Source organism: Mesoplodon mirus (genome assembly GCF_964341445.2).
Source record: "Mesoplodon mirus genome assembly, chromosome: 11".
NCBI lineage: Eukaryota > Metazoa > Chordata > Mammalia > Artiodactyla > Ziphiidae > Mesoplodon > Mesoplodon mirus.
The window spans coordinates 55,090,273-55,233,217 of record NC_138987.1 but is presented as its reverse complement, the minus strand read 5'-3'; the positions used below and the strand labels follow the sequence as shown (position 1 = coordinate 55,233,217).

At 43.4% G+C, this 142,945-nt stretch overlaps 4 protein-coding genes across 17 annotated transcripts; 3 read left to right on the top strand and 1 right to left on the bottom strand.

Moving 5' to 3' along the window:
- Positions 1–1,474: 1,474 nt before the first annotated feature.
- ADCY6 (adenylate cyclase 6) lies at positions 1,475–21,971 on the top strand. 4 transcript variants are annotated; one of them, XM_082634650.1, is made up of 22 exons: positions 1,475–1,628; positions 5,949–6,810; positions 10,391–10,540; positions 10,933–11,054; positions 11,150–11,261; positions 11,424–11,551; positions 12,069–12,227; positions 12,302–12,443; positions 12,559–12,687; positions 12,959–12,984; positions 13,183–13,369; positions 13,573–13,670; positions 13,848–13,935; positions 14,090–14,206; positions 14,471–14,629; positions 14,926–15,104; positions 15,986–16,021; positions 16,104–16,233; positions 16,518–16,781; positions 17,932–18,136; positions 18,987–19,111; positions 20,146–21,971. In XM_082634650.1, the coding sequence occupies exons 2-22, from the start codon at positions 5,953–5,955 to the stop codon at positions 20,182–20,184; spliced, it is 3,453 nt and encodes a 1,150-aa protein (XP_082490776.1). In that variant the 5' UTR covers positions 1,475–1,628; positions 5,949–5,952; the 3' UTR covers positions 20,185–21,971. The 4 variants fall into 4 exon arrangements, with proteins under 4 accessions (XP_082490776.1, XP_082490775.1, XP_082490774.1 ...); XM_082634649.1 differs by having other exon boundaries at positions 13,222–13,369; positions 19,337–21,970; XM_082634648.1 differs by having other exon boundaries at positions 19,337–21,970.
- Positions 21,972–22,282: 311 nt separating this feature from the next.
- Positions 22,283–48,991, bottom strand: SPMIP11 (sperm microtubule inner protein 11; the record flags this gene model as incomplete). Its single annotated transcript, XM_082634652.1, has 4 exons — positions 22,283–22,587; positions 23,016–23,160; positions 25,525–25,647; positions 48,913–48,991. The coding sequence occupies 4 exons, from the start codon at positions 48,989–48,991 to the stop codon at positions 22,539–22,541; spliced, it is 396 nt and encodes a 131-aa protein (XP_082490778.1). The 3' UTR covers positions 22,283–22,538.
- Positions 48,992–55,130: 6,139 nt separating this feature from the next.
- Positions 55,131–85,140, top strand: CCNT1 (cyclin T1). Its single transcript, XM_082635030.1, has 9 exons — positions 55,131–55,550; positions 59,312–59,393; positions 66,088–66,216; positions 68,370–68,430; positions 70,043–70,105; positions 71,908–71,953; positions 73,109–73,272; positions 73,437–73,507; positions 83,226–85,140. The coding sequence occupies exons 1-9, from the start codon at positions 55,390–55,392 to the stop codon at positions 84,630–84,632; spliced, it is 2,184 nt and encodes a 727-aa protein (XP_082491156.1). The 5' UTR covers positions 55,131–55,389; the 3' UTR covers positions 84,633–85,140.
- Positions 85,141–94,103: 8,963 nt separating this feature from the next.
- KANSL2 (KAT8 regulatory NSL complex subunit 2) lies at positions 94,104–114,325 on the top strand. Of its 11 annotated transcripts, XM_082634517.1 has the most exons (11): positions 94,104–94,183; positions 94,743–94,812; positions 95,255–95,287; positions 95,802–95,980; positions 96,489–96,603; positions 101,376–101,539; positions 101,751–101,917; positions 103,039–103,135; positions 107,095–107,348; positions 112,813–112,932; positions 113,613–114,325. In XM_082634517.1, the coding sequence occupies exons 2-11, from the start codon at positions 94,751–94,753 to the stop codon at positions 113,742–113,744; spliced, it is 1,323 nt and encodes a 440-aa protein (XP_082490643.1). In that variant the 5' UTR covers positions 94,104–94,183; positions 94,743–94,750; the 3' UTR covers positions 113,745–114,325. The 11 variants fall into 11 exon arrangements, with proteins under 11 accessions (XP_082490643.1, XP_082490644.1, XP_082490641.1 ...); XM_082634518.1 differs by lacking the exon at positions 95,255–95,287; XM_082634515.1 differs by lacking the exon at positions 95,255–95,287 and having other exon boundaries at positions 94,743–95,001; positions 107,095–107,246.
- The last annotated feature ends 28,620 nt before the right edge of the window (positions 114,326–142,945 follow it).

Genomic DNA, 142,945 nt, shown 5'->3' with positions numbered 1-142,945 from the left:
GGCTCCAAGGGAGTGAGTGATGATTTAGCCAAGGTGGATAGTTTGCAATCATATATGCCTGATAAGGGATTGAAATGGATTTTCTTAATTCTTCCCCTCTCTTCCCTGCCTCAAGCTCTGGCCTGGGCTTAGGAATCCCAGTAGGGGCTTGGCGTGGACCAGAGTTGGGCCTTGAAGGACTAGAATACCGGGAAGGCTGGGTTTGAGGGAGCAGCTTCAGCTATCTAGGCTGTGGGACCTTGGGTGGGGAAGGGGCTGCCAAAGGAAGGAGGAGCTACAGGTCTGGATGAGGCAACAGGGAGCCCGCCTCCAAGGGAAGCCAGATAAGCTGCCCTCTTTCCAGCTCTGAAGGACTGGCATCCCCTCTAAAGTCAGAATCACTTGCATCCCGGGTGAGTTTATTAACCTTCTTCTCCTTTCTGGCTACACCATCTTTCTAACCCTCAAAGGGTTAAAGCAGCTTCCACGAGATTTTCCCATCACCCAGGTAACTGGGGCCGCAGCTCCGTGCTTGAAAACGTGGGAAGTAAAAGCCCCAAACAAATTTCTCAGTACCCTAGCAATGCACCCTCTCTCCACCCTCCACACTCCTCAGGGAAGCACAACCCTTTGGGTAAAAGGTGCGGGGGTGGGGGGGTAGACAGGGAGGGACTCTCCACGTGGGCAGGTGCTGGAGGAGCTCCCCAGAGAGAGAGGGGCCGGTGGGCAGCGTGGAGAGTGCCCCTTCTCTCAGGCCCCCTTCTGGGCTCAGGGTGTAGGAGGTTTGCTTGGGGCCAGCGCCCCGGAGGGTTGGGGGAGGAGGGAAAAAGCGGTGTGTGGGGAAGCAGGCCGCACACACCTGACGCCTTGTGGAATGAAATCTTAATTAATTATTAAACTGAGTTCCCTGGGGGTGGGGGAGCAGGGCCGTGGCAGGCGGGGCGGGAATGGCAGGGTGGGGGCTGGGGGAGGGAGGAGGGGAGATGGGGGTGAGGAGTGGGTGCTGGGCACCGGTTCAGCTTAGGGGACCCCGCCAGGAAGGAAGCCGACCCTCGGTGTGCTGGGCGGGAGGGGGGTTGGTAATCGCTGCTAGAGGGTGGGTTTGCCCGGCGCCTTTGGGGACCCCTGGGGTGAGGGTGGGAAGAGAATGCTGGAGGACGCAGCCCGGGGGTGGAGGGAAGAGGGAGCGGGCTGGACGGCCCGCTCCTTCCCGGGGTCTTGATCCCAGAACAGTAGCCGCTTGTTTTCCCAAGACTGGGGGAGGGAGCGGCCGGAGGAGAGGAGGGGGCGCGCGGAGGGAGGGGTTCCATTCTTCGGTCTCCCCCACCCCTACCCCGTTCCTTCGAAGGGGAACCGGCTACCCTGCCCGGCGTCCGGGGAGGGGGAGGGGGTGTCCAGACAAAAGGAGCTTGTGCCTTTAAGGCGGGTAGTCCGGGAGCCCGCGGGGAGGGGACTTCTGGATCCGGGGTAGAGGGCGGCTGCGCTGGACAACAAGGGAGGGGGCGAGGGCCCGGCGGACTGCGGACGGCGGGAGGGGCGGCCGGGACGCGCGGGCACGGAGCAGGACCGCGGGACGGCCGGCCGGCCGGCCGGAGCCCGCGGCGGCGGCGGGGCGGAGGCCCCGGGGAGGCGCCGACCCCAGCCGGCAGGTGAGACCGCGCGGAGGAGCGTCTGAGGAGGCGGCGGCGCCCGGCGCTCGGCGCTCGGGTCTCCGTGCGGCTGGCAGACTCCCGTGCGGCTCCCGGGAGTTTTGTGGTCCCGGCGGGGAAGCCGGCGCGGGGGGAGCCCGAGGCCGTCGAGGCTGGCGGGGGGAAGTCCGGGAGGAGATGGGGGATCGAGGAGTCCTGGGTCCGGGGCTCAAGGCTCCCACCCTCACTCCCTTCCCTGTGCTTCCCTTCCTCCACCCGGGGCGAGTTCCCGGCTTGCTGGGAAGAGGGGGAGAGGCATGTACTGGGGGAGGGGCTGTCCTGAGGTTTTTGTAGCAGGGCTGTGGGTGAGCCTCCGAATTTGAGGTAGAGTGTGATTGTGCTTCGGGGAAGGGGAGGCAGCCTGGGCGGAGGGAGGGATGCCCTCTGTCTGCAGGAGTCCCCCTCCCCTCACCCCAGACCTTGGGAATGAAAGGGCTGGTGTCCAGGCCCGCTGCAGGGTGGGCAGACTTTATTCAGAACAGGCTCTGGGGCCTGACTGAAAAGCTAGAGGTGGAATCAGGCGGTGGACTGTTTTCCTATACCCTCTGCTTACTGGAGTACCCCTGTGACTGGAGGACCCTGGTGGAGTTTGTATGGTTGGGTGGAGGTGGGACCTCAGTGCAGTCTTTAGGGAGACCAAGGGCTGGGAAAGGGAGGAGAAGGGTTGCTGGACCTCCAGATACAGGCCCTGGGGAGGTGTCTCTACATCTGGACAGGCCTGGAATTGAGGCCCACATCCCAGCCTGGTGGGCGGTGCTGGCACTGAAGTGCCCTGCCTGGGCAGTGCCTTCTTCCATGAACTTTCTGAAGTCCTTTTAAATCCCCTGGAGCCTCCTTTTGCCACCTCCTGGGAACAGGAGGTGACCAGGAAGAGGGTTTGGGCAAAGCAGCGTGCAGAGCCATCCTTGGGGCTGGGCCCTGGCCTGCTTCAGACTCTGGGTCTCAGGCTGGAGGATCCAGGTTCGGGAGGGACCTGGGGTCTAGGAGACACTGGGCCTCAGTCTGCCAGGCTGAATGGACATGGCTCCATCCTTGGGAGCCGGTGGTGCCTGGAGTAGCAGATCTGTGAGAGAGAGCAAAGAAACCAGGACCCAGGGAAGGAGGGGGTCGGAGGCACAAGCTCAGGAGCCTATCTCTGGGGAGGAAGGAGGTGGTCTGTGGCTCATAGTGATGGGTTCCTGGACAAGGAGGGTTGGGGCCCCATGTAGGGAAGTTTTGTGGCTTTGAACAGTGCCCTGCCCTGTTCCCTGCCGTACCAGCCTGGCGTGGGGTGCCAGGAGTAAGTTCTCCAAGATGGGCAGTGCCTGGAATGGAGCCCAGGGTGGGATGGTTGCAGTTGGTTGGACAATTACAGATCTCTGAAGCTATCCACTTGTGGGGTCAGAGTGTTCTTGGGAGGGTCATGCATTCCCCTGGACAGTGTACGTGCCTTCCTCTGTGGGTACAAGCCACATGCTAGGCTGTGCTTCCAGGGGGATGGGAGCATGGCCAGAAACAGGTACTTTGGGAACAGAGGTCTGGCCAGTGGGGTGGGGGGTGGTGAGGACAGGTCAGGGGACTGGCGAGGGGCAGGAGGCTGGAGCAGAGTGTCATGGGGGGCAGTGGGAAACCTGCTTGCTCTGGGCTCTGTCTCACGCAGCTCTCGGGACTGACAGCCGAGGACACAGGGACTGATAGGGCCAGGCGTCTGACTGGCTGGGGAGGTGTGGGTTTTTGCTCACAATTTTCCTGTCTTTCCATCTCTTGGACGCTGGAAGGGTTTTGGGTTCAAAGTGGTGTAGGGTGAGGAGAAGAGCTAATGTTTATTGAGTGTGTACTATATGCCTGACGGGTGCTGTTACATTCTTTCCTCGCAACTCTTATTGTTCCCATTTTACAGGCGAAGAAAGTGACATAGAGAGGTGAAGTAACTTGTCCAAGGCTGCGAGGCTAGCAAAGAATCACAATAAGGTTTGAAACGTGGTCTCACTCCAAAGATCTTGTTTCTAATGAAGTGTTTCGAGAGCCAGGCTTTCTTTGGTGACCTTTGCCAAATGTCAGCCTGACCAAAAGTCTTGGATTTTTGATCTGTCCCTCCAGATGGTGCCATTGGTGATGTTAAGGGGCTGAAGGGCCTGCTGCTCCGTGGGATATAGGAGAAGGGATGCCAAGAGAACTTGGTGGAGGGTGTACCAGAGATGGGGGTTTCCCATGTGCAGAGAGGTCCCCAGTCCGCCTTCTGCTTTGTGGGCCCCTGGGTGTCTGCTTGGAGCACTGCTTCTGTGGCTTGAGCGTCTGGTCCTGTGGCCACCTGGGGCAAGCTCTGGATATCCTCCGCCTTGTCCCCTAGTGAGTACGAACGTCAGTGCTGCTAGCTCTGCAGGTTTAAGTACGAGGAGCCCCTCAGGGTGCCCTGTGGGCGTGGAGGAGGGTGGCCCTGGTGGGGACACAGGCATCCATGGGTGGCAGTGCTCTCACCCTCACCTCCTCCTGAGCTGGGCTCAGCTGGGAGACACATTGAGGGTGTTGTCATGGAGTCCTCCCCTTCCCCCAGGTCAAGCCACTTCCCTCCTGGAGACGTGAGATTTGGGGCTGACTTGATTACTTGTGATCTCTAGAACTTGGGCCAGCTGTAGAAAACTACCGTGGACCTCAGTTCTTCTTTTTTTTTTTTTTTTTTTGGCTGTCAAATCTGTCCTGTGCCCCAGATGGCCACAGGACCAGCCTCACAGGGTTTTGGTGAAGATCAGATGGACTTAGGTATGTGAAAGGACCTCGAAAAGTTTCAAGCAGAGGGAAAGTGCGTGGGAGTGTTATCCATCCATCCACCCACCTACCCACCTATCTACTCAACGAACATTTATTTAGACCCCACCAGGTGTTGCAGATGTAGCAGTGAGCAAAGCAGGCCCAAATCCTTGCCCTCGTGAAGTTGACATTCCAGTTAGGAGAGACAGACAATGAACAAATAAGAAAAATATATAGAATGGCAGCTGCTGATAAGAGCTGTGGAGAAAAATAAAGCATAAAGCTCGGAAGAGAGATAGGGAGCTCCAGGAAAGGGGGTTGCTATTTTAATAGAGTGGTCAGGGAAAGCTCGCTGATAAGGGGACATTTGAGCTGTGACCTGGAGGAGCTCTTATTCTAGGCAGAGGGAACAGCAAGCACCAAGGTCCCAGGCTGTCCTGTGCACGGTGTGTTGGGGAACAGCAAAGAGGTTAAGAGGACCGGAGTGCCGTGAGAAAGATGAAGAATCATATCGTTATTATTATTTCACGTTAGCTTCTCTATACCAATGCTCTTGAGCTTGGTTTCTTTCTCTCTTTTCAACTTATAAATTGGTTGAGTTCCTACTATGAGCCAGGCTCAGTATTTGGGGTACCTGGGGTGGGGATAAAGTGCTGAGCAAAATAGATATCATCTCTTCCCTCCTAACATTTATAGTCAGAGGGGCAGAGTCACACATTAAACAAGGGATTATTTAATGATAATGGTGATCAGTACCATGGAGGAAATGTATGGAGAGTGAACAGGGGGCCAAACTTAGTCTGGGTGGGGGAGCTGGGACATCTTCCTGAGGAAGTTTTGTTGAAGCTGTAACCGGAGGGAGGAGTTGAATTTAACTCTGTGAAGTGTGCACAGTGTGTGAGTGTGATGGGGACGGATGTGGAAAGAGATTCCCTGTGGTACAGAGGTCACCGATTGGCAGCTCACAGGCTGAATTCATTCCGTAGATGTGATTTATTTGGCTTGCAGTGTTGAAAAATGTGAATTACTTGCCAACGTTTAAAAGTCACGAGATGTCATGCTAAAGCCTCCATTTTAAAAAATTCAGCTTCTGTTGAAAAATCAGAGGATCAGGTTCCACTGGGACACCAGTGGCAACAGTCTGCCGGTGCGGGGTGGTGCTTGCCCCTGCTTGGGCTGTGCCCTCTCTCTCCTGAACTGAGAGGCTTTTCTCATTGACAGGCACTCGAGTGGGTCTGTAACCACCAAGAAATCAATGCCTTTTAGGGAAGAGGTGAATGTTTAAATGAATTGCTTTGGAGTCACATAGATCTGGGTTAGAATTTTGGTTCTCACACTTGTGTGGCTGCTTGATCTCGGGCAAGTGACTTCACCTCCCTCTGTCTCAGTTTCCTCACCTGGTGGCTGGGGATACCCTGGTCTTCCTCAGAGTCATTTCAGGAGGAGGATATGTCTGAGTTGCTCAGCTTGGTAACGGGAAGCGCTCGGTTAATGAAAGCTGCTGGTGGCGGCAGTAACGGTGGTATTAACACCACCTCATTCCTTTCCTCCCAGCAGGATGTCATGGTTTAGTGGCCTCCTGGTCCCCAAAGTGGATGAACGGAAAACAGCCTGGGGCGAGCGCAATGGGCAGAAGCGTCCACACCGCGGGACTCGCTCCAGCGGCTTCTGCACACCCCGTTATATGAGCTGCTTTCAGGGTGCGCAGCCACCCAGCCCGACCCCCACAGCCGCACCTCGGTGCCCCTGGCAGGATGAGGCCTTCATCCGGAGGGGTGGCCCAGGCAAGGGCCCGGAGCTGGGGCTGCGGGCCATGGCCCTGGGCTTCGAGGACCCTGAGGTGACCGTGGCAGTCGGGGCCGCTGAAGGGGCCCCCGACGTGGCTGCCAGGAGCAGGCGAGCTTGCTGGCGCCGGCTGGTGCAGGTGTTCCAGTCGAAGCAGTTCCGCTCGGCCAAGCTGGAGCGCTTGTACCAGAGGTACTTTTTCCAGATGAACCAGAGCAGCCTGACACTGCTGATGGCTGTGCTCGTGCTGCTCACGGCCGTGCTGCTGGCCTTCCACGCGGCGCCTGCCCACCCTCAGCCTGCCTACGTGGCCCTGCTGGCCTGCGCCGCCGTCCTCTTCGTGGCGCTCATGGTGGTGTGCAACCGACACAGCTTCCGCCAGGACTCCATGTGGCTGGTGAGCTACGTGGTGCTGGGCATCCTGGCAGCCGTGCAGGTTGGCGGCGCCCTGGCAGCCAGCCCCCGCAGCCCTTCTGTAGGCCTCTGGTGCCCCGTGTTCTTCGTCTACATCACCTACACGCTTCTCCCCATCCGCATGCGGGCCGCTGTCTTCAGTGGCCTGGGCCTCTCCACCCTGCACTTGATCTTGGCCTGGCAACTCAACCGTGGTGATGCCTTCCTCTGGAAGCAGGTGGGTGGTCGGGGAGGTAGGCATGGGGGCACCAGTCCGGGAATGAGAAGGGGTCTGCTAATCGAGGGTGGGAGAGTCACGGGTGGACACGGGAGACAGACGTCTGGCTGTATCTGGGAGGAAGGGTGGGTCTCCATTTGGGATCTGGGGCAGAAGGCACTGCTAAGGGAAGGGAAGGCTCCAGAACCTAAAGCCTGTGCTCCGTCCCCGTGGGCCACAGTCTACAGCCCTTTAGCCTGAGGCCCTTGCAATAGCATAATCTGTAGAGACCCAACGTGAGGCTGGAGGTGGGCAGGCGACATCCAGACTTTGGCATCTCCGGCCCCAAGTTGACACTTGAGACTCAGGGCCTGGTGCCTTCCCTGCAGGGCAGCTCTAGGTGGCGATCTGGAGTGATCGAGTAGGTTTTGGATGCAGTTAGCAAGGGAGGAGTTGCCTCTCTCCTGGACTGAGGCCAGCTCCGGAAGGACAGGGAAGGTGATGAGTGGGTCAGTTCTGTCCTGGACCGGGAGTAGTTTGGGGCTGGACTGTTGACAAGAGGGGCTTTAGGCTCTGACCGCACCCCGCCCTCTTCCCACTGGGCACCAGGGCTCTGGCAGCCTGCCTTGAGGCTCTCTGCCCCTGTGGGCTCCCACTTCTGGCTTCAGAGTGCTGTGTGAGGTGAGGCTGTCGCAGAGGCTTGGCTGCAGGCAGCCCCGGTTGTCCAGTGGGCTGCATTCTTCTCTGTGAGATCGTAGACAGCTAACCTTGCCTCTCCCAGCCTTCGTTTCCCAGTCTGTAAAACTGGGATAAAAATAGTATCTACCTCATGATGTTGCTCTCAGGGCCCCACCCTCTCTTGAGTGGAGTAAAACCGGACAGGGTAGCGCTCTCACCTGGAGGCAGGGAGCTGCGGGGATGCTGCAGGGGATGGCTCCCAGTGAAGGGACTTCTGGATGTCCCTTGCAGAGAGATGTGAGCCGGTGGTGTTGGCTGTCTCGTGTCATCCCCCGGACCAGGGACAGGGGCTCTTGCTCCTTTAGGGGCGGCTGTAGGCACAGCCCCCCAGCCAGCACACCTCGAGAGCCCTCCACTGACACCCTGATTTAGATGGTGCTGTCCTCGGTCTCGCTCAAGGTTTGAGGGAGCCAGCCTCTGCCTTGCCCAGGCCTTGTGGCCTGTAGCCCACCCTAGCCCCACCTACAAAGAGGAAGTTGCCTGGGGCTCCCAGGGTGCGAAGCTGGGTGCTCTGGCATGATGCCCTTCCCTGCCCAGCCTGTGGAACAGAATGTACCTTTTTAAGAGTAACCTTATAGCCAGTTTGTTTGTGGAGCACATACCCGCAGGGCACTGTCAGATCTCTTAAAGGGCCAGGATCCTTCTGCCACTGCTAGCCCCCAGTTGCCCTCCAGGGTAGCTGTCACACTGGGCTTTGGAGCTGGACTGCCCTCTTGGGGAATGAGGAGCTTGGGGGTGGTGCCTCCCTTCCCCCATCCTCTCTGGCTGGCTGGGGTAGGTGGGTGTCTCTTCCCTGCTCTCAGCTGGCATGGTGCCCAGAGCCAAGCCCAGGGCCTGACTGGGGACGCGCAGTCCCGTGGAGGCCAGGGCTATCCCGGTCTCCTGCCTCTGCGGGGCACCCTGCCTCACCCAGTGGGCGAGGGAAGAAAGCTGCCCCTGCCCTGTGTCAGTCCTTGGGGCCAGGGCGGCCCGTACCACCTCTCTGAGCTGAGAACATGCCTAGATACTACATGCAGTTGGCGTACAGGTTCCCTGCACCCAGCTGGCTTACAGGTTTCTGGGTAGGGTGGGGCTGTGGCCTCCTTTCTAGGCTCCTTGGTTAGCCCCTTCCCGGATCCAGCCCCTTCATCCTCCTATGACCTGCTCACTCAGACGCACTGAGCAGTTTCACCCAGTGCCCCAGCCCAGCCTGGAGCTTCCTATAGTGCCCCGATATCCATTTTTTCTCACAGTTGGATAGGGGTCTGTGTACAGATCTATTTCGGTCTCTTGTCCCCCTTCCCCTTCCCTCCACCATGACTCACATTTTCCTCTTGGGCTCCTGGGGCCAGGAAGGGAAGTTGCCTGGTTTGCCCCCCTTTCCTTCTCCCCCACTGGGGGCTATTCTTAGAAACCCCCGGGGGAGATAGTGTGCCCCCCTCTTCACCCCTGCTGCTGGGAGGGGGGGCCCTTGTGAGCTGGACTGAGAAGGGAAGCTGGGAGGCCAGTCCTAGAGGACGGGAGCTGGAGATGGCTGGGGGTTTGCCGGACCCCTCCATCTTACCCAAGGAAAATGAAACCAAGGTCCCAGAGATTGAGTGACATGCCCAAGTTTGCAGGACTAGTTCTGGTTCGGGGCAGAGCCCACAACTCCTGGCTTCCAGTTGGTGCTCTTGCCCTCCCTTCTCCCCAAACCAGAGCCCTGCCCCAGCCAACTCTGGGGTGGAGCCACAAGTTCCAGGTTAACCCCTGAACTTCCAGAAACACTGAGGTCGGCTTCCCTTAGATTTGCTCTGCAGTCAGTGCTGCTGCTGATGACTGAGGGCGGAACATCCTAGGATCGGGGTCCTAGGGCATGGGGCCTGGCTGGGCCGAGTGTTGGGGGTGGCCAGGCATGGTGGCACCCCATCCCAGTTCCGAAGGGTTCTTTGTGTCAGTAGAATTGATGATTCCCAAGCCTGAGTTCTGAGGCTGGGCCTCAAGAGCTTAGGTGAGTGGAGTGAGTAGGAATCCTGGGAACCTGGAATGTAGTTTACAGTAGGGTTAGGACACAGCTTTGGAGTCTGACTCTCCTGGACTCAAGCCCCATACTGGCTACTACCAGCTGTGTGATCTTGGGCAAGTTACATAGCTTCTCTGTGCCTGAGTCCCTCACCTTTCAAATGAGATAGTGCTACTGATTTCATAGAGTCGTAAGAAGTACCTTCGTTAACATACGGAGGACAGCTATAGAATCTAGGCACGTTTGTAGGCAGCCAACAAATTAGCTCCAGTAATGATAATAATAGAATTATTATTATATTAATTTATTTGAGGGCAGGGAGGGACCTTGGAGATCTTATTCTCCCTCTCCAGGTTCTAGATGAGCAAACAGGCCCCTAGAGATGAGGTGACTTGTCCTGGGCACTCACAGGAAGATGTGGAGCTCAGATCTCCTGGGTGTCGTCCTGTAAGGAGAACCACATGCAGGAGGAGCTCATTTGTCCTTTTTTTTTCATCATTTTGTCAGCACACACTGTGGTGTGCTGGGCCCAGGCCCTGTGACCTACCTGGCCCTGGTTGGTGCTTCTGTCTTTTTTTTTTTTCATTTGTCAGCACACACTATGGTGTGCTGGGCCCAGGCCCTGTGACCTACCTGGCCCTGGTTGGTGCTTCTTCTCCCAGGAGCTGTGAGAAGATCACATTTCTAGCCATGGAGTGATCCAGGCAGGGAGCTGGAGTCCTGTGGGGATGGGGAGGTATTGCAGGGGTGGGGACAGCTTGGGCAAGACAGGGCACAGGATCCTGGCTTCCTCGCCAAAGCAGTGCATCTACAGAGAGCCTAGCTAGTTGCACCTGTGTGTGTTGGGGGTGGTCACCATTTGCCTCTGCCACCCCTCTGCAGCTCGGTGCCAACATGCTGCTGTTCCTCTGCACCAATGTCATTGGCATCTGCACACACTACCCGGCTGAGGTGTCTCAGCGCCAGGCCTTTCAGGAGACCCGTGGTTACATCCAGGCCCGGCTGCACCTGCAGCATGAGAATCGGCAGCAGGTGGGGCTGCCCCCCCTGATCACGGCCTTCCCACATCTCACCTGCAAATAGCTTGCAGATTGGATCCACCACCTCATGCAACTCCATGGAATAGTGTGAATGGTTCCCCCTGATTGTGCATCACAGAGGCCCTTTGACACTGGGTTCCTGTCCTGTCTGGGGGTGGGAGGGAGTAGATGGAGTGCATCTGAGGGGTTGAGTGGGGTGTGGTCAGAGAAGGCTGGGATGTATGTCTGCTGAGGACTCTAATGGGGAGGGTCAGGCCGCGGTCCAGAAGGGAAGCTCAGGTCTCCAGAGAGGTCTGGGAGGGTTTTGGGGATGTGGAGGGACCAGGAAGGATTAAAATGTGAGGCCAAGAAGATAGTGGTCTTCTGTTGAAACCACTGGTCTAGGAGCGGCTGCTGCTGTCCGTGTTGCCCCAGCATGTTGCCATGGAGATGAAAGAAGACATCAACACAAAGAAAGAAGACATGATGTTTCACAGGATCTACATCCAGAAGCATGACAATGTCAGGTAGGGTGGGGGTGGGGAGGATGCCGGGAGAGGTGTGGGATCTGGGAGTCTTTGAGGGCCACATCGCCCTTCCCATCTTCTGCCGTCGTCCTCAGCATCCTGTTTGCAGACATTGAAGGCTTCACCAGCCTGGCATCCCAGTGCACGGCGCAGGAGCTGGTCATGACCCTGAATGAGCTCTTTGCCCGGTTTGACAAGCTGGCTGCGGTGAGGGTGCTAGGGCTTGGGGGTGGGGCCGACGGGGTGAGGGCAAGCCTCATTGGCAGCGGCCTTGGGGGATGGGGGCCGAGGGAATCTTCAGTGAGGGTAGGGGGCCAGGCAGGCTGGGCCAGAGTAAAGGTGACTCTCCCCCCACTCTTTCTCCTTTAGGAAAATCACTGCCTGAGGATCAAGATCTTAGGGGACTGTTACTATTGTGTGTCAGGGCTGCCGGAGGCCCGGGCAGACCATGCCCACTGCTGCGTGGAGATGGGGGTGGACATGATCGAGGCCATCTCGTGAGCACCGTCCCCTCCCAGGCTTCCTGGAACTGAGGGTGCCCCAACCTGCTCCTACCCTTTGATGTGTCCTTGGGACTTTTTCTCAGTCTTGGCTGTCTCCGTGTCTTGGAGATCCATCACTGGGGAGGGGAAAGGATCTTTCTTCAGCCTGTGTGGAGACCCATGTGCACCTTAGACTCCAGCCAGCTGGGATGGGGTAGGGGGAGCCAGGGTGAGGGGGAATTGGGCTGGAGAAGATACCAGCTGAGTAGGCCCAAAGGGAGGGTAGTGATTCCTCCTCTCCTAGCTCAGTCCCATCGGATGCTGCCGGGCCCCTGCTGGTGAACAGGGCTCCCAAACATTTGTCCTTGGGCCCCATGCAGCCTGTTGCCCGTGTCCTGCTGAGGGTGTGCCGTGTGCCCTGCGACTGGGTCTGTCCTTGCCCACTTGGCTCCAAGGCGAGCACAGGGCCTGGGCTCTGGGCTGGGAGTGGGGAGGACTGTGCCGGGAGCTAAGCCAGGCTGCCTCCTCCCAGGCTGGTGCGCGAGGTGACAGGTGTGAACGTGAACATGCGCGTGGGCATCCACAGCGGGCGCGTGCACTGTGGCGTCCTTGGCCTGCGGAAATGGCAGTTCGATGTGTGGTCCAATGACGTGACTCTGGCCAATCACATGGAGGCCGGGGGCCGGGCCGGGTGAGCGTGCGTCCAGGGGGCGAGGGACGGGAGCCCCTGGCAGAGCAGGGGTCTCACCCTCCTGTTCCGCGCAGCCGCATCCACATCACTCGGGCCACGCTGCAGTACCTGAACGGGGACTACGAGGTGGAGCCGGGCCGTGGCGGGGAGCGCAACGCCTACCTCAAGGAGCAGCACATTGAGACCTTCCTCATCCTGGGAGCCAGCCAGAAACGGGTCAGGGCCGGGGTGGGGCGGGGGTGGGCAGACGGGGAGAGGGGCAGATGGGGGCAGCTGGCAGAGGCCTTCTCCGGGCCACTCTTCCCAGCCTGTGCCCACGCTGCCCACACAGAAAGAGGAGAAGGCCATGCTGGCCAAGCTGCAGCGGGCGCGGGCCAACTCCATGGAGGGACTGATGCCACGCTGGGTGCCCGACCGCACCTTCTCCCGGACCAAGGACTCCAAGGCTTTCCGGCAGATGGTGAGGGGCCCACGGCGCTGGGACCTGGGGCCTCGCTTTCCTGTCTCCCTCAGCACTCTGTGTCCTCTTGCCTCTTCTGCCTTCCTCGTCATGGCCGCCGTCTCCGTAGTTTCTAGAATTGGGGATAGGAGGAATGATTTCACCCCAGGGGTCCCAATCCCCCCAGGGTCTATGGGGAGAGCCGTCAGCGCGGTGCTGAGGGTGGGGAAGGGCTTGTAGACGTGCAGGTCGCCTGCCCTTCACCTCACTCGCACACTCTCCCTTTCTCCAGGGCATTGATGATTCCAGCAAAGACAAGTAAGTCAGGTTGTGGAGTAGGGAAGAAGGGCTGGGCGAAGGCACTTGCACCCTGGGGCGGGGCTGCGGGGAGCCAAGACCCCCCTCTTCCTTGGACCTTAGATGTGTCTTATGGGAGCAGGTGCCACCTACCCCGCTCACACTCCTTCTTTGAGTGCTTCCTGTGCCCCTCCCTTCTCATCGCCTGTCACATGGCAGTGCTCAGGCACCTGGTGAAGCCATGTCCCCTGCCCTCAGCCGGGGTGCCCAGGACGCCCTGAACCCTGAGGATGAGGTAGACGAGTTCCTGGGCCGTGCCATCGATGCCCGCAGCATCGATCAGCTGCGCAAGGACCACGTGCGCCGGTTCCTGCTCACCTTCCAGAGAGAGGATCTTGAAAAGAAGGTTTGGGGGGTGCAAGGGCAGAAGGAGGAGGGCTGGGGGAGGAGGGGGGGTCCCGGCAGGGAAGTCTGAGCACAGGTGAGGTTTCTGGGGAGTGGGGAGGTGACCACGGGGCACAGTGGGGGTTCATATCAACTGGGCCAACTGGTAGTGCCCTACCTTCCCCAGGGCGGAGCCAGCGCCCAGCTCAGTCTCCTCTCCCTCAGTACTCGCGCAAGGTGGACCCCCGCTTCGGAGCCTACGTGGCCTGTGCCCTGTTGGTCTCCTGCTTCATCTGCTTCATCCAGCTCCTCGTCTTCCCACTGTGAGAGCCCTGTCCCTCCTCGCTTGGCTTCTCTTCCCGCTACCACTTCCCACAACCTTCCTAAGCATCCTCACAAGCACACAGTCCCTGGGGCCCACATCCTGCCTTCCCAGGGAGCGGGACGAGGATGTCCAGATCTCCCAGAGTAACATTTTCCCTGGCCCTCTTCCGCCCCAGCTCAGCCCTGATGCTTGGGATCTATGCCAGTATCTTCCTGCTGTTGCTGGTCACCGTGCTGACCTGCGCCGTGTACTCCTGTGGCTCCGTACGTGGGGGGCCTTCCAGGGCTGGTGGGGGAGGCCAGGCCAAGGGCGGGGAGGGAGGAGAAGGCCGAGCCTCTGCCACTGGGCCCCATCCCTGGGTGACCTTACCCGTTGGCTGACGTGGCCTCCGTCCCTCTGTCTCCCGCCTCCCGGCAGCTGTTCCCTCAGGCCCTGCGACGTCTGTCTCGCAGCATCGTCTGCTCGCGGGCACATAGCACTGCCGTTGGCATCTTTTCCGTCCTGCTTGTGTTCATCTCTGCCGTCGCCAACATGGTAAAGCTCCAGTGGGAATGTTTCTGCCCCTGGTCTGCTCCAAGCACTCTGGGTGCTGGGGGTACAGAGAGGAATGAGACACATTTCCTGCCCAAAGCAAGGGTGAGGTTAACCCCTGTCCTCTCTCCTTGCTCCCCCTACCTCTTGTCATCCCTCAGTGAGAAGTTGGGCCCCTGGGGTGTAGGGCCCTGGGGTTATAAGGCATGGCCCTTGTAACCCCTCCCCTCCCCGGTTACCCTGATATACCTCCCCCGACCTTTGCAGTTCACCTGTAACCACACCCCCATACGGACTTGCGCAGCCCGGATGCTGAATTTAACACCTGCTGACATCACCGCCTGCCACCTGCAGCAGCTCAATTACTCACTGGGCCTGGATGCTCCCCTGTGTGAGGGCACCGCACCCACTTGCAGCTTCCCTGAGGTGTCCAAGTGGTGCTCGGAAGGGGTGGGGGGGGTTCCTGATCAGTTCCGGTTATCGACTCTTCTGTGCCAGGCCTGGTGATGGGCCCTGGGGACCCAGGATCTCACCAGAGTCTCCAACTCCAGGAGCAGCCCGGGGCCCTGGTGTGCTTTAGGGGTGTGTGGAGGGTGAAGGAGGTTTGGGTTTGAGGTTGTGGAGGGGAGCTGGGGTCAGGTGGGGGCGTGCAGTGTTCTCCCTGCATGGGAGCGCCATGGCCTCTGCCTTCACCCAACACTGCCTCTGCCATTGCTCCCCAGTACTTCGTCGGGAACATGTTGCTGAGTCTCTTGGCCAGCTCTGTCTTCCTGCACATCAGTAGCATCGGGAAGTTGGCCATGATCTTTGTCCTGGGGCTCATCTATTTGGTGCTGCTTCTGCTGGGTCCCCCGGCCACCGTCTTTGACAACTATGACCTACTGCTTGGCGTCCATGGCTTGTGAGTTTATCCGCCGCCCCTTGAGTCCCCCAGGAGCCTCTTGACCCTGCTGGGTCACCGTGAGCCCCCTGTGCCCTTGGAATGCTACCACTCACCCATCACATGTGGGGGGAAAGGAGGCAGCACGTGACCCCCAACAGTCACCTCAGGGAAACCCCAGTCCTGGGAAGTCCCTTGGTCTTCAGGCTAGACATTAAAAAAAAATTCCCTCTTGCATTTGCATGTTGCTTTCATATCCACTCTTAACTACCTGTAGGTCACACAGCTGCTTGGTGGTAGAGCCCTGGCTAGGAAAGGAACCAAAACTCTGACTCCCGCTTGAGGGCTTTGCCTGGGACAACACACTGGGTTTTCCTCTGCAAAACCTCACCCCTCGGCGTATGTGGTAGAAATACATGGTGCGGTAGAAAAAGCCTCTGGAGTCTGCTGTTTGAATCCCTACTCTGCCACTTATTAGCTGTGTGTCTTTGGATCGTTGAATTAACTTCTCTGAGCCTCAATTTCCTCACCTGTAAAACGGCAATGCCATCTATATCACAAGGTAGTTGTAAAGATTATTATAAGTAACACTTATCGAAGGCTTGCTGATGCCAAGCGCTCTGCTAAGCCTTTTGCGTGCATTATTTAGATCTGATCCCTCGTTGATTGATGAGGAAGCCGAGGCTTAGAAAGTTAAGCAACTCGTTCCAGGTCACATAGCTGGTGAGTAGAGGAGCCAGGAGTGGAACCTCTGCTCTTAATGAGTTAACAGGAGCAAAAGCCTCGGCCTAGCGCCTGATTTATGGTGCTCAGTAAATGCAGTTCCTGCCTCCCCTTCCATGTGCCCCAACCTGGCAACCCAGGAAGAACCGATGACTTTGTCTCTTGTGTCTTCCTGCCAGGGCTTCTTCCAACGAGACCTTCAGTGGGCTGGACTGGTGAGTGAGGGCTCCAGGGCAGCAAAGGGTGGGGCTGCCAGATGCCTCCTTCAGACGCTGAGCTTGCCTCTGCTCCCCTCAGCTCAGCCGCAGGGAGGGTGGCTCTCAAATATATGACCCCCGTGATTCTGCTGCTGTTTGCACTGGCGCTGTACCTGCATGCCCAGCAGGTGGAATCAACCGCCCGCCTGGACTTCCTCTGGAAACTGCAGGTGACTGGGTGGGCCTCTGGGGTGGGGAAGATCCCAGGGGCAGAGCCTGGGCCATGCCAGGCATCTCTCAGGCTGGCCACCCTGGCTCCACGCCTCCCCTGTGCCCGTCCCCTATCCCCCGCCTCATCCTGTCCCTGCCCCCTCTACTTCTTTGCCTGTTCTTTAGGCCTGTCCATGCCTTTCTTCTTCCACGTGGTTCCCTCTGATGCCCATCTCCAGGTGTTGGCCGCTGCACCCACGCCTTGTGAATGTTGGGCAGTGGGTGATGGGTGTGGTGTCCACAGGCAACAGGGGAGAAGGAGGAGATGGAGGAGCTCCAGGCATACAACCGGCGGCTGCTACATAACATTCTGCCCAAGGACGTGGCCGCCCACTTCCTTGCCCGGGAGCGCCGGAATGATGAGCTCTACTATCAGTCATGTGAGTGCGTGGCCGTCATGTTTGCCTCCATTGCCAACTTCTCTGAGTTCTACGTGGAGCTGGAGGCAAACAATGAGGGTGTCGAGTGCCTGCGGCTGCTCAACGAGATCATCGCTGACTTCGATGAGGTACTTGTCCAGTCGGCTGGTGCTGGCAGAGGGTGGGGGGACTTGGGGACCGGAGGAGTGGGGAGAACTTTGGATAAGAAGGCCAGGATTGGAGGGCGTGGTTGGTACTGGGAGGAGGAAGGGAGATCTGATGGGACCCAGAGATGTCAGGGGTAGGAGTAAAGGTAGGTACAGTGGAGTCAGGGACAGGTGCTCACGAAGGTGTCACAGGCAGCAAGCTCAGCCCCCGTGGGGCAGGGTCATCATTGTTGGGGAGCACAGGAGGACGTGAGGATCTGTGGGGGGGCCAGGATAGGTAGCAGGTGGGGGTCATTGAAGAAGAAGCCGGTAATCTGTAGACGATGGCCCCATGGGGCCAAGTAAGCAAGATGATCCCCTGAATAGAGAAAATGGAAGCAAAATATGAAGAAGTGACCTGAACATCCAGGTCAGGAATGGGTTGTTCCCTATTCTGGAGGGAAGGCACTTCCTCAGCCTGGGACTCAGTTTCCCCAAAGGTGAGGGTTGGAATCACTGGTGCCTGGTATCCCTCCTGTGGTTCTGGGTTCTGTAGCAAGCTGTCGAAGTTGACCCGGAGCTGTGTGCTCACGTCCCGGCTTGGGTTTTTTTTTTTTTTTAAGAAGATGTTGGGGGTAGGAGTTTATTAATTTATTTCTTTATTTTGGCCGTGTTGAGTCTTCGTTTCTGTGCGAGGGCTTTCTCTAGTTGTGGCAAGCGGGGGGCCACTCTTCATCACGGTGCGTGGGCCTCTCACTATCGTGGCCTCTCTTGTTGTGGAGCACAGGCTCCAGACGCACAGGCTCAGCAGTTGTGGCTCACGGGCCCAGCCGCTCCGCGGCATGTGGGATCCTCCCAGACCAGGGCTCGAACCCGTGTCCCCTGCATTGGCAGGCAGACTCTCAACCACTGCGCCACCAGGGAAGCCCCCGGCTTGGGTTTTGACGGCTGCCCGGTGAGGGAGGCTGTTTTCCCGGCTCCTTAGTCCTGCACTGAGAGCAGCGGCTGGCAGCGGGGCTCACTTACCGAAAGGAGGGGAGTGTGGAGCCAGGGAAGTGGAGAAGGGGGCCAGGGCACGGCAAGGCTTGAGGCTTGAGGCAGGGCTGGGTTTGGCCTGTCTGCCTTGACAGCCAGCTCTCCCGGTGCTGCCCAGATCATCAGCGAGGAACGGTTCCGGCAGCTGGAGAAGATCAAGACGATCGGTAGCACCTACATGGCTGCCTCCGGGCTGAATGCCAGCACCTACGATCAGGTGGGCCGCTCCCACATCACTGCCCTTGCCGACTACGCCATGCGGCTCATGGAGCAGATGAAGCACATCAATGAGCACTCCTTCAACAATTTCCAGATGAAGATCGGTGAGAGGGCCCGGCCGACGGCAGGTTTTCCCGGGGCCGTTTCTGGGTGAAGCTGAGGCAGCAGACTGGGGATGGCGTCTCATATTCCCCGTCAGGCGTCCTGTGGGGCTTCCCTTTCCTCCCGCCTCCTATATTGTCTGATCGTAAGAACAGAGACCGTTTATTGAAGGCCTGCTCTGGGCTAAGCACTGTCCCAGGCTTTTTTTTTTTTTTTTTTAAACACATCTCAATCCTCACATTATTATCCCCTTTTACAGATAAAGAGATGGACTCTCAGAGTAAATAACTCAGCCAAGGTCATACAACTAGTAAATGGCTGAACGGGGATTCAAGACCAGGTTTAGCTATACTCCAGTACCCGTGTCCTTTTCTGTGGCCAGTCTGATAAGAGGCACTTCCTGTCAGATGAGCTGGTGGATGGGAATGGTTAATAGCATGGGTTCTGGAGTCAGACTGTCTGCTTTGAATTCTGGCTGTTCCACTTAACTGGGCTTATTTAGCAAGTTGTCTAACTTCTCTAAACTTCAGGTATCTTTTCTGTAAAGCGGGAATGATGATACCTACCTTTCGGGGCTGTTGAGAGGATGAGATAGTGTAAAACGCTTACAGAGTGGTTGGCGCAGAGCGCGCATCGGTAGATGAGCTGCTGTTCTAGCATAGCCGTCTTGACTCGGGGGAGCTCCTCAGCTGATATGCCCGCATCTTCCATTCTTTACGACTAGGAGGCTTGTCCCTTTTCCGGTTTCTTCTGTGGGTCCTTCTAAAGGTGCCAGGAGCTGGGTGCCTCCCCGGGCTGACGGTGGAACAGCCACTGCTCTCGCTTTCTTACTGCTGTCCCCACCTACCCCAGGGCTGAACATGGGCCCAGTTGTGGCAGGCGTCATTGGGGCTCGGAAGCCGCAGTATGACATCTGGGGGAACACGGTGAATGTCTCCAGCCGCATGGACAGCACGGGGGTCCCGGACCGAATCCAGGTGAGGGGGATGTGAGCAGAGGCTGGGAGGGGTGTGGGTCCAGAGGGCTTCCGCAGGACCCTCTCTGCGGTCAGCTAGGACAGGGGAGGGGTGGCGCTGTTCTCTGGTTGGTGGAGTCGGGGTTGGGGGAGGGGAGCTAGCATGAGCAGAGAACCCCTGGACTCCTGCAAATGCAGCAGGAAGGATCCTGGGCTAAGCAGGTTCCCCTCCCACCCCAACCCCCAGGTGACCACGGACCTGTACCAGGTTCTAGCGGCCAAGGGCTACCAGCTGGAGTGTCGAGGGGTGGTCAAGGTGAAGGGCAAGGGGGAGATGACCACCTACTTCCTCAATGGGGGCCCCAGCAGTTAGCAGGGCCCAGCTACAAATTCGGCTGAAAGGACCAAGGTGGGCATTTGAGTGGACTCTGTGCTCGCTGGGGGAGGCTGTGACAGGGGGTGCTGAGCCTCCAGACCCTGCTGACCACAAAAGGGAACACCCCAGCAGGCTGTACTTGGACCATGCTCGTCTGCCCTCAGGCTGGTGAATGAGGGGATACCAAGAGGATTATGCACGTGGCTTTCTTTCTTAACTGGGGTAGGGCTGTTTTCTCTCCTTTTTTCCAGCTTTTGGGAGCAGGGGAGGGGGCAGCAGCAGAGGCAGGGGGATGTCTCCTGCCTGAGAGATTAAAATGGCAGCTTGCCACGCCCGCCCTTTCCCTGTCTGTCTGGGCACTAGGCTCAGGGCTGGGCCCTTCCTTTCCCTCTTTTTCCTGGGAATATTTTTATAAAGACTGGGGCAGGCTTGAAGAGTGCCTATTCCATCCTTGCCTTCCTTTGCTATGCCTGCATCCCCAGCATGGGTCCTGGGCACTCCCTACCCCAGCCAGGTCTCCCTCACAGACACACGGCACGGGAGGGAGATGTTCTGGGGACCCAGCTCTGTCCATATTTCAGGGGAATGTTTCCATTTGCCAAATCCTAGTCCCATGATCTGTCCCCAAAGGGGAACAAAGGGACTTCTGCCAGCTCAGATTAGCCCCGTTTCCTGCACAGCTCCAGGGAAAGGGGCATCTGGTCTCATTGGTACTGTGAAAATGCCCAGCCGGAGAGCAAGCGTGTGCGTGGGGATGTCAGAAGATCAGGAGCTGGATGTTCGCCTGCAGGTGCCAAAGAGAGCAGGCCAGCCAGGGACAGGGGTGGTGCCAGACTCTGATCCGAAGGGCAGGATCAGGCCACTCTGCCCCAGCGCTCTCTTGCTGTCTGCTGCAAGGGGGCATGGAGCATCTCTACCCCTTCTGTTGCCAAATAGAAAAGGGCCAGGGCATGGAGGAAGATGGCCCTGATCCCAAACCTGTCCTCCCACGCCTCTGGCACTGGGGAGGGCCTGTGTGTGTGTGTAACCATGCCTGCATGGTGGTCTGCGCGTGTGTGTAACCGTGCGTGCATTGTGGTCTGCATGTGTGTAACCGTGCGTGCATGGTGGTCTGCGCGTGTGTGTAACCGTGCGTGCATGGTGGTCTGCGTGTCTGTGTAAGTGTGCGTGCATGGTGGTCTGTGTGTGTCTGTTTTCCCGGTCTGTGTGTCTCTGTGGTCCTGCTCCTTGGCTCTCCACCCTGGGTTGCCTCTTTCCTGTGGGCCTCTGTCTTCTGGGAATAAGGCAGGATTTCTGATTTCAAGGGCTGGAGAGAGATGCCCCTGTTGCACAGGAGTGGGATGGGGTGTGGTAGCAAGAGGGTGGCCCTGGGGAGAGGAGTCCTTTTTGTGCCAAATCCCTAAGTGCCATTTGGGGGCCACGTGTGCAGCATGACTGTCTCCCTGCCTGGGGCAGGGACCCAAGCGCCTGCTTGAGGCCCACAGTGCTCCTTGCACTTGAACTGTCTGGGGTTTGGTGGGCAGAGGCTCAGGAGTTTCCTGGGCTCCCCAGCTGGTGTCCTGGGATGTGGTATGCTTTGGGGCTGGGGTCGCATGGGATCCCTCTGAGGACCCAGATTCTGGTACTAAGGGCTCGGGGAGGGAACCTGGACCTCAGCCTTCCCCAGCCTTCAGCTTGAGCCTAGCGTGCTCCGGGCTCCCCAGTCCTCACGAAGCCTGCAAGAGCTGGCAGGAGGGTTAGGAGGGCTGGAGCCTAGATTCCCTTCCTATCCCTGCCTGCCTTTTACCCTCTTCCCTGCAACCTCCTTGCCTCTGGACTGAATTAGTTGGTGCCTTGGTTTCTCTGTCTGTACCTATTTAAGCCAGAGGCATTAGCCAGGATTTTGATTGAAGATGGCTTTGTCTTTGAGGCGTTAGAGAGGCGGAGGAGAGAGGGTCCCAGAGTTGCTGGGTTTGGGGATTGGAAGGGGCAGGTGGTAGTCTTGCCCTTTCTCATGTCCTTTCTGACTCTAGCTCCTTGCAGAAGCCTGGTTTCTGGCTCGTACTGCCTGCTTTGGGGGATCTTCATGCATCAGCCAAATGGGCCATCAGTCACATCCTTAGCCAAGGCAGGAAAAGGGGAAAAGACTAGTTGGTCCAGACAGAAAGTCACCTCCCCTTCCCTCAGCCACATCCCTGGACAGGAAGGTTCTGCGTGGGGTCCTGGGGTGGGGATGAGGCTGTAAGGAGACCAGAGTGGGAAGACTGCAGTCTTGGGTGACTTGACCCTGCTTCTTGCCAGGTGGGAGGGGCCTGTCCACACCCTGGCTCCCTGTACCGCAGTGCCAGCCGTGTGCTTCCCCCGGGCTGACGTTGCCCCCTTCCTCGCCAGTTGGGGTGGGGGAGTCAGTGGATGGGAGGCCCATGGACTTTGGTTTTATAATGTAACCAGTGTGTGTGTGTAGGGGGGGGAGGGTGTGTATACCATGTATTTCAGTGAAATATTTAATATATTTAAATATCAATAAAAATCAAACTCTTTGTAAAATTCCCTGTTCTCTGCAGCTGTTCTGGGCCCTGGGTTGGGTCAGAAGTGGCAGAGCCTGGGGTAGGAGGCAGGCCCCAGTCTGGGGGCTCCGTGGACCTCTCTCGTCTGTGGTCAGAGGGCTTCCTCTGGTTTTCTCCTTGCCGAGGTGAAACTGCAGCGTCTGCACAGAGCATGACTACTCCAAGGCCTGTCAGCATCATGAGGGGCAGGGTGTCTTCCGAGATTTGTTACTCTGACCCCTGCCATGCATGAGCTCGGGAACCCCTGTGGTGGTCTTTCCAGTGCCCTGGCCCCTCCCAAGCCAAACACCAAGTTCTGGCTCCTTCAGGAATCTCTCACAATCCTGATGTCCCAGGAATTTGGGTATTGGAATAATTTCCCTCCCCCTCACTTCCAGTGCACACAAGTGACTTCTAGTCCGATCTGTTTATTCCATGTTCTCAATCCCCTCCTCCCATTAGGCAGCCATTGGAACCAGGGCACCTCCCTCTTTCCCTCTTTGCCCTCCATCCAGAGTTGATCTTGTCCTTCTGCAAACACATCCTGCTCAATACAGACTGGAGTTTCTGTCATTGAGAATAGAGTGATCCATAAACCTGGAAAAGAGAGATAGGGTCTCAGATTCAGCCAGGTTAGGCTGATGGGGGCGGGGGGTGCTTAAACCTAGAATGGGCAGAGGTAGTGATGAAAAAGTGGGGCTACTGCCAATGGATGGTGGTTAGAGGGGTGCGAGGTGGCAAGGAAGGGAGCTGAAACACCCCAGACCTCCCACAGGAGTGCTGTAGATACCTGTGTCTATTCAGAAGTCATATCCATAAGGCAAAACGCAAAGACAGACCAATCTTTAGTTCCTTTGAATGCCACCACTGCCCAGATTCTGGGGCCGGTTGTCCCTGGTAAGACCAAAACTTCCTATTCCATTTCCCAACTCTTGACTAGAAATGAAAGAGGCTCCCAAGGATTTCAGTGAGGGGAAGGAGTAATACTTTCCTTGATCTCCCCACCCTCACGCTTCCAGCCTAACCTGGTCATTGGGCGTTTGATGAGGCAGTGGCAGGGGCCCCGGATCCATGGCATGGTTTCCTCTGGGCGCACTCCTGGACTGTGGGACCGCCAGAGGCTGAAGTTCTGAGCATCAGTCAGGGGGACTCTGAAGACCTGATTGGGAACTGAATGGTTGGGGGAAGGGCAGGTTATCCAGTTTCTTAGAGTTGTCTGCTCCCTTCTGTGCCTCAGGGCATCACAAGCCCAGCCTAGCAACTGGGCCTGACCAGGTGCTGAGAAGTCCTGGAAATGTGGTCACCACACTGAGTTCCACTTCTGGATTCCAGCATCTCTCCAGCGTCTCGCACCCTTCATGGTCAGTGGAATCAGTCTTGGTTCTTCCTGCTTCTACTATAAGCCCATCTCCAAGAGAGCTTTCCCCAAGTGCTAAGGTGGTAGAAAAACAAGCGGTCAACCCACTTGGTTTGTTTTCTTTCATTCTTTGGCCGTGCTACACGGCTTGTGGGGTCTTAGTTCCCCAACCAGGGATTGAACCCGGGCCCTCGGCAGTGAGAGCACAGAGTTCTAACCACCCAACACACTTGGAAAATGTGCAAGGTGAGTCTGCTGGTTCTTTTTTTTTCTCTCTTTGCTCATTTCAGGTAATTCTCTGAAATTTAGCAGTGATACTACCTCATGTTTGGATATTACTAATAGATATAATGTATCAAGTACCTGTTATGTTCTAAATGTTGTATTAGGTATTAAGTGTTTTTAAAATTTTGAAATATACCAGACTTACCTAGATTTTCTTTTTTGGGGATTTTCACTCTTTATTTATTTGAATAAATCTAATTATACCAGTGTATAAAATTTGTGTGTATACATATATATATATATATATATATATTTTTTTTTTTTTTTTTTTTTTTTTTTTTTCTGTATGCGGGCCTCTCACTGTTGTGGCCTCTCCCATTGCGGAGCACAGGCTCCGGACGCGCAGGCTCAGCAGCCATGGCTCACGGGCCCAGCTGCTCCGCGGCATGTGGGATCTTCCCGGGCCGGGGCACGAACCCGTGTCCCCTGCATCGGCAGGCGGACTCTCAACCACTGCACCACCAGGGAAGCCCATAAAATTTGTATGTTTTTAAAACATAAAATTATAGCCTAGTATTCTGGCTGTATAGTCTTTATAATCGTTATTTTTTTAAAAATCTCTAATATACTATTGAGTAGATGTTATATTTTTCACTTAGTTGTTTTCCTATTAATTGATAAAAAGCTTTTTAAAAGTTTTGCTAGTAGAAATAACAGATATTCCTTTTCATGCGAATCTTTTTTAATTTCTGAAAGTGTTTTTTTAAATTAAACTTTAATTTTGAGATAATGATATATTCACATACAGTTGTAAGAAGTGAAAGACAGAGATCTTGTGTACCCTTTAGCCATGTCCTCCCAGCCCCCACCGAGGTAACATCTTGTAAAATTATAGCACTTTATTACAACCAGGGTATTAACATATTGATACAGAACGGTTCTACCACCACAGAATCCTGGAGTTGCCCTTTTATAACCACATCCTCCTCCCTCCACCCCTTGGTAATCAATAATGTGCTCTTCAGTTCTATAATTTTGTCATTTTAAGAATGTTATATAAATGGCATCATACAGTATGGGATCTTTTTTGGGATTGGCTTTCTTTACATAGCAGAATTCCCTGGAGATTCCTCAGTATTTGCATGTATCAGTAGGTTGTCCTAGGTGCTTTGCTTTTTTTTTTTTTTTTTTTGCGGTACGCAGGCCTCTCACTGTTGTGACCTCTCCCATTGCGGAACACAGGCTCCGGACACGCAGGCTCAGCGGCCATGGCTCATGGGCCCAGCCAGGCTCCGGACGCGCAGGCTCAGTGGCCATGGCTCATGGGCCCAGCCGCTCCACGGCATGTGGGATCTTCCCGGGCTGGGGCACGAACCCGTGTCCCCTGCATCGGCAGGCGGACTCTCAACCACTGCGCCACCAGGGAAGCCCCTAGGTGCTTTTTTAACTGTACATTTTCTCTGACTTTCACAAAAAATGCTACAGTATAATTCCGATTTTCAGATGATCCAGAGAGATTAAGTGGTTGAAGGAATTTGCCCAAGGTCACACGGCTTGTTTGGAGTTTAAACTCGGTTCAAATTCCAAAGCTTTGATCCTCACAACAATTCTGTAAGATTGGTAGAGTAGACATTTTCTGTTTTTTTGTTTTGTTTTTTTAAATAAACGAGGAAGCAGGTTACAAAAGGATAAGTGATTGCCCAAGGTGAGACACTTAAAAGAGACAGAAATAGTACTCACACCTGGATCTTCCGCTTGCAGGTCTGATTCAGTTTTTATTTTATCTTGCTTACCCCACCATTCAAGTCTACTTTCTCCTTCTCAGTCTCTTCTTGGCTCTTTTTGCCCCCATCCCCTGCTCTATAACAATGCCCCACCATATCCCAGCCATTCTTTAGGAACTCAGACACATCTTTTCTGCCCCTAGCATGCGACAAATCCAAGATACTTACGTGTCTTTAACAACACCTTCAGTACAGCTTCCTGGTACCTTGTGTGGCTATTCTGGTGCACGGAATGATTCCCATCTTCTGAGATAATAGGGGGTAGCCTAGTGGGCTGTGGTTCTTTCTGGTCTGAAACGAGAGCAGACTTGCTCTGAGTACTTAGCAAATGGGGTTATTTGACTTTCTGAGTCTCTGGTCTCCATGCCAACCAGGCACAGGGCAGGGATCTCTCCAAGCCACTCACATCCGATTCTCAGGATCTCAGGAGTCAAATCAAAATGCCTGTGACAGAGGGGAGGGAGGGAGAACAGTGATCAGACCTTCCTCACTACTCTCTTGCTCCTCCCTGACTCCTGGGTTTTGAGTGGCCTCCTGCTAGAATCAGGATATTGACAAATACTTAAGGTTAGTGTAGGTGAAAAAGGCCCCTTGTCTGGATGGATATTCCTTTCCTGAGATTGGCATATTTGCAGAGCGTCAGTTGGTCTAAGAGGGGAAATTATGTTTAAGCTAAGTGCTGGAGGATAAGAAGGGATTCATGGGACATAGTAGTATCAGGAAGAGCATTTCGGGCAGCAAGATATCAAGTGCGTTAGAAGCGCTAGAGAGGTCTCAGCTTGCTGTTGACTTAGAGCCGGACTAATGCTGGGTAAAGTGGAGAGGGACAGGGCCGGCAGCTGGAAAGGCAGTGTAGAGTAAGGTAGTGTAGACTTAGCATTCTTATGGGGGTTTAGGAATCTCCTCTGAGGCAAAATCTGTATCTTACAGTGACTGAAAAAACCAGACCTTCCTTACCCAGTGCTATGGTCTGAATGTTCCCATCCCCCCCCAAATTCACATGTTGAAAACTTAATGCCCAAGGTAATGGTATTTGGAGGTGGGGCCTTTGGGATGTGATTCATGAGGGCAGAGCCCTCATGAATGGAATTAGTGCCCTTGTAAAAGAGACCTGAGAGAGCTTCCTTGCCCCTTCTGCCATGTGAGGAAACAATAAGAAGTCTGCAACCTGGAAGAGGGCCCTCACCTGGCATCCTGATCCTGGACTTCCAGCCTCCAGAAATGTGAGAAATAAATTTCTGTTGTTTATAAGCCACCCAGTCTATGGTATTTTGTTATAGCAGCCTGAATGGACTAAGATACGCAGCCTCTTGTGTAGAGAGGCCATGGGCAAAGAGTTTTGCTAGGCCAATCAACACATCTTCAGATTTTGAATCAAAGATTGGGGTTGCAAAGAAGCTGGGACCATGTAAAGGCTTTTTCTATTGATGGAAGTTGGGGCAGTGAAGCTGCATCTTGTTTTGAGCAGCAGTAACCGGGGCCCAGTGTCCTTGGTGCCAGCAGTGCCCACCACAGCATCAAATGCAGTGGTGTCTGTGCCCAGCCAGGTCTGCAGCATGGTTCTGAACATTGTTTCTGGTTACCTCCTGCCAAGCTTTGTTCTCTGTTCCTTCTACAATTTTTATGTGTTTTCCAATATTCCTTTTTTTTTTATAAACTACTTCATTGTATAACAGACATAGAAAAAGTTGTATATATTTAATATATACAACTTATTGAGTTTGGAGATAAGTCTACACCTGTGAAACCATCACGACAATCTATGCCACAAACATATACATCCCCTCCAAAAATCTCCTCCCACCTTCTTTGTTTATTGTTGTTATTATTTTTTTGACAAGAACATCTAACATAAGCTCTAACCTCTTAGCGAAGTTTTAAGTATATAACACAGTATTAACTATAGACTCTGTGCTGTACAGTAGATCTCTAGGACTTATTCATCTTGCATAACTGAAATTTTGTACCCTTTGATTACTACCTCCCTGTTTCTTCCTCCCCCCAGCCTCTGGCAACCACCATTTTATTCTCTGCTTCTATGAGTTTGATTATTTTAGATTCCTCATACAAGTGGTATCATGTAGTATTTGTCCTGTGTCTGGCTTATTTCACTTAGCATAATGTCTTCCAGATTCATCCATGTTGTTGCAAATGGCAGGATTTCCTTTTTTTTTTAAGGCTGAATAATATTCCATTATATGCATATACCATATTTAAAAAATTCAGGGACTTCCCTGATGGTCCAGTGGTTAAGATTCCACCCTCCCTGCAGGGGGCCAGGGTTCAATTATCTGGTCAGGGAACTAGATCCCTCATGCTGCAACTAAGAGCCTACGTGCCACAACTAAAAATGATCCCGCATGCTGCAATGAAGATCTCGCATATAGCAATGAAGACCCCGCATGCCGCAACTAAGACCTGGCGCAGCCAAATAAATAAATATTTTAAAAAATAATAAAAAACCCATTCATGCGTTGATGGACATTTATGTTGCTTCCATATCTGGGCTGTTGTGAATAATGCTGCAACGAATATGAGAGTGCAGATATCTCTTTGAGATCGTGGTTTCAATTCCTTTCAGGATATATATATCAGAAGTGGGATTGCTGGATCATATGGTAGTTCTATTAATTTCTTGAGAAATCACCTTACTGTTTTCTATACTGGCTGCACCCATTTGCATTCCCACCGCAGTGCACGTGGGTTCCCTTTTTCCCTCACCAATGCTGGTTATCTTTTGTGGGTTTTTTTGATTATAGCCACTTTAACAGGTGTGGGGTGACACTGCGGTTTTAATTTGCATTTCCCTCATGATTAGATGTTGAGCATCTTTTCATATACCTGTTGGCCATTTGTGTGTCTTCTTTGGAGAAATGTCTTTTCAGATCCTCTGCCCATTTTTTAGTTGGGTTTTCTTTTCTTTTTTTTTTTTTTTTTGCTATTGAGTTATAGGAATTCCTTATATATTTTGGATATTAACTCTTTATCAAATATATGGTTTGCAAGTATTTTCCCCCATACTATAGGTTGCCTTTTCATTTTGCTGATTGTTTCCTTTGCTGTGCAGAAGCTTTTTAGTTTGATGTAATTCCACCAATATTCTTTTAATAAATTCATGTTCTGCTTAGATAGGCTAGATTTGGCTTGCATCTCAGAATCCTGGGCTTGTCAGGAACTGGGTCAAAATTTGCCATTCTCTCTTGAAATTGTTAAGATAGCTGACTCATCTCTGGTGGATGGTGGGGATGCCCCCTCTGTTTTAATTAATTAATTAATTAATTAATTAATTTTTGGCTGCGTTGGGTCTTCGTTGCAGTGCGCGGGCTTCTCATTGCAGTGGCTTCTCTTGTTGTGGAGCAGAGGCTCTAGGCACGCGGGCTTCAGTAGTTGTGGTTCCTGGGCTCAGTAGTTGTGGCTCACGGGCTCAGTAGTTGTGGCTCGTGGGCTCAGTAGTTGTGGCTCGCAGGCTCTAGAGCGCAGGCTCAGTAGGTGTGGCGCACGGGCTTAGTTGCCCTGCGGCATGTGGGATCTTCCCGGACCAGGGCTCAAACCCATGTCCTCTGCATTGGCAGGCAGATTCTTAACCGCTGTGCCACCAGGGAAGCCCCCCCACCTCTGTTTTATAGTCCTTCCCCAGCTCCTGCTTTTCCCCTTCATCCTGCTTGGCCCCGCACATTCATCATCATTTGTCCCTCCACACTCCCTTTTGCACTCCAGTGGAAATCTCCTTTAACATTCTCTGAGACAATGACATTACCAGAGTGGGACACTGTTTGAATCCCCTCCCTTGACAGTTGAGGGCTTGGGCAGGTGGAAGCCTGGACTGAACCAGGGGCTGAATTTACTTCATCACAGGTCATAGCAATGAGGGGCCATTTCCTAGAAGCAGTGTCATTTGAGTTTGGTCATTTGACTTTGGGGTCGTTTGACTGTGGGCTAAGTGAGGGTGTCAGAATGTCTATGGCCAAGTAAGTGTAGACTGAGGAGAAAGAGCAAGAGCATATTCCTAGTAGGCAATGGGACCTGGACTACAAGTAATTATTGGTCTGGGTGCAGGTGACAGTGGGAGCTCTTTATCAGGTCCCGAGGCCTCAGACTGTTCTTTAGGGTACAGCCAGATGATGCTCTCTATTATCTCAGTTTCCAAGTAGTCGTCTTCCAGCTTCCTGTATGGGTTACTGTGTGCTTGGAGGTGTATTGGACAGTATCACCCACTTGGATGCCTTCCTCTTGAATCAAGCACCAGTTGGCATATTCCTCGGATCAGTATTTGGCAAGCTGGAAGATATTTTTGGTAACCCATAGCTTCTGCAAGCTGCCAAGTTTTGGAAGCCACCTGAGGTGAAGGGTGGTGAGGGGTAGATGAGAATCATGCCACAGCTACTTGTGAAAGGGCATGTTCTGGGTAGAGGGATGCAATGAACTCTTTATACCTCCACCATGGCAAGGTAGATGAATCCATCATTTTGTTGGTAGATGGTATAACACAGGTTCTTCACTCACCCAGTTAATACTATACTCCATATGTTTTTTTGTGATAAATAGATATGAAGGGCCCTGACACTTTCTTCTAGAGCCAGGCCATAAATTAGGAGTTGCCATAAGACCAGATTTAATGCTTTGAATGGACCATGAAGGACATACGGGGTAGTGCAAAAGTACTTGGGTGGATCTTCTACTTTTCCAAATTTATGTTGCACATTTCTCAATAGTATAAGCTTAAGCTTCCCAGGGCCACTGGGATGGTCACAAAATCTTAGTTTTCCACTGCTTTGCCTATTGCCTCTGTTAGCTGGAACTGGGGCTGATTGGCCACAATGTTTTCAGGCTGAAGAATTTTTAGAATGGGTCTACCTCAGTGGCTCCCAGAATTCTGACTTTCAGGTTAGGGTATTTGCCTGTCTGTTCCAGATTCTGAGTACATAGTGGTGATAATATCTAACAGACATTACTTGCAGTTGTCTTGAAGTTGGTGTCACTGCAAGCAGAGTAATACCACCCTGACCAGAAATTTATACAAGATCAGTTTGAGAGAAAATGTTGTGGTACTGTACGTAAAATATGACTCCTGTCTAAGAGGTCGTATCAGCTGTGGGGCATTAATCCCTCAAAGTTGAGTGGCGCGTTAACATGGATTGAAATTGGCTAAAGTATGTTTTGAAGGCTATCTTGCACTTATTGTCTTTCCTGAGATAAGAAAATAGTCAGTGCTTTGGGAGGAAGTGGACAAGAGCATAAACCCAGGGAACCAGACCAATTCCCAGGGCACATTTTACATATGGGGACAGTTCCTTTGCCTCCAAAAATATCTTCCTCAAAGTGGTGCACTTGTTCAGGATTCTGAACACAGGGGAGGTGGAGGGGGCACGAGATAACAGAGAGGCTTAGTGCTGGTTGCAGACTGCTGATGTAAAATGGACTACATGGATATTCTAGAGATAACAACAATAAAAAGGGGTAATAATTAGTGAATGTGCTCAGCACAACTATAAAAGGTAGGTACTGTTACTATCTTATTTTGTAAATGGAGAAACAGAGGCCCAGAGAAGTTCAGTGATTTGCCCAAGGTCACATAACTAGCATATGGCAGAGACATGAGTTTAACCCAAGCAGTTTGGCTCCAGAGCCCATGCTCTTAACCACCGCATTAAACTGGCTCTTGAAATCATCTCATCAGGCCTCCCAGAAAAGACCAAGGACTAGGGAAAAACATGAACTGATAGAACTAGCCTCTTAATGGGCTCCCCTGTGTACAGCTCAATGGGGGCCCTGTCAAGGGTGTCTGCTCAACTTAGAGAAGCCTTGAGTTGGGAGAGAGACATGATGATATTACCTTGTTCTAGAGGCAGATCCCTGCCTCCCTGAGAGTCACTGAATTGTGGAATATCATTTCCTATGGCCAGCATCGAGGGAGCAGAGAGGACTGGAACCTGGTGGGCCAGTCTTCAGTGGATTAGATCAGTCCCAGTGAGGAAAACCAGTGGGGAAATGCCAAGCCCCTGTGGAAAAAGTGGTCTATCTGCTGCAATACAGACACAGTCATCCACCTTGGAGGTGCCCACTCCCTAGGCTTTGGCAGATTGTAGCTGTGAGTAGCTTGAGTACCTTCTCCCTTCTGGTTTCAGGTGGATGGGGATGATGGTCTATAGCAGCTATGAGACATATGAGTGTTTCCAAAATACATTTCTGTAACTTCAGTATGTTTATCCATTTAGAAAGGCAGAGGGGCTCAGAGGTTTTGGCCAGTTCACTCTTGGCTGAATTGTGCCATTCATGCTCCTGTTTGAAAAGCCAGAACTACAGTGCCCTCTGCTCCTGTTTGAAAAGCCAGAACTACAGTGCCCTCTGCTGGAGTCTAAGTGGCATCTCCAGCTGTCTCCTAATAGCGGGTCACCAAACAGGCAGCTAGGAGAGGTCAAGAGAACTAGGAGACTGAGCAGAGGACATTCCAATCAGGGTGGGGAAAACCACCTATGGGATCCCTTTGACATGATCCAGAAAATGAGAATACAAGTGATAATATGCTCAGCTTTTACCAAAGATGTGAGATTTACTTTTTCATTGAAGAGATTCATTTGGAAGTAAGAGCAACTTGGAGGACTCAGTGAATTCCTCTGGGAGAAGGAATGGTAAAGGCAGCAGTGGAGGAAGATGGAGTGAGGCCCTTTGGATGTGTGGAGCTTGGAGGTCATCGTGTCTGTGGCTGGAGGGCAGTCACTAGAGAGTCTGGCAGGGAGAGGTCATTTGTTTCAAGCCAAGAATAAGGATAAGCACTCTTAACCACCCACCCCCATCGATTTGCCTCTGAGACACCTGTCAGTGGGCAATGCCCTGAGTGTAGATTTGTGTTAGGATGATGCCTAGCTTGACCACGGGTTTTCATATAACGAGGCAAGGGAGTTGTCTCAGCAAAGGGCTAGAAAAAAGGGAATTTTTCTGAAATTCTGACACTCCTGGACCAAGAGGAGTGTCCAGGTATGACGCTAAGAGTAGGGTTCAGGGCCTCCCTGGTGGCGCAGTGGTTGAGAGTCCGCCTGCCGATGCAGGGGATACGGGTTCGTGCCCCGGTCTGGGAGGATCCCATATGCCGCGGAGCGGCTGGGCCCGTGAGCCATGGCCGCTGGGCCTGCGCATCCGGAGCCTGTGCTCCGCAACGGGAGAGGCCACAACAGCGAGAGGCCCGCATACCGCAAAAAGAAAAAAAAAAAAAAAAAAAAGAGTAGGGTTCAAAGCAGGTGGTGAAATCGATTCAGCAAAGAAAAGGACAGATATGGCCATGCTCCCCTGGGCAGGACAGAGAAGGGAAAGCTTAGGCACTCAAGGTGAATGAACACAGGAAGCTGGGCTGAACCTGCAGAGGCAACTAGTAGTAGTATCAGGAAGGGTGAGTCTGGGAGGGGCAGGAATCTACTGATTAGTAAACAAGAGAGTTCTGTTCACTGCTCAGGGATGCTCTTCTGTGGGCGGCTGCAATTGACCAGGCTCTTTCAGGGCCTGGATGAGCTATCCTTTGAAGCCAGCTAGCATTTGTTGCTTCTCAAGGCATCTTATGGTTAAAAATATTGCTTTCCATGGGAATTCCCTGGCGATCCAGTGGTTAGGGTCGGCACTTTCACTGCCAAGGGCCCAGGTTCAATTCCAGGTTGGGGAACTAAGATCCCACAAGCTGTGCGGCCAAAAAAAAAATGTACGTATATATGTGTGTGTGTGTATATGTGTGTGTGTGTGTGTGTGTGTATTGCTTTTCAGGTACCCTATCCTGGCAAGTATGTTTTGAGTAGTAGGACAAAGATATTCCAGTCAGAGGAAAGGTATATATTCCATATGTAAATAATAACTTACTTATTATGGTTTATAACTTTTTTTCCAATCATCTGTTGTACAGTTTTATGTGCTAGGTCTTAGGTGTATTACATACATTATATAATTTAATCTCCACAACAAATCTATAAGGAAGGCGTTATTTACAAGTGAGGAAACAGACACTCTGAATTTGCTTAGCGAGTTAGCTCCATGAATCTGAACAACTTTGAGTACCTGATAAACATGAGTTTCTGAAGTCAAGGATAAACCAAAGTATGCTCTCCACACCCAGTTTTCCTCTTTGGTTTTTCTATTTTGGTTCTTTATCAGGAGGAAAGAAAGGAAGGAGGCAGAGACTGGCAGAATATTTAGTTACCTGTGTTGACTCATGTCTATGAGTTTTCATTATGACTATAATAAGGAAAGCTTGAGTGGGCCCTCACATCTACTAGAAGGGAAAAAAAAACTTTCTTCAAAGAAAAATTGTGAATGACTTAAAAATATCATTATAGGGCTTCCCTGGTGGCGCAGTGGTTAAGAGTCCGCCTGCCGATGCAGGGGACGCGGGTTCGTGCCCCGGTCCGGGAGGATCCCACATGCTGCGGAGCGGCTGGGCCTGTGAGCCATGGCCGCTGAGCCTATGCGTCCGGAGCCTGTGCTGCGCAACGGGAGAGGCCACAACAGTGAGAGGCCCGCGTAACGCAAAAAAAAAAAAAAAAAAAAAAAAATCATTATAGTATGTGTTAAGAATGAGAAGTGTTGGGCCTCCCTGGTGGCGCAGTGGTTGAGAGTCCGCCTGCCGATGCAGGGGATACGGGTTCGTGCCCCGGTCTGGGAGGATCCCATATGCCGCGGAGCGGCTGGGCCCGTGAGCCATGGCCGCTGGGCCTGCGCATCCGGAGCCTGTGCTCCGCAACGGGAGAGGCCACAACAGTGAGAGGCCCGCATACCGCAAAAAAAAAAAAAAAAAAAAAAAGAATGAGAAGTGTTAATAAGTTCATTTTAATGGTTGCTGTTAAAGCCCTCACTGAAGGGCCAAGTAAGAGTGTGGTTGATTTGAGCATGGAGAACAGGTTGAAGTGCTAGTACAGGGGGACAGAAAAAGGTCAAGCCACTTGAGTGAATGTATTAACAAGGTGAAATCAGCCAGAAAGAGAGCAGGGCCAGAGAATCATTCTGAAGACAAGTGTGAATGACAAATTAGAGTCCTGTAAGATCACATGGAACTAAGGGTGAGCACAGTCAGGAACTGTGTGTTCCTTGAATTAATGAATGTAGAAATTGGGATTAGAAAGACTTGGGTAAGCAAGGTGGATGGATGTTGTTTTCTAAGAGCCAGACAGAATGCTGTATTTTCTCCATACATACTTTCCCAAACCAGTTCTGAAGTACTAGAAAGGTATGAGCCAAGTTCCCTGTTACGGTGGTCCACATTCCCAAATCTCTGCCAGCTGACATAGTGCAAGCAACCTCAGCAGCACCAGGATTCAGAACCAGGTGAGCCCTGTTGCACTTTCCTGTTGATATGTTAAATAAGATGAGAGCTAAGAGCTTACCGTTTAATTTAGCAACATCACCATGGATATGAGCATTGGTGACTAGACACATAAGAAGTTTCAGTGGAGTGGTAGGGGCAAGAGCCTGATTGGCATGGGTTCAAGAGAGACTGGCAGGGCTTCCCTGGTGGCGCAGTGGTTGAGAGTCCGCCTGACGATACAGGGGACGCGGGTTTGTGCCCCGGTCCAGGAAGATCCCACATGCCGTGGAGCGGCTGGGCCCGTGAGCCATGGCCGCTGAGCCTGCGCGCCCGGAGCCTGTGCTCTGCAACGGGAGAGGCCACAACAGTGAGGGGCCCACGTACCGCAAAAAAAAAAAAAAAAAAAAAAAAAAAGAGAGAGAGACTGGCAGGATATTTAGAGACAGAAAGACCAGACAACTCTTTTGAAGAATTTTTCTGCATGGGGGGTGGGCAGGGAAATAGGATGTAGGGCTTTAAGATGGAAGAAATTATAGCATGAATGTATGTAGATAGGAATGGCCAGAGATAGAAAAACTGATGCAATAGAGTGTGAAGAACATTGGAGTAGTGTCCTTGAATAGTCAACAATATGAGATCTGATGCACAAGTGGAGGGGTTGGTCTTAACAAGTGTGTAGACCACTCACTCATTATAATAAGACATATACAGGCACAGATGCAGGTAGATGGATAGACATGATTTTGTGAGAGGTTATAGAAATTATCTTCCAGTTGCTTCTGTTTTCACTGTGAAATAGAAGGAAAGTCATTATGTGAGAGTGAGGATAGGAGATGAGGTGTTAGAGGTTTGAGGAAAGAGAAGGTACGAAGTGGCCTTCAGGAGAGTGAGAGAATGCATAGAACAAGGAAATGTAGTCTGACTTCTGGGCAGCCATAGAGGCCCACTTGAGTTTAGTGATCAGGAATTTAAAGTGAGGCCAGTCAGCATGGTTGTTTTTCTCTTGTTGATGAGTATAAACTACTTTTCCCAGGAGTTTTGGTATAATCAGGAGTGGGAAAGGGGAGAAGGTGGCGGAGAAAGAAATGGGGACAATAGCTTGAGGGGACCATTTGGTCAAGAGAGGATTCTTTTTTTTTTTTTTTTTTTGCGATACGCGGGCTTCTCACCGTTGCTGACTCTCCCGTTGCGGAGCACAGGCCCCGGACATGCAGGCTCAGCGGTCATGGCTCACGGGCCCAGCCACTCCGCGGCATGTGGGATCTTCCCGGACCGGGGCACGAACCCGCGTCCCCTGCATTGGCAGGCGGACTCTCAACCACTGCGCCACCAGGGAAGCCCCAAGAGAGGATTCTTTATTTTCCCCAGATGGAATGATTACAGCACATTTGTATACTTATGGAAATGATCTGGGAAGAGGGAAAAAATTGAGGGAGAGGGGGATAATTACAGGAGCAAAATCCTTGAGGAAAGTGTGGATGAGATCCAGTACACAAATGGAGTCAGTTCATTCATTGTACCAGAGAGAAGGTATAAATGCAGTGGAATGTTAGATGTGATGATGGAAAGTCTCTTTTGATTGCTTCTATTTTTAGTTAAATAAGGAGCAAGGAAGTTATTAGCTCAGAGTGAGGATCGAGAGGGGATTTTAGAGATTTGAGGAGAGAGGGGGAGTTGCCTTGAGGAGTGGGAGAGTGGCTAGGGAAATATAATAGGATTTTCAGGAAGTCCCAAGTGCTCACTTGAGATTTGTGGTTATGGTACTAATCATTCTAGGAAGACTAGATGTCCTAGGCGGAGGGCCAAATACACATAACTTTGTCTTCATAGGCTTCCCTGGAGCTCCATACTCCAACTCCCTGGAGTTTCATAGCCTTGTCCTGAGCTTCTAGAGTCATCCTATGTGCCCCGGAGCTTGGCCATGTGGTCCCAGACTTCAGCTCCTGGGCAGCTCAAGTGGCTTCAAGGGAATACTATGAATAGAACATAATTACTATTGAGTGGAATTTTCAGGTGGAAGTCTGAATAACATGGTTGAAGCCAAACTTGGCAGAGGGTAGCCAAGTTCCCTGAATGTCTTTGTGCATAGATATTTCAGGATGTGCACAATTAAAATGACTTGTCAAGAACCTACAATATGCTGCCACTTGAGGGCAAAAGACACACATAGATTGAAAGTGATGGGATGGAAAAAGATATTTCATGCAAATGGAAATAACAAGAAAGCAGGTGTAGCAATACTCACACCAGACAAAATAGACTCTAAAACAAAGTCCATAGAGAAAGACAAAGAAGAATACTATATAATGATAAAGGAATCATTATATTATGAGAAGGGGATATTACACTTGTTAACATATATGCACCCAATATAGGAGCACCTAAATACATAAAACAAATACTAACAGACAATAAAGGGAGAAATTGACAGGAATACAACAATAGTAGGAGACTTTAATACCTCACTGACATCAATGGACAGATCTTCCAGACAGAAAATCAATAATGCAACAGAGATCCTAAATGACACAATGAAACAGTTGGACTTAATTTATATCTACAAGACACTACATCCAAAACAAAACAAAAACAAACAAACAAAACCCAGAATACACATTCTTTTCAAGTCACATGGAACATTCTCTAGGATAGACCATATAAAGGACACAAGAGAAGTCTCAACAATTTAAGAGGATAGAAATTATTTGAAGCATCTTTTCTGACCATAACAGTATGAAACTAGAAATCAACCACAGAAGGAAAAATGAGAAAAAATGGCTTGTCAGAAATGGGAGATGAGTTACAGAGTTCTGGCTGGCATGCAGTGAAAGCAGTCTGTGATCAAAGTGGGAGTTGGAAGTGCTTTGTTATGGTTTTAGCCTTGAATTCCTTCTAGATTTTGAAATTTACTCTTATGAGGATGAAGCTCTTGCCTCAGCTCTACACATGGCTGGCTCATTCTCATTCTTCATGGTGTGGCTCAAACATTACCTCCTTGATTACTGTCTAAAGTGGGCCTCTCAGGCTTCCCTGGTGGCACAGTGGTTAAGGATCTACCTGCCAATGCAGGGGACACGGGTTCGAGCCCTGGTTCAGGAAGATCCCACATGCCCTGGATCAACTAAGCCCATGCACCACAACTGCTGAGCCTGCACTCTAGAGCCTGCGAGCCACAATTACTGAGACTGCGTGCCACAACTACTGAAGCCTGCGTGCCTAGAGCCCACGCTCTGCAACAACAGAAGCCACCACAGTGAGAAGCCTGTGCGCTGCAATGAAGAGTAGCCCGCGCTCGCCTCAACTAGAGAAAGCCCGCGCGCAGCAGTGAAGACCCAATGCAGCCAAAAAAATAATAATAATAATAATAACAATAACAATAATAATAATGATAATAATAATAAATAAATAAATAAAGTGGGCCTCTCCAAGTTACTCTCCATCATGGGATCTGCAAACTCAGTTGCCGATAAGAGTCAGGCAGATAATGTTTATGAATACAACAACTAAGAAACCTGTCCCATCTAAAGGGGCAGCTGCTTCTTTGCTCTGGCCATTTGTGGTCATGTGGGAATTTAGGGCCAGTGTGGCCAGTTCTAATTTTTAAGAGAAGTCAGAAATGTGGATTTTACATAAAATCTCCTGATTTTTAGATGTGGGTCCAAATTTTTTTAAGATATCACTCTGCAGGCTGAGTCCGGCCCTCTGGCCAACAGCTTATAACTTCTGACCCATTGCATCAACTCTCCCACCCTTATATCCTTCCCAGTACTTGTTATATTCTGTGAATATCTTGTTTGTTTATTTACCTGTTTATTGTCTGTGTTAGTCACTGTTGTATTCCTAGTGCCTAACACAGTGCCTGGCACAATCAGTTCCCAATAAATAATTATCTGATGTTGGATGAGAAGGGGAGTCTGGATTGGTGACTTACTTGGGAGGTTTCTATGTATTCTGAAATTATATATATAAATTATAAATATGAATATATGTATGTATGTGTGTGTTTATATAGAGGTGTGTGTATATATGTATATACGTAAATATATGTGTATATATATACACACACACACAAACACCTGTATATGGCAAATATTTTCTCTTCGTCTCTCTTTTATTTATTTATTTATTTTGGCCATGCCACACGGCTTGTGGGATCTTAGTTCCCAGACCAGGGATCAAACCCAGGTCCTTGGCAATGATAGCACAGAGTCCTAACCCTTGGACTGCCAGGAAATTCCCCTCTTAAGTCTGTTTCTTGCCTTTCAACTTTATGATGTCTTTTGATACAGAATTATAACTTTTATTTAGGAAAAATTGTCAATCTTTTCTCTTAGGCTTCTGGGGCTATGTCCTATGAGGAAAGTTTTCCAAATTAATTTACAAAGTGTTTTTTTTTTTAATTTTTAATTTTATTTTTGGTTGCATTGGGTCTTCATTGCTGTGTGCGGGCTTTCTCTAGTTGAGGCGAGCAGGTGCTACTGTTTGTTGAGGTGCGTGGGCTTCTCATTGCGTTGGCTTCTCTTGTTGCGGAGCATGGGCTCTAGGGTGCATGGGCTTCAACAGCTGTGGCACACGGGCTCGGCAGTTGTGGCACCCGGGCTTAGTTGCTCTGCAGCATGTGGGATCTTCCCGGACCAGGGATTGAACCCGTGTCCCCTGCATTGGCAGGAGGATTCTTAACCCCTGTGCCACAAGGGAAGTCCCTATACTTATTTATTTTAAATCTGCCTTGTAATCCAAACATTTACGAAAAAAACCTCTTTTCACTTACTTGATAGTGAACTTTGGAGCATAAAAGTTTTAAATTTTGATGAAATCCAATTTATCTGTCTTTCCTCCTGTCACTTATGCTTTTGTTTTCTTTTCTTAGAAACCACTGCCTAGTCCCAAGGTCATGAAGATTTTTCTTCTAAGAGTTCTAAAGTTTTAGCTCTTACATTTATGTCTATGGTCCATTTTGAGTAAATTTTTGTATATGGTGTGAGGTGGGGTCCAATTTCATTCTTTTGCATGTGATTATCCAGTTTTTGCCGCACAATTTGTTGAAACGACTATTTTCTCCCATTGAATTGTCTTGGCATTCTTGTTGAAAATCAACTGACCATAAATTAAGGGTTTATTTCTGGACTCTCAGTTCTATTTCACTGATCTATATGGCAATTCTTATGCCAATACAACACGGTCTTGATTATAGCAGCTTTGTAGAAGATATGAAATTGGGAAGTATGTCCTCCAACATTGTTATTCTTCAAGATTGCTTTGGTTATTCTGGGTCCCATATATTTCCATATGAATTTTAGGATATCTTGTCAATTTCTACCAGATATCATTATCTTTGGGAGGTATTTCTTTTTTAAAAAAAATTGAAATATAGTTTACATAAAATATTATGTTAGTTTCATTTGGGTGATATTTCACTACAAGGAATTCTAAGCATCTAAAATGTGTCTGGAAAGGGATCTCACATTTATTCCTCCCCTGCATCCTAACTCACATACTGAATTTGGCAAATATTCAGGAATCTCCAACTTAGTCCAGGACACTTATCTATGTTTTTATCAGTAATTCTTTAAGGTACCCTAGTTTCTTTTTGTTTTTTGTATTTTTTGGCTGTACTGTGCAGCATGCGGGATCCTAGTTCCCCCATCAGGGATCGAACCCATGCCCCCTGCGTTGGGAACGCAGAGTCTTAACCACTGGACCACCAGGGAAGTCCAAGGTGCCCTAGTTTCTTGATGTATTTTAGACTATTAAGTGTGAATAGCTCAATATTATATATATATAGTAGAAGCTCTTCTAAAGAAGCTCCACTGAGGGTACTTCCCTGGTGGTCCAGTGGGTAAGACTCTGGGCTCCCAATGCAGGGGGCCCAGGTTCAATCCCTGGTTGGGGAACTAGATCCCACATGCATGCTGCAACTAAGAGCTCGCATGCCTCAGTGAAGATCCCTCATGCCACAATGAAGATCCTGCATGTTGCAACTAAAGATCCTGCATGCCGCAAATAACATCCAGTGCAACCTAAATAAGTAAATAAATAATAAATATTAAAAAAAGAAACTCCATTGAATAGACTTGCTAGATTAATTAATGTTCTCCATTTCCTCTGAAAAACATATTTAAAAATGCCTGCAACACTCCAGTTGCAGCCAAGAGCTACTCTTGAGTATACCTGCACACTTATGCTTCCACCAGTTGAATTGTGTGCATACCAAGAGTCAGCTGTGGTTTTTCTCCCCAAACAATTTATGCCAGGTTTATTCTGTAATTGCAATATTGCAATTTAATGATATATTATTTCAACTAATGGAATATGTATTTTTTTAAAAAGAGCAGTGAGTGCCTCCATGAGATTTACCAGGGGCACCCAAAGCAAACAGTCTCAACCTTTCTACATAAAATGTATCAAGCAAGCATTAAATAAATTTATGAGATATTAAAAAAAAAGAGCAGTGGTTTGTATAAAAATGAAATTGAATGCTTTGGAAAAACTCAAACTTCAAAAAATTACACTTTGAATTAAAATGGATGGGATTTAGAAAATTACCATTTTGCAACGATCATAGAAATAATTGAACCATCACTATATACTAAAACTAGTAAGCGAAAGTTTGATGAAGAATAGGGTATTTACATTTTTTCAAAGTATCTTCCTGGAAATTATTACTAATTACAAAACAAAAATAGTAACTTGACAGTGGAGAAAACTGGAAAACACCACCTTAATCAAATGGTCAAAGTTAACATGACCAATAATGGGACAAAATGACATCACAAGCCTCCTGATGTGATGTATTGAAGACATAATATTGCTTAGTCCTGCCAAAAATATTTAAACCTAATCTAATCTTGAGAAACATCAGACAAACCCAAATTAAGAAAAATTCTATAAAATATCTTGCCTGTACTTTTAAAATTGTCAGTGTCATGAAACAAAGCATCAGAGGAATTGTTCCAGATTAAAGGAGACAATAAAGAGACATGCCAACTAAATGCAATCCTTATTTATTTGATTGATTGATGGATCAATAAGTAATTAACCAATTTAATTGGTTAATTAACCAATCAAATAATTGATTAAGCAATTATTTCTATTTCTGTGATCAGTCTTATCCTTAACTGTATCCTAGAAGGAAAAATTTTGTTCTAAAGGACATTAATGGGACAATTGGCAAAATTGGAATATAGACTATAGATAATTAAATAGTATTGTATCAGTGTTAAAATTGCTGAGTTTGATACCTATACTGTGGGTTGTTATCTAAGAAAATATTCTTATTCTTAGGAAATACAAACTGAAATACTTGAGAGTAAAGAATATAATATGAGCAGCTTATTCTCAACTAGCTGAGAAAAAAATACATGTTTATATATAAATATGTAAATATATAAATTATATATATATGGAGAGAGAGCAAGCAAATGTGGCCAAATATTAACAATTGACTAATTTGGGTAAAGGGTATAGAGAATTTCTTTTGTACCAGTCTTACAACTTTTCTATAATTTTTTAAAAATTAATTAATTTATTTTTGGCTGCGTTGGGTCTTTCTCTAGTTGCCATGGCTTCTCCTGTTGCAAAGCATGGGCTCTAGGTGCATGGGCTTCAATAGTTGTGGCGGGCAGGCTCTAGAGCACAGGCTCAGTAGTTGTGGTGCACAGGCTTTGTTGCTCCGTGGCATGGGGGATCTTCCCGGACCAGGGCTTGAACCTGTGTCCCCTGCATTGGCAGGCAGATTCTCAACCACTGCCCCACCAGGGAAGCCCTCTATGATTTTGAAATTATATCATGAAAATACATTATTTTTTTAAAAAATATTTATTTATTTTTGGCTGCGTTGGGTCTTCATTGCTGCACGCGGGTTTTGTCTAGTTGCGTTGAGCAGGGGCTACTCTTCATTGGGGTGTGCAGGCTTCTCATTGCAGTGGCTTCTCTTGTTGCGGATCACGGGCTTCAGGCGCGCGGGCTTCAGTAGTTGTGGCTCGCGGGCTCTAGAGCGCAGACTCAGCAGTTGTGGCACACAAGCTTAGTTGCTCCGCAGCTTGTGGGATCTTCCTGGACCAGGGCCCAAACCCGCGTCCTCCACATTAAAAGGCGGATTCTCAACTACTGCGCCATCAGGGAAGCCCTCTATAATTTTGAAATTATATCATGAAAATACATTTTAAAGATGGTTAATTAACCATAAAGTTTATTTCCTTTCCCTCCTAAATTTGCTAAAATCACATCAAAATAACAACAATAACAATAATGGCATTAACCTTCAAGGTCAAAGAGAGAGGAAGGATACAATGGCAAGATGATGTATTTCAGTGGAAATATCTTTTGAGAAATGGAAAGTAGAGAGAGGGGTAGTAACAAATTTATCAGAATAGGAAAAGTTTTAACTTAAGTTTCTGCGATGGAGGATACACGTAGAATCGAGCTAATTCATTTGGGAGGCTCAAACCTTAGAACGCAGCAGGTACCACAGAAGGTAGGAGTAAAGACTAGGTCCGAGAACAGGAAGGTGGTCACTGAAACTGTCTACAGAGCATGTGGCACAACCAGGCAAACCACCATGCCCCAACAAGGAGATAAAAGATTTCTCTGTCCAGCAATCCCACTTCTGGCTATATATCCAAAGGAAGTGAGAACAGGATCTTGAAGAGGTATCTTCACTCTCATGTTCATTGCAGCATTATTCACAATAGCCAAGTTATGGAAACCTAAGTGTCTGTCAATGGATGAATGGATAAAGAAGATGTGATGTATATATATATACATATATATATGTATATATATGTATATATATATATGCCATGAAATATTATTCAGTCATGAGAAAGAAGGAAATCCTGTCATTTGCAACAACATGGATGAACCTTGAGGGCATTATGCTAAGTAAGATAAGTCAGACAGAAGACGACAAATACTGTATGATCTCACTTAGACGTGCAATCTAAAAAAGTGGAACTCAGAAACACAGTAGAATGGTGGTTGGGAGGGGTGAGGGGATGAGAAGTTGGCCAAAGGGTATAAACTTCCAGTTATAAGATGAATAAGTTCTGGGGATCTAATGTACAGCATGGTGATTATAGGTAATTACACTGCATTATATACTTGAAAGGTACTGAGAGAGTAGATCTTGAATGTTCTTACCACAAAAAAGAAATGGCAATTACGTGACATGATGGAGGTATTAGAGCTAATACTATGGTAGTTATCATCTTGCAATATATTTTAAGCATATCAAATGAACATATTGTACACCTTAAACTTACACAATGTTATACATCAATTATATCTCAATAAAACTGGGGAAAAAAGAGAAAGATTTCTCTGGAGGAACTGAATCTTGGAGGCACTGCACTCCTGCACAAGATTTACTGTGAGGGACGGCATATGGTGCAAGACTAAAAATACGATGATTAAGTGAAAATCGAGATCCTCAAAGGTGAGACTCAGTGCCCCCTTCTCCTGTCTTGATCCCATTATGCTAGCAGACAAACATGTAACCAATCCCCAGAGAAGCAATTATAGTGTTCTTCCCTGGAGAAAATGTAGAGATCCAGAGGAAAGCTCCCAGTGAAGCCCACAGTGGATAACTACCCCTGCCCTCCAGGCTTCTAGTCAGCTTTTTAGTTCCTCACTCTTAACTTATAATGGAGAGCCAAGGATCACCAGTTATTTGACAATAGTTATCAATGAGGAAGATAGAGATCAAAATAAACTCATAGGAAAAAGGGCACAGAGGAAACAGAGCTAATGCAGAGAACAGAAGAGAATTTCAAATAAAGTATAATATCCCTAAAGAAAAAAGAAGATATGGAAAAGGAAAACCAGAGGACCAAAAACAGCCCTTGGAAATTAAAAATATAGTAACCAAAATAAAATGTTCTGATACAAAGGTATGGTGATTTTCCTGTAGGTCCACAGCTTCTTTATTACCCCTCCCCTTGAGTGTGGGCTAGATTTAGTAGTTCTATTCTAACAAACAGAATAAGGTGGAAGTCACAGTCACTTCTGAGACTGTCATCAAAAGGCATTGCGGGGCCTCCCTGGTGGCGCAGTGGTTGAGAGTCCGCCTGCCGATGCAGGGGATACGGGTTCGTGCCCCGGTCTGGGAGGATCCCATGTGCCGCGGAGCGGCTGGGCCCGTGGGCCATGGCCGCTGGGCCTGCGCATCCGGAGCCTGTGCTCCGCAACGGGAGAGGCCACAACGGTGAGAGGCCCGCATACCGCAAAAAGAAAAAAAAAAAAAAAAAAAGGCATTGCGGCTTCCTTCCTCCTTCCACTCTCTCTCTCTCTCTGATCACCTGCTCTGAGGAAAGTTAGCTGCCAAGTGAGAACACTCAGGCAGCTTATTGGAAGGCCCACGTGGTGAGAAACTGAGGTGTCTTGTCAATAGCCAGAGAAGAACTGAGGCCTCCAGCTATGAGATGACTGCAGCTCCTGCTGACATCCTGTCTGCAACCACAAGAGAAACCCTTAGCCACAACCAACTAGCTAAACTGCTTCTTGATGCCTGATTCACAGAAACTATAAGGTAATAAATGTTCGTTGTTTTAAGCCTCTACATTTTAGGGTAATTTGTTACACAGAAATAGATAATTAACACAGAAGGTTGGAAGATAAAATTGAGGAACCTCCCAAAGAGTAAATGTTTTAAAACCCAAAGGAAGCATAGAGAAAGATTAAAGTTACAGGATCAGTTCGGGAGGTTTTAGAGCTGACAAATGGAAGTTCCAAAAAGAGAGAAGAGAGAAAATAGAGAATAAATTAATAAAGAAATAATAAAGGAAAATTTGTCAGAAATGAAGTGCACATATTTCCAGATTGAAGAAGCTCAGGGAATGTCTATCACAGTGAATGAAAAAAGATCTACAGCAAATTCCAACATTATGAAATTTCAAAACACTAGGGAACAAAAAGAAAAGCAAAAGCTTCTGGAAAGAAATACATCATACACAAAAGAATCCAACTGGAAGTTAGAGGACAATAAAGGTATAACTTCAATATTCTCAGAAAATGATTTTTCGACCTAGAATTCCATATCTGGAAAAACTGACAATCAAGCGTGAGGGTAGGGCTTCCCTGGTGGCACGGTGGTTAAGAATCCTCCTGCCAATGCAGGGGACACGGGTTTGAGCCCTGGTGCAGGAAGATCCCACATGCCGCGGAGCAACTAAGCTCATGCGCCACAACTACTGAGCCTGTGCTCTAGAGCCCGCGTGCCACAACTACTGAAGCCTGTGTGCCTGAAGCCCGTGATCTGCAACAAGAGAAGCCACTGCAATGAGAAGCCCGCACACCGCAACTAGGGAAAGCCCACGCACAGCAACGGAGACCCAACGCAGCCAAAAATAAATAAATTCATTAAAAAATGTGTGAGGGTAGAATAAAATCATTCTTCACTCAAAAATATACCTCCTACACATTCTTAGAAAACTATTCAAGGATATATTCCAGGAAAGGGAGAGAGTAAACCAAGAAAGAAAACATGGGATCCAGGAAATAGGGAATAAAACTTTGGAGAGAGGCAAAAGCAAGTTTCAGGACAAGAGCTATGCGCCAGGAGTAGGAGAAGGCAGAGTATAGGAGTAGGAGAGAGGAAGTTTGGGAAAAAAGGAATTGGTAGTTTATTTCTTGTGTTTTGGTAGATTATTTGTTGTGTTTTGAGTGATTGGAAAAAATATCATTGGGCATTTAATAGAGCTGTTGAAGTAATTTGTGGAAAAAAGTAACAGTAGTTACCTGGAGAACTAAGCAAGTGAAAAAAATGGTGGCAATTCTTAACTCTAGGGATAAACAAAAAATTGAACAAAAAAGGAAAAGTTATTATAGTGACATTATTTGGCTTAGCAGTGAAAAATTTTTACATATTTGTAAGACTACAAGACTATAGATATAAACTTGTATGTTCTATTGCTACATCCCAAATCATCAAATTTAGTGGCTTAAAAACAACATCCACAGGCTTCCCTGGTGGCTCAGTGGTTAAGAATCTGCCTGCCAATGCAGGGGACTTGGGTTCAAGCCCTGGTCCAGGAAGATCCCATATGCCATGAAGCCGCTAAGCCTGTGTGCCACAACTACTGAGCCACAACTACTGAGCCCGCGAGCCACAACTACTGAAGCCCGCATGCCTAGAGCCCGTGCTCTGCAACAAGAGAAGCCACTGCAATGAGAAGCCTGCGCACCGCAACAAAGAGTAGCCCCCGCTCGCCGCAACTAGGAAAAGCCAGCGCACAGCAACGAAGTCCCAACGCAGCCAAAAATAGTAAAAAAAAAAAAAAAAAAGCCAAAAAACAAAGAAAACAACATCCACTTACTATCTCACAGTTCTGTAAGTCTGGTAGTCTCTGCTTAGTCTCACAAGGCTGAAATCAAGGTGTTGGCTAGGCTGGGGTCTTATGTGGAGGCTCTAGGGAAGAATCCATTTTTCAGGTTCATTCAGGTTATTGGCAGAATTCAGGCTTTTGTGGTTATAGGACTGATGCCTTGCTGACTGTCAGCTGGGACACTCTCAGCTCCTAACTGCCACCCACATTGGCATGGAGGCCCCTGCATCTTCAAAACTGCACATGCTTCCAATCTCTGAATTCCTCTTTTGCTGTTAACTGGAAAAAACCACTCTGCTTTTAAAGGGCTTGTGTGATTAGATGAGGCCCACTCACATAATCTCCTTTTTTCCATGTAAAGTAACAATCACCAGAGTGTTATCCATCATATTCTGAGGGTCCGCCCACATTCAAAGGGGAGGGGATTATATAAGGGCAAAGTTCACTGAGGGTCATTCTTAGAATTTTGCTTACCACAAACCTAAAACTGTGACATAACTATACTGGAAAAACTAGGATGAGAGAGGGGAAGCACACGGTAGAGTATAAGAAAGCTAAATTTTCAACTCTCGTAACAGGAGGGCAATATATAATAACCCACAATGGAACAAGGGAAATTTGTGGGTTGGGCCAAGTGTGTTTCTCTGAGAGAGGGTGAACAACTCCTAATCTGGAGACAATAGCAGCCCCGTGGCATAATGCCAGGACCCAGCTGGGTGGGGGCAAGCAGGGGAGGGCTGGTGTAGGGCTATTAAGGGATTCCTAGCGTCCATTAGTGGGAATGCGTGAAACAGAGCTGAATACGTGAAACAGAGCTTCTTTGATGGAATTAGAAAGAGAACAGAGAGTGCCCAGTGGAGGCCTGTACAAGATCAGTCCTTCTCAATCTTAACGTTGTACTTTACTTTTTCCCAGTTATCCCCTCCCTTTACCCCAATGCAACTTTTGCTTTAGTACCTGCCCACGCTTAGTTTCCTTCACATGGGTTCTCCATTCTGCCTGGAATACCCTTTCTCCTTCATTTCTGTGCTTTCAAGCAATTCATCTTCTAAGACCTTAATCTTGTCACATTTCCTGTAAACCCTCCCTTTAGAATTAGTTTCGTCACTCAGTATCACTTATTCATTCACTCACCCTACAAATATATTTATTAAACCTCTATTATGTGAGGTACTGCTAGGTATTGTGGATATAATACAGGTCTGATATATACTCACTGCCAACTAAAACTCCTTCAGTGGTTCCCTATAAAGTTAAAAGGTTTAGCATGGCTAACAGTATCCTCAGTTATCTGGCCCCTGCCTAGCTTTCAAGGCCTGCTTCTCACCTCCTGTCTATGCTTTATCTGTACCCAAGGACTTGGAGTTCACTTAATAAGGTTCTCTCAATTCTCTGTTCCTTTGTCTGTGCTGTATTCCCTTGTCATCTACTTGGTTAACTCCAATCATCCTTTAATACTCAGTCCTGGAAGCATTTCCTGTGTGAGGTCTTCTCTAAAGGATCCCCCTATTCTCATTTCAAATCCAGTAGCATCAGGTACTTCCTCTTTTGTGGTTCCATAGTATTCCATATTTAATTGAATCATACACCATATTGCAAATTATTTTGTTTGCGTGCTTATCTTCATCTGATGGTCAGCTACTTTATGGCAGAGAGAGGTCTAATCCTATCCATCTTTGTAATGCTAGTCACCAACATAAAGCCTGACACATAGTTGGTGCTTAATAAATGTTGACTAAATAAGCAAATGAATAAGAATACACTTATTCGGTTGAACACATTGGGTGTCTTAATAAGGATATTAAATGACAGGAGAGGGAATGGATATCTTCCATATTCCATAATTTTAACTAGTATAATTGTTAATCTTGGGGGATAAAACTCTAACCCAAAGTAGGAAAAGAAATGGCTAAGAAGTGGCCCTTCTAACCCTCTATTCTATGTTCCCCTTACATGTTTCTTCAGTTGTGTCCCTTTTCTTGTTCCGAAAGGAATTTTGATATCCTAATAGATATAAGTTGAAGAAGGCCATCCTGGGTCTCCCCTGTCCTCTTCTGGAATGTTCAGACAGGAGCACTGGAGTCTGTTAGTAACCATGGTAATGTCCTGAAGAATCACTATGACTGACACGCCCTTTGTCTAAGGAGGCACAGGATTTATGAGTTCACAGTGGGGCTGGAGTGGGCTGGAGTGGCACAGGAAACAAGTGCCAGTTACCCTTCTTCTTGCCCTAGTCTTATTTGCAGAAAGCAGTGAGTAGAAAGAGCAATGAACTGGGCTTAAATCTTAGTTTTGCCATACTCTAGGTGTCTGACTTTGAATTGATTAAGCTTCAGTTTTTTAATTAAAAAAAAGGGCTATGATATCTAGTTCATAGAGTTATGAGAATTAAATGAGATAATGTATGCAAATTTCCTCAGCATAGTGTTCTGCATATAATGGAAACTTATATATGTATGTAATGCATATAATAAATCTGAATATGGTACTTTCAAAGTTATTTCAAGCAGCAGTGTGCTGGGCCAGTTCATACTGACTTTTGAGAGCTTCTTGCTAAATTTTCAGGCATTTTGAGAGCTGGTTGTTAACCCATCATTATTATTATTATTATTACAGATAATTTGTCTAAACTTACAATTGAATAAAATATATTTATTAAAAATAAAGGTAGTGAATACTAAAGATTCATCTTTTCCTAATTATTTTATTACATTTTACTATTATCTGTGTTCACGAGGTTATTTACATCTTTGTATCTAGATATTCTGTTCTGCTGTTTTCATTATTTTTCCTCTTTGCTTTTCAGTTTGGGAAGTTTCTATTGCCATATCTTCAACCTCACTGATTCTTTCCTTCGTCATGTCCAGGTTACTGATAAGCCCGTCAGAGGCATTTTTCATTTCTGTTACAGTGTTTTTGATTTCTAGCCTTTCCTTTTGCTTCTTAGAGTTTTCATCTCTCTGCTTACATCACTCATTTATCCTTGCATGTTATCCACTTTTTCCATTTGAGTCCTTAGCATATTAATCATAGTTTAATTCCTAGTTTTATAATCCCAAAGTTTTCGCCATATGTGAGTCTGGTTCTAATGCTTGCTTTGTCTCTTTAGACTGTGTTTTTTGCCTTTTAGCATGGCTTCTAATTTTTTTATAGAAAGTGAGACATGATATATTGGGTAAAAGGAACTGAGGTTCTATGTTTATCTGGCTGGGAGTCAGGCTGTGTTTCCTGTTTGTTATAGCTGTAGGTGTCAGAGGCTAAAATTTCCTCTGATGTCCTTGTCTTTGTCTTCCCTGTTGTCTTTGGGTTTCCCTAGAAGCTCCTTCTTTTTTTAAAAAAAATTAATTATATTTTTGGCTGCATTGGGTCTTGGTCGCTGCACGTGGGCTCTCTCTCGTTGCATCAAGTGGAGGCCACTCTTCGTTGTGGTGTGCAGGCTTCTCACTGCGGTGGCTTTTCTTGTTGCCGAGCACGGGCTCTAGGTACGTGGGCTTCAGTAGTTGTGGCATGTGGGCCCTAGAGTGCAGGCTCAGTAGTTGTGGCGCATGGGCTTAGTTGCTCCACGTATGTGGGATCTTCCCGGACCAGGGCTCAAACCCATGTCCCTGCATTGGCAGGTGGATTCTCAACCACTGCACCACCAGGGAAGCCCTAGAAACTCTTTTTTTTTTTTTTGTCTCTCACCATTTTTATTCAACATTGTATGGGTGATTCTACTCAGGGAGATTAGGTAAGAAAGAGAAATAAAAGGATCCAGGCCAGAAGGAAAGAATCAAACCATTTAATTAGTGGTTGCTTAGGGTTGGGGAGTGGGGGTAGGAGGGTGATAGCTAAAGTAGAAACTCCTTCTTAAATAGGGTCTGAGTTTATAGTTCTTTCATATGTAGTCACCTGTTATGGGAGCCCAACTGATGTGTTGGTAAAGTGCAGGGGAGGGGAATTGTTCTATAATTCTATTAGGTCTCAGTCTTTTAGTGAACTTGTGTCCCTGGTCTGTGACCTTCACAGGTGCTTCTTGTCTTTTTTCCCTCTTAGATGAAACAAGACAGCTATAGGAAGCTGGAGTTGGTTATTTTCCTTCTCCCACATAGGTTAGGCTCTGTTAAATAGTTTCCCTTGAGGGAAGGTCTTGGTAAGGAGAATGGAATGCTCTGGTATATTTCAAAATGGCTACTTTTTCCCTCTCCCTGCTGGAAGGATGAAGGGATTTTTCTCCAATCTTCATAGTAAGACCTGTGGGGCTCCTAGAGGTAAAACTCATGAAAATATGGGCAACACCTTAGGCTGGGCCTCCAGGAGTTTTTAAAAAAAATCTTTCAATCTAGTTCAGTCTCCACCAATTAGTCAATTGCCCTTTAAGTATTCCTGTCAGTTGCTGGTTCCAGTAGTAGTTTTTGTTCCTAGTAAGCCATGATTCGGTGTTCTGCCTGTTCTGATCTTGCCTGTCTCTCTAGTTTTTGTGGTGGAGATTTGCCCTGTCACTTCAATTCTCTGATGGATCTAAGAAGGGTTATTGATTTTCAGTTTGTTCAGCTTTTTTGTTGTTGTGAGAACAGGAGTGATAATTTCCAAGCTCTTTACATGTCAGATAGGAAACCACAGAAGTCCCTGTCTATTGCACTTGTATGGAGGAAATACTATGTCATGGTATGTTCATCTCTTCCCAATTTCATGATCAGTGATGTCACATTGGTAGTTTGAAATTGACCACGGTGGGAGAGTTTACACTATAGAAATTGGCAAATACTACAAACAAGGTCTTTATTTGTTTTGTTGATTGTCAAGAAAGTGATCAAGAAAATGTTAATAATGTAGATTAAGTTTAAAAGTGTATCATATCTGTAGCCATTACATTGTCAAAAGCACAAAAAATTGAAATATTTTTGCAGTATTCAAAAACTATTATCCAGTTCAGCAAAGATGTTGCTCAAGTCACTGACAAATAAGTGAAGTTCCAACATAAGTCTCATTGTTTCACTTTCATCTTATTAATGCAAATGAAAATGTCAACCAGCAATCAAAGCTATACAGGCATCCCTCATTTTACTGCACTTTGCTTTACTGCACTTTGCAGATACTATGCTTTTTACAAATTGAAGGTTTGTGACTACACTGCATTGAGCAAGTCTACTGGCTCAGACTTTTTTCCAACAGCATTTGCTCACTTCGTGTTTCTGTGTCACATTTTGGTATTATTCCTTTTTCATTATTTCTTTTTCGCAATATTTCTTTTTCATTATTATTATATTTGTTATAGTGATCTGTGGTCAGTGATGCTACTGTTGCAAAAAGATTACAACTCACTGAAGGCTCAGGTGGTGGTTAGCATTTTTTAGCAACAAAGTATTTTTTAATTAAGGTATGTATATTGTTTTCTAGACATAATGCTATTGCACGCTTAATAGACTAGAGTAAACATAACTTCTTATGACTGGGAAACCAAAATATTCGTGTGACTCACTTTATTGCAATATTCGCTTTATTGTGGTGGTCTGGAACCGAACCCACAATATCTTCAAGGTATGCCTGTATTCATTTGTCAAATGCCATCATAGGTTGGTTCTTGATTCAAGAGTTTGGCAAAAGTCAATGAAAGCATTCTGTGAGAATCAGTTGGCTATGAGAAAATTATGATAAAGAATATTGTATATTTTAATTTTTGTAAATTGCATGCTATACATCCTTTCTATCAGTAAATTTTACAATAAACTTATGTAAATATACACATCACTGAACATGGAGTTGGGGATAGTTATGAATAGCACACCATCCTTTCATATTTTAGTTTGGAGACTATATGAATGTTGGGGAGAAATTGTTTTAAAAGTAGTAAATGGTAATGTGTGACATGACTGAAATATGACATTCACAAGCACAAAACAAAAAAGATCAAACCATGAAATATCATCCTGTACCCAGAATAAGTAGCCTTACAAGTGTGAGTTACAGGGAATGGAGTCCTATTTAAAATTTAAAAAAAGGACAGGAAAATTCCTCTGGTCTAAGATTTTGTCAATTGTTCTTTAAGGGCAATGTATCTGAAAGCTAACATCTTTGACAATTAGCATGTATTGAACACCTACCATATGTCAGATGGTGTTCTGTTCAGGATGACCCTTATGATCACACAGCTAGTTAATACAGTAACTGGGAATTTTTAGGACATTATACTAAGTGAAATAATCCAGTCACAGAAAGACAAATACTGTATGATTCCACTTATATGAAATATCTAAAGTAGTCAAACTCAAAGAAACAGAAAGCAGAATGGGAGTTGTCAGGGCTGGGGGTAGGCGGAAATGGGGAGTTGTTCAATGGGTAGAGAGTTTCAGTTTTGCAAAAAGAAAAAGTTGTAGATACCTGTTGCCTAACAATGTGAATATAGTTAACACTACTGAACCATACACTTAAAAGTGGTTGAGATAGTTTTAAAAAAAAAAGAATAGCTGGGCTTTGAAGCCAGGCCTGAATCAAAAACTCATGTTTAGCAATTATGTAATCACAGCTGCCTACTTTCAAATAATTTCATCTTCAGTCAAAGAATATTTCCTTTCTCTGATTTGCACAGGTCCCCCTCTTCTGTATGGCCGGTAGCAAGCCATTGGCTAGCAGCTGCATTGCCTGAAGCCTGTCAGATACCAGAACGTTTTCTTGGAAGATTGGTACACAGCCACCATCGCAAATTCAAAATGGAGTCATCAGTCCAAGAGATTTAGTGGAGAAACAAACACAGGTCAGAGAAATAGGCAAGAGGAGTCTGGGAGAAATAATTTTGGCTGTTTAAAAGACAAAATTCATGATGACATAACTGAGAACGTGCTTTTCTATTAAAAGAAGTCTGTCATGGAAGAGGTTTGAAATCATAATTTTTTAATGTTATAACTTGAAGTAAGTATTTTTTCCTGAATTCTTCCAGAGTAAAACAGAGCTAAAGCTAATTATAGGCAGTATATGGCAGAGGAGGGCCTGGAGTGGAAGAAAATGCTTCTGAGAATGAATTAGAATCAAACTGAGTGGGAGCAGCCATGTCTAGAAATGACAAAACTCAAAATATTTATTATAAAAGACAAAAGATTCTAATATTACCCAAATTTAATCAAGGTGAATTGGGTATTCCAGAAAAGCAAGAGTACAGCTTGCTAGAATGGAAAGAACAATGGAATCAGACTTGATTTTAAAATCTACACTGATAAGTTGTGTAGTGTAGGACAAACTACTTAATCTTCCCAAGCCTCAGTTTCACTATTGTAGGTTGTTGTGAGCATTTGTTTGACAAACACTTATTGACTACTAGGGCCAGGACTGACTGCGTAGGTGCTAGGGACACAAAAATGAAGATGGTATTGTTCTTGCCATCAACTTCAATATAATGTAATAAATATTATGAGAAAATCTACTGAATGTTTTCTACGTGCCCGGTACTAATATACATTCTTTAAACTCATTAAATCTTCATTTAAACCTTTTCAGAAACTAAACCATATGTACTACACCATTTACAAGAGGCACAGAAAAGTTAAGTATCTTGCCTAGGATCAAACAGCCCTCAAACTGCTGGGCTTCATCTTGACAGGTGGCAGGAATTTACAAATCTGTGCACGCGCAGGGTGGAAGTGGAAGCTTTCCACCCGGAAGGAGTTCACCCGTTCGCAAAATAGGGATTAAAATATCACTATCTCTTGGGGTTGTGTCAACTAAATGAGATAGTATATTTAAGAGTCAGCATTGTGGTAAGCACTAAATTATTACTATTAATTCCATTTTATTCCTTTAAGTTGGCTCATCGTGGCGAAGGAATGTTTTCAAGGCTTTAGCTACATATTGCAACGCGGCTTTTCAAATGGGTAATTTATACTGCTACCAACAGTGCGGGAGCTTTCCAGTTGCTTTATGTTACAATATACGGTAGGGCTACTCTCTTTGATTACTTTTCTCAGTTTTTGACAGTCTCACACGTTTTCTCTGTCAAGTTCGCCATCTGCCCCGTTTTATACCGTCACCTACGTCACAAGCGAAGTTCTCCGAGGAACCGCCCAGCGGCGCGTGAGCGGACGCCTCATTCAACTTTGCTCAGCGCGCGAAGGCAGAACCCAGTTCTCGCGAGAAGAGACGTGTTTTTTTTTGAACGAGAACTCCTAACCGCACCTTGCCTCTCAAGGGTCACATGACTGGCGCCTGGGTCCTCGACGCAAGGTGTTTCCTGATCGCCTGCTGCCTGTTAACTCGGCTACAGACTGACCCGAGGTCCGTTCCGGAAGTAGATTCTTTAATTTAGCAACCCGTCGGCGGAAGCGTGTCACAATCAAGCCGTTCTCCCCTAGCGGAAGTTTGGCACGTCGCAGTTGCCTCCGTACAGCGGATGTGTGTCGCCGCTTAGGTGACGCTGGGAAGTGCTTGCAGCCGCCGCCGCTGCCTTTTGGTTGAAGCACTATGGAGGGAGAGAGAAAGAACAACAATAAACGGTGGTATTTTACTCGAGAACAGCTGGAAAATAGCCCATCCCGTCGTTTTGGCCTGGACCCAGATAAAGAACTTTCTTATCGCCAGCAGGCGGCCAATCTGCTGCAGGACATGGGCCAACGTCTTAACGTGTATCCTTGCGGCCTAGGCCTTCGGCCTTGGAGTAGGTCCCGCCCTGTTCGGGCGTCCAGGCTTCAGGGTCTGTCAGACAGAAGGGAAGAGGGTGGGCAGGGACTGGATGTCTAGTTAGGAGAGCCTACGATGGGGCGAACTGAAGTTAAGCGTTCGCTGGAGGGAAGCGAGGCCGAGTTAATTTCCCACTCGCTCACCCGTGCCATCAGCCTTGCTGGGAACGCGTATCCTTTCCGCTTTGTGTTTTAACTCCTCTTACTAGTAGTCTGTTTTCGGTGTGTTCTGATCTCCGACTCTGGTGACTTCGAGATTCTGCTTTTCTACTATGCTCTAGGGATCTGGTGGAGCTTTCACTGTTGATGGCTGCCTCTTGAACTTAGTGTGTAAAGAGAGTTTTGAGAAATTTCGATACCTGAAGGTCTTATAAAGAGAGTGGTCTAGAATTAATGCCCCAGCTTTGGCTTAAAATCCGTTCCTTCCCCTTACTAGTTGTTTAAGAAACCTGTCGAATTCTTGGTTTTCTTGTATGTAAAATGGGGGTGATAACTCATGAATTTGATTTCTATGCCCAACACAATGCTTGGCACTCATATATTAAAGTAGCTACTGTTAAGAGTTTTATAGCATTTCAGAGGAAGGAAGGATGTCAGTGTAGATTTGTAGGGATGTAGACCTACAGACCTAATGTTCTAAAAAGCCTTTTATAAAATACTGGGTTTTAAAGTTACTCAGAGTGCTAATGTATATTCGTTTTCCTCATATTTCAAAGATTTAGTGACTTTTTTCCCTTTAAATGTTTTTGTTTGTCAGAAAACCTACTCATTTTGTAGCAGAGAAAGATATATAAAGTTCTTTCCACTCTGGAAGTGAAAATTTATTCTTGGGTGCAGCTTCCATTTAAATGTGTTGCTGGCTGTATGTTTGTGTCTTAAGGTTGTGCTCACTTCAAAAGAGGTGTCCTCTTTGGTGCCCGTATCCAGTTTGTTTCTTAAGCATCCAGTCAGTACTGAGTTAAACCTTTTTTTTTTTTTTTAATTCTGTTTCAGTGCATCGTAGCACTTTCCTTTTTACATGTGTGTCATTAAGGTTGTTGCCATCGTGATACTGTCTCATCTCTGTATATCCCACATTGTTTTCTGAGGTCTTTATAATAAGACATTCAAAAGTTTTTCTTTTCAAGGGAACCCTTGTACACTGTTGGTCGGAGTGTAGCTTGGTGCAGTCACTGTGGAAAACAGTATGGCGGTTTCTCAAAAAGCTAAAAATAGAACTGCTATTTGACCCAGCAATTCTACACCTGGGTATATATCTGAAAAACACAAAAACACATATTTGAAAATATACATGCACCCCAGTGTTCATAACAGCATTATTTATAATTGCCAAGATATGGAAGCAACCTGAATGTTCATTGAAGGATGAATGGATAAAGATGTGGTATATATACACAATGGAATACTACTCAGCCATAAAAAAGAATGAAATAATGCCATTTGCAGCAACATGGCTGGACCTAGAGATTATCATACTAAGTGAAGTAATCAGAGAAAGACAAATACCATGTGATATCATTTATAGGTGGAACCTAAGAAATACAACAAACTAGTGAAAACAAAAACGCATACTCACAGATACAGAGAACAGACTAGTGGTTACCAGTGGGGAGAGAAGGGAGGGGCAAACTACTGGCTGTAAGTTAGGCTATAAGGATTTATTGTACAACAAGGGGACTGTAGCCAATATTTTGTAATAACTGGAAATGGAGCTCTTTAAAAATTAAAATCAGAAAGAATGTTTTTCTTTTTAGTGAGTATCAAATAACTCACTGAATGAATATCAAATCATAGTGTTTCTGGTCCCAGGGATCACCTTATGAGTGCCAGAGAGAAGTAGAACTGAAAAGGTAATTGCTGGAGCTTAGAAGGTGAGGAGGTACGTGGAGACATACCTAGGGGCAGATCAGGGAGGGTGTTGTAAATCATGTGCAGAGAGATCCTGTGCAAGTGTATCGCCTTGGCAGGATTTTCAGTAAGCAAGTCACAGGTTTAGGTCTTATATAGTTTTGTTCATATTCCTTCTTGATCCACATGCTGAGAAGCTTTGCTTGTTTATTAATTCAGCAACTTTATAGTGAATGTCTGTTACATATAAGACAATGTGTTAAGTGTCAATTGGAGGTTAATTGATGAAAGAACAGATTTGCTTTTTTTTTTTTTTGCGGTATGCGGGCCTCTCACTGTTGTGGCCTCCCCCGTTGCGGAGCACAGGCTCCGGATGCGCAGGCCCAGCGGCCATGGCTCACGGGCCCAGCCGCTCCGCGGCATATGGGATCCTCCCAGACCGGGGCACGAACCCGTATCCCCTACATCAGCAGGCGGACTCTCAACCACTGCGCCACCAGGGAGGCCCCAGATTTGCTTTTTAATTCTTAGAGGAAAGTATGATTTTCTTTTTTTTTTTAAGTTGAAGTATAGTTGATGTACAACGTTGTGTTAGTTTCAGGTGTACAGCAAAGTGATTCAGTTATACATATATATACATAATCTTTTTTTTGTTTTTGCCACACCACACGGGTTGTGGGCTCTTAGATCCCCGACCAGTGATTGAACCCAGGCCCACGGCAGTGAAAGCGCTGAGTCCTAACCACTGGACTGCCAGGGAATTCCCTACATATTCTTTTTCATATTCTTTTCCATTATGGTTTATTACAGGATATTGAATATAGTTCCCTGTGCTATACAGTAGGACCTTGTTGTTTATTATATATATAGTCATTTGTATCTGCTAATCCCAAACTCCTAATTTATCCCTTTTCCCCCTTTGGTAACCATAAGTTTGTTTTTTGGGTCTGTGAATTTGTTTCTGTTTCATAAATGAGTTCATTTTTGTCATATTTTAGGTTCCACATTTAAGTGATATCATATGGTATTTGTCATTCTCTTTCTGACTGACTTAGTATGATAATCTCTAGGTCCATCCATGCTGCTGCAAATAACATTATTTCATTCTTTTTTATGGCTGAGTAGTATTCCATTCTGTATATATACACTACATCTTCTTTATCCATTCATCTGTTGATGGACATTTAGGTTGTTTCCATGCCTTGGCTATTGTAAAGAGTGCTGCTATGAACATTGGGGCGCATACACCTTTTCTTTCTTTTTTTAAAAAAAATTTATTTATTTTATTTATTTATTTTTGGCTGTGTTGGGTCTTCGTTGTTGCGTGCGGGCTTTCTCTTGTTGCAGTGAGCGGGGGCTATTCTTCGTTGAGGTGCACAGGCTTCTCATTGTGGTGGCTTCTCTTGTTGCGGAGCACGGGCTCTAGGTGCATGGGCTTCAGTAGTTGTGGTGCGTGGACTCAGTAGCTGTGTCTCGTGGGCTCTAGAGCGCAGGCTCAGTAGTTGTGGCACACGGGCTTAGTTGCTCCACGGCATGTGGGAATCTTCCCGGACCAGGGCTCGAACCAGTGTCCTCTGCTTTGGGAGGCGGATTCTTAACTACTGCTCCACCAGGGAAGTCCCTATTTTTAGTTTTTTAAGGAAGCTCCATACTATTTTTCACAGCGGCTGCATCAATTTGCATTTCCACTAAGAGTATAGGAGGTGTCTCTTTCTCCACACCCCTGAGAGGTAAGTATGATTTTCATTTAGGGGCATCCACTGTGCTTGGCTGCATGGTCCTTTTGGGAGGATATAGAGGTTGTATTTTTGGGAATTGTACTGCCTGTCTGTTTTGGGACCTTAACTTGAACATTTTAGCTCACAATTGACCATCAACACTGCTATAGTGTACATGCATCGATTCTACATGATTCAGTCCTTTACACAGTTCCATCGAAATGTAAGTATAATTTTTTTATATGGTGTAATCCTTTTATGATTAATCTCAACTTCATATTTCTTTTGTGGTTGATCTTTGCTGCTGAACTGGGATTTGAAGTTTAGAGTTTATGATTGATCACTTTCATTATGTGTCACACTGCTGTTCTGAATCCAGCCTTCCAGTTTTCCTGTGAAGTGTCTAGCTAGTTGTTTAGCTTTAGTGCATCCTTAGAGTAGGTGGATTCTCTAATAAAATAGATTATTGAACATTTAAACTTAACGTTTTTGGATTGGGAGAGTAGCATTAAAGGGGGTAGCATTACACTTAATTTAAGTGTAATTTTTGAAATGGTTAATAATAATATGGGCACAGGGAAACAAGTGAATGTTAAGTCATTTACATTTTCTAAAAACCTTTGATAAAATTCCCATCAGTGACCAGTTGGAAGGGGAAGGTACGTTATGTGATAACTGGGGGATGACTTTTAAGACAGAAAAAAGAAAATAATAGTAATAAAGGGATTTTTTTTTTTCTGGACAGAATTGTAAATAGTGCTATTTTCAGTTTTGCTACCTGAAATGGTCCTATTTAACATTATTGTAAATAACTTGGAAGCGAGTGCATAGTGATATCGCAGTTGCAGGTAAGCTTATATTTGTTTAATAAAATCACAAGGTAATAGGGCTAAACTTGAACACTTCATATGGATTTGTGAGTCAAATATTTCATTATTTTTTTAAGAAAAGGTTACGTTTTGAGGAAAGGTGTTTCAGACTTTTCCTTAGGATGATAGTTTTTTTTTTTTTAAATAAATTTATTTATTTTTGGCTGCATTGGGTCTTCATTGCTGCGCTCAGGCTTTCTCTAGTTGTGGCGAGCGGGGGCTACTCTTCGTTACGGTGTGTGGGCTTCTCGTTTCAATGGCTTCTCTTGTTGTGGAGCACGGGCTCTAGGTGCCCGGGCTTCAGTAGTTGTGGCTCGTGGGCTCTAGAGCACAGGCTCAATAGTTGTGCACGGGCTTAGTTGCTCCGCGGCATGTGGGATCTTCCTGGACCAGGGCTCAAACCCATGTCCCCTGCATTGGCAGGCAGATTCTAAACCACTGTGCCACCAGGGAAGTCCCAGGATGATAGGTTTTGAATTTTTATGCCATAGGAAGAGAAACTGGAAAGTTAGATATTGCTCTTGTAAGATATTGGTGGACTCAGTATTGGGAGTAATTGCACAGGAAACCCTTTAGAGTGTGGATTAACTATTCCCAATTTTTGCTGATTATTCAATCAATTGGGCTGTCTCCTACCCTTAACCTCCCTACCTCCTCTGATTGCAAGGAACACATTCTTAATAAGAGAGAGAGAAGCATTTAATGAGGCTGTCTGATAGCTCTAGAATAGAAAGTAGTGGATAAAGAACAGAATTTGAAGAGGAAGTCCATAGTTGTCTTGCCCATTATGAAAGTTTTCTACATTTCTTTTATTATGGTAAAGGTTTGAAATCTAGGGTGAACTACATCTCGAATCAATTTGTCTATGCATATGTATGTGTGTGTGTATGTATATTTCCCCTATTTTTACCTTTTAAATTATATCTTGTTTTATTTTCTATGCCTTTATCTTAGCAAGGACAGAGACTCACTTTTCTGTGTATCCTCTAAAGCACTTTTCAGTAAACTTGTTGAATGAATGAATGATCTGGTAAATTATCCAATATAAAGAGATTCTTCTGGAGTTTATGACCTTTTCCAAAATCCAATGATTCTTTTTTTTTTTTTTTTTGTGGTACACGGGCCTCTCACTGTTGTGGCCTCTCCCGTTGCGGAGCACAGGCTCCGGACGCGCAGGCTCAGCGGCCATGGCTCACAGGCCCAGCTGCTCCGCGGCATGTGGGATCTTCCCGGACCGGGGCACGAACCCGTGTCCCCTGCATCGGCAGGCGGACTCTCAACCACTGCGCCACCAGGGAAGCCCCAATGATTCTTTTAATTTGAGGTTATTGGTCCTCTTTAGAGAATTGATTTTAGGCACATTCTGGAATTAACAGATGAAAAATATCACCCCTTTAGTATGTTAATTCTAAGAGTTTAGCTGTGATGAGTCCAAATTCAAATTTGAGGGGACTTAATACATTGTTGTGGCATTGAAATGTAATATGTAGTGTGAAGTGCTCATACATTTTTCTTGTTATTTTTTCTTATTACAAAGGTAGTTAAGTGCTCATCGTAAAAATTAAAACAGTACAGAAATGTGTAAGGCAGAAAGTGAAAGCTCTTCTGCAATCCCATCCTCCAGAAGTAACCTTTGATAAACATTTTGGTAATAGTGTCTCAGACATTTTTCTGTGCATATGGTACCAGCATTTATGTATTTCTATAAAAATCACTTCTTACTGTACCACTCTTACACAATTGCCTTTATTGCTTAACAGTATGTATGTATTGGACATTTTCTTATTGGTTTCTCATTTTAAGTGGCCACATAGTATTTATTTGAGTAGTTACTATAATTTATTTTACCATCTCTCTATTGGTGGATATTTGGGTTGTTTATAGTTTATTGTATTATAAATAATGTTACATAAGTTAGTCTGGTACATATATCATGCACTTATGACTATTTTATAGATTCCTGTAGGTGGAATTGCTGTGTCCAAGGGTATGCATTTAAAAGTTTTTTTGTGTCAGTTTGCTCTACTGAAAGATTATATCAACACACATTGTTTCTAGCACTGTGGGGGAGGGTTCTTTCCTCTGCATCCTCACTAACAACAAATACTCATTACTTCAAGAAATATCAAGTTCTAACTACTTGTCAAGCACTAGGGATAGAGTGGTGAGCAAGATAGTGGAAGTCCTAAGTTATTTTCTTAATTTACATTTCTTCAGTTAGTGAAGTTGAACTTCTTATGCCTATTGGTCATTGTTCTTCTTGTGAAATTGAAGAATTGACTTAAAAATTGTCTCTTGTTTCTTTTTGCCCGTTTTATTTTTTTTGATTTTCTCATTTTTATGAGCTCTTTATATATCATGTGCCATATGTCATGTGCTGTGAATATTTTTCTCGTTTTGTTGTAACTCTTCGTTTATAGTGTTTTCAAATTCAAGCCTAGAGTTCTTGCCTTTTTAAAAAAATTTTAAAATTTTTGTTGAGATATAACATAAAGTAAAGCACAAAAGTCTGAGGTGTGCAGCATGATTACTTTTTGCATTATATATACATAACCACCACTCAGAACAAGATACAGTATATTTCCAGTACCTTGGAAGGTAGAGAAGTTGTCTTTTGATTGAAATAAATTTTATTTCTTTAGCAGACATGATTAAATGACTGGTTTATTTTCACTTAAATCCTGGCATTGCATTTACTTTTTTTTGAGAAGAAATTCAACCTCATTAATTGAATTTCTGTATGTACTGTCCTAAAAGTTTTCAAGTGGGGGAATGTAAAAGTAGTGGTGAGCAACTTGGTGTATGTGTATTTATTCTGTATTTTATAATATTTGATATACAGGTGTTGTCTTTTAATAGCTGACAAATTTGGGTGTATATTACTCTCATTAGCTGACTCTTAAAAGGTCAAGTTTAGTGGTTAAGATGATGGGCTCTGGAGTCAGACTTGTCTGGATGTGGATCCTTGCTGCACTGCCTACCAGCTATATGCCTTTGAGCAAGTTACCATACGCCTCAGTTTTCTCATCTCTTTGGGGTCAATAATAGTGCCTACCTCATAGAGTAGTTAGTAGGGTATAGGTGAATGAATTTACAAAGTGTCTGCATATAGCAAACAAGTAAGTATTCACTAGCATTATTATTGTTCTTTTAAAATGGAGAAAATCTGGGCTTCCCTGGTGGCGCAGTGGTTGAGAGTCCGCCTGCCGATGCAGGGGACACGGGTTCGTGCCCCGGTCCGGGAAGATCCCACATGCCGCGGACCGGCTGGGCCCGTGAGCCATGGCCGCTGAGCCTGCGCGTCCGGAGCCTGTGCTTCACAACGGGAGAGGCCACAACAGTGAGAGGCCTGCGTACCGCAAAAAAAAAAAAAAAAAAAAAAGAGAAAATCTTATACTCTTACCTGGAATTCCTCTGGGAAATTGCCTTTGATGGGAAAATAGTTTGATAAGCTAGCTTGTTATATGATTCCATGAGGAGCTATGAGTATTTATATGGTTGATTGGACAAAAAGGAGGTTGAAATTTATCTCCTGTGGTCTTTCACTTAACTGAGATATTATCTTGCCTTGTAAGCCATTGTTTGTGTACCATATTTTAGTTAGATTCTTTCAAATATATTTTTAGCCTCTTGAAAGCAAAGTTGTAGGCTTAAAATCTTAAGTGTTGTCTCTGAGTTGTCCTTCTCCTTTTCCCCTGTGTCCAATCAGTTATAAAGTCCTGTTAATTTTTATAGTGGTACTATTTTTTCTCCCCCTGTAAATATATATTGTCATCATAAAGTTAAAGGAGGACAGGGACTTCCCTGGTGGTGCAGTGGTTAAGAATCCACCTGCCAATGCAGGGGACATGGGTTCGATCCCTGGCCTGGAAGATCCCACATTGCCATGGAGCAACTAAGCCTGTGCGCCACAACTAGTGAGCCTGCACTGTAAAGCCCGCGAGCCACAACTACTGGCCCGTGCACCACAACTACTGAAGCCCGTGCACCTAGAGCCCGTGCTCCACAGCAAGAGAAGCCACCGCAATGAGAAGCCTGCGCACCACAGTGAAGAATAGCCCCTGCTCACCACAACTAGAGAAAAAAGCCCATGTGCAGCCACAAAGACCCAATGCAGCCAAAAAAAAAAAAAAAAAAATTGAAAGAGGACAGATGAAAGGAGAAAGTGATGGTTTCCCTATAACACAGTGTTCAGAGATAATCCTGTTAACGTTTTGGCGTATATTCCATTAGAATTTTTTTCTCTGTATGCAAATACATATATGTATATTTACTGAAAACCTATTTGTTTTCCAAGGTGAAAGCTGGGTTTCTTTTTTACTTTATTTCTACTGCTAGTGCCTACTCTAAACTTTATTTCCTAATGCCTGTGTTATCATTATTGTTGTTTTAATATTTATTTGTTTATTTTATTTATTTATTTGGTTGTGCCAGGCCTTAGTTGTGGCAGGCGGCCTCCTTAGCTGGGGCATCCATGTGGGATCTAGTTCCCTGACCAGGGACTGAACCTGGGCCCATTGCATTGGGAGCACGGAGTCTTAACTACTGTGCCACCAGGGATGTCCCTGCCTGTATTATTAAAATTTTCTCTTTAATAAAATTAACTTTTAATGTATCTATCCTTTCCTTTTAGTACCACCTACCACTGGATTAACCTTTCCAAATATTTCTTAAACTCTACATTTTTTTTTTCTAAAGTCTGTAGTGTCACTCTCTTCTTAAAAATCTTTTGTGTCCCACATCACTTTATTTATATCTTTTAACTAAACAACTCAGTTTAGTGTTCAAAATGTGCTTTATGCCCCGATTTCTCACACCTTTGTTCGTGCCCATTTTCCTCTGGTTTTTCTTTGTTTATCCTAAGGTCTAGTAGAATATATGTAGCAAGCTCCATATATAACTGCAACAAATATGAAGGAAGAGAATTGTTATTCTGAATTGAATTTGTGGAGAAAAATCTATTCTAGCAAAGTATAACATAACTGCAGGGATACAAATAAATGTTAGAATGCATGTCAGTTCTACTCAGGAAATAGATATTTCACTTTTATAAAATTATTTATTGCTTTCTTTAACTCCTGGTGAATTGTAGTTCATGCCATTGCCATCTTTGATTCATTGAAGTATTCTTGTTAAGGTTCTAGAGACGTTGTGCTTCCTGAGGTTTCCCAGATCACCAGGCTATGTCTATGTTCTATTGCTCTAATTTCTTGTTTAGTGTCTGAGTTTTCTGTCTGCTTGTGGATTGGCTTGACTTTTTTATTTTGGCTGTGCTTCGAGGCTTACAGTATCTTAGTTCCCCAACCAGGGATGGAACCCCTGTCCTGGCAGTGAGAGTGCCAAGTCCTAACCACTGGACGGCCAGGGAATTCCCTGGCTTGACTTTTTTTCCCCCCTCTAATTACCTTCTACTTATAACCTGTTGAATATAATACTATACTTTGAATTCTTTTTTTAAAGACTTGTGCTCCTCGCCATATGTAAGTATAATTGAGATAATTTTTGCATACAATAAAATTCCTCCTTTGGGTGTACAATTCACTGGTTCTTAGTATATTCAGAGTTGGGCAACCATCACCATGATCTAATTTCAGAGCATTTACATCACCCCAGAAAGAAACCCCTCATGCTTTAGCAGTCACTCCCATTCCTCTCTTCTCCCAGCCCCTGGCAACCACTAATCTACTTCTGTCTCCATGGATTTGCTGATTCTGGACATTTCAGTTTACTCCTTTAAAAAAAGTATATAGAGTGCTTTGATAAAACTTAATAATCTCATTTAAAATAGAAAGCTGTCTATTTACATCCAGTGGTTTCTTGAATAGGTAGCTTTTAATGAGAGTTTGTTGAAGGATTGGTTTTCAGAAGTGGACGTGGTTAATGGATAGGAGAGGAGAAGATATTTAAGTAGAGGAGGAGAAAGCATAAACAAGAGGTGACGAAGTTGAGGTAAGCAAAGAAGTTGGTTTAAGACTTAGTTCTTTTTTAGATCTACCTTACTCTAGAAATAAACAAATAATAAATGTGATTTATTTTCTCTTCATCCAGTCTGTGGCTCCAGCAGCCTTATTTTTAGCAGCCAAAGTAGAGGAGCAGCCCAAAAAATTGGAACACGTCATCAAGGTAGCACATGCTTGTCTCCATCCACAGGAATCACTTCCTGATACTAGGAGTGAGGTAGGGGATTAATTATACACATCTGTTTTTCTTAATTTATTTTGATCATAACTTAGTTTTTTAACTTTGATTTACTGACGTCTGAATTGGGGCTGTTAAAGGAACTTTTAGTGTTTGTTTTTTCCTTAACAAAAACATCACAGAAATTTATGGCAAAAGTTAATTGTATTCATTCTGATAAAATTGGAAAATGCAGAAAAAGAAGAAAATATATTACCTAGATGTAATTTGTACCACAGATATATAAATGAACCAGTATTTCCAGCTTCTTTTCTATGAGTAGCTACACATGTATATATTTTATACCTGCTTTTTTCACTTACTATATGCCAAATATTTTCCCATCAATTCTCTGCTTCCTTTAAATATTGATATAGTATTTCATCATATACATACATATATTTTAACCATTTTCTCTTAAGATAATTTCCAGCTTTTAACCACTATAATATCACTATGAAGAAAATTCTTTTAGATTTTTTAATGAATTTTTTTAAGTGAATCTTGTCACTGGTGCATGTGTGCTTAACTTTTTAAGAAATTACAAGTGTGCTCATAATAAAAGAACCCAAACACTAAAGAATCATTTAAAGTCAAAGGTTAAGCTCATCTCCCCTCCTTCTCCTAGGAGGATACTGCTGATTACAGTTCAGATATGTATTCTTCCACACCTTTATCCTATGTGTATACATATAGCTTTTTCCCCTTTCCATCCTTCCTTGACTTTCTAAAGAAGGGAAACTCCTGGCTTTAGAAATCAGTGATTGGGGAATGATGAGTTTGGAGAAAAATTATGGATTTCTGTTACTAGATTATTTGTCTGTTACAGTGGCTACATGAGTCATCCATTATCAAATTAAGTGGAATTGTGTGTTCTTCTGATCATATTGGGCAAAGTGGTTGTGGGGACGGTTTGTTTTGATAATAGCCCCTTATTATGTAACTTAAGTGTTTCGCATAGCAGTGTCTTGACTTACTTTGTTTTCTCTTTGGGCTGCACCAGTAGTTTTGTTGAAGAGCTGTTGGTCTGGACTTTTATTTATGTTAGAGACTATAACTGCCATTGGTCTACAGAATTGACCAAATAAATTTTTATTTTAACAAAATAAGACAAAAAATAAAATCCCTACTTTATTTTTTTTTCTTTCAAGTATATTTACATGACTTCTCACGTGAGTCTCTCTTATGAGGTGACTAGGAGAAGATACTTTCTTCACTATATGGAAAGGGGAACTAGCATAGTTTAAGTCCTTACGGGACTTATTCAAGATCATAAAGTTCAATGGAAAGTTAGCAGCAACATAAGTCTCTTAACTCCTGGCTCAAATCTCATTCTCCTAGAGCTCTAGACCAGTGCTGTCCAATAGAAATATAGGGGAAGTCACATACGTAATTAAATATTTTAAACTTTTCATTAAGCTTTATATAAAAATCTTTACTTAAAAAAATTAAGATTAATTTTAATATGTTATATTTTATATATTATTTTCTTTAACCCCCAAATATAGTCATTTCAGCATATAATCAAATTTTAAAACATTATTAATGAAGTGGTTTACATTATTATTTCTTAACTAAGTCTTCACAATTCAGTGTGTATTCTACATTCATAACACATTTCAAGTGCTTGATAGCCATGTGTGGATAGTGGCTACAGTAATGGCCAGTACAAATCTGAAAGAATTTTTTGTTTGTTCCCTTTTCCTTTGAACCCATTTATGAATTTTAAAAATCTAGCATTACTCCAAAAGGAAGGTTTAACAGGAGTCAAATGTTTGAGATTGCCTACAGTACCGTGAGAAGGCTCTGCCGTGTATTTTGATGATGTTGAAAAACAATATATTTTAAATTTTCTTCTGTCTATATCATATGAACTTTAGAACCTAAAATGTCAGTCTGAAAATGAACTAGATCTCTGGTGCTTTTTCTGTAGCCGTTTATAAATAAAGTGACATCTCTCACTATACCACTTTTTTTTTTTTAAAAGGAGAATCTGTTAGGGATAAGAGTTAATTTCAGTTCCTACTCTCCCTCATAACCCCACCCTTGCCTTTTGAGGCTTTGATTTCCCTTGGAGGTTGTTAGAATTTACCTACACTTTATATATTATATATTGTATCTTGTCGGGGAATAATTTGTCTTCTCACCTGCAGGCTTACCTGCAACAAGTTCAAGATCTGGTGATATTAGAAAGCATAATTCTGCAGACTTTAGGTAAGTTTATTTTCCTTTAAAACGTTAAAGAAATAAGTACATAATATAATGATTTTAAAATTTGCAAAATAGCAAATAGGAAGAGAATTTCTTGGGAAGGTTTTTGCACATTTTAGAGGTCATTTAACCCTGGCCTATACCACAGAGAAAATGCAGGTATGGCTGACCTTTGAAATAGCAGTTAGCGGGTTTTTTTTGTTTGTTTCTTTTATATTCCAGGATTCATGATTTGCTTGTTAAGATTTGGCAGTTTTTAACTTTCTGATAAATAATGGCAGAAACTATCTAAACAACTTTTTTCCTTCCATGGATTTTTATAGTCTGCTTGTCATTATAGTTAGATAACAGCATTTGTTTTTAAAACTGATAATCAGTGTTCAGACAGTGGAGGTGGAGGAATTCAAGCTATAGCAGTTGATGGGCTAAAGAACTGATGATGTTCTGCTATTATCTATTATTTTCATCAAAGAGACTGCCTTTAAAAGCTTAGCAAATATGGAAAATAAAGATTTTCTAGTTCTCTTGGGCTATCATTTTTCTCTTTAGGTAGGGGAGTATTTCATGAGTTATGTTGGAAAGTTACTGGTAGGGCTGTAGTTTTGCATGTACAAGCATACAGTGAATTCTTCAAAGTTTGTCTCTGAAGTTAGTTTCTGCTAATTTTTACTTTAAATTAGTTTTCTTCAAGGTAACCATATTTTAGGGGACAATGATATTTTTCTGGTGGAGTAAATTTTTATTAATATTTTAATGTGGAAACCAGTAAGATCTAATTTGCAAGAATCAATTATACTTTAGAATAATTTGCATCAAGTAAATTTCTCAATAGAATTTTTTTTTCTTTCTTTTTTGTTTTAAATCAGTCCCAGACTTTATTTTTATTTTTTAAATTTTTTGGCTGTGGCACGCAACTTGTGGGATTTTAGTTCCCCGACCAGGGATTGAACCCAGGCCCTCTGTAGTGAAAGTGCCAAGTCCTAACCACTGGACCGCCAGGGAATTCCCTAGAATTTCTTTACTTGTACTGGAAAATTTTATTTACATACTCAGAAAGAGAAATTTCATTGAAAATTTTTATTTATATACTCAAAAAGAGAAACTTCATTGAAAAATTTTGTAGACATACCGATCTTCCTTAAGTAATTTTGGTAAAGATCATTTAGAGTTAGATAAAATGATCAGTACTTACAGTAATTGAGATGATGAAAAGGGACAAAACTGAGGTAAGAGAGGAATAGGTTTCAAAATGTTTTCTCAAGGTTAAGCTTTTGAAGATAATCATTACATGAGTAACTGCTTCTTCCAACCATGTATTATATTCTGTTGTCCCTAAGAAAATGTTTTGTGTTTAGATGTTTTTGGTAGCTCAGGGATCTTGAGACTGCATTAGCTTTATTATCTGAGTGGTGCCTTCTAGCTCAAAATATAAGCACCTTTGAAGATAATCTTAAAGAAGAGTGTGCTACATACTTTGTCTGACTCTCTTAGCCTCTGAACAGGCAGTTTTGAGACCAGAAAATGAGGGAGGCCTTCAATGATGACTCAGATAAAAGAAATATAAAATATTTTGAGTATCTTTAGCTTTTTAACCAGTTACTTTTTTTTTTTTTAGGCTTTGAACTAACAATTGATCACCCACATACACATGTGGTAAAGTGCACTCAACTTGTTCGAGGTAAGGAATCCCAACTTGAGATGCTGTCTTAAATTGTTTTACCATTTAGAGGCTAAGATTTGCTCTGGACAAATACAGAACACAGCTGCTTTGGCCAAAATTTAAATTAAAAAACCTACCTGGCTTAAATCAAAATGAGTGGTTGGAGTTTTTCTTTTGGGTTCTTATAATGTTTTTAGGTGATCTCCAGATAAAGAGAGTTAGTTTCTTATGGATGTTTGTCAAAGCTGGGGGCAGATTTTGAAAAGTCACCAAATCGTAAGTATCTAACAGCAATTTTAAGGATGTCTTGGGTGTTAATTTGATTCTAGGGTTGATTGTCCTAGGCACTCTTAAAGGCCACCCAGAGGGTCATCTAGAATTTATTTGAACTTATTTTCATCTTTGTTAATTCCCTGGCAGGACTTGGTTTTGTTTTTGTTTTTGTTTTTGTTTTTTTTGCGGTACGCGGGCCTCTCACTATTGTGGCCTCTCCCGTTGCGGAGCACAGGCTCCGGACGCACAGGCTCAGCGGCCGTGGCTCACGGGCCCAGCCGGTCCGCGGCATGTGGGATCTTCCCGGACCGGGGCACAAACCCGTGTCCCCTGCATCGGCAGGCGGACTCTCAACCACTGCGCCACCAGGGAAATCCAGGACTTGGTTTTTATTCTGATTTAACTTTAGTAGCTGTAATTGCACGAAACCTAGTTCTTATTTATTTAAATAGTAGTATCAAGGATATCTAGACACCACTGTGCATTTAAATGCCATTTTTCATTTTGTAGACTTAACTGATAATTGGCCTTATTTGTGTGTTTCATCTGAAAACTCAGAGTTTTCCCTGAGTTCTTATATTTTGAAAGCATTAAAAGGTTTACACAAACAGAGATGGATAAATGCTAATATTTAATCTAAGGAAGGTTAAAATTTGCTTTGTTACCCAGAGCATTTTTTTTTTTGAAGGAGGAATTTTAATTTGTTTATTTATTTATTTTTAATTTATTTTATTTTTTTGTCTGCGTTGGGTCTTTGTTGCTGTGTGCGGGCTTTCTCTAGTTGCGGTGAGCGGGGGCTACTCTTCGTTGCAATGCATGGGCTTCTCATTGCGGTAGCTTCTCTTGTTGCAGAGCACGGGCTCTAGGTGCCCAGGCTTCAGGAGTTGTGGCTCACAGGCTCTGGACCGCAGGCTCAGTAGTTGTGGTGCGTGGGCTTAGTTGCTCCGCGGCATGTGGGATCTTCCCAGACCAGGCCTCGAACCCGTGTCCTCTGCATCAGTAGGCAAATCTTAACCACTGCACCACCAGGGAAGCCCAAAGGAGGAATTTTTTAAATTGTAATATATATGAGTAATTTATGTTATTTGCTCATTTTTTCCAGTTATAGCAAGGTCTTCTGGATTCTGATTTTGCCTCCAAATTAGTTCATCCCCTAGCTTAGAATTTCTCAGTGAACCCTTGTATCAGAATCTCTGAGTTACTAACAAGTAAAAATGTTTGTTACATTCTTCTCCAAATGTGTTGAGTCAAACTCTAGGGAGGATGCCCAGGAATTGCATTTTAAACATGTACCCCTTATACCTGGTGTGCAGAATAAAGCTTAGGTCCCTAAGTCGGGAAGCAGCATAATTATTAATATTATAATTAAAAATCACTCAAACTGTTTTCTTTGACAGTAGAATGTAAACATCAGGTGGTCAGGGACCCCATGCCTGCCTCATTTACCACTATATTCTCTGCCTTGCAAATATTAAATTGCTTACTAAATAATTGTTTAGAATGAATGAAACTAATAACCTCCCCCCAACCCCCTTTCTTTTTTTTAGCAAGCAAGGACTTAGCACAGACTTCTTACTTCATGGCAACCAACAGGTTTATATTTTAATATTTTTCTCTTCTGTTTTTGGGATAGTACTTTACTTACGTTAGAATTGTCACTTTTTGATGGGTATATGGAAAGATGAGGTCTTGCACTTAGTAAACTAGAAGCCAAAGATCTAGGTAAGGATCTCTGATACAGTGTGTTATAGACAATTCTATGGTAAAGGTTGATTTTTCTGCACAGTTTTCCTGTGTACCTTAAAATTTCCATGCTGCTTTTTTAATTTGTTAAAGTGATATATTTATTTATTGCTGATCATTTGATAGCCTACTTAATTCTGCATTTGTTACTTTGCTTTAAAATATCCAAGAGCATAATTCTGAAAGTTTGTTTAAACTTGGGGTTCATTGACAGTGACTAAAATCTAATTTGGAGGATTCTGCTGTTACTATATTTTAAAAGACTCTTTTTTTCTTCACCCATGCCCAGATAAATGGGCATGTATATGTGTAAAGAGTTGTGATACTTTTTCTTTCTCCTTCCTTTTTTAAAGAAAAAAATTAATACATAACTTGTATTACCAAATGACTTGCTTAGTCTCATCTCCAGTCTACTGGTTGTTCATGGAAACCAAAGACACTCCTAATGACTGTCAGGGCTAAGAAGTTCATTTTTATAGCCTGGTGGGAGAAATTTTAAAAGTAAACTGTCAAGTATATTCACACTTGAGAGAATGATTGTCTATTCATTATTTTAAAGAGACCAGACCTATGATTAGCATGAGACAAGATAATTTTTAGAATATTTCCTTAGGTATTTGACTTAGGGATTATACATATCAAAAATCTTATAATTTTCCTTAAGTTCTGAGCTTATTCTCAGGATAATTAATCCTTATTTTAAAATACTGAATACTCAGTCTTTTATTTTTGTTTTTATTTTTTCCAGTCCTTCATCAGTGTGTGGATTAAATGATGTGTAGTAAAAAAAATTAGAAAAGTTGTTACCTGAGCCGGTGGGTTAATGGAAAAAATCATGTTGGGTGCTGGATCAGAGCACTGGATATTTCTTGCCCTTCTTGCTCTCCAGTGGGTTTTTTTTTTTTTTTTTTAACTTTTTTTTTTTTTAAGTAATGGAGAGTTTTAACTTTGGGTTCAGAATTGAGAGCTCATGACACTCTCTTGTTTCCTTCCCTCCGATGTCAGCCTGCATTTGACCACATTTAGCCTGCAGTACACACCTCCTGTGGTGGCCTGTGTCTGCATTCATCTGGCTTGCAAGTGGTCCAACTGGGAGATCCCAGTCTCAACTGATGGGAAGCACTGGTGGGAGTATGTTGACGCCACTGTGACCTTGGAACTTTTAGATGGTAAGTTTTAGAGTAAGGGACCTTGAATAGCACTTGCTCTTGATCTGTCACATATCTGGCCAAAGGTGACTTGATTTCAGATGAATATAGTTAGTTGAGGTTATTCTTATTTCATTACTTCTGCCTCTCTGAGTTTTTCTTAAATGTTCTAATTTCATTTGTAGAACTGACACATGAATTTCTACAGATTCTGGAGAAAACCCCCAACAGGCTCAAACGAATTCGGAATTGGAGGGTAAGAATTATTGCTGTCAGTTTGTGGAACAAACCATTTTCTTTTTTTGACCACACCAGTGAAAATACCAGATATGGATATGTACCCTCGGTTTGGAATTTCCCTTTTTGTAGTTATGCAATAGTCATAATTTCAACTTCATAGCTTGGCTTCTGGCCCAGAAATCCATTGCTGTAGGCGACAGTGAGATTTATTTGGTGTTTTGCGACTCTTGTGATTTAGTCATTTGGTCAGCAACATTAGTTATTTTTTTGTATGGGGAGTGTTAAGGGGAAAAATTTGGCTTTTCTGAGTCATAGAATGTTGGCTTCTGGTATAGGAAAGATTCAGAGTTAGGAGATTAGAACTGGTATTATAATTTTGTCTTTGACATCACCTGCTTTTAAATGGATTTTAGAATTTTGTTTTTATATAGATTGCAGTCTAAAGTTGTATTTCAGATATTTTTCAAAGTCTTATATATGAATAGTGGAATTAGCACCATTTGTTGAGAAGACTGTCCCTTCCCCATTGAATGGTCTTGGCACCCTTGTCAAAAATCATTTGACCATGTATGTGAAGGTTTATTTCTGGGCTTTCTTTTCTGTTCCATTCATCTATATGTCTATATGTCAGTACCCCACTGTTTTGATTACTGTGGCTTTGTAGTAAGTTTTGGAATCAGGAAGTGTGAGTCTTTCTGTTTTGTTCTTCATTTTCAAGATTGTTTTGACTATTCAGGGTCCTTTGAGATCCCATATGAATTCTAGGATTTTTTTTTTTTTAATTTAATTTGGCTGCGCCGGGTCTTAGTTGCAGCACTCGGGATCTTTGTTGCGGCATGTAGGCTTCTTAGTTGCAGCATATGGACGCTTAGTTGCAGCATGCAGACTCTTAGTTGTGGCATGCATGCGGGATCTAGTTTCCTGACCAGGGATCGAACCCGGGCCCCTTGCATTGGGAGTGTGGAGTCTTAACCACTGGACCACCAGGGAAGTCCCCCCACATTTTAACAGTATTAATGTTTGAATTAATGTTTAGATCCAGAACATAGGTGAGTTTCTAGTTATGTTTTACTTAATTTTTTTCAGCAGTGTTTTGCAGTTTTCATTGTACAAGTCTTTTACTTCCTTGGTTAATTCCCAAGTATTTTATTCTTTTTGGTGCTGTTGTAAATGGAATTGTTTTCATAATTTCCTTTTTAGATTGTTTATTCATGTAGAGAAATGTAACTGAATTTTATTTGTTGACTTTGTATCCTGTTACTTTGCCCAATTCATTTATTAATTCTAATAAAATCAGAAAAATTATTTTTGGTTGAGTCTTTAGAGTTATCTACATATAAGCTCATGTCATCTGCAAACAGAGATAATTTTACTTCTTCTTTTCCAATTTGATGCTGTTTTTTTTTTCTTGCCTGATTGCTGTGGCTAGAACTTCCAGTACAGTGTTGAATGGAAGTGGTGAAAGTGAACATCTTTTCCTTATTCCTGATCTTAAGGAAAACTTTCAGTCTTTCGCCATTGAATATGATGTTCACTGTGGGTTTTTTATATGTGACTTTTATTATGTTGAGGTAGTTTCCTCTTTATGTTCCTAGTTGAGTGTTTTTATCATGAAAGTGTGTTGAATTTTGTCAAATGCTTTCTCTGCACAAATTGAGATGATCATGTGATTTGTTTCCTTCATTCTGTTTGTGTGACATATTACATCAATTGATTTCCATATGTTGAGCCCTCCTTATATTCCAGGAATAAATTCCACTTGGTCATGCATGATATGTAATTTTTTTTAAATGCCGCCAAATTCATCTTGCTAGTATTTTGTTGAGGATTTTTGCATCCGTGGTTATAAGGGATATTGGCCTGTAGTTTTCCTTTCTTGTAGTGTTTTTGTCTAGCTTTGGTATCAGGGTAATGCTTGTCTCATAGAATGAGTTGAGAAGTGTTCCCTCCTCTTCAGATTTTTGGAAAGCCTGAAAAGGAGTGGCATTACTTCGTTAAATGATTGGTAGGATTAACCAGTAAGGCACTTTTTCCTTTGGAGATTTTTGATTACTGATTCAATTTTATTTATTTATTTTTTAAAATTTATTTATTTATTTTTGGCTCTGTTGGGTCTTCATTGCTACACGCAGGCTTTCTCTAGTTGCAGGGAGCGGGGGCTACTCTTTGTTGTGGTGGGCAGGCTTCTCATTGCAGTGGCTTCTCTTGTTGCAGAGCATGGGCTCTAGGTGCACGTGGGCTCAGTAGTTGTGGCTCGCGGGTTCTAGAGTGCAGGCTCAGTAGTTGTGGCACATGGGCTTAGTTGCTCCGCAGCATGTGGGATCTTCCCAGACCAGGGCTCGAACCCGTGTCCCCTGCATTGGCAGGCAGATTCTTAACCACTGGGCCACCAGGGAAGTCCTGATTCAATTTTATTACTAGCTGTAAGTCTATTTAGATTTTCTGTTTCTTCATGATTTAGTCTTGATAGGTTTTGTGTTTCTAGGAATTTGTCCCTTTTGTCTGGGTTATTCAATTTGTTGATATACAGTTTGTTCTGTTAGAATGGTAGCAATGTCTCCACCTTTATTTCTGATTTTAGTAGTTTGAGTCTTCCCTCTTTTTTTCTTAGTCTGTCTAGCTAAAGATTTGTCAATTTTGTTGATGTTCTCAAGGAACCAATTTTTGTTTTGGTTTTTCTCTAGCTTATTTTATCTCTGCTCTAATCTTTATTTTATCTTTCCTTCTGGTAGCTTTGTGTTTAGTTCTTTTTCTAGTTCCTTAAGTTATAAAGTTAGTTTGTTATTTTGAGATGTTTCTTGGTTGTTGTTTTTTTTTTTTTTGGCCACACTGCACAGCCTGTGGGATTTTTAGTTCCCCGACCAGGGATTGAACCCAGGCCCCCCAGGCAGTGAGTGCACGGTGTCCTAACCACTGGACTGCTAGGGAATTCCCAGTTTCTTTTTTGTTTGTTTGTTTGTTTTAAGTACTGTTAAATTTTTATTTTTATTTTTTTGCCACTCTGTGTGGCATACTGGATCTTAGTTCCTCAACCAGGGACTGAACTCATAGTCCCTGCATTGGGAGTGTGGAGTCTTAACCATTGGACCGCCAGGGAAGTCCCTGGTTTTTTTTAATGTAGTGTTTATAGCTATAAATTTCTCCCTTAACACCACTTTTGCTGCCTACCTTAAGTTTGATATGTTGTGTTTTGTTTTTCTTGGTCTCTAAGTATTTTCTCATTTCCCTTTTGATTTCTTTGATCCATTGGTTTAATTTCTACAATTTTGTGATTTTTTTTTTCTCCCTGATTTTCTTTCTGATACTGATTTCTAACTTTATCTTGTTGTGGTCAGAAAAAATACATGGTGTGATATGTATCTTTTAAAATCTATTGACTAACTTTGCAGCCTAACATATGGTCTGTCCTGGATAATGTCCCATATGCACTTGAAGAATGTATGTGCTGCTGTTTTGGGGGAGAGTGTTCTGTGTATGTCTGTTAGATCTAGTTAGTTTATTTATTAAGTCCTACTTCCTTATCTTCTGCTTGATATATTATTGTGAGTGGGGTATTGAAGTCTCCAACTATTACTGTAAAGCTGTCTATTTCTCTTTAATTCTGTTAGGTTTTGGCCTCATATATTTTGATGGCCTGTCATTAGGTGTGTAAATGTTTATAATTGCTATGTCTAATTTCTGTAGCTAGCCTTTTAAAATATATAATGCTCTTTTTTGTCTCTTGAAATCTTTTTTGATTTCAAGTCTATTTTGTCTGCTATTAGTATAGCCATGCATGCTGTCTTTTGGTTACTGTTTGCATTGTATACCTTTTTCCATCCTTTCACTTTCAGCCTATTTGGGTCTTTGGATCTCAGCCTCTTGTAGATAGCATATAGTTGGATCATATGTTTTTATCCATTCTACAAATCTCTGTCTTTTCCTTAAGAGTTTAATCCATTTACAATTAAAGTAATTACAGATAAGGAGAGATTTACTTCTGTCACTTAATGCTATTTGTTTTTTATACAGGCATACCTTGTTTTATTGCACTTTGCAGATATTGCATTTTTTATATTGAAGTCTGTGGCAGCCCTGCGTCAAGCAAGTCTGTTGACGCCATTTTCCCAAACAGTATTTGCTTACTTCGTGTCTCTGTTACACGTTGGTAATTATGGCAGTATGTTGAACTTTTTCATTATCATTATATCTGTTATGGTGATATGTGATCAGTAATCTTTAGTATTACTACTACAACTCACTGAAGACTCAAATGATGGTTAGCATTTTTTAGCAGTAAGGTATTTTAAATTAAGGTATGTACATTTTCTTTAGACATAATGCTATTGCACATTTAATAGACTGCAGTGTAAACACAATTTTTATATGCACTGGGAAACCAAAACATTTGTGTGGCTCACTTTATTGTGATATTTGCTTTATTGAGATGGTCTGGAACTGAACCCACAGTATCTCCAAGGTATGCCTAATGTATGTCTTATGGCTTTTTTGTCCCTCATTTCCTGCATTATACTGTCTTTTGTGCTTAGTTGATTTTTCATAGTGAAAAATTTTAAATTCCTTTTTCATTCATTTTCTGTATTAACATACAAAATTTGTCTCCTTTACAGCTGCACCCCTTTTGGTTGTTGATGTTACAAAATTAAATATTTATACATTGTGTGCTCCCCGAAAACTAATAATTCTTTTAGATGCATTAGGCTCTTATACTATATAAAAAATAAGGTTTGGAATTATAAGACAAAGTTATAGTAATACTAGGTTTTACACTAATTGTTTTTCCCTGAGAATGTGTTAGTCTCCTAAATCATGTAGAAAGTAAAATGTGCAATTACAAACCATTGTTACAGTACCAGCTTTTATAATTGCCCATGTATTTACTTTTATTGAGGTCTTTATTTCTCCATATGGCTTGAAGTTACTGTCTTGGAGGACTCCCTTGAGCTTTTCTCGTATGGCTGATCTAGTGGTCACGAATCCCCTCAGCATATGTTTTTTTTTTTGCGGTACACTGGCCTCTCACTGTTGTGGCCTCTCCCGTTGCGGAGCATAGGCTCCGGACGTGCAGGCTCAGCAGCCATGGCTCACGGGCCCAGCCGCTCCGCGGCATGTGGGATCTTCCCGGACCGGGGCACGAACCCGTGTCCCCTGCATCGGCAGGCGGACTCTCAACCACTGCGCCACCAGGGAAGCCCCCCTCAGCTTTTGTTTATCTGGAGATAATTAATTTCTCCTTCACTTTTTTGAAGGACATTCTTACTGGCTATAGGATTCTTGGCCGACAGTTTTTTTCTTTTAGTACTTGGGATGTATCAGCTCACTGTCTTGTGGCCTCCAAGGTTTCTGTTGAGAAATCTCATGATCTTATTGAGGATACCTTGTATGTAACAGTTTGCTTCTTGCTGCTTTCAGAATTCTGTCTTTGGCTTTTGAAAGTTTGAGTATGATGTCTTTTTTTTTTTTAATACCATGATTTTAAGAATTGAGGTATAGTTGACGTACAATATTATATAAATTTCAGGTGTATAACAAAATGATTCACAATTTTTAAAGGTTATATTCCATTTATACTTATTATAAAATATTGGCTATATTCCCTGTGTTGTACTATATATCCTTGTAGTTTATTTATTTTATACATAGTAGTTTGTACCTCTTAATCCCCTACCCTTATCTTGCCCCTTCCCCCTTCCCTCTCCCCGCTGGTAACCACTAGTTTGTTGTCTATATCTGTGAGTCTGTATCTATTTTGTTATATTCATTAATTTTATTTTTTAAATTCCACATATAAGTGGTAACATACAGTATTTTAGCCTAATACCCTCCAAGTTCATCTATGTTGTTGCAAATGGCAACATTTCCTTCTTTTTTATGACTGAGTTGTATTCTGTTGTATATATACCACATCTTCTTTACCCATTCATCTGTTTTTTTTTTTTTTAATTGAAGTATAGTTGGGGAGTTACCTGGTGGTCTAGTGGTTAGGATTTGGCGCTTTCACTACCATGGCCTGAGTTCAATCCCTGGTCGGGGAACAGATCCTGCAAACTGTGTGGTGTGGCAAAAAAAAGAAAAAAAAAAAGAAGTGTAGTTGATTTGCAATGTTGTGTTAATTTCTGCTGTACAGCAAAGTGGTTCATTTATACATATATATACATTCTTTTTTATATTCTTTTACATTATAGTTTATCAGAGGATATTGAATATAGTTCCCTGTGCTATACAGTAGGACCTTGTTGTTTATCAATTCTATATATAATAGTTTGCATCTGCTAACCCCAAACTCCCACTCCATCCCTCCCTCATCCCCCACCCCTTGGCAACCCTAAGTCTGTTCTTTATGTCTGTGAGTCTGTTTCTGTTTCGTAGATAAGTTCATTTGTGTCATATTTTATTTTATTTTATTTTATTTATTTATTTTTTTTTTTGCTGTACACGGGCCTCTCACTTGTTGTGGCCTCTCCCGTTGCGGAGCACAGGCTCCGGACGCACAGGCTCAGCAGCCATGGCTCACGGGCCCAGCCGCTCCGCGGCATATGGGATCCTCCCAGACCGGGGCACAAACCCGTATCCCCTGCATCGGCAGGCGGACTCTCAACCACTGCGCCACCAGGGAGGCCCTCATATTTTATTTTTATTTTATTTTATTTTTTATTTTTTTTTTGCGGTATGCGGGCCTCTCACTGTTGTGGCCTCTCCCGTTGCGGAGCACAGGCTCCGGACGTGCAGGCTCAGTGGCCATGGCTCACGGGCCTAGCCTCTCCGCGGCATGTGGGATCTTCCCGGATCGGGGCACGAACCCGTATCCCCTGCATCGGCAGGCGGACTCTCAACCACTGCGCCACCAGGGAAGCCCTGTGTCATATTTTAGATTCCACGTATAAATGATATCATATGATATTTGTCTTTGACTTTAACTTCACTTAGCATGATAATCTCTAGGTCCATCCATGTTGCTGCAAATGACATTATTTTGTTCTTTTTTAATGGCTGAGTAGTATTCCATTGTATATATGTACCATATCTTCTTATCCATTCATCTGTCAATGGACATTTAGGTTGTTTCCACGCTTTGGCTATTGTGAATAGCGCTGCTATGAACATTAGGGTGCATGTATCTTTTTGAACTATAGTTTTGTCCAGACGTATGCCCAGGAGTGGGATTGCTGGATGATACGGCAACTCTATTTTTAGCTTTTTGAGGAACCTCCATACTGTTTTCTGTAGTGGCTGCACCATCTTACATTCCCACCAACAGTGTAGTAGGGTCCCCTTTTCTCCATACCCTTTCTAGCATTTGTTATTTGTAGACTTTTTAATGATGGCCATTCTGACTGGTATGAGGTGGTACCTCTTTGTAGTTTTATTTGCATTTCTCTGATAAGTAGTGATGTTGAGCATCTTTTCATGTGCCTGTTGGCCATCTATATGTCTTCTTTGGAGAAATGTGTACTTAGGTCTTCTTCCCATGTTTGGATTGGGTTGTTTTTTTTGTTGTTGTTGAGTTGTATGAGCTGTTTTATATTTTGGAAATTAAGCCCTTGTCAGTCACATCATTTGCAAATATTTTCACCTAGTCCGTAGGTTATCTTTTCTTTTTGTTTACTGTTTCCTTTGCTATGCAAAAGCTTGTATTTGATTAGGTCCATTTGTTTATTTTTGCTTTTATTTCTATTGCCTTGGGAGACTGACCTAAGAAAACCTTGGTACATTTATGTCAGAGGGTGTTTTGCTTATGTTCTCTTCTAGGAGTTTTATGGTGTCATGTCTTATGTTTAAGTCTTTAAGCCATTTTGAGTTTATTTTTGTGTATGGTGTGAGGGTGTGTTCTAACTTCATTGAATTACATGTGGCTATCCAACTTTCCCAACACCACTTGTTGAAGAGACTGTATATTCTTGCCTCCTTTGTCAAAGATTAATTGACTGTAAGCATGTGTGTTTATTTATGGGCTCTCTATTCTGTTCCATTGATCCAGATGTCTGATTTTGTGCCAGTACCACACTGATTACTGATAGCTTTGTAGTACTGTCTGAAGTCTGGGAGGGTTAAGTATGATATGTCTTGATGTGAGTCTCTTTGAGTTTATCCTGGAATTCACTGAGCTTCTTGGATATCTATGTTCAAGTTTTTTCATCAGATTTGGAGAGTTCTGAGTTGCTGTATCTTCACATATTCTCTGCCTCTTTCTCTTTCTTTTCATTTTCTGGAATTCCCACAATGCATACATTGGGCTATTTGATGGTGTCCCATAGGTCCCTTAGGCTCTGTTCACTTGCTTCAGTCTTTTTTCTTTCTGTTCCTCAGACTTGATAATTTCCTCTGTCCTATTTTCAAGTTTGCTGATTCTTCTGCCTGTTCAGATCTGCCTTTGAATCCCTCCAGTGCATTTTTCATTTCAGATACTGTACTTTTCAGCTCCAGGATTTCTTTCTGGTTTCTTTAAAAGTTTATAATCTCTTTTTTGATACTTTCATTTTGTTCACATGTTGTTTTCTTGACTTTTTGACATCTTCATTTCCTTGAGTATCTTTAAGGCAGTTAATGTCTTTGCCTAGTAAATCTGCCATTGGGTCTTTTTCAGGGACAGTTTCTATTGATTTTTTTTCCCTTTGAATGGGCTATACTTTCGTGTTTCTTTATGTGTCTTGTGATTTTTTTGTTGAAGACTGGACATTTGAATCTAATAACATGGTAACTCTGGAAATCAGATTCTCTCCCTTTCCTGGGGTGTGCTGGGATTTTTTTTTTTTTGTATATTTGGGGTGGGGGCTTGATTTTGAAGGATATTTCTGTGCTGAGGATCAGCTTGATGTATAAAATTAATGTCTTCTCAGTTCTTATCTGAGCCTTTTCCTGGACATTTCTGTAGGGACAGTGTTTTTTTTAATGTTCTACTCTAATATCTGGCTCCCAAAGGGAGGAAAAAGTGAAAAATGAAGTGGGGGAGGAAGGGGGCTGGCCCTTTACATCCAGGGAAGTCACTTCAGCCAGAGGGGGAGGGGATTGCAACAATGGAGGGAGGTGCAACAACAATGGCTCCCTTTCTCTTTGTACCTCTGTGACTGAAAGCAGCAGTCAGCAATCAGACCACAGATCTCCAATATTTGGAAAATAGAGCCCTTTTTGCCTAACCAGCGTCCCCCAAGCTGTGTGCAAGCGACTCCAGGAAGAGCTGCACAGCTGACTGGGGCTGAGAGCTGAAATTGAGGGAAATTAACTTCAGTTTATTGTCCAGGGCTTACCCTGGCAGCTGCAAACCTTCAACAGACTGCAAAGTTCCAAAATAGTTATGTCAGACAGATTCTGCTTTTGCAATTGTTGTCTAGGTGGGACAGATTCCTGGTGCTGCCTACTCTGCTGTCTTCACAGAATCTTCCTCCTTTTTTAAGGCTAAATGGTATTTCATTGTATATATAGACCACATTTTTTTTAATACATTCATTTATTGATGGGCACTTGGGTTGCTTTCATACCTTAGGTATTGTGAAAAGTGCTGCAACGAACATGGGAGTTCAGATACCTCTTTGAGAGCTTGTGATGCTTGATTGAAGGTTTAAAAAATCGTATCTCTCCTGATGGTAATAATTATCAGTCTCATGTTAGAGTAACCTCCTGGTTATGGGCTATCCCCAACTCCCAATGTCACAGCAAACACAGTCTACTCATTTCAGTGTTTTTTTTCCATTTGATAAATTACCTGAAGTGAAAAGATGCTATTTGCTTCATTCTAGGCATGCCAGGCTGCCAAGAAAACAAAAACAGATGACCGAGGAGCAGATGAAAACACTTCGGAGCAGACAATCCTTAATATGATTTCCCAGAGCTCTTCAGATACAACTATTGCAGGTTTAATGAGTATGTCAGCTTCTTCTACCACAAGTGCAGTGCCTTCCCTTCCAGCCACTGAAGAGTCAACCAGTAACTTAAGCAATGTGGAGATGTTGCCAAGTGAGCGTTGGCTGTCCTCCCACCCTCCTTTTAAGGTAGAACCTGCTCAGGGTCATCGGACTAGTGAGAATTTAGCACTTACAGGAGTTGACCATTCCTTGCAACAGGATGGTTCAAATGCATTTGTTTCTCAGAAGCAGAATAGTAAGAGTGTGCCATCAGCTAAAGTATCACTGAAAGAATACCGTGCAAAGCATGCAGAAGAGTTGGCTGCCCAGAAGAGGCAACTGGAGAACATGGAGGCCAATGTGAAGTCACAGTATGCCTATGCTGCCCAGAATCTCCTGTCTCACCATGATAGCCATTCTTTCATCCTTCTGAAAATGCCCACAGAGTGCTCAGAAAACCCTGAGCGGCCTTTTCTGGAAAAGACTGACAAAACAGCTCTCAAAATGAGAATCCCAGTGACAAGTGGAGATAAAGCTGCCACTTCAAAACCAGAGGAGATAAAAATGCGCATCAAAGTTCACACTGCAGCTGACAAGCACAATTCTGTAGATGACAGTGTCACAAAGAGCCGTGAGCACAAAGAAAAGCACAAGACCTACCCATCTAATCATCATCATCATCATAATCACCACTCACACAAACACTCTCACTCACAGCTTCCAGCTAGTACTGGGAACAAACGTCCAGGTGATCCAAAACATAGTAGCCAGACAAGCACCTTAGCACACAAACCCTATAGCTTGTCTAGCTCTTTCTCCTCTTCCAGTTCTTCTCATAAAAGGCCCTTCCCTGAAGAGACTGGAGGGGCAGTGTTTGATCATTCAACTAAGATTGCCAAGAATGCTAAATCCTCTTCCATAAATTTCTCCTTCCTTCCTCTTCCTGCAATGGCCCAGTTGCCTGGGCATAGCTCAGACACAAGTGGCCTTACTTTTTCACAGCCCAGCTGTAAAACTCGAGTTCCTCACATGAAATTGGATAAAGGCTCCACTGGGGCTAATGGTCACAATGCAACCCAGACCATAGACTATCAAGATACTGTGAATATGCTTCACTCCCTTCTCAATGCCCAAGGTGTTCAGCCCACTCAGCCGCCTGCGTTTGAATATGTTCATTCTTATGGAGAATATCTGAATCCACGGGCTGGTGGAATGTCCTCCAGACCTGGCAATACAGACAAACCCCGGCTACCACCTCTACCATCAGAACCTCCTCCACCACTTCCACCCCTTCCCAAGTAAAAAAGAAAAAGACGAGGAGAAAAAAAACTTTAAAAACACATCTTTTTTTTTTTTTTTAAACTACTGATTCTGGACTAAGAAAATTACTTCCCTTATGAAATATGTCACCTTTGTTGGACTAGGAATAAATTTATATTGAGACATAGGTGGGAAGGTGGTAGAGGGCCTTGGTTATTATATCTCCTGCCTCAGAAATTTAACTATTTTATTATAGTTTTTACTGAGAGGTGAGAATGTGTTAAAGCTGTGAAGGATTCATAATACTTTCTCTGTTCTTGGCCTCTCCACCTCCTAATTAGGTCGATTAGAGTTGATATCTTCCCTCTTCTTGCCAGGACTGAAGTATGGAGGGTTTGTTTTATCAAACAGTTGTGGATCCTTTTGGTGTTTAATATATCAGAAGAGAGGAAGTATTTAAACGTCAAAATCTTTTAAGAGACTTTAAAAAAATAATTTAAAGAAAGTAAGTTATCTGTTTAGTTTTTTTTATATAATTGGGGAAGGGATAGGGATTTTGCTGTGTGTATCACATACACGGCAGTGAGTCCTGGGGGGTGGGATTGGAGGGTGGGGTGTGTGTGTGTAGTGGGGATGGGAGGATAGGATTTTGGCCGTGAGTTCTGAGATCGGCTCTGGCCACTTGAAGTGTTTCGACCTTTAAGTGTGTAAGTGTGGGTATGTGTGTTTTTAGTGTGTGTGTTTAAAAGTTATGTTTTATCTTTCCTTCCCTGTACTTCACCATTTTTACTTCCTAACAGTCTACTAGAGAGAACACGGTGTGGCCTTTAAAACATAAAGGAAGGAAGAAGCCTGTATTTGACATTTCTCTTTCTTTATGTTGTAATTGAGGGTAGCCTTCTAAATTCTAGTTTGGGCAGGTGCAGCCAATGGTCGGACTCTGGACTCCATTATAAAAACTTCCTTTTTACCCCCTTTTTCCTTTTGATACAGAACAAAGGTGGGGTTGAGGAAGAAGGCTGGAGAGCTAGGCTGGCTTCTGCCCTACAGAATTGGGTGTGCTTTTTTTCACATTGGGCTTTGGGAAAGTGTTCAAGTAAGAGCAGTCTCAGGGTCTCTGAAGGGAAGGGGGATGTGCTATCCTTCCTGTGAAAGCCCAGACCATATGTGAGAATAGATCTGGGAGAAGCCATGGAGCTAAAGGATACTGAAACAATGAAAACTGTGATTGGGAATTTTTAGGACATTGTATTTTAAATTATATTATGAATGTAAGACTTTATTTTTATCTGTATATCTGAAGGGAGGCAGCTGTATCCTCTATTTTTGCAGCCTATATGACTTCAGAGATTGGAGCTTATGAATTTAACAGTGCTGGTGCCATGAGGGTGAGAGCAAGCCTCGCCTTCAGATACCGTTATGTTTAGATTGTGCATCTTTGGTGGTTTTAGCTTCTAGGCAGAAGTTCTTCTGTAGATTTCTAAGAGTCCTTTAGAAAAATGGATCAGGAGTCCTATTCTAATGGGTGCTTAATTATCCCATATTTTAGGAGTGAACATTTTTGTTGAGGAAAGAAATCTTCAAGGGGCTAGAAAGAATTCTAAGCCAAGTTGTCCAGCTGAAAATGCCACCTAGCCACAGATCATTTAATGTGATATTTTTTCAGTCTTCATGGTGTTTTTTGCCATGGAAAAGGTGATGCAATTTGAATTTGTCTTCTTGATTTTAATGCAGCTTTTTTCACACCAAATATTCTTTGTGGATAAATTGAAGTTTTTCATTGGAAGTCATAGGGAGAAAGGAGTTGTACATGTGCTGCTGCTTGCCAGGAACAGGTTGGGGAGAAAACTGAGACAGTTGGAATTGATGATGCACTGGCCTAATATAGGAGGGAATTTGTTCAGTAAGCCTTAACTGAAGGTGAATTAGTGTCCTGCACTTCTGCATATTTGAACTGTCTGGAGTGCCTGCCATTGCTGTGTAAAGTGAGCTCTGTGCTGATTGATACACCAGTAATACTTTTGACTTGGAGTGTCACTTTACTTTTATGGAAGACATTTTCCTCTTTCTCCTTGATATTTTCTGTGTTGTGCTAGGTAATTGGTAATTGGTAGATGCGTGGTGTGTTTACTAAATTTAGGCTATTTGTTTAGATTTTGTTTGGCGGAGTCAGCTTTCCTTTCTGACCTTCCCAAAAGGTTATTTAGTTTGCATCTTGTGGAATTGATGATCACTGATTTATGAAAATGTCTTTTACAGCTTTCAGTTTTTCTCATCAAATGTCACATATTTTCTAATCACATTCACTCTCTCACCACAGAGATACATATCCACCTGGCCTCAGCAGTTCTCCATGGCAGTCTGTAGTTCCTTAGAACTTTGTCAGGAGTGACCTTGAAACAAGTGCTTACTAGAGCCTAAGAGCTGCTTTACGCTGCACAGTCTGGCCTTTGCACGAGTAGATCATTGCTGATATAGGTCAATTTAGAGACTTTTTTATATTAGTGCCTCCTGATACTGTTTTAAGATACCTACAGTGTCCGCTTTTATATCTACGCATATGTCATGAAACTTCTTATGGGCTCTGCATGAAGCTGCTTACTGCATTGTCTTTGGGTTAGCAAATGTGCCTATCAGCTAGCATGCATGTTGTCCAAATTCCATAAGCTTAGGCTTCAGAAGATTGTGTGGTTTCTAAATGCTGTGTCTTCTCTTACCCTCACCACTTCAAAGGGTGAGAAACAGGATTTATACATGCAAAGTTAGTCTAGTAAACATGGCTTTTTTTCCCCTCCTTTTAACCTTATCAAGGATAAGTGGTGGTAAACAGGCCTGGAGCCTCAAGTTCTGTAAATTTCATTCCTAAAACTTTGCTTGAATCTCATATTGGCAAAAACAAATACCTGTGAATCGTCCTTAGGGCTTTTAACCAGATACCTGTGTTGCTGTTAGCTGAACTCTAGTGAAGCATTAATCTAAAGCTACTTTGGTCTTCTGAAGTATCAGTTATGCTTTCTGGGTTTAGAAAATACATAGGAATTAGTCTAGTCTTTTCACTTGTATCAATGTGTTTCCATATCTGAGAACCTCAGCCTCCTCTTTTTAAAAAAAAAATGCTTTTAGTGTTTTGATTTAATGTATCCTTTTACATAGTTCTATATTATTGGCTTCACCAATATTGATAGAAAAAATTTAAATCTCCAGTTGGAAACAGCAATGGATTAGGATATAGAAATAAAATCATGGTAACATCAGTGCTGGATTTACTTAAGCCTCTGCTACTTAATTCCCCATATTGAAAATCCATACCCCTTATGCCTTGTTTCTGGACAAAGGCAAGTAGAGGAGTCTTACCCCAGTATGGTTGGATTTTAAACATATCTGTGTTTCCTGCAGAAACACAGGACTGTGGGAACTTGGGAACTGATTAAATTTTAAAAGGATTAGTCTTTTGTTGATGATCTATTTTGATACTAATTCCAGGAAAAGGGATTCTAGGACATCTTGAAGTTGGAATACAAATATTATTCTCTTGGGTTTGGGAGAATTTAAGCAGTCTATGCAACCCTTCACATGGTGAGAAATAAGCCCTCTGCAGTCCCACGAAACTTTCAGTGACTTTGATGCCTCCCCAAATTTCTTGTGTTGCTGCTTGTTAACACCCAGCTTTTAACTGAGTGTTCCTGGTGGTTTAAAAAATGTTCATGTTGTATCACACTGTCAGGTTTTATCTTTTTATCCCTCTGTGGGATAAAAAGCATGGTACTATAATCCTGCCTGATAGAGTGGTCTGGAGTGAGAATTATTTTCTAAGTGGGAGACCGTTCCATTTTAATGTTTCTAAAGTTCTCAGCATGAACTTGGCATTGGAAAAGGGAGGGCAAAAAAGGAACGTTTACTAAAAAGTGGTGTCTACTCTTCCCCTTTATGAGTGTGTATTCATGGTGAATGAAAAGAAGAGAAAGACTTGAGAGCATGCTAATTGAAGCCAGAGCAAGTATGTCTTCATCAGGTTATCAGGAACTCTTCAGTTGAAAGCTGAGGCCTTAACTGATGAGTGATTGATCACTTTGGAATTGGTTATAAGATGGAAGTGCTGGCTGGGTTAAGCACCCAAAGAAAAGAATGCAGCCGACTAACTTAGTGTTAACCTAGGTTTCTGGATTTGAAACTGACCTCCCCACCCTACTCCACACACCTAAAACTGTTTTCTTGTCAGACCAAAGAGCAAAGAAGGAAAAAAAAAGTAAAACACTTTTCCAATCTATGTCACTCAGGTACAATTTTGTGGTGATATTTTTGTCTGTTTTCTTTGTATTGCTCTTAAGAGCCCTTTCTCAGCATATAATTCTGTTCTTGCCTCTGTCCTCCTTGGGGGCACCTCATTTCTGGATGCTACCCCTGGGATCTCTACTGCTATTATGTGAATGGTAAGATGTAAGTGACCATTATAGTAAGGGCTCTTTGTAAAACATTAAAAAAATTTTTTTTTAAATTTAAAAAAGGATGTTGTATACATTTTATAGTCTGGCTATCAGTTTGATATCTTGCTGTCAAGTATGTTTCTCAATCTGTATTTATCCATCCCATCAATAAATGTTAATGATAAAACAATCATCTGATTATTGTTTATGTGTACTGAGTCTTCAAGTTAGTCTTTAACTGTCATTTGATTGATATGATAATAGTTTTGTTTTAGTTTTGGTAATATAGTATGTACTTTCTTACTGCACAAGATCCTATGGGAATTGAGTTCATTGGAAATAGCTAACTAAGATTTGATCATTACAGTGAACCTGATGGTATATAAAATATGATGTGGCAGAGGGGGAAAACCCCTCGTTCTGTATTGTTGCATGGATACCTGGAAGGGTGACTGGTACACAGAAAAATATATAGCTCTAACAGATGCTAGCAACATGTACTGCTTATCTAGCAAGCACTATCAATGATTCATAATTGTATATTTGGTTCTTTGAAAACTGAAATGTTGGTATAGACAGCAGTGCTTTTGGAAGAAAAAATTAATAGCCGCCTTGGTGGTGCCTGGAAAAGCTGATAGGGAATTCTCACCCTTTCCTTGGGACATAATAAAACCACACACACAAGGTAAATCTTGCAAATTACCCATTTAAATGGAAAGAATTTTTAATGCTATAATGCTCAAATTATATAAAAAAAGTTAGGAGTAGCTATAGTTTAAAAACTCTAAAAGGAACAAAAGAAATTTAACAGAATGTTCGACACTTCTGAAAAAAAAATCACTTGAGTCTTGAGTTCTGTTCATTCCGTCCTTCCATTTTCTGAAATAAGACAACTTAAGATTTTTGTTTGCTGTGCCTCTCCTGAAACTTGTGGAAGCTGCTGATGTGTTAGGAATTTTGGTCTGGTTTGAATGGAAGAATAGAGAAGTAGTAAATGAATGATGTGAGAATGGATGATATTATAAATTTATTATAAAGTCATAGTGATTTGCTTTTGTTAAAAGAGATATCAACTGTGTCATCCTTGGCAATAGATGAGGTATAAATCAATGTAAACTTCCAAACAGCTGGATCCCCAATTATAGAGGTTTGTTAAACTAACTGGTATAGAGCTAGGTTTCATCTTATGATGAGTGCCTAAATCATCCTGGTCTCTCTGACACTTGAGAGCCAATAAGATTGACTTGATCTCTATCATTCAACTTTCTGTACAAAGTTTGAAGCCCTTTCTGTGACTTCTGTGGATTCCCTTAGAGGCTTGTATTTATTGTAATCTCTAGCTCTGTCACCTCCTTCTGCTGAATTGATTTGGGGGGCCTACTTCTGTTGAATTGATTTGATTTGTGGATTGTCACATGTCTTACTTGTGCTACCTTTTTTGCATTGTGGAATCTTAACCCCTTTTCTTTTTTTTTTTTTTTTTTTTTTTTTTGCTGTACGCGGGCCTCTCACTGCTGTGGCCTCTCCCGTTGCAGAGCACAGGCTCCGGACACACAGGCTCCGCGGCCATGGCTCGCGGGCCCAGCCGCTCCGCGGCACGTGGGATCCTCCGGGATCGGGGCACGAACCCGTGTCCCCTGCATCGGCAGGCGGACTCTCAACCACTGCGCCACCAGGGAAGCCCAACCCCTTTTCTTAATTTCACATAACACTCAAAACCAACAGGTAACCAAAAAATCACAGTGATGAAAACAAGTTAAAATTGAAAACTAGATTCATCTTTTCTGAAAAGTAGTTTCAGGCATTTCCTTGCTTTTCATTTATCCCTTCATTAGAAAATAGTATCTACCAAGTACTATATACTGTTTATAGATGATAATATGGCAGTAAACAAAGCAAGCATCTTGCCCTCATAGAACTTACATTCTAGGTGTAGGGGAGACAAGTAAAACATAATATGCTAGATGATAAGTACTTTGGAGAATGTAAAGCAGGGAAGGAGGGACAGGGATTTTGTGTGTGCATGTAGGTAAGTAGGATTGTTGAAATGGGAAATAAGATGGCTAGGGAGGAAGGCCTTACAAAATCACAGTTCAGCAAAGACCTGAAAGAGGTGAGAGAGCAAGCCACAGGAATATTTATGGGTAAGATCATTCCAGGAAACAAGTGCAAAGGTTCTGAGGTGAGAAGATACTGGCATGTTTGAGAAAGAGCAAAGAGGCCAGTGTAGCTAGTATAGAATTGAGTGAGGAGGAGAGAGTAAGTAGTAGGATAATGTGGTTAGAGAAGCAGCAAAAGGCCAGATACAGTAGGGCCATGTAAGCCATTTATAAAGACAGTGAAATGGAGCACCATTGACAAGTGTTGAGTAGAGAAGTAACATGATCTAGCTTGGGTTTTAAAATGATCATTTGGCGGGGAATTCCCTGGCAGTCCAGTGGTTAGGACTTGGCGTTTTCACTGCCAGGGCCCGGGTTCAATCCCAGGTCGGGGAACTAAGATCCTGCACCATTGCAAGCAGCGAGGCATGGCCAAAAAAAAAAAAAAAAAAGTTCATTTGGCTTCTGTGTTGAAAAAGGGCCTATGTAGAGTCAAGGGTAAGGAGACTCTCACAATAATTAAGGGAACAGATGAGAGTGGCTTGGACCAGGTTGGAAGCGCTGAAGGTAATGAGAAGTTACATATCTTGAAGTTGGAGCCAGTAGGATCTGCTCTAAGGTTGGAAGAGAAGTCGAGGATGACTCCCAGTGTTTGGCCCAAGAAACTGGAAGGAAAAAAGATGAGGATTATATAAAGTGCAGGATTTTGGCATTTATTTAACTCTTCTCTTTCTCTCTCTCACACAAACACACTTTTTCTCTGGGATTAGCCCCCAAAAGTCCGAATTAAAAATTCTCTCTTAAGAATTCATCTTTCCTAACTGCTGTTTACGAACAGCCTCAGGTCTACTTTAACCTATTCAGTAGCTAGCAAAGTGTTCATTGGATTAAAAACAGCCATCTACTTTGTTAAAAAGCACAAAGAATTTGCCAATATCTTGACCATTTAATATCTCTCCCCCACTTAGAAGGAAGTGGTTTTTTGGGTTTTTTTGGCTTCTTTGGGCCTTCGTTGCTATGCGCAGGCTTTCTCTAGTTGCGGCGAGCGGGGGGCTACTCTTCGTTGCAGTGCGAGGGCTTCTCATTGCAGTGGCTTCTCTTGTTGTGGAGCATGGGCTCTAGGTGCGTGGGCTTCAGTAGTTGTGGCTCGTGGGCTTTAGAGCACAGGCCCAGTAGTTGTGGCGCCTGGTCTTAGTTGCTCTGCGGCATATGGGATCAAACTCGTGTCCCCTGCATTGGCAGGCGGATTCTTTTTTTTTTTTTTTTTTTTTTTCGGTACGCGGGCCTCTCACTGTTGTGGCCTCTCCCGTTGCGGAGCACAGGCTCCGGACGCGCAGGCTCAGCGGCCATGGCTCACGGGCCCAGCCGCTCCGCGGCATGTGGGATCCTCCCGGACCGGGGCACGAAGCCGTGTCTCCTGCATCGGCAGGTGGACTCCCAACCACTGCACCACCAGGGAAGCCCTGGCAGGCGGATTCTTAACCACTGCGCCACTAGGGAAGTCCGGAAGTGGTTCTAAATAGCATTTTTTGGTCTGTTTTGGGCTTAGCAGAAAGGTTTTTTTCCCCCCAAGACCTTCAGTAGACGCTCTAATTAAAGCCTTTGTTGCATCTCTATCTAGTCCCTAATGCCTCTTTACATTGTTCCCTATAGTAGCTTTAATGTTCCTTTTTGATATCACTGCATTTGGTTGAAAATTCCCATATTTTCTGTAATGTGGCTTCCTCTCCTAGTTTTGAGTTATAGAGTGTTTATAACAAATGTCTTTGTACCTCTTCTGAGGGTTGGAGTGTTTGCTTATGTATATAACTCATAGCTGCTATTTAATGGCTGTATTGCATCCACAATTCCAAACTACTCTAGAATGTTTACTCCGAAAGAGCAGGTTTATTGTTCTTGTTCTCCCTGTATCCCCAGTGCCTGGCATTTAGGTGCTCAATAAATGAATGAATCTCATGAAAGGGCCTTCTAGGACTGCGCTAATCTCTGGGAAACGGCAGGTATAAGCTCTCCTTTACCCATTTCGGTTTTAATCACTTCTTATGCCTAAACTGCTGTTCTCCAGCTTTGTAGATTCTCCACGCTCACCGCTGAACCACGCTCACCTGCTCATTGGTAATGGAGAAATAGCTTACTTAAATGAAACTGACAGCAGGTGAGAGCTTGGGAAGGATGGGATGCAAAAAAGATCCAGAAGGGTTATGGGGAGAAAATGTTGGTTCATGTCTACCAGAGGCGTGGTGAAGATGAAAGAAGGGAGAGATGCTTTTAACTAAAGATGCTTAAAGGATGATAAAATTGGGATTGTGTCTGCCATTTCTATATACCTGCATTATTTAGCATGGAATTGTAGAGAATTTTAGAGAATCAAGGCCTCAACGAGAACTCATATTTCCTAATTCTCAATCAATGCTCTTCGCTATATGAGAGGGAATAAAAGGGATAAAGAATGAGGGCTGGGTTCAAATTCGCCATCTTCCCCTAATTACTAGATATGGGCTCATTCTGTTCCTCCATTAGCTGTAAAATGGAGATTATAGCTTCTTCCTCTTAGGATTGTTCTGAAAATTAAATGTTTATATATGTAATTTCCCGGACTTAGTAAACACTCAAAAAATGTTTCCATCAGTGAACTGTTCACAAAACTAAAGCCTTTTCCTGTAAACACTGAGAGTCAAATGTACAGTGATCCTTTGGCCTCTATATGTCGATTTTGTACCTACTGTTTAGGGGTGGTGAGGTAGCCGCGGCCTAGGACCACAGACAGGCCAAATGCGGCCTGAACACCAGCGATGATGGGAGACGGAAAGTCATCCGCTTTCAGTGAGCGCGTTCCACAGCCCGCGCTCCCTCCGCCTCACTCTCTCTGGAGCTGAGTTACTGACAGACAGCTCTTCTAGCCACCCAGCCGCGCCTTTTCTCAGCGCCCCGCCCTCCCAGGCTTGATAGGTAGCCAATGGTGACACAGAGTTGTAGGCGCAGTAGCCAATCAGCGGTTGGGAGCCCGGAGAGGAATGGTTAGAAGCGACTGGCGCTGCCAGACCATAAGCAGCGCGGCGCGGCTGCAAAGGTAAGATGGCGGCGGCCCTTGCTCTTCGCCTTTGCGGTTAAGCTGCTCCTTGCCCCGTCTGTCCGTTCCGAGCTGCTACTCTGCCTCAAGTCAGCGTCAGGGTCAGTCTCCTCTAGGCTCCCAGAACCCAGATTCTCCGGTGCCCGGAGCTTTAGGACAAAATGGCGCTTGCACGGGCCGCCGAGGATGGGCAGGGCCCAGCCGTGAGCTCTGAGGCGGGCCGGGACAAAGGCGGCGTGCGCGGAGGCGGGGGTGGCGGGTGGCCCTGCGTGTTTGCCGCGCCGCGTGGGGCCGGCGCTGGCGCTTCGCCCTCGTGCCGTGGCCGTGCGAGCCCTTGAGATGCTTTCAGCCTGGAGGTGGTCGGGGTGGGGGGCGGGCTTGGACTGGGAAGTTGAGGTGAGGCAAATTCACTAACGCCTGGGGGGACCTGGGCGGAGGGGAGTTAAGTAGCGTGACCTCCGCTTGTCTTTTAGAAGCCACGCGCAGCCTGCCCAGATATCGTGGAGCAGGAATTTTCGGGAAGGGTAAGGGCTTTTTGATCTTCTGTGTGACCCTGCAGGTTTTGGTATGAACAGGATTCGGATCCACGTCTTGCCGACCAGTCGGGGGAGGATCACCCCAGTGCCCAGGTCTCAGGAGCCCCTATCTTGTTCGTTTACTCATCGCCCATGTTCGCAACCTCGTCTGGAGGGGCAGGAGTTTTGCATTAAGCATATACTTGAAGACAAGAATGCCCCTTTCAAGCAGTGTAGTTATATATCTACGAAGAATGGAAAAAGATGTCCCAGTGCTGCCCCAAAGCCTGAGAAGAAAGATGGGTATATATGTATAGATATCTGTCGTTTGTACTTTAAGTTTTTAAGTGAGAGGAGGATGTGGCATGATGTGGGTTGGAAATAGCTGCCTAGTTTTTTATGTCACGTGCTTGTAAAATTGAGGTTATGGGGTATATCCTTCGAAAATTTTTAAAAATGGTGAAAACTGGAAGGAGACAACTCCCAGTTGGGTCACTTTGTTATCTCTTTGGATCTTTTCCCTTATCTGTAAAATAAGGATTATTTTTAACCCTAGGTTCCACGACTCTTGGCTGTCCTTGAACCTTAGGTAATAATGCAAAATCGTATTAATATATATGTATTTTTATGGGAAAAGCTTCATAGCTTTCATCATTTAAACAAAAATATTCTATGCAGAAACATAACTTGGCTAGATAATTCTGCATATATCATTTGGTTTTAAAATTGTGTCCTACATCTTATTACCTGCAGTGGATTGTATACTGAAGTAAAATGTTGTCTTCCAGAACCAATTTTGAAAGATGAAAGTGAATCTCTTTGATTTGTTGTGAAATGATGTCAGCATTTTTAGAGATGGAATGTTTTGTTGGATGGATGGAGCACGACTAGGTTATGCTATCTGTATTTCCCATTAGTAATACCAAATGAGTTGACCTTGGGCCAGTTAAATTATTTAGCTTTGCTGGCATTTTTAATTTATAAATGAAGATAATAGTCATTTTAATTTCCTGAAAATGATCTAAAGATCAGTGTCTGTGAAAATAGTTGAACTCTTTTAAGAGAGAACCAGAGTATAAAATGTTAATATTTTGTCTCCTTAGGGTGTCCTTCTGTGCTGAACATGCCCGTAGGAATGCCCTTGCACTTCATGCTCAAATGAAGAAGACCAGTACAGGGCCTGTGGGTGAAACACTCTTATGCCAACTGAGCTCATATGCCAAGACAGAGCTGGGTTCTCAGACTCCAGAAAGTAGCCGCAGTGAAGCCAGCCGAATTCTGGGTAAGGGTCTTCTCTCCCAGAATGAAAGAGGAGGAAAAAAGTTAACAAAGAACTTAATTTGGTTTAGCACAGTGCCTTGAACATAGGTGGCACTTGATAGTACAATATTATTGTTAATTCGTAGGCAATTTGGTGAGAATTCAGGATTGCCATGTTGTTCACCATTCTTTTTGGTTTTAAGTAGTGGGTGCTTAGGTTTACTATCCTGAGTTTGACTCTTTCCTTCAATGCTGTTTTTATACTTACCATCTTTGCTAGGTAAGGTAATTTCTGGAAACAATAATTTTGAGTTGACCTTTCTGTCCCTTTGAGGGCATGGTTAACTCATTTGTGTTATAAGTATTCATACTTGGGATGTATTTTCTTGAGCCATTTTTGTTTGTCAGTGCCTCTGTACTAAGCTTTTTTAATTTTAAGATTTGGGTTGATGTGTTAAGTAATCTAGTTTTGTGTGGTGGAGTTACAGAGGTGGGAAGTCTTAATGGCTGCTCTCCCTTCCTTGCCTCAGATGAAGACAGCTGGAGTGATGGGGAGCAGGAACCCATTACTGTGGATCAGACATGGAGAGGTGACCCTGACAGTGAAGCTGATAGCATAGACAGTGATCAAGAAGATCCCCTAAAGTAAGTTGTAACTCCACATAGGGCTTTTAAATATTTTAGTAGTTAGTATGTGGAATGTAGTACTGCATGCTGTTTAGTGGATTAATAACCTAGGAGGGTTGAAGATAGCTATTTGTGAGCAGTAATAAATAGCTTCTGCATATTAAAGTGTCATTGTTCATCACCATCTTGCTTCAGGGTAGGATTTGATTCTTTTTTTAGAAGTCTTGGGAAAATTTTGGGACATCACATTCTACACATGAGAAAGTGTAGGGGAGAAAATAGATTTCTTGGACATAGGAATGGGAGGTGGGTGGAGATCAGTTAGAGAAGAGAAAATTGATGTGAATTGGTTCTTGGCTTAAACCTCAGGAATAATAAAGTGATTATATTTTAATAACTACTTCCTTTTGCAAAGTTCTGTCTAATTAATTTATTTGTTTAAGAAAAATTAAAAGGTGTTCAGGAGCTTCCTTTGGTTTCATGCCTAAGAAGGAGAAACTGATTTAGAAACCCAGAAGTGAGTAATCAACCTAATTATATCTTACTAAGCTCTTTACTTATCCCATGTTCGCTTTGGAGTTGTAGACATATTGCCACTCAAAAGTCTCATGTTTCTATGTCTCATGGTTTGGGTTTAGTTTTTGTTTTCTTTCTGATCTCCATCTCATGACACTTCTCACTGACAGTTCAGGTGGAAGAACTCTGAATAGTGGGAGGGGTAATGAATTTCTAGACTTGACTGTGTTTGACAAATTCTTAGAATAGCATTTTCTTCATTCCTTGGATTCTGAAGTTTATAAGAGGTCATTTACGATTACACTTTCTGAGTAGAATAATTTCATCTATTTAAGTAATCTCGATGTAGTAAGCTATTCAGGAAGTACTCGTTTGGAGAGTCCATCTAAGTAGTTTGAGAAGGAATGTTTGTTTCTAGCAGGATTCTTTTACAGTAGAAGCTTTATAGCAAGCAATATATATACGTTGTTTTTTTCTTCCCCCTTCCTCCATTGTGCTTCTAGAAATGCCGAACTTGCTTCTTTGAGGAGGTGTACACACTGTAGGGTCACAGAGTGTCTGTCTTTTGGTATGGTAAATGCTCAGTTTTGAAGGTCCAGAAACTGGATTTTGTCAGTAGTAATCTAGAGTGGATCAGTCTCTAGCGGACACATTCATTCTAATCTTTTTTTTTTTTTTTGTGGTATGTGGGCCTCTCACTGTGTGGCCTCTCCCGTTGTGGAGCACAGGCTCCGGACACGCAGGCTCAGCGGCCATGGCTCACGGGCCCAGCCGCTCCGCGGCATGTGGGATCTTCCCAGACCGGGGCACGAACCCATGTCCCCTGCATCGGCAGGCAGAATCTCAACCACTGCGCCACCAGGGAAGCCCCATTCTAATCTTAACAAGAGACTTAACAAGAGATTGCTATATAAACCGAAATACCAGTTAATTTTATGAGAAGTATAAATGTTAAAAGGACTAGGTACTTGATGTTAGTTTCCTTTAAAAGGAACATTCAAAGGGGAAAATAAAGCCCCAGATGTGCTCAACTATTAGGTAACTAAATATAAGGCTTTCCTTAATTCTCCCAGTGATACTATTTAAAAAAATTTTTGACCAACTAAAATCCAGTTGTCCCTCACAATTTGAGGGGGATTGGTTCCAGGATCTGACCCGGGTACCAAAATGCAAGGATGCTCAAGTCCCATAGTTGGTCCTCCATACCTGGAGATCCCCACCAGCGGGAGTAAATAGTACTATACGTATATGCATTTTTAGAGATGTAAATAGAGTTAATTGTCTGCTTACAATATTTAATTCATTAATATGGTTACATATTTTATTTAAGTATTTAATGAAATTCTTTTGATTAAGAATTTTCATCTTTGGTGCTAATTTTTATTTATTTATTTATTTTTGGCTGCGTTGGGTCTTTGTTACTGCATGCGGGCTTTCTCTAGTTGCGTCAAGTGGGGATTACTTTCGTTGTGGTTTGTGGGCTTCTCATTGCGGTGGCTTCTCTTGTTGCGGAGCCCGGGCTCTAGGCACACGGGTTTCAGTAGTTGTGGCTGGCAGGCTCAGTAGTTGTAGCGCATGGGCTTAGTTGCTCCGTGGCATGTGGGATCTTCCCAGACCAGGGATCGAACTCGTGTCCCCTGCATTGGCAGGTGGATTCTTAACCACGGTGCCATCAGGGAAGTCCCAGTGCCAATGTTTTTGTCATCATTTTTGAATCATTAACAGTTTATAGCATATATCTTCACTTGCTTGTTTCAGAAAGGGTTCTTTTTGAATTGTTTATGATGATGTCATTAGAGATTTTATCCTAACTAGAATTATTATTGGCATATTTTTCCCCATTGTAGGTACATAGATGTGATTTCTCTCAAAATAATCATTTACTTAATTGCTTTGTAAAAAGTAATCTTTAAAAGCTTGTTTCCAGCAGCATCCAACACTGGTGACGTTTTAGCTTAAGAGTAATTGTTAAATCTTTCCCTATTTAAAAAGTACGTTTTATCATATGACCTCTACACGCATCCAGAACTTGTTTTGGTAAAGGTCATTTCAGGTTATTGAGTCTTCATCATTGTTATCAAAATGAAGAAATTTGAGAGAATGCACTTTTAAGAAGAGACACTATTTAATGGAATATAAGGTGACTCTCTTTTTTGAAGTTGAATTCTAATAATAAATCCTAGATTTATATTTGTGTATATCAGAGCAAGAAGAATTAGTACATGACTTTAATAACTAGCTGTGAATGTCTGGGACATCCATCTTTAAACAAATGATCCATTTGTCACATGAACTAGGCGTTCATAGTAGTTAGGGTGCTCATCCTCTCCCACCCCTGCCCCAAATGATTTGTAGTAAATTCTAATTGTAGTGGCTTTCCATTTATATAGTCTGGGGACTATACCCCAGATCATTGGTTACATTCTCTTCTGACAGGGTACAATGAAATTAATTTCATTTTAACAAACTTGGTATTAGATTAAGGCCTCAGTATTTTAGGGGGTACAGACATATTAATGCAGACATGCCCCATTTTCCTGAATATGAATAACCTAGTCACCTTTTTTAGACATTAGGTATTTTTAAAACCTTTTCACATTTTTTGATAGTCTTAGATTTTGTCATTTCTGTAATTTGCTGGTTTTTTTTTTTCATGTTTTGGTTCTTAATTTCTTTTCACTTATTTTTATTTCAGAGTACTTTGTAGTTGTAGTTCTCTTATACACAGGTAGTTTTGTCTCCTATTTATATTTAGGAAAAGTTTTTGGCAGAGATTACTTGCTTTCAGTCCTAAAGTTAATAATTTAATTCTGTGTATTTCAGTGATTTAAGAGTTAAATTTTTTTTTAAATTAATTAATTAATTTATTTTTGGCTGTGTTGGGTCTTCGTTTCTGTGTGAGGGCTTTCTCTAGTTGCGGCGAGCGGGGGCCCCTCTTCATCGTGGTGCGCGGGCCTCTCACTGTCGCGGCCTCTCCTGTTGCGGAGCACAGGCTCCAGATGCGCAGGCTCAGTAGTTGTGGCTCACGGGCCCAGTCGCTCTGCAGCATGTGGGATCTTCCCAGACCAGGGCTCGAACCCGTGTCCCCTGCATTGGCAGGCAGATCCTCAACCACTGCGCCACCAGGGAAGCCCTAAGAGTTAAATTTTAAAGAGCACATATTTTTGGATTTAAAATTAGTATGTAATTTGTGTGTATTGCCTTTTAAATAACAAATAATTTTTACTCAGTCAAAATATGAAAATAGCAAGTCAGGGTATATATCTAGCTTGTTCTTTCTGTTTATATAATGATCACATAAGACAAATGGAACCAAAAATCTTTTAAATTTGCAGTTAATCCCTTAAACTTTGAGTTAAATCAGAGGCAGGAACCAGTCTTTAATTAAACTGACATTTAACTGATTTGCTTATGCGACCTCATTAATCACTAGAATAAGTTTTTTTTTTAAGTTCTGTTGATTCATAGTTGGTGGCAAAACTTAATAAAGTTGATGTGGATCTAGATTTTTGGCAAAGGGTTACTCCAGGGTATATATTTTGAGAATATTGTCAAAATGAGCTGAGGACATTGACTAGCCATTGTGACCAGTGTTTTGAGGGCCTGTGTAAACTCCAAAATACAAGTGTATTTTTATTTTTTTTTATTTCTATTTAATTTTAATTAATTTATTTATTTTTGGCCGTGTGGCTTGTGGGATCTTAGTTCCTGGACCAGAGGTTGAACCCGGGCCCTCAGCAGTGAGAGCATGGAGTCCTAACCACTGGACCGCCAGTGTATTTCCCTACGAGTATATTTTTAAATTAGAAGTCATAATTGTTATCTTTTGTGCTTTAAATAAAATGTATTGAGATGCATGCTACTAAATTAAACACTTTTAAGCTATCCTGACTGTAAGTGATTTTTCTGTATTAAGTTATTAAATGGAACAAGAATGTAGATTAATAAAAATTTTGAGTATTCTATATCTTTACTCCTATTTAAACATAACGCAAATTACTGGGGAAAATAATGAAACATTTCCCCTTTCCCATATTGTGATATCATACATTAGTTTCCATTCTTGGGAATTTTCTTTTGTTTTGTTTTTGAGTAACAACTTGAATGGTAAAATGCTGTGTGAAATCATTCCTGTTTAATAAGGTGATTGTCTCAGCACTGACTGATTGTTGAATAGCAAATCTAAGTCTCACCTTTGCTCCTTTTTTTCCTTCTAAGCTTGGGTTTTATTGTTGTGCTTTCTTATTCTTTTTGAATTGTCTCTTTTATTTTAGGCATGCTGGTGTCTACACAGCGGAAGAAGTGGCCCTGATTATGCGTGAGAAGCTTATTCGTTTGCAGTCTTTGTACATTGACCAGTTTAAACGACTTCAGCATCTACTCAAAGAGAAGAAGCGACGTTACTTACACAATCGCAAAGTGGAACATGAAGCTCTAGGCAAGTTTTATGCCAGTTCCAATAAGCTGTTGTGGGTTCAACATGTGAATTTGGTAGTAGTTAGACTTCTGTCTTGTTACCTGGACTGGAGAAGGATTTGCTTTTGAAACTGTTGTATGGGCAGATTTCCCTGTTTTCTTCTTGTTAGTTTGGGGACGCACCCTTGATTGGTTGCTTAGCAGATAACATCTTGACTGTTGTGACGTTCTAGGTAGTAGTCTCCTGACTGGCCCAGAGGGACTTCTTGCCAAAGAACGAGAGAACTTAAAGCGTCTAAAATGTCTTCGGCGGTATCGTCAGCGCTATGGAGTGGAAGCCTTACTACATAGGCAGCTGAAGGAGCGCAGAATGCTGGCCACAGATGGTGCCGCCCAACAGGTGATTTTTGTATATACCTCTAAGGTGTTACATTTGTTTTATTTACAGAGTTAGGGTAATTGTCAAAACACCATTGTACAGTCTTGGTTCTGAAATCTAACTTACTGGACGTGGGGTATATTGAAAAGAGCACTTATCTGGAAGTGCAGAGACATGGGTTTTAGTTCCCTTCTGATCAATTCTGTGCCTGCACTGATAACTGAACTCTATTTTCATCTGCATATTGAAGGGTTGCCATAGATTTCTAAGTTATTTGGTTCAGAAATTCTTCAGTTCAGAAACAGGCACAGAATGCCTAATAGATTGGGACTCTTGTTTTAGAAGGCAGAAAGATAGGTAGAATAATAGGAGCAGTGAAGGTCAGGAAGTAAGGTTGACAAGCAGAGTTAAGTGATTATTCTTAAATTTGTTCCTCAAGCCCCTGGTCTCTGCGTCAGTAAGAGTAAGTCCATTTTTGGGCTTCTGTGGTTGCACAGTGGTTGAGAATCCGCCTGCCAATGCAGGGGACACAGGTTCGAACCCTGGTCCCGGAAGATCCCACATGCTGTGGAGCAACTAAGCCCGTGTGCCTCAACTACTGAGCCTGCACTCTAGAGCCCTTGAGCCACTACTGCTGAGCCCGTGTGCCACAACTACTGAAGCCCGCGAGCCTAGAGCCCGTACTCCACAACAAGAGGAGCCACCGCAATGAGAAGCCCGCGCACTGCAACAAAGAGTAGCCCACACTCGATGCAACTAGAGAAAGCCAGCAACAAAGACCAAACGCAGCCAAAAATAAAATAAAATTAGTAAATTAAGAAAAAAGAGTAATTCCATTTTTATCTTTTTTATTTTTTGAGGCTCGATGTAAGATTACGATTTAAAAAGGGTTCTGCTAAAAGACAAAATAGTTTGAAAACCATTAGGCTGTGTATCACACACTTGTAATATGGAGGAATTGTATTTCGAATTATGGTTGACTCATTATTTGGACATGAGGTTTAAATTTTTTTTTCCTTTTGCATAGTATTGGTGAATAAATTTGTTAAATGTTCAAGTTTCTAGGCTTTAAGGATACACTTTTCTTATATGAGTAAGTGTTTTCATAGATAATTTATTTTGACCTGTTTTCTCTATTTTAGGCCCATACCACTCGTTCCAGTCAGAGGTGTTTGGCCTTTGTGGATGATGTTCGTTGTTCCAATCAGTCTCTTCCAATGACCAGACACTGCCTTACCCGTATCTTTTTGCTCTGTTCAGTTTGCTAGCTAGACTGAAGGCTAGTGGGGATCTGTGATAGTTTAGTTAATTGAAGGTCTTTGTTTTCCTTTGGCCCTGAATCAAGGCCAGCAGTTTGCTGAAGCTGTTGGTTTCAAGCAGGAGCCTAAAGAAGTCTCTTTCTATGGTCTGTTGGCCATTTCAGAACTTTGGAAATGTAATGGTCAATTCATTAGAAAGAAACATCTCAGTCATTGGTGATAGATATGGGCTAATACTTGTAGTTGATTAATATTGGAATTCCAAAATTTAGAGATCCCTGATTTAACTCATTCATTAGAATTATAATACTGTTAATTACTACAAAAAAATTGCTGAGGATCCAAAAACAGTCGGATGATTCTGAAATGTGATCTTTCTTTGAATATTATCCTTTTATGGTCAGGGCCCTGACTTGTGTATTTTAGACTTCATTCAAACAGGAAACTTACATTTACTACTGGGCTGTAAAAGTTTTTTGAGCTGTATATTGAATCGTGAAAGTGCATCTGTGGACATTGATTGAGAAAGTTACTTTCACAGTAAATGCGCTATTTAAATATGGTGATCTTCATCATATGAAAGGCATAAATCTTGCTGGATTTCATTTGCCTGGCAAGATATACAAATATTTGGAAAGTAAAATGTATTTTCTTTAATAGGAAGGGAAGGAAGACTTTCTTGCTCTTTTGAAAGGAAAACTGATTTTTTCTCTATTCTGCTTATTAAATATTTTACCAATTTATTAATTATTGTAACAAATGTCTGGTAAAGGATTACTGTCCTTAATACATAAAATTCTTGTGCAGAGTAATTAAAAACTAAAGATAAATGCTCAAAACATAATTGGGCAAAGGCTATCTATGGGCAGATTAAAAGTAGAAGTGGCTGATAGTTGAAAAGTATTTACCTTTACTATAAATAAGTGAAATAAGAAATAAAACAAGGAAGTTTTTTTAATCCATACTTTTTTTTTTTTTTTGGCTGTGCCACACGGCTTGTGCGATCTTAGTTTCTGGACCAGGGGTTAAACTTGGGCCCTGGCAGTGAGAGCCCTGAGTCCTAACCATTGAACTGCCAGGGAATTCCCTAATCTATAACTTTGACACTTATCTATGTATGAGATTTAATGAGTAAGTTCCAAAAGTTTGTGAGGGAATGGTGAAATGGGCCCTTCTGAACTCTGCCAGTGGGACTGTAAAGTGGCACAGGCTTTTAGAAAGCAGTTTGACGATATTCATATTCTTTGATATGATAACGTCACCTCTGAGAATTTATTTTAAGACGATAATCAAATACAGACGAATATTGTTACACAGAATTCCTCCAACTGGAGAGAGCCTTAAAATTTTCAGAGATGGGGAATAGAGAGGAAAATTGTGACACAGCATAGTATGGAATATGTTCAGGAATTAAACATATTTAACAAAATTTATGAATGACATAGGAAAATGTTTGATAGTGACAAAAATAGAATATGGAATTCGGTAGAGTGTGTTTTAATTACATGGAACTAATACTAGGAGGGAATGTAACAGAAATGTGACTATTTTTGGATGGTGGGGTTATGAATGCCCTTTTTCCCTCTGCTTTGTACTTTTCAGGTTTTCTTCAGTGACGTTGAATTACTTTATAAGGCAAAAAACCCAGTTTATGGATATTAAGGAGTATTTTAGACTTACAGCACTATACTCAAGATAGTTCATTAGAATATTAATATTTTAAAAAGCAAAGTTGAAAAAGAGAAGGGAAGTATTATTTTTCTCTTTTTGCTCTTTTCCTTTCCACTCTGTAGTTGCCTAAGTCACTTACCCTTCCTTAAGTCCTTATCCCAGAGAAAGATGCGACTGCCATTGGTGACCTGTTAACTCTTTACTCTGGTCTAATGGAGACACCACTGGACTGAAAGTGAAGGACCCAGACTCTAGTTGTAGGTCAACCATTCCCTTCTTTGTCTGTTGTCCCTATCTGAAAGGAAAGGGGGTGGAGGAGGATGGGGGAGGGCTTTTCAAGGATACGGTGATATTAAATAAATAAGAGACTTGTGAAAATCCTTCGAATTACATGAAAAAGTTTCCAGTTGAAACAATTTAATGGATTCACATTGAAAATTTTAATAATTTAAATAAGATTGAGCTTCTTAAGCACATAGAGATTGCAAATCTGATTGTTCCCATCAGATTCATGTTTGTTCACTTGAGCGCTGATTTTTATTGAATAATTATTTGTTTACTTTGAGCTATATACTGTTCTTTAGAGTAGTGGTTCTCAACCGGGGCCACTTGGTACCGTTTGGCAATGTGCGGAGACATTTTTGTTTTGTCTTAACTCTGATGGGTGTGCTACTGACATCTAGTGGCCAGAGGCCAGGAATGCTGCTAATAAACATTCTACAGTGCACAGATAGCCGTAATGCCAGTGGTGGCAATGCTATGAAACTCTGCTTTAGAGTTTATCAAGTTCTAAGGAATGTATTGAAAAAAATGGCTCTTCTTCAAGAGGTTTTATTTGGTTTAAAATTTATAATGTACATTAGATTTTTTAACTTCAAAAAACTACCTTAAAATTTGGGGGATAAAAATTACCCATATGTCCATAATCCTGGGTACACTTTACAGAAAATTTTGCTTTCTGGTTTAAAAAATAGGCCCAAGTTTGAAATAATAGTTGTCTATTAATCTAGGGAAAATAACCATGTAGTTAAGATTTCAGGAAATGATAAAACTTGAGTAAAATGTATTTTATAGAGTGACTTGAATCAGAATTTTGTTATCTAATCATGATTTCAATGTTGATTCATCCCACAGAACTTCTTTGCCAACTTGGAAATATAGCCCTTTTCTGCTTCTACCCTTAAGAGAAGTTGTTAGGGCTCTTGGAGCGTTCCTGGAGTACTTCTTTCCATGCGCCATAAGCAGTTGTTTTCTTCTTCCCTTTCTTTTTTAAATTAAAAATTTTTTTTTAATTTTTATCTTTTGGCTGCATTGGGTCTTTGTTGCTGTGCGCGGGCTTTCTCTGGTTGCGGCGAGTGGGGGCTACTCTTCGTTGCGGTGCGGTGGCTTCTCTCGTTGTGAAGCATGGGCTCTAGGCACGCGGGCTTCAGTAGTTGTGGCACATGGGCTCAGTAGTTGTGGCACATGAGCTCTAGAGCGCAGGCTCAGTAGTTGTGGTGCATGGGCTTAGTTGCTCTGCGGCATGTGGGATCTTCCCGGGCCAGGGCTCGAACCCGTGTCCCCTGCATTGGCAGGCGGATTCTTAACCACTGCACCACCAGGGAAGTGCTCTTCTTCCCTTTCTTTTTGGGATCATAACAGGACTCCAGTGATACCACCCCCCTGGAAAAGGGTGTGTGTGTGGAAATTTAATTTTATTTCCTGTCAGGATAGGATCCCTAGTTACTATTATTGGAGCTTCTATTTTCCCCAACACCCTGCTGCTTTAAACAAATGTATCATGTAAACATTTTGGAAACAAGGTTCAAAAAGTTTTGAGGAAGTTTTTGCCCATCTGCTTAACAGCAGAAACAACATTGTATCTCTTGACTCTTGGAAGGGGTTGGTAGGGGCTTCTGCAAGCTATTTGCATTTACCATGACATGTTTCTTTTGAATAGGTACAGATTTCTAGGATTGTTACTGCTGTTTGCTTATTAGCACTATGTTTTGAAATGTTTTGCATTTGACCCTCATAGGGAGAACAAGATTAGTGTCTCTGCTTTAAATGGAGGTTGGGGACTAGTTTTACATTACTGGTAGAGCTAGAATTATGCTACTGAATGACAATTTGAGAAGTAACTTTAAAAATTGCTACCTGCATTTGGTTCTGTATCAAATGTAACCAAATATCATGTGTTGTCCAGACCTTGAATTTTACATGGCAGACACCTCCTTTTTTGTGCCTCCAATAGATCCATTTTATTTCCCTTGACCCGTTTTTCTACAGATATTTGTCAGGACACGAATCAGGTTCTCTTCAAATGCTGCCAGGGGTCTGAAGAGGTACCCTGCAACAAACCAGTTCCTGTAAGCCTCTCTGAGGATCCCTGCTGCCCACTGCATTTCCAGTTGCCTCCTCAGATGTATAAGCCCGAGCAGGTACTGTCTGTGCCAGACGATCTGGAAGCCGGCCCCATGGATCTGTACTTGAGTGCTGCTGAGCTTCAGCCCACTGAGAGTTTACCTCTGGAGTTCAGTGATGTAAGTTAGAGAAGCTCTGCTCTGGTTGGCCCTTGAGGCAAGGCCTTATTTATTAATGGTGAGAATAGGTTAGTCTTTTGTGGTTTAAAAAAACAAAAAAAAGAAAACAACTTTGATAAGTTTTTTGAAATGATATGTGTATGGTTGTATTTGTATGTTAACATATTCATTTAGAGACAGTTTAAATTTACAGAAGTTTTTTTTTTTTTTTTTTTTTTTTTTGCGGTACGCGGGCCTCTAACTGTTGTGGCCTCTCCCGTTGCGGAGCACAGGCTCCAGGCGCGAAGGCTCAGCGGCCATGGCTCACGGGCCCAGCTGCTCCGCGGCATGTGGGATATTCCAAGTCCGGGGCATGAACCCGTGTCCCCTGCATCGACAGGCGGACTCTCAACCACTGCGCCACCAGGGAAGCCCCAGAAGTTTTTTTTTTTCTGAGGGAATGATAAGGGAAATTTTAAACTAAGGGAATTTGGAAAGTCAAGATTATGGTTGGATTTGTGTAGCTGGGAAATTTGGTGCCCATCCACAAGGTAAGTAATTCGCTTGAATCTTAATAATACAAATGAATTCTGATATCTACTCGACAATGTAAATTTGTGTTTTGGCCCTATAAGAGTTCTCATTTTCAGATTAATGTGTCCCCCCCTAAAAATGACTCTAAACTTAGCTTTGCATACTGTTTTTCATTTTTGATATGTTATTAAAGATTCTTTTGTGAATGGACCAGAACAACAGTGATCTCCCTAAATATTTACTTTTATAGCCTTCTAAGTGTGTACACTACTCTGCCTTTTTCAGTCTGCTCCTTGATTGGTCCCAGCACATAAACCCATCTCTGATTGCATGTTTCCCTAATTAGCACTACCCTACTATATCATTCACTTCAGAGATCAGTTGACATTCCATCTCTTTTTTGGCACTTTGCTTAATCTTTAGCCTTTTGGATAAAGGTCTTCATTATTTATTCTGAAGATAATTCTTCTGAATTTCATAATAAAGGTGTCTTGTATTAATATATAACCATGACATATTTAAAGTGACAAATCTAAATGGAAAATTCAGTATAGGTTGCAAGATTGTTTGCCTAGGGGTAGAAGCAAGATTTGGGTGGCCTCGAGTGTTGCTCACTAAAGAAGATATATCAGGACAGGCTAATATCTGAAAAAGTGGCACTAAGAGTAAACTGATTCCAGGGAATTCCCTGGTGGTCCAGTGGTTAGGACCTGGCACTTTCACTGCTGTGGCCTGGGTTCAGTCCCTGGTCGGGGAACTAAGATCCCACAAGCTGTGCAGAGTGGCCCCAAAAAAGAGTAAACTGATGCCAATTAACTACGCCCCTTCCTTTTTTGGTTGTATACTGTTTGTAGTATTAGTGAACTTGATTTTTTTTTTTTTTTTTTGCGGTACGCGGGCCTCTCACTGTTGTGGCCTCTCCCGTTGCAGAGCACAGGTTCCGGATGCGCAGGCTCAGCGGCCATGGCTCACGGGCCCAGCTGCTCCGTGGCATGTGGGATCTTCCCGGACCGGGGCATGAACCCGTGTCCCCTGCATCGGCAGGCGGGCTCTCAACCACTGCGCCACCAGGGAAGCCCTGAACTTGATTTTTGTCACTTCATTTATAACAAACTTATAATTTTTGTTATAATCCTGATTATAATTGCTTTTTAAAAAGTTTCTTTCAAACAGATTCATAGAATATGAGAACCTTAGAGATTATATACTCCAGTGCTTCCCAGAATTTTCCAATGAGATTATGTTGAAGAGAGTAAATGGATAGCTCTAGATTGATACAGATTTTTGTCCACTTCCCTTCATTTTACATGTGAAGAAAACCCAAAGAGGTGCTATCTTTCCTTTTTTTTTTTAAACTTAGTAACAAGCAGATTTATAGGGTCTAAAAAATAATCACTACATTGCCAAATTCCCTTCAAATATTAATGTACGTATGTAGTAAGTAGTACATGGGTTTTACATAGATGTACTAGGTTATTAACTTTTTTTTTTTGGTTATTAACTTTTATTTCATCTGATTGTTAATTTCTAGAGCCATTGCTGTTTTGACCTTTTTGCTTTTCCCCTTTCACCTGTTTTTGCGTTAGTTTTAAATAGTGTTTTCTTAAACTTTTGATGATCTAGAGCTAAGAAAATATGACTGTTCCAGTATGTTTGAAGATTATGTTCTTGTTGGCTCTTTGGAGAATATTAACACAAAATATTAGAGATTATAAGATGTGATCATAGCCGAAAAGTGACATTTAAGGAATCTTAATTTTTAAACATTTAAAGATATATTGTCAGATCTTTTAATATTTATTTTATGGTGTGAATTTTTTAAAGGATGTATGAGAAGTAACTTTATTTTTGGGAATCTCATGGGTTTTTAAGATGGACCTTTGTTAGAGGTTTAAAAATGATAATCAGCTATTTGTACTTGATCATCTATTATGTTTGTATTATTGTACTTTAGATGAACCACATTGGTCGTTAAAAAGTAGTTTTATTCTTAATCTTTGGAGGTAAAAATTCTCCAGAAAATGTTGAAACAATTCTGTTTTAGAAAAGAGTTTTTGTCCTCCCATAAATTCTGGATATATTTAACTAGTCTTTTGCTGGGTAAAAATAATTTCTTTTTTTTTTTTTTTTTAATTTATTTATTTATTTTTGGCTGTGTTGGGTCTTCGTTTCTGTGCGAGGGCTTTCTCTAGTTGTGGCGAGCGGGGGCCACTCTTCATCGCGGTGCGCGGTCCTCTCACTATCGCGGCCTCTCTTGTTGCGGAGCACAGGCTCCAGACGCGCAGGCTCAGCAATTTTGGCTCACGGGCCCAGTCGCTCCGCGGCATGCGGGATCTTCCCAGACCGGGGAACGAACCCGTGTCCCCTGCATCGGCAGGCAGACTCTCAACTGCTGCGCCACCAGGGAAGCCCAATAATTTCTTAATTATGTGAATTCCACCCAGCAATCTTACCTATGTTCTTTCTTAGATATCATTTCTGTTATACTTATTAATAATTTATGGTAACTTTACTTGTGGGAGGACCAGGTATCAGATATTCATATGGGTAAAAGTTCAGCCTTTCATTCTGGATATTAACACTTGCCTGTTTTCTGTCCTTTGATCCGAGGATATTTGACAAATAAGAATACCTTAATCCTATTACTTTGAGCTTGCTCTCTTTTTGTGTTTGTTGTTTGAGCTCTGATTTTGACATAGAACAAAATATGGATTCTGTCTTTGTGTCCTGATTCATTCCTCTTAGGATAGGCATTTCTGCTGATCCTTTCTTCTTTTATTTTAGGTTCCTGTTCCCAATTTTAATTCTTATAAAAGACAACACTGAATATGTGAGGAAAGCCTTTTCAGTATCTGTTTTTCTTTGAAAAATTTCTGTACCACTGTTATCTTGAGACTTGGAAACCTTTTGCCACACTGCTTAAATGGGTTCTTTTAAATTTCAAGTTAATTATTTGTACAGTTGACCCTTGAATAACACGGGCTTGAACTGTGCAGGTCCATTTATACACAGCTTTTTTTCCCAGTAAATTCTTACTACAGTCTACATGATCCACAGTTGGTTGAATCTGAGGGTATAGAACCATGGACAGAGAGGGCTGACTGAAGTTATACACGGATTTCTGACTGTGGGCATCGGTGCCCCTAACCACGGCGTTGTTCAAGGATCAAGTGCATAATAATTGTGCATACTAAAAGAATCGGAGAAAACAGTTCACAGTCTTAGTTAACAGTGTGAGAACATGGTGGTTTCTGTGTATAGTACAGAAGTTTCTAACACATCTGAAATAGATGTTAGGTAGCCAACTGTATCTTTTTCCTTATGTTTCTGCTTAAGTTGAGCAGCTTTAAGTCCAGCACGTCCTTTAATTGTATTCTTTCTTTACCTTAACTTGTTTTTGGTGATCAGCACAACAAAGAAAGGGAAAGGATTTCAAACTCTTAGTCTTATTTTAAAAGCACAGAACTTAGCTTTTCTCAAGAAGCTCAATTACTGGAAACATAGAGCCTCTATAAAGTAGCTTGGACACAGGAGAGTACAAACCCTTGGGTAGTTTTCACTCTTGGGAAGCAGAATTTAGCAATAGATGCTTAGACAGAAGAGGGATGAAGGTCAGTCTGACATATTGTCTGAGCCTTTATAGTGCTTTAGACCCTGAATCAAGACCAGTAGTTTGCTGTAGCTATTGGTTTCACGCAGGAGCCAAGAGCAGTGTCTTCCTCTGGTCTGTTGGCTTCAACCCCTCTGTGGGAATGGAAGAAACATAGTCTGTAGAATACAATTGTGTGTGTGTGTGTGTTTTATTTGGCTGTGCCGTGTGTGTGTGTGTGTGTGTATGTGCGTGTGTGTGTGTTTTATTTGGCTGTGCCGGGTCTTAGTTGCGGCACTCGGGATCTTCCTCACCGCGTGTGGGATCTTGCAGCACACGGGATCTAGTTCCCTGACCAGGGATTGAACCCGGGTCCCCTGCATTGGGAGCGCAGAGTCTTAACCAGTGGACCACCAGGGAAGTCCCCCTGTGTGTGGGTGTTTTAAAGAGCAATTGGATATGTTAGGTTTAAGAATCAGGGACTTTTCTCTGTGGGGATAGGGACTTAACTAAAATATTTCCTGGCCATTCGGAAGGACTTTTGAGTATTTCATCTTCCTTCTCTCTTCCCCCATCCCCTTTCCTCTTTTGCTCACTGGCTTGCTTTGTGGCCATTAGAATATTAATCAAGTGGTCTCATATTGTCCAATCTATTAGGGCAATATTTCATTTTAATTTGCATGTATGCTGATTGTCCATATTAGATTCATCACTGGTGAACTTAGATGTCGACTACAGTTAGTCTTAGAAGTATATGCCTTTTTTTATTTTTATTTTTTGGTCACGTGGATCCTAGTTTCCCAACCAGGGATTGAACCTGTGCCCTTGGCAGTGAAAGTGCTGGACTACCAGGGAGTTCCCAGTATATGCTTTTTTTAAATATTTCTTTTTGTGGTAAGATATTTGTAATGTAAGATTTACCATTTAAAAATGTACAGTTCAGTGGTATTAAGTACATTCAAAACATTGTGCAACCATCACCACTGTCAATTTCCAGGACTTTTCTGTCAGTGCAGACAGAGACTGTACTCATTAAACTGTAACTCCCACTTCCCCTCTGTCTCCAGCCCCTGGTAGCTCCAATTCTACCTTTGCCTCTGAATTTTTCTGTTTAAAAAAATATGCTTTTTAAAGCTACTATAGTGGTCTGTGCTTTATATTTGGCAGCAAGGAAAAATTCTCAGTGCTTTTCAATCTTATCCCATTTGTTGCACACTCTGGGGAAATCGTTATTTGTTTTAAAGGTAGGCAAGGGGTGAGGGAAGTAAGGGAGAATTCTTCGAGGTTTGCTGAAAAATGCCAACTTTAGCTTGTTGGTTCCCTTGATATTGCTGATAGGCTTTTTTCTCTTTCTTTTTCTAGGACTTGGATGTTGTGGGTGACGGTATGCAGTGCCCTCCTTCACCCTTGCTTTTTGATCCTTCACTAACCCTTGAAGATCATCCTGTCAAAGAAATTGCTGAAGGCCCAGTGGATATTTTGGCAAGTGAAGAATAACTCCAGCCAGGCAGAGGGTTCCCTGCTGGCTATGGCTAGCATGTACTCCTGGGCGTTGGGGTTGTCATCACTAGCTGTAAAGGTGCTCCAGATGGCAGTTCTCCAGATGGGCCTTAGAGAGAACACTTACTAGCTCCTGGTCCCCATATCTGGGAGAGCAGAACAAATTTATTTAGTTAACTAGAAAAGGTTGAGACAAGGAATGTAGGAAAATTGTTGCTTTAAGGGAGAGTTCAGCCCTGGAATTGTTTTCATAAGCACAAGCAGCATGATTTGGCTTCTTTCTTTGAGCTTTGGGTGGGACACTCATGGCCCTGACTGAAGACCTGCAGTTATACTACAGCTGTTGGTTTCAAACAGAGGCCCAGAGGACTGTCTTCCTGTGATCTGTCGGCTGTTCTGGAACCTCAGCAGAGAATGGCTATTTCATTTGGAAGAAACAACCCACAGCTCTCCTTTCCATTGGGAGGGCCTCAGGAATGCTACAAGTAATGACTTCTGACTTCGAGGGTCAGGGATAGTTAAGTATGGGGAAGAGCAACCGCACAGAGTTATATCTGCTGTCTTGTTCTTGTTGCTACTATACATGGGCATTATATAAGTCAGATTCATGCTTCAGACCACAGTGAATGAGTTTGTAACCAAAGTGACTTTTCTTTTAACAGGGCCAGATGCAGATGGCTGGAGATGGGTGCAGACCACAGGGATCTCGAAATTCTGAGAAAGCCTCTGCACCATTGCCTCAGAGTGGAGTGGCTACTGCAAACGGAAAGCCAGAACCCACTTCTGTCAGTTGATAGTTTGCTTTGGGAACCAGTTGACTTTGGAGGATTTATATTTCCCATTTAAACAAGCATTTCTGACCGTCTCTCACTAAAGGACAACCTGGACTACCTTGTTTTTCTTCTGGGTTACTGAGTGCTATAGTCAAACCAAATGTTGGGGGAAGGGACCAATAGTGTCTAAAAATTGTGGATAAGACGTCTTCCCACTCTAGGCAAGGAAGAGAGACAGGCGATTCCCGTCAGAGCTGCTGAGATTGAGAGTATTTTGGGACTGCCTAAGGGGAGAGAGAGTTTTGTAATGCTGTTTCCCAAGTCTAGGGATGTTGATGGATCCAATGGCTGGTTATCTCTGTCTAGCAGCCTGTTTTAGCCTTTTCTCACTTCTCACCTAATTGGGTAATCTGAAGCCCCTGCCTCAGTGAACTCTGACCTATAGCCTCTGAGAAAATAGCCCACAGGACTGGGCCCTCCTTAACTATCCATCTTGCTTCTAACCTATGTAAATTTCTGTAGTGGTTATCTTATGTAAGATACAATAAAAAATTATCGTACATAGTTTCTATTAAATGTTAAAATGTTATGAAAATGTAAAACAGTCACTTGAATGCATGTTTTATTTGTGTTTGAGAGAGTGTGTGTGTGTGTGTGTGTGTATTTTGGGTTTTTAGGGAGCTGCCTCTGATGGAAAAGGGAAAACAGGAAAGATACACTTCCATCCCAAGAAGTAAATACATTTTCAGTAACGTAATTTGCTTTTGGTTTTGGTTGGGAGGATAAGTTAAAAACCATGTAAGAAGTAAATGGAAAGGGTGGGACTTCCTTATTAAAGCCTACCTACCCAGAGTTATGTTATTTCTGCAGATATCTCCCAAATGTCTTCTTTTTACCCTCTGTGCCCCCTCCTCCCACTCCCATTTCTTACAATTATGCCTGATTATTGTCGCAAAATTCTCTAAGGCTAGGAATGTGTGTGTATATATATATATAAAACCTCTAGAGAAATTGGGCCTGATGCTGGATCACAGACATAAACTGTCAAGATTATTTTGATGATGAATCTAAGGGTAGGGTTAATTTACCTATGCTAGAAGTTGTCTGTTACTATAATGCAATATGACAAGAGGCCAAAAGATGATAAGAACTGAACTGAGGAACAGAGAAGAGTTACACAGTTAGCACCATCACCACCATCACCTTGGCTTTAGTTTAAATATTTACTTCCAGGGAGTCCGGAAATGACTCAAGACCATCAGGTGAATCCTGAGATCACCTTTAATAGGGCTTGCAGTATACTTTTTTTCAATTTGTTATTCCCACTGCTTTCTTGTCTGGTACTTTTTTACACTGTATCCACAAAGACAAACATTACTTCTTAAGCAGCTTGAGCATACCTGCTTCTGCAACAGGATTAGAGATTAAAATATTCTCTTCCCATTGTTTTATTTTTTTCTTCCCGTTGTTTGTTTTATTTATTTGTTTATTTTTGGCCACTCTGTGTGGCATGCAGGATCTTAGTTCCCTGACCAGGGATCAAACCTGTGCCACCTGCAGTGGAAGCATGGAGTCCGAACCGCTGGACCACCAGGGAAGTCCCATCTTCCCACTGTTTTAAAAAGTAACCTGGGGCTTCCCTGGTGGCACAGTGGTTGGGAGTCCGCCTGCCGATGCAGGGGACGCGGGTTCGTGCCCCGGTCCGGGAGGATCCCGCGTGCCGCGGAGCGGCTGGGCCCGTGCGTCCGGAGCCTGTGCTCCGCAACGGGAGAGGCCACAACAGTGAGAGGCCTGCATACCGCAAAAAAAAAAACAAAAAACAAAAAAAACACTAGCATCCACATCACCCAGTGTGATTGTTTTGTAAACTCCAGTTTCTCTGGAGTTCAACTCTTATTAAGTCCCCAGCATGCTCCTCAGCTGAGTCTGCTCTTATGCTGCAGGTGATAAGGGCCCCCTTTTAAGGAGCCCCTCTGGCTCTCTCACCCTTAAGCTATCTTTAAAAATTAACTGTACATTACATCCCCAGAATGTATTAATCTTACAACCGGAAGTTTGTAGCTTTTGACTACCTTCACCCATTCCCCCTATCCCCACCCCTCCATCCCCCTTCACCTCTGGCAACCACAAATCTGCTTTCTGTTTCTATGAGTTTGGTGTTTTTTTAGATTCCACATTTAAGTGAGATAATGTGGTTTTCTCTGTCTCAGTTATTTCACTTGTCATAATGCCCCCAAGGTCCATTGTTGCAAATGGCAAGATTTCCTTTCTCACGGGAAGCTTTGTGAACGGTATGTGGCTGGGATAAAGATAGGTTGATGCCCTCAGAATCCAGCAACCAGGGATAGTATAATGGGCAAGAGGTCATAGTTTCAATCTTCTTTGAATCTAGCTTCCTCTAAGTGGAGACAGTATTTTCTGGATTCCCTGTTCTTTTATTTTCCTAACACTTTGGGGTCCCCAACTGGCTCGGCTGCCCAAATCCTACAACCTGCAATGATTGGCCACCCTGGTTGTAACCCCAGGTCATTAAGACTGTCACTATCCTGGCATCATCAGGCGATACCAACTTGCCTCACTGTTCAGCCCCTGTGGATGGCTGCATTTGAACAGTGAATCTAACCAAAGTCCCTCGGATCTAGTCTGCTGGTTCTAGTGCCCTCCTGCTTTGATCAGGTGTCACTTGTGCAGCTGAGTCAAAGATGTAGGGATGGGAGTGATGAGTAGAGAATTGAGGGCTACAGTTTGAAAAATGACTTCTGTTCCCTTCCCCAGCCCTATATTCGTGCTGCCGATTAGCGATAGCTACCTGAATGTCCTTTAAACCTCCTCTACCTATGTCTCATGACTTAGTGAATGGCATACCATCCACTCAGTGCCTAAACTGGAAGCCTAGCAGTCATCCCTTGTTCTTCCTCTCCTCTATAGCCCACATCTGATTGACTACTATCTGGTTGATTCTTCCTTCATAATATCCCTTGAGTTTGTCCCCTTTATCTCTATTGACATTACCTTATTTTGAACCACAGGTTGCAAACTGGTGACGTTTGCACCAGATTTGGCCATTTGATTGGGTTTAGTTTTGCACAATTTTAAAAATAAAAAAATTACATAGAAATTTTCTTGAAATTTTGTAAGATCTAGCAATACCGGGCAGTATTCTTGCATGAAGACTATTAATTGGAGCTGAATAGTGGCTATCTTTTTAGAGAAGTTACGTACTTTTGATTTTTCACAGTTCCCACCATTCCCTATTGTCTTTAGAACCTGCCTGCTTCACTCGTTTTTGTTACATGTCTGTCTCCTGCAGGGACTGGAATCTGTGACCCCTTGTTTTCTCTCAAGAGAAAACCTAACTGGTTTCCCAGCCTGAAGTTTTACCCTTCTTTAATCCAGGAGTAGCTTTTGCACAGCAAAGTAAACTATAAACAAAATGAAAAGACAACCTACGGACTGGGAGAAAATATTTGCAAACAATATGACCGACAAGAGCTTAATTTTGAAAATATGTAAATAGCTCACACAGCTCAATAGCAAACAAAACGAAACAAACAAACAAAAAAGCAACCCAATAAAAAGATGGGCAGAATGCCTAAAAAGACATTACTCCAAAGAAGATACCCAGATGGCCAATAAGCACATGAAAAGATGCTCAACATCGCTAACAGAGAAATGCAAATCAGAACTACAATGAGGTACCACCTCACACTACTCAGGATGGCCATCATCAAAAAGTCTACCAATTATAAATGCTGGAGAGGGTGTGGAGAAAAGGGAACCCTCGTACACTGTTGGTGGGAATGCAAATTGGTGCAGCCACTATGGAGAACAGTATGGAGCTTCCTCAAAAAGCTAAAAACAGTTCCCATATGATCCAGCAATCCCACTCCTGGGCATACATCTGGACAAAACTCTAATTTGCAAAGATACGTGCACCCCATCAGCAGCACTATTTACAATAGTCAAGACATGGAAGCAACCTAAATGTCCATTGACAGATGAATGGATAAAGAAGATGTGGCACATATATATACACAGTGGAATATTAGCCATAAAAAAGAATGAAATAATGCCATTTGCAGCAACAAATGGACCTAGAGATTATCATACTAAGTGAAGTCAGAAAGAGAAAGACAAATACCATATGACATTACTTATATGTGGAATCTAAAAAATTATTTAAATGAACTTATTACAAAACAGAAAGAGATTCACATAGAAAACAAACTTATGGTTACCAAAGGGGAAAGGCGGCAGGGGGAGGGATAAATTAGGAATTAGCAGATACAAACTACTATACATAAAATGGAAAAACAGCAAGGTCCTACTGTATAGCACAGGGAAGTATATTCAATGTCTTGTAATAAACTATAATGGAAAAGAATCTGAAAAAGAATATTATATATATATATATATATATAAAACTGAATCACTTTGCTGTACACCAGAAACTAATAAAACATTGTAAATCATCTATATTTCAATTTAGAAAAAAAAGTGCCAGGAGTGAGATTGATTACTTCTAGATCCAGATATACCTGAGTTTGGGAGAATAAATAGTCTCTACTTGAGGCTATTTTTACAGAGGATTTTGAATTTGTGTGTATTATTTCTATGCAGATTTTCATGTCTTTATTATACATGTATATACCCACAACAATATATGTATTGTTTTGTATGGTTTTAAACTTTAAACAAATGGCATAATACTTTGCATATTATTCTGTACCTTGTATTTTCATTCAATTTGTTTTAAGGTTTATTCATGTTGATACTTGCTCTCACTCACATTAACTACAATATTTAATGGTATTGCTACCTGTTTTGTATTCATTCTTCTGTTGATGAATATTTAGATTGTTTTCAATTGTTGTTACTCAGAAACTGCTGCCCTGGACATAATTACAGGTGTCTTCTTCTTTATCTATGATATTCTACAGTTTCACTTTTGTGTGTCCAAATGTGGATTTATATTTTATTCAATGGTATTTTGGATATATTTTAATGAGAATTTATATCTCTTTTCAATTCTGGAAAATTCTCACTATCTGTTCAAGTTACTCTTCTCCCTTAGTTTCTCCATTCTGTTTTTTCTGTAACTCCTATCAGCAAATGTTGGAGGTTCTCCATGAAAACTCCATCTCTGTACTGCTCTTTGATATTTTATCTCTTTGCCTCTCTGTGTTATGTTCTGGGTGAGGTATTCAACATTATCTTGCAATTCACTAATTCTCTCTTCATCTCTGTTAAGTCTAGAGTTTAGTCTACCAGTTGGGTCTTTAAACATTTTAGTGGATATATTTTTCATTTCCAGTTTTCAAATTTGTTCTTTTATATATCTATCTGGGCTTGTTTTAATTCTGCACATGTTTCATGATTTTCTCTATGTTATATGTAAATTTTTCATTCACTGTCTTTTTGAGGAGCTTAAAAGTTTATTTTGAAGTATTTATAGACTTTTAATATTTTAATATTCTCTAGTGTAAATTTACCTTCCAAATATTGATTTTTTGGCTAGGTCTTGTAGACTTAGGTTTTTTCCATGTATTTTACAGTGTTGAATTTCAGACTCATTTTTAGTGGGAGAGCACACACACACACTCTCAGTTCCTAGGTGTACTCCATATAAGCTTTGGCCTCAGACAGTGGCAGGCAGAAGTTTTTCATTTCTCTTTAATAAAAAAGAGGACCTGTTCCCAGCCCCTCACTTCCAGAGTGACTTTGGCTCTAGTCCTGGTTGCAGGTGGAGAACTTTTAGTCTCTGTTAACTTGCAGGGGCTGAACACATAGTTGCCTCTAACTGCTTAAGCCTGGAATCTAGCAGGCCCTCAGCTTCAGCCCTACTCACAGCTTTAATTAATAGTTTTCTTGTATTTGTGGCCCATGGAGATATTTATCTTGCCTTTGAACCATTATATGCTTTTAAAATGTTCTCTTTTGCATTTTTTCAATTATTGTTAATGTGCTCACTGTATATTATATAGGGTATCTCAAAGCATGGACTTAAATGCAATATTGAGAAGAATACGTATTAGTAACTTGAAAATTTTAATGCAATTCATAAAAACCCAACCTGTATTCTTTTCATTAGGAAAATAAACATGTGGCCCGAGCGGAGGAATCTGGGAAAGGTTTTCCAAATCCTTCTCTTCTCCTTTTCTCCTATTACTTTCCTATCTCATCTCTCCCATTTGTTGCTTTTTTCTTTTCCCTTCCATTATACTACTGCTTCCCCTGCTCTTTCCATTTTGCTGCTCCCTGCCCCGCTTCTTCCTCCTTCCCTTCCCTTTCCTCCTTTTACTTTTCTTTGCTGACTCTTCCCCTCCCAGAGTTCTCCTGTATTTAGGTCACGTTCTCTTATGATTTGTCATCCTCCTAGTGCTGTCGCAGTCCTTTAATGCCAGGTAACAGGAAGGAGCAGATGTGCCTCATGTTTATATGTATCAGGGTTCCAGTCAAGGGAAGGGCTGGTCCTCAGTAATGTTATGATGTACAACATGGGGAATAGAGCCAATATTTTATAATAACTATAAATGGAACATAACCTTTAAAAATTGTCACTATATTGTACACCTGTAACATATAATACTGTACAGCAAATATACTTCAATAAAAAAGAATAAATTAAAAAAATACTTAGGTGTTGAAAATCATAAAACATGGATAAAAAAATAAAATAAAAATTAAATAAATGTGAAGCCATCCCATGGTGACGGAAAGACTTAATACTGTTAAGATGGCAATAGTACATAATGCAAGCTACACATTCAGTGTGAGTCCCCTGAAAATTTCCAAAGGCCTTTGGGAAGAAATACGCAAGCTGATCCTAACATTCATATGGAATTTAAAGTGACCCCAAGGAGCCAAAACAATCTTAGAAAAGGAAATCAAAGTTGGAGGCTTACACTTCCCATTTTCAAATGTTAGTGCAAAGGAACAGTAAATAAAACACTGTGAGACTGGCATAAAGCTATACATATAGATGAATGAAATTGAAGGGAGATCCCAGAAATAAACCCACCCATCTATGGTGAACTGATTTTAGACAACAGTCAACAGTATGAAATTGGGGGATAATGGTGTTTTCAACAAACGGTGCTAGGCAATTCCCTGTCCACATTCAGAGGAATGAAATTGGACCCTTTCCTTCTACCCATACAAAAAGTAATTCAAAATACATAAAAGGTTTAAATGTAAGAAGTAAAATTACAGTCAACACCCTATATTCACAGGTTCCACGTGCAGGGGTTCAACCAACTCCAGACTGGAAATACTAGAAAAAAGAAATTACAAAAATTTCAAAAGGCAAAACTTGAATTTGCCATGTGCCAGCAAATAGTTACATAGCATTTACATTGTATTTACAACGTTTATATAACATTTACATTGTATTAGCTATTATAAGTAATCTAGAGATGATTTAAAGCATACAGGAAGATGTGCCTAGGTTATATGCAAATACTGTACCATTTTATATAAGAGACTTGAGCATATGCAGATTTTGGTATGCCCTGCTGTCCTTGAACCGATCCTCCATAGATACCGAGGGATGACTGTATAAACTCTCCAATAAAACGTGGGGATAAATCTTTAGGATTTAGCAATGGTTTTGTAGATCTGAGAGCAAAGCACAAGCAATGAAAAAATAAATTGGATTTCCTCAAAATTAAAAACCTTTTTGCATCAAAAGATGCAATTCAGAAAGTGAAAATATAGCCCACAGAATTAAAGAAAATATTTGCACATTAAAAATATGATGAGTCGTTATCCAGAGTATATCAAGAACTTTTACAACTCAATAACATAAAGACAAAAAAACCAATTTTAAAAATGGATAAATGACTTCAATAGACCATTCTCCACACAGGACAAATGGTCAACAAGCAGAAAAAAGATATCAAATATCATTAGTCATGATGGAAATGCAAATTAAAACCACAATTCAACAACTCCCTCACATATTCTAAAATGGTTATAATCAAGAAAACTAAAAATAACAAATGTTGGTAACAATGTAGAGAAATTGGAAACATGAAAAATTACTTGTGGAAATGGGAAAATGTACAACCTATGTTTACAACATAAAGGTACAATTAGCATATGGTTCAACAACTATACTCCTATATATATATATCCCAAAGAATTGAAAACACGTGTACACATATGGAGATAGCAGCACTGTTCACAATAGCCAAGCGGTAGAAACAATGCAAATGTCCATCAGAGGGTAAATGAGTAAACAAAATGGGGTAGATCCAGGGACTTCCCTGGTGGTCCAGTGGTTAAGACTCCGCGCTTCCAATGCAGGGGGTGCGGGTTTGATTCTTGGTTGGGGAACTAAGATCCCACATGTTGTGCAGTGCAGCCAAAAAGAAAAAAAATGGGGTAGATCCATAAACAGCCATATTATTTGCCATAGAAGGAATAAAATAAAATGGTTCAGCCCCTGTGGAAAACAGTATGGCCGTTCTTCAAAAACTTAAACATAGAATTAATGTACGATCCATCAATTCCACATCAAAAGATTGAAAGCAGGGACTGGAACAGATATGGGTACACTCATATTAACAGCAGCATTAATCACAATACCAAAAGTTAGAAGCGACCCAAGTGTCCATTGATGAATGAATGGACTGAACTAAATGTGGCATATACACAAAGGAATGTAATTCAGTCATAAAAACTAAGGAAATACCAACACATGCTACAACGTATATGAGCCTTGAAGTCATTATGATAAATGAAATAAACCTGTCACAAAAAGACAAAAATGATACGATTCCACTTATATGAGGTATCCAGAGAAGTCAAATTCAAAGACAGAAAGTAGAACGCAGTTGCCAGGGGTTGAGGGGAATTAGTGTTTAATGCCTACAGAGCTTCACTAGTGAAAATTGAAAAGTTCTGAACATGGATGGTGAGGATATTTGTACAACAATGTGAATGTGGTTAATGTCATAGAATTTTAAGTATACGTAAAATGGTTTGAATGGTAAATGTTATGACATTTAAGCACAATGAGAAAAATGAATGAAGTACTGATACATGCCACAACATGGATGAACATTGAAAATATCCTAAAACATCCTAAGTGAAAAAAGCCACACAGAAAAGGCCAGCGAGATCGTACTCAACTTGTGTGCTTTAAATTCATCAAGGTTGCGAAACTGAGGGAAAGTAAGAGTAGTGGTTCCAGAAAAAGAAACCTGGATCAGAATGGAGAAAGACATTTCCCTAGAGTTGGGGCAGCTGGTGAAAGTTGAAGTGGGCCTGTGGATTGGATTATAAAGTGGAAACCATACTAATTTCCTCATTTGGAGGTTATGTGCTGGTTTCCTGGGAGAGTATCCTTGTTCTGGGTAAAACACACTGGAGTATTTTGTGTGAAATGGCAAATGTGGTAAAGCAATGACAGCTGGGAATCTGAGTAGAGATAAACAGTACTTTGCACTGCTATTGCAAATTTTCTGTATGAGTGAAATTACTGTCCAAGACACCATGTCAATACCATGCCAGAACACCAGAGAAGACATTACACCTCCCTGTAAAGGCCAAGCCTTACCCAGATCCAGTTCACACAAAGTCATGAACCTAATCACCCACGTAGGTAGGAGTCCACCTGTAATTTACGGGCACTGTGGGAAGGTTATATTAGGAGCCACTATGTCTTCTGTGTTGTGGATGACCTGGATGTGATAGAAACAGTGGGATTTTTGAATCCCAATTTTCTACATCATTCCACCAAAAAACTATTAGAACTAATAAGTGAATTCAGTGAAGTTACAAAATCAATACACAAAAATCAACTGCATTTCTAAACACTAATAATGAACCATCAGAAAGAGAAAGAAAACAATCCAATTTACAATTGTGTCAAAAAGAACAAAATACCTAGAAATAAATTTAACAAAGGACTTGAAAGACCTGCCCACTGAAAACTTTGACACATGAAGAAATTAAGGAATACACAAACAAATGGAAAGATATCCCATGCTCATGGAATGGAAGAATTAATATTATAAAAATGTCCATTCTACCCAAAGCAATGTACACAGTGAATGCAATCCCTACCAAAATTCCAACGGTATTTTTCACAGAAATAGAGCAAATCATTCTAATATTTGTGTGGAACAACACAGGACAGCAAACGGCCAAAGCGATCCTCAGAAAGGAGAACAGGATGGAGGCATCTCGCGCCCTGACTTCAAACTGCACTGTGAAGCTACAATAACCAAAAGAGTGTGAAATTGGCACAAAAACAGGTGCAAGGATCAGAAGAACAGAACAGAGAGACCAGAATTAAACCTGGATGGGGCTTCCCTGGTGGTGCAGTGGTTGGGAGTCCGCCTGCCGGTGCGGGGGACGCGGGTTCATGCCCTGGTCCGGGAGGGTCCCGCATGCCGCGGAGCGGCTGGGCCCGTGAGCCATGGCCGCTGGGCCTGCGTGTCCGCGGAGCCTGTGCTCCGCGACGGGAGAGGCCACGGCGGTGAGAGGCCCTCGTACCGCAAAAACAAACAAACAAACAAACAAACCTGTATGGATGCGGTCAGTTAATTTATGACAAAGGCGCCAAGAACACAACAAGTGGAAAGGACAGTCCCCACAATAAACAGTGCTGGGAAAATTGGACACCACACGCCAAAAAACTACACAAGACACTAGTCTTCACTGCACAGAAACCTGAATAAAAACCAAAAACCCAGTTTTCGGGCTTCCCTGGTGGCGCAGTGGTTGAGAGTCCCGCCTGCTGATGCAGGGGATGCGGGATCGAGCCCCGGTCCGGGAAGATCCCACATGCCGCGGAGCGGCTGGGCCCGTGAGCCATGGCCGCTGAGCCTGCGCGTCCGGAGCCTGTGCTCCGCAACGAGAGAGGCCACAGCTGTGGGAGGCCCGCGTACCGCAAAAAAGGAAAAACAAAAACCCAGTTTTCCACATCAAGCCCTTCCTGGGTCATCTGAAGGTGGATCCCCGCCGCCGCCCCCGCCCCCCACCCCCGCAGTCAGTCATACACAGGAAGCTTCTGCTCACTTTCCTCACTTCTCAATTTTTCCTCACCTTTTACTCCTGGCCGTGCCTCCCTGGGCGGATCCTGAGCAAACCCAGGTCCTGTCAGCATGGACATAGCCCCAGGTTGTCCTGAAGCCCAAAGTCCAGCGAGTCCTATGGAGACTGAACTCCTGTTGCACGGACGCTGGCCCTTCGAGTCCCAAAGCGGAAGCCCTGGCGGTGCTTGAAAGACAGAACTCCTTTCAGCTGCGCGCAGAGGCAAGTCCGCGGTGGAAGGTACATGCACGGCGGGTCAGAGAAGCGGGCTCAGCGCCCTCTGTGGTTGATGCGGGAAATGCAGTCCGCGCCTAGCTCACAGTTCCCTGGAGATAGTGCTTCCCTGCTCGCAGAACTGCTGAACTCATTGAACTTCGGAAATTCAAGCTGAAATGGAGCTACATATCCCATAACTTCTCCAAAAACAGTTAAGGAGCAATTAATTGGAAACTATATGGAATGAAATGAATGTAGACACAAACTTTACAACTTACACCAAATTCATTCAAAATTATTCATAGACAAATTTGAAATGTAAAACTATTCAAAATTATAGAAGAAAGCATAGAAGAAAGTTGACAGGAGCTTGGGTTTCGTCATGTAGATCATGAACTTTGAATTTTAACACACAACACAAAAAGGCAATCCACAAAGAAATCAAGTGATACCATGGACTTTATAAAGTTAAAGATTTCTGCTCTGTGAAAGTCCTTATTCAGAAAATCAAAAGACAAGTCACAAACTGGGAGGAAAATGTTTGCAAACACATATCTAATAAAGGATTTGTCTCAAAATACACAAAGAACTCTAACACAAACAACCCCACTAAAAATAGGTAACGATCTGAATGGAAACCTGGCCAAAGACGATACACAGATAGTATACAAAAATATGCCCAGGACTGGGGGGCAGAAAAGCAATAGTCCAGCTCAACTCCCTGAGTTATGGGTGACCCTGGACTAGTTCTGTCCTTCCTGGAGGCCTTAGAGAGATGGAGAGGGAGGAAGGGAAAAAGAGCTAGTTATGCTTAAACCTAACTCTAACCCTAACCACTCTCGCCACTTTCATTCAACACGGTCTAGGAAGTCCTAGCCATAATAATTAGATGAAAAAAAGAAATACAAAAATCTGATTGGAGAGGAAGAAGTAAAACTGTCACTGGTTGTAGACGACATGATACTCTGTAGAGAAGATCCTGGGGACTTCCCTGGAGGTCCCCTGGGTAAGACTCCGTGCTCCCAATGCAAGGGGCCTGGTTTCAATCCCTGGTCGGGGAACTAGATCTCGCATGCATGCTGCAACTAGGAGTCTAAGAAGTTCGCATGCTGCAACTAAAGATACCGCGTGCCGTAGCTAGGACCTGGCGCAGCCAAAATAAATAAATAAATAAATATTAAAAAAGAAAATCCTGAAGACAACACCAAAAAACAAATAGAACTCATAAGAAAATTCAGTTAAGTTATAGTATACAAAATTAATGTACAGAAATCTGCTGCATTTCTATGCACTCACAGCAAACTATCAGAATGAGAAATTAAGAAAACAATCCCATTGACAATGACATTAAGAAAAATAAAATACCTAGAAATACCTCTAACCAAGGAGGTAAAAGACCTGTACTCAGAAAACTGGAAGACATTGATGAAAGAAATTGAAGATGACACGAACAAATGGAAAGGTATACTGTGCTCATGAAATGGAAGAATTTGTATTGTTAAAATGATTCCACACCCCAAGGCAATCTAGAGATTCGATGTAATTCCTATCAAAATACCAACGGGATCTTTCAAAGAACTAGAACAAAGAATTCTAAAATGTGTATGGAAAGAAAAGAACCTGAATAGTCAATACAACCTTAAGAAAGAGGCACAGGGCTTCCCTGGTTGCGCAGTGGTTGAGAGTCCGCCTGCCGATGCAGGGGACACGGGTTCGTGCCCTGGTCCTGGAAGATCCCACATGCCACGGAGCGACTGGGCCCATGAGCCATGGCCGCTGAGCCTGTGCGTCTGGAGCCTGTGCTCCACAACGGGAGAGGCCACAACAGTGAGAGGCCCGCGTACCGCAAAAAACAAACAAACAAAAAGAGTCCGTGTAGGATCGAAAAATCCTCCATATAGAACCCTCTCTTGTTTTCGCAGAAGACCCAGAGCCAGGCCAGGATCCACAGCTCCTGCAGGGAGAACTTGATCCTGCTTCTGAAGGAGTCCCAGAGGGATGAGGATTCACCACCCCGAAAGGAGAACCTGCACTGGCTGTCCAGACCCAGAGCCAGATTTGAATATACCACTCAAGCAGGAAGACCCTGCACCAGCTCTGCAGGACCAAGAGCAAGGCTCGATTACCACTGCAGCAGGGAGAACCTGCACCTGTCCTGGAGAAAGCCTAGAGACAGATGAGGATTTACCACTTCTGCATGGAGAACATGCTCGTACTCCTGCAGAAGACCCAGAACCAACTGAGTATTCACCAATCCTGCAGGATGAACCTACACCTGCTCTTGCAGGAGACCCAGATCCAGATAGTATCTAAAAACCCTAAGGTAGAACCTACTCTTGCTTTTGAAAGAGACCCAGAGCCAGGCCAGGATCCACAGCTCCTGCAGGGAGAACTTGATCCTGCTTGTAAAGGAGACCCCGAGGGATGAGGATTCACCCCCATACCCCGCCAGTGGGAGAACCTGCACCAGCTGTCTGGGACCCAGAGCCAGAGGCGAAATATCCACTCCAGCAGGGAGAACAAGAACCTGCTCCCATGGAAACCCCAGAGCCAGATGAGAATTCACCACTGTGGTGGAGAGAACCTGCACTGACATTGCTGGACCTAGAGCCAGATTAGAAGTCATGGATCTGCAAGGAGGACCTGCACCTGCTCCTGCAGGAGGCTGAGAGCCAGAGTAGGATTCAACAACCGTACAGGTGGAATCTGCTCTTGCTTTGGCAGGAGACTCGGAGCCAGATGAGGATACACCCCTCTGGCTGGAGGAAACTTCTCTTGCTTCTTCAGGAGAACCAGAGCCATAGTAGGATCAAGCAACCCTCCAGGATTACCTGCTCTTGCTTTTGCATGAGACCCAGAGCCAAGCCAAGATCCACAATTCCTGCAGGGAGAACTTGCTGCTGCTTCTAAAGGAGACCCAGAGTGTTGAGGATTCACCCCTGGAGTCAGAACTTGCACTGGTTTCCAGGACCCAGAGCCAGATTTGAATTTATCACTCAAGCAGGGAGAACCAGCAGCTGCTCCTTTTTCTAAATTAAAAAAAAATTTTTATGTAACATCTTTATTGGAGTATGATTGTTTTACAATTTTGTGTTAGTTTCTGCTGTATAACAAAGTGAATCAGCTATACATATACCTATATCCCCATATCTCCTCCCTCTTGCATCTCCCTCCCACCCTCCCTATCCCACCCCTCTAGGTGGTCACAAAGCACTGAGCTGATCTCCCCATGCTATGTGGCTGCTTCCCACTAGCTATCTATTTTACATTTGGTAGTGTATATATGTCAGTGCCACTCTCTCACTCCATCTCAGCTTACCCTTCCCCTCCCATGTCCTCAAGTCCATTTTCTACGTCTGCATCTTTATTCCTGCCCTGCCCCTAGGTTCGTCAGAACCATTTTTTTTCCTTTAGATTCCATATATATGCGTCAACATACGGTAATTGTTTTTCTCTTTTTTTTTTTTTTTTTTTTTTTGCTGTACGCGGGCCTCTCACTGTTGCGGCCTCTCCCGTTGCAGAGCACAGGCTCCGGACGCGCAGGCCCAGCGGCCATGGCTCACGGGCCCAGCCGCTCCGCGGCATGTGGGATCTTCCCAGACCGGGGCACGAACCCGTGTCCCCTGCATCGGCAGATGGACTCTGAACCACTGCGCCACCAGGGAAGCCCTGTTTTTCTCTTTCTGACTTAACTTCACTCTGTATGACAGACTCTAGGTCCATCCACCTCACTACAAATAACTCAATTTCGTGTCTGTTTATGGCTGGGCAAAGGGTCATGTATCCATCAAGTTCACCCTCTCCGTCCCTCCGCGACCAGGGGCTCATCGACAGGAACCAGAGAAACCTGCTCTCCCCCTCGTGCTCATTTAGACCATTAACAGTCTGTTTCATTTTTTTTTAACTTGGAAGCCATGTCATGACAGTGCCCATCAGTAGTGAGAAACTTAGTCACCACTTCAAGAGAGGGACCTACCTGCTGTGTCTGAGAGGAGAGCGGACGAGGCAGAGAGGTGGGACGTGGAACAGGAGGCGCCTCAGTGGCTGGGCCTCGGGCAGCAGGAAGGGGGAGGCGGGGAGAGAGAGGAGGCAGAGCTGCCAGGGCCTGGGTCGAGGCAGGAGGAGCGGGGTCTAGGGTCTCTCGGGACCCCTCCTTCACATCCTGCCGCTCCTGCCACAACAGGGGAGCCTGCTGCCTGTGCTGCATCACACCTCCGGGCCTCCACCTGGCTGGCTCCTCCACCAGGAACCCCTTTCCTCTACTCATCAGCTAGCAATGCCCCCTGCCCTTCAAGACCCTGTTCTTCTGTGGGATTTGTCCCTGACCCTGACTACCCTTCTCCCTCTGGAGGCTCAGCTTCTCACTGTAAAGGGGTGTGGCAGTGGCCACCTCACAGCAGCACTGAGCAGGTTGAACTGCCAGAGATGGAGCTGGGACTGGGGACTGTTGCCCTCAGTGCTGGTCCTGGGACTGTGGCCCTGGCATGGCCAGGCTTGGCGGAAAGTGTGGATGCAGTGATGCATGAGGGAGTGTGAGAAGGGCGGAGGTTAGGGTGCAGCTTTGGAGTCAGATGACATGGCCTTCCAGGGGACACTTTCCAGAGCCCCTGGCCCTGGGGCTCTCTCAGCCTCACCCCTTCCTGGCTGCATTCGGAGGGCATGTGATGAACCCCTCCTTTGAGCGCTGCACTCTCAGCCCATTTAACCTGCCCACCTGGGGGGTCAGGGTAGGCTCCGCACAGCTGTGGCCCTCATGTCCCTTGTGAAGAAGTGAAGCTCCATGGGGCTAGAACGAGGATTACAAACTCAGATGTCTCCAGGGGCCAGGCAAGGAGAGGCAGGGGGAGAGCCTGGGCCTGGGGGAAGCTTAGGGAGTGGTGGCAAGCTGGGGGACACAAGTTCCAACCAGAGGGGGCTCCCACTCAGCTCCAGAAGAGCTTTGCCCTGAGGGAATGTCACCCAGGAGGCTGGAACTTATTTCATATGAAAACAAACAGGCAAATCTAGAAGGGTAGGTTTTTGTCTGAAATCTTCTATAGTTTTTAAATGTTAGAATTAATTCAAAAAAAATCTAGATTTGTTCTTGGTCCCTAGTTCGAGGCCCTTGGTTTAAGATGCTTGACCAAGGGTGGACTGCGTGGCCCCCCTAAGGCAGGGTCCAGACTGGATGCTCTGTCACTGCACAGCCCCCACGCTCGGGTCCCCATCAGGTGCTTCCTCATGGATGTTCAGGGGACAGCTTCATCTCCCAGGAACCAGACCCTGGTCAGGGTATGGAGGGGACAAGGCGCTCTTCTGGGACTGCCCTTTCGTTCAGCCGATCTGCGGCAGCTGGAGCTTTGACACCACCCATGCCCTCATCACAGACACACACACACACACACACACACGGCAGCCCTCTACACACCAGACTAGGTTTGCTCTGCACACTGAAGAGCTAGAGTTGACCTCCCCTAGAGAATAATCCCTGTGAAGGAGAGTGAGTATGCCTTCCCAGCAGCTTAAAACATATATTGAGCACCTGCTGTATACTGGGTCCTAAGATGGGAGCTCTGGGGACTGGGGAGCCTGGGCTTCTGACCACAGAGACCAAATAACAGCAGATGAGAAGGCAGTTGATGCCAAGGGCTTCAAGGGGAAGGGAGGATACATCGAATAGGGGAGGGAAGCCAGTGACTGGGGTGGCCTCAGAACATTACCAGATGTGATCTGGTAGGGACAGGGTCCAGGTGTGCTTGGTGGAATAGCATGTACAAAGGCTCGGAAGGTGTGGGCAGTAGAGGGGATATGACCCTGTCCCTGCAGCAGGCCTCCTTCCCCCCTTCCTCTGTAATGATGGGGCTGCTGATGAGAGCAGCTCTCAGTGAGCCCTCCTGGGTCCCTGTTACTAATTCTCTACTACAGATGAGGACACCGAGGCACAGAGAGGGAGCAGGGAAGCCCTGCTATAACCCAGGCCCCATGGTTAGTGTCTTTGACGAGCGGCTCCATGCTGCCAGCAGCTTCCAGGCCTGGAATGGAGGTAGAAATCAGTCTGACCTCCAGTGCCCCATGGGGTTCCAAGTCACCCTCAGGAAACACCCCTCAATAGCTATTAGGACACTCCCAGGAACAGGGACCTCACTGTAGTTCCTGGAAGCTGGCTGGGCCTCCCTGTGGATTGGCTTGGACAGCCCAGGAGAGACTTGGGGCAGCCACAGGCCCCCTGAGGCTCTCTGTCCCTGGCTGAGCTCTGGCCCCCCTGACTGTCCTTAGCAGGGGGACTGATGGAGGTGACAGTCGTGCAGCCAGGCATGCTGTGGAGATGAGTAAATGGTGGGCACAGTGCACGTACGTGCAGATGTTCAGGTGTTCATTCAATACATATTGATTCAGGCCTTGCAGTGTGGCTGGCCTGGGCCTGGGCCTAAGTGTCCGGCAGTAAATAAAACACAGTTCCTTGAGCTGCCTGCCTTCTGGGAAAGCAGTGCTCAGAGAAACAGGCCCCCAGTGCCCCCGCCCTCCTCCCCAGGAATAATCACTCTGAGATGAGGCTGTGGCCATGGGTCTTAGTGCAGGGTAGAGGGAGGCAAGGGTCACCCAACATGGGCACTGAGCACAAGCCTGGATGCTGGAGCTGGACAGCCAGGGCTCCGTGATCTGGGGCAGCTACCTCACCTCTTTGTGCCTCAGTTTCCCATCTGCAGGAAAGGGTGATATAATTAGTACCTACCCCATAGACTTCCATGAGGATTAAGTGGGTTCCTACTTCTAAGGCACATAGGACAGTGCTGTTCACCTCAACAACAGTCTGTTCCCATTTTAAAGATGGGAAAACCAAGGCTGAGAGGGGTTATGATACCAGCTCGGGTTCACCCCCTCCTCATGCTGCGCTGATGTCCCCTTTCTGCCCAGCTCTCCTACGTTCACCTCAGCTCTCTGTCCCCAGTAACCCCCCATCAAAGTAGTTGCTAAGGGTCTCTGAGCACACGAATGAATGCACGAAGACAAGCCCTGCTCCCCACCTTGGCTCTCGGGACTGTGGGCTGGACTGGGGCATCAGCCCCCCCACACCATCCAGGAGGCACGGCATGTGCACCATCTCACACCCAACACGGAGAAGGTGTGCGGGCCAAGGGCCAGAGGGTGCTGGAATAATCCCTGGAAGGGGGGATGCTGAGCAGTCAGGGGGTAGGCACAGAGAAGCCTCTGGAAGACAGTTTGCAGGCATCCGAGGTGCAGGGAGTGAGGATGCCCAGGAGGGGCAGAGGACAGAGTCCAGCTGGCAGCGCCCCCTGCTGGACACCGAATGGGGGTGAGAATCGGGACAAGCCCGGCCCCCACTGGGTCTCCTCCTCATCCAGCAAAGAGGAGAGGAAAAGATAAGAAGACCAGTACAGCTGATGCCACAGCGGTCCCTGTGTGCTGGGCACTGCTTCAAGGATCCTGTAGGTCCTCAGAATGTCGCAAAGTGGCCGCTGATTTCAGCCCCGTGCGGACCGGAGAATGGAGGTATGGAGGACACAGTGACTCACCCAAGGACACAGCCAGGACTCAGCCCAGAGTGTGTGTGCTGGGCCCCTTGCTGAGAGCAGCCTATGGGCATCACGGGCTCAGGAAAGGCTCCATCCTCCCTCTTAACGGCGTCCTGGCTTGTTAGACAGGGAGGGCTCCCAGCTCTGATACCTGGGGCTCTCTGAGGGACGCTGACATGTGGGATCATGCTGGCTCCTGGGAAAGTAGAGAGAGTGTGGGCTGGGTGTCAGGTCTGCATCAGACTCCAGCACTGCCCCTGTCAGCTGGGTGACCTGGAAATGTTCCCTGCGAAATGACCTCTCTGTGCCTGGCTTTCCAACCCTGACTCAGAGGACTGCTGTGCTTGGCACATGGTAGGCCCTCAACCAGAGGAAAAAGCCAGTCCTTCCCAAAGAACTGCTGCTCTTACGTGCCCAAAGCAAAGCACATGTGCCACACGTTACAGAGCTGATCCTTGTCAAGCAGGGCAAATGCAATTCAGCACCTCCTCCCGTCCCTGCCTGAGGTCTTTCCCTCCTCAGTGACAGTGGCTTGGAGCAGGTCTCAGCATCCCAGGAAGTCTGAACTGAGCTTTTGTGACTTGGGGGACTTCCCTCTTCCCCACAACTTGGTTTCCAGATCCTTCTAACAAGAAACAAGAGCCCCTGCTCAGCGTTTATTTGCAAGGTCCTCCCTTTACAAATTGCCCCATCACTTTTGGGCTGGGAGATGTGAGTTCCAGAGCACATGGCCATCCAACTGATGTATTCACAGGAATCATGCCCACCCACCACTGCACTCCTCATAGCCAGCCTCCTAGAAGAGGGATTAGTGATTCACAGCCATGTACAGTTTTATGGGAACAAAGCTCCACCCACTACTGGAAACACTTGCGAAAAACAGAGGATCTCGAGTGCCTGGACCCCTGTCATCCGGAAAGCAGAGGTTGGGACAATAAACAGAAGGGGAGAAAGTACCTTCAGATCATATGTCTGATAAGGGGTTAATACCCTAAACATATAAAGAACTTCTACAACTCAACAGCAAAAAAGTAACCAATCTGATTCAAAAATGGGCAGAGGAACTGAATAGACATTTTTCCAAAGAAAACGTACAGATGGCCAAAAGACATATGAAAAGATGCTCAACATCACTCATCATCAGGGAAATGCAAATCAAAACCACAGTGAGATATCACCTCACACCTGTCAGGATGGCTGTCATCAAAAATACATGAGAACAAGTGTTGGCAAGGATGTGGAGAAAAGGGAAACTCGTGCACTATTGGTGGGAATGTAAACTGGTGCAGTCACTGTGGAAAAAAGTATGGAGGTTATTCAAAAAAGTAAAAATAGAACTACAATATGATCCAGTAATTCCACTCTAGGAATATATCCAAAGGAAATAGAATCACTATGTCAAAGAGATATCTGTACCCACGTTCACTGCAGCATTATTTACAGAAACCGAGATATGGAAAAACCTAAGTGTCCATCAACAGATGAATGGATAAATAAAATGCAGTATATGTATAAAATGGAATCTCATTCAGCCATAAAAAAAGAAGAAAACCTTGTTATTTTCGACAACATGGATGGACCTTGAGGGCATTACACTAAGTGAAATAAGTCACAGAAAGAAAAACACTTATGATCTCACTTTTATGTGGAATCTAAAAAATAAACCAAACTCATAGAAACAGAGAACAAGTTGGTGCTTGCCAGAGGTGGGGTGTTGAGGTGGGTGGGTGAAATGGGTGAAGATGGTCAAAAGGTATAAACTTCCAGCAATAAGATAAACAAGTCTCCGGGATGTAATGTACAGCAAGGTGACTGTAGTTAACAACACCGTGCTGTATATTTGAAAGTTGCTAAGAGAGTAGATCTTTTTTTTTTTTTTTTGCGGTACGCGGGCCTCTCCCTGTTGTGGCCTCTCCCGTTGCAGAGCACAGGCTCCGGACATGCAGGCTCAGCGGCCATGGCTCACGGGCCCAGCTGCTCCGCGGCATGTGGGATCTTCCCCGACTGGGGCACGAACCCGTGTGCCCTGCATCGGCAGGCGGACTCTCAACCACTGCGCCGCCAGGGAAGCCCTGCACAGGCTTCTTGAAAGTAACAATACACAGAGCATATTTGAAATGCAAATGAATTAAATTACGTATATGGAATAGGTGTCTGCTGTTAAAGTTGACAATGGCATTTGTTGGGAAAATAATCAGGCTGATTGGCTGTAATTTACTAAATTGATAATTATAAGTGAATTTAAATTAAAGTGACAGAGGTGGAAAAAATTAAAACTAAATGTTACCTGATACCATACATCTGAAACCAGAGTATTTTACCAACAGAGATATATTCAGTGGGGAGGGGTTGGCTTTGGTCAAATATGAGAGATAAATATCCAAAGTAACATAGACCAAATATAAATTTAAAAATCAGCTGGGATAAGAATAGTGTGAAAATGTATAACCAAAAAAATTTTAATCAGTTTTTCTACTACCACTCAGAATTGCAGTTATCCTGTCTTGAGTATCACCTCAAGATAGGAACAATGCAACTCAGGCAAAATGTAGAAAATATGTGCAGGCATGGTTCAGAGAAATAAAAGAAAGCATAAATGACCTGAGGAGGAGAGATATAAGTGAAGTTTTACATGTAGGAGAAAGATCTATAAAAATGAAGTCCTTGAGAAAATAAAAATGTTGAACCACCTTGGAAATTTTACTTTTAATGAGAAAGCAGAAAAACAAAGAAACCGTGCTTCACTTATATTAGAAAGGATTTAGTAGAGATTTTTATCTGAAGCAACTTCTTAGGATAGTGCAGTATAGATGAAATGCTTGCCTATGCATAGAAGTTTCAGAAAGGAAAGAAATTTAGCTTGCTGCATCAAATTCTGGGAGCTGAAATTAGATCACATGGAGATGTCTCAAAGGCTTCTCTCAAGATATCTGACGTTACCTTAATGAGTTTTCTATGATTCAAAGTCAGATTCTTATGATAGAACTTGATTTATCAGCACATTGTAGTTTGATCTCAAATATAATCAGAGTCTGTAACATTGAGATCTAAAATCAAAATGCCAATATATTAATTTACAATGAGAAGAGTAAATGCTGAAGGGATAGGATGGACTAGCCAGCACATTCTATGCAGGCAAGGTATGTGGAGAGCCAAATTATAAACTCTACTCAATGCTCTGTGGTTACCTAAGTGGGGAGGAAATCCAAAAAGGAGGGTATATATGTATACGTATAGCTGATTCACTTCGCTGTACAGCAGAAACTAACACAATATTGTAAAACAACTATACTCTAATAAAAATTTTTTAAAAAAGATGTGAGTACTTATATCCAGACCTCTGTCTTCAAGGGTCTGCTTCCCTGGTTGTGGTTGTTATAAACCTATTCTAAACCAATTTCCTAATGATGCATGTGTATATCCTGGGCCCCTTTCCTGTACTTTCCTGCCCTCCTCTCCCAGCCGTATTAGATATAATGCACCTGTTAACCCAGCCCCAAATTTTAATAGTTTCATTATTTTCCCTTCCTTTGTCTCAAGAACTCAAATATTTTTATTGCATATTTGATGTAATTTTTAGAGAATATAATGTCATTTTCTTTCTGTAACTCTTCTCACATTCTTGCATTTTAACTTTAAGCTGTATATTTTTATTTCTGGAAACAGAATTTTGGCCAAAGAAATGTTTAACCCAGTTCAGTAAATGTCAGTTCCCCACTTTAAGCCATAGTCCATGCTGACTACAGCAACCACACTGAGCTCTTTAATAGTGGAATTTGGTAGTAGTGTGCTACTACAAGGCTTTGGTGAAAATTCCTCTGCTCTGACCTTCCAAATTCAGCTGCTTCCCTGGTGATTGCTTTTATTTATTTATTTATTTATTTATATATTTAGCTGTATCAGGTCTTGGTCATGGCATGCGGGATCTTCATTGTGGCATGCAGGCTCTTTGTTGCGGTGCGTGGGCTTTTCTCTAGCTGTGAGGTGCAGACTCCAGAGAGCGAGGGCTCAGTAGCTGCAGTGCATGGGCTTAGTTGTCCCCTGGTATGTGGGATCTTAGTTCTCCATCCAGGAATTGAACCCACGTTCCCTGCATGGGAAAGTGGATTCTTAACCACTGGACTGCCAGGGAAGTCCCCCTGGTGATTGCTTTTTGATCTGAAGCAATCATGCTCTAGTCTACCAGCTTGCACCATTCCATAACACTACCCTAGTAGTAGGTTTGACTTATATTCCAGTCACCAAAGCCATTTGCCCTTCACACCTATGTCACTAATAAAAGTACCAAGGCCCTCTCCCTAAGTGGTCCATCATCTTACCTCTCAGGAGATACACTTAATCTTGGTGCTCTTGTAGCCTAGCAAGAAAGGCCAGTCAATCCTTTCTTAGTAAATTCAATAATAATTTTCAACTTATATTCTATAATGGCCATATATTAATCAAATACACCCTCCCCCAATCTGAGTTCTATAATGTAAATGCAGTATCAGACACTTTGCAAGATAAATTTAACCCTCCCCTCTTCAGGGACCCTTTGTCCTTTACAGACCAGTTCCAGATTCTCCATCTCCATCACTCCTTAGAGGATAACATCCCAGTGTTGTCAGGAGTCATTTAGCCCACCGATGGGACGGTGCAGCCACTACATCTGCTCCCAAATCAAGGGGCAGATTAACTGTGCATTCTAGCTCTTGGCAAAAGTTAGAGTAGATAATAAAATTAGAGTAGATAATAAAATAAAATAAAATAGGGGTCAGGCAGGAAATTTAGATAAAACTGCTTGGGAAATGTAGCTAAGCAAGATCATCTAACTTATAATTAGTCCAGAAGCTCAGGCCTACCACCCCTAAAGGCTGCTTTTTTTGCAGAGAGATAAGTGATACCATCCAATAGCAGATGGTACTCTTGTACGAGTGCGAGTGAGTGATGGACACTCCTTACCTTAAGAGTAGCCCTGCTCAGAGTTTGGTTTAGAAATTCCTATTGGCGCTAACTCGCCCACTTAATAGTTCATTATTTCTGGATGTCATCTATTCCTTTGAGCTAGTGCAATTATTACATTAAAAAAAAAAGAGTTCTGGAAAATTTCAGTAATATCTCTATAGGCCTATTGACCTCTATCATCTGATTACCTAAAACTACCTAGCAAATTAACACAACCTAGGAAAGTCAAAACTCGATTAATTTGAATATGACTCCAACATTTTTTGCTATATTTCAATTTTATTCCTTAAAAATTCTATGCTATACTTCATTTTGTAGAAAAGAGAAAATTATTCAAGTCTAGAAGTGTGATTTTTGCCCCACTGAATGCTCCTGCTTCAAAGGCCCTTGCATGTGGCTCTGTAAGCAGCCATGTAATTACAACGTTGTTTTTAAAAAAAGCTAAATGATATCCCCTAGGTTCAAGAAATGTACTGTGGAGAGAGGGTGACCCAGTACCACAAAGGGTTTATGGCTTCTGTTTACATAATAGGCAAGGTTAAATATGATGGAAGTTCTAGTTTGTTCTTTCCTTTGTTCTATAATAGGCATTTTATAGGCATCTTAGATTGCAGAAAGTAACCTGGCCGAAAGCCTGCTGTCTGTAGGAAATGGTTTTCAGTTGTGTTTCTCACATGAAGTGGTGTCCTGGAATTACTAGTTTGTATACTCTTGGTATGTATAACCACAAAGGAGTTTAGCTTTTAAAACCCTTTATTTCTAAATGTAGACTTGTCATTTATTTACCCTTTCATCCATCCTGCAACTTTTTATTCTTTGTACCAAGATTTGCTGAATATCTATGCTATGTAAGTTACTGATTTTTCTAAGTCCGTGGAGAATAAAGTCCAGTTTTCTGATAGCAAAATCCGTTTAATTGCTAAGACATCAAAACAGTATTAAACTGATATAAAATTTCCATTTTATTTTGGAGGTGGAAAAGCATAGTAGTGAAATAATTTAAAACAGAAAAGGTTTTGTACAATCACATGTATACACAAATATATATAATTAATATATAAGTGTATATTTATGCATGCATAGGTAGATGTAGTTTTATATATAGATAAAATTTTAGTAGTAAACATGATTTCCCATAATTACTTTATTTATTTATTTATTTATTTTGGCGGTACGCGGGCCTCTCACTGCTGTGGCCTCTCCCGTTGCGGAGCACAGGCTCAGGATGTGCAGGCTCAGCAGCCATGGCTCACAGGCCCAGCCGCTCCGTGGCACGTGGGATCCTCCCAGACCGGGGCACAAACCCGCGTCCCCTGCACCGGCAGGCGGACTCTCAGCCACTGCGCCACCAGGGAAGCCCTCCCATAATTACTTTAATGATAACAACAACAAAAAGTTGACTCAGAAGATTTCCATTCATAAGACAATCAAGTAATTATTCATTTTTGGAATACAAGGAGAACAGCCATAACAAGTTACCTTAAGCTTTAGATTAGGGCTTCCTAGCCTTTTTGGGATTGAGAATGTTAGCTCTGTAAGAACAGGGCTGCTGTCTTTGTAGTTCATGACTGTATTACCAGCATTTAGAACTGTGCCCAGCATATAGAAATAAACATTACCATAGTAAACATTAGTTCAATGATTGAAGGACAGAGTGCAAAACCCTTTCAAAGATCTGCAAAAACACATGAAGCATCTCCACAGGGAAATGACACGGGTCCGCACACCATTCTGTATACATTTCAGGGAAGCAGTGGGCTCTCTTAACCCTCACCCACAGCTGTCAGGTTAAGAACCCCAGCCTTAGCTGAAAGAAAAGAAAAAAGACAAGATGTATACAAAAGAACATCAGCCCAAAGCAGAGAGTGCACCTGCTGTCATGGGCCAAGCCACCCCTGAAATGTCCATGTGATACTAGGAGGTATTTTTTATCTACAGTAGATTTGCTGTGAAGTAATTTATTTTTTAAATCAGCTGTAAGTGCTATTCCAAAATTATCCCAAATATTCAGAGTAAATACAGTGGGAGAGGGAGAAGCTCATGCTTTGAAGGATGGGGGCACAGATAGTGAGCGATGTTTAACATCATCTTCCACAGGCATCATCTTTCACCTTAAATAATACCATAGGGGAAAAAAATAATACTGTAGGGGAGAAAACTTCTCTATTAAAGTATCATTTTGTTCCTTCTTAGGATTAAAATCATTTAAATATTTGAAAATATTGAAATTTTTCCTACACCCCCAACAATGTAATTTGTGTCCCTCAAATTCATCTGTTGAACCTTAAACCCCAGTTCCTCAGAATGTGACTGTATTTGCAGATAGAACCCTTACAGAGGCAATTAAGGTAAAATTAAAATGAGGCTGTGGGAGTGGGCTCTAATCCACTATGACTGTTGTCTTTATAAGAAGAGGAGATTAGGACACAGAGAGACACCAGAAATGTGTACAGAAGAGGGACCACGTGAGGGCACAGCAGTAAGATGGCCATCTGCAAGCCAAGGAGAGAGGTCTTGGAAAAAACAAAACTGTCAGCACCTTTATCCTGGGCCTTCAGCCTCCAGAGCAGTGAGAAAATAGATTTCTGTTGTTTAAGGCACCCAGTCTGTGGAATCTTGTTATGGCAGCCCTAGCAAACGTATATATCAACTTTCATCTTATAGATCAATTAAAAAACAAGAATAAGCTTTACCATCTTACTTCAAATCATGTGGCTTTAATGTCCAGTTCTTAAGACTCTACCTAGAAGAGCAGCTACTTTGAAAGTTATATTGTGAATAAATAATACCATGATATTGTTAAATTTCCTTTCCATATACAAGGGAAAGAAGGAAAATATTAAACTTATATAATATCAACTCTTTGCTAGACAACTTCATGTTACCTGTTTTATTGTTTGAAGAACGTTAGGAGGTAGATATTGTTAGTGATATTATATGGATAAGAAAAAGGAGGTTCTGGTAGGTTTAGCATGTGTTAGTCGTGCCATTAAGATGCTAACTGGCAAAGCCAGTGCTCAAAGCCACACTTGGACTCTGACACCACACTCTCTTTTGGACACCACACTGATAATTTCTCTGGGTCATCCTGTTCTAAAGTATACCCGAGATGCTTGCTTGTTAAAGTGAGATTGGAGTGTTAGTTGTCACTTAGTTTTAATGTGTGAAGTGATGACATGGAAATGTAAAAGCAGGTTTTCTTTTCTATCTGTGATGACACCAAAAAATTAACGTTTTTCATTTTTTTCCGTATGGAGAAACATACCCAGCAATTAATGTAAAAAGAAAGAAGTGTGACTATCCGGATCCATTCTTGCATTTGTACTGAAAGGTCAGAGAACATGTAGTCAAGACTAATTGATTAAATTGTTCATCTTGCCCCTAAGAAAGATGATCAGTTCAAAAAAGTCAGTTTAGCACAAGATAATTTTTAATAGTTAAAAGATATAGGTTTAATCAATGTTTATATTCTTATATACCTCACAATTACAGTAAGAATATTGTGGAATTGTTTATCATATTCTCTGAGAACAAAAATTGTCTGCTTATAAGTCTATAGAAGTAGAACTAAATGGGTGTTATACAAGTTCTTATAGTTTTTTTTTATTAGCACATATGTCAAAGTTCCCAAAATCAACATAATGGTTGGTATTCTTTTGATGTAATGCAAGCACAGCTCCAATTTTATTTCTCTGGCAAAATTTTTTATATATTTGAGGAATTGTTAAAAAGATATAACAGTACTCATCTGATTGGATAAAATTTCTTGATCCATTTTATTCATTCTCCCTCAATACGGTGATTTCTCAACATATTCTAATACTTACAATTGTCAAAATCCGTATCTTGACTTTACAGGGTCTTTCATGGTCTGGCCCCTGACTGTATCTGGCCTAATCTATTGCTCTCCTTGTTGCTTATGTAGCCAGGAGCCACAAAACGGGGATTCAAATCCAGTTCTATCTGGCTCTGAACCCAGTGCTCTTAGCCAATGCCCTACACTACCTTTGAAAGCACCTCACGTCTTTGCCACAGAGTGTAGGTGCCAGGTGGCCCACAGGTGTAACTCCAACTCCTGTCTCCACCTCAAAGCAGCTCTTTTCTTGAAGTCTAATTTTGTTAAAGTATAATATCCATTGAGGTGTATGTAAAAATCATAGGTGTAAAGCTTGATTACTTTTCACAAGGTAAATACACTCAGGTAACCAGGAACCAGACCAAGAAAAGAAATATTACTGTGTCCCAGCAGAGCCCGTGACCACCCTTCCAGAACATATTTCCCCCAGGGCAACCACTTTACTGAATTCTGAAACCACCAGTGTTTTCCTGTTGTTGAACTTTATAGGACCTCTTCCTTTGCTCTCAGTGGCAAAAACTGGCCCTTCAGCTATAATCACACACCAAAGAGCTCCATTTTTCAAATTGTATCTCATAAAGTTAGTGTCCAATGATGTTCATTTGAGAATTTAAAAGTTATTTGTTCAAAATAACTAGGTTGATTTACTTTACTGTAATAAACATTTTGAATTCCTTAGAATGCAATATGGAATATGTCTTAAAATGTTTCCACAGAACAGCTAATAACACGTGGAATACTAATATTCATCATGATATGGTGGGTGAAGCTTGACTCTGGGGATTTTATGTGGGGTTCTCAAGAGTTCATCCTCACAGTTTATTCCCTTCCCCATTAATTAGATCCTCTGGCAGTGACCCATTCCCGCTAAAGGGAAGGACAGGCTAACTCGAATGGAATGGCCCCAAGTTAATGGACCAGTGTATGCTTGTCCCTGGATATGGGCTACACATGCTTACAGGACTGATGATTCAACCTTCCCTTCAGCTCATTAACCACAGCAGATAGTATGAAGGACCATTTAAAGGGGGCTGTTGTTTCCCCCCACATTAAGGGAAGCTCACTGTGTCTCCTTTTTGCAGAGAATTCATTAGAGAATCAGATATTGGTCTGAGGCAAATGTTGGTTTGGACACTCAGGAGACTTTTTTTTTCCTGCTAACTGAAAATTTTTAAAAAATTAAAAAAATTTGAAGTATAGTTGATTTACAATATCGTGTTAGTTTCAGGTGTACAGCAAAGTGATTCAGATATATATATTCCTTTTCAGATTCTTTTCCCTTATAGGTTATTACAAAATTTTGAGTAGAGTTCCCTGTGCTATATAGTAGGTCCTTGTTGGTTATCTAGTTTATATATAGTAGTGTGTATGTTAATCCCAACCTCCTAATTTATCCCTCCCTCACCCCCCTTTCCCTTTTGATAACAATAAGTTTGTTTTCTATGTCTGTGAATCTGTTTCTGTTTTGTAAATAAGTTCATTTGTATCATTTTTTTTAGATTCCACATATAAGCGATATCATATGATATTTGTCTTTGGCTTACTTCACTTAGTATGATAATCTCTAGGTCCATCCATGTTGCTGCATATGACATTATTTCATTCTTTTTTATGACTAATACTCCATTATATATAAAAATACCACATCT

Excerpts from the sequence above, each read along its gene's own strand:
- KANSL2 (XM_082634511.1), top strand. The coding sequence starts at position 94,751 with ATGAACAGGATTCGGATCCACGTCTTGCCGACCAGTCGGGGGAGGATC. Across the intron at positions 101,540-101,750 it reads AGTGGAACATGAAGCTCTAG|GTAGTAGTCTCCTGACTGGC; the intron begins GCAAGTTTTATG and ends GTGACGTTCTAG. Across the intron at positions 112,933-113,612 it reads AAGGCCCAGTGGATATTTTG|GGCCAGATGCAGATGGCTGG; the intron begins GCAAGTGAAGAA and ends TTCTTTTAACAG.
- ADCY6 (XM_082634648.1), top strand. The coding sequence starts at position 5,953 with ATGTCATGGTTTAGTGGCCTCCTGGTCCCCAAAGTGGATGAACGGAAA. Across the intron at positions 13,936-14,089 it reads CCGTGTACTCCTGTGGCTCC|CTGTTCCCTCAGGCCCTGCG; the intron begins GTACGTGGGGGG and ends GCCTCCCGGCAG. Across the intron at positions 16,022-16,103 it reads ACCTTCAGTGGGCTGGACTG|CTCAGCCGCAGGGAGGGTGG; the intron begins GTGAGTGAGGGC and ends TGCTCCCCTCAG.
- CCNT1 (XM_082635030.1), top strand. The coding sequence starts at position 55,390 with ATGGAGGGAGAGAGAAAGAACAACAATAAACGGTGGTATTTTACTCGA. Across the intron at positions 59,394-66,087 it reads TTACACAGTTCCATCGAAAT|TCTGTGGCTCCAGCAGCCTT; the intron begins GTAAGTATAATT and ends CTCTTCATCCAG. Across the intron at positions 68,431-70,042 it reads CATAATTCTGCAGACTTTAG|GCTTTGAACTAACAATTGAT; the intron begins GTAAGTTTATTT and ends TTTTTTTTTTAG.